The 137065-nt window shown below is 36.3% G+C and overlaps 1 protein-coding gene across 5 annotated transcripts; it reads right to left on the bottom strand.

The window, feature by feature from the left end:
- Window positions 1-55262: 55262 nt before the first annotated feature.
- On the bottom strand, window positions 55263-136008 carry LOC149776440 (solute carrier family 35 member F5-like). 5 transcript variants are annotated; one of them, XM_089940854.1, is made up of 15 exons: window positions 135922-136008; window positions 131774-131801; window positions 128551-128696; window positions 124111-124239; window positions 117501-117563; window positions 110151-110220; window positions 106743-106811; window positions 98100-98236; window positions 93757-93926; window positions 85699-85865; window positions 79451-79610; window positions 77284-77374; window positions 72596-72750; window positions 70743-70815; window positions 55263-55525 (listed from the first exon to the last, which is right to left on the bottom strand). In XM_089940854.1, the coding sequence occupies exons 3-14, from the start codon at window positions 128653-128655 to the stop codon at window positions 70755-70757; spliced, it is 1377 nt and encodes a 458-aa protein (XP_089796980.1). In that variant the 5' UTR covers window positions 128656-128696; window positions 131774-131801; window positions 135922-136008; the 3' UTR covers window positions 55263-55525; window positions 70743-70754. The 5 variants fall into 5 exon arrangements, with proteins under 5 accessions (XP_089796980.1, XP_089796979.1, XP_089796978.1 ...); XM_089940853.1 differs by lacking the exon at window positions 55263-55525 and adding an exon at window positions 135743-135830 and having other exon boundaries at window positions 57233-70815; window positions 135922-136003; XM_089940852.1 differs by lacking the exon at window positions 55263-55525 and having other exon boundaries at window positions 57233-70815.
- Between the last annotated feature and the right edge of the window lie 1057 nt (window positions 136009-137065).

Here is a 137065-nt window from a genome sequence, read left to right as displayed (position 1 = left end):
AAAATGATTGGTTGTTTCCATGATCATTATGGGACTTTGTCTCTAAGATATAAATAATTTTTATTTTTATGTTTTATTTCTCATTCTTCAAATGATTGGTTTTCGTCAGGGTCATACTGGGTAAACGTGGTCTGTAACAAGTATTTGCTTCTATAAACTTCCAGAAGATGATAACGTGACCCTTGTTTACATTTTAGAAAGCTTATATAACCCATGTTTTGGAAAATTATTCTTAGTAGAAGATGGGCTATTAAACTGTTAGTAGTATGTTATGCTGTTTGGAGTTATTTCAAATTGTTTGGTTTGGAGTTATTTCAAATTACTTGGATTGAAATAGATTAATTCCATTCTTTTTTCTGGAAAATATGTGTGCTCATGTAATATTGTGGACCAAGAACATAATTTTATATAATAAACAAATTACAGATTTCAGCATACGTCATCATTTGACATCTTGAATTCTTCGTCTCTTTGTCGGACTCGAACGTGAAATCAGTAGAACATTTTGTTATTAGGACTACTAAAATTTTATTCTTGGATTATTTTTGGATTAGTTTTGGATTTGATTCTATAAAAAAAGTAAGTTAGTATTTTTTTCTTCATTTTTACAGAATTTTTCCAGGAAATACATTAATGTATTCTTCAAAGCTTGTTGTTTTCCCTCTTCCCTGTGTTAATGTTTATTCGAGCCTATTTAAGTGACATAAGATATCGGGGTCTCGTCCGGGATAATTTTGAATTTTGGATGGAATATTTCAGAAAACTTTGTTAAAATTTGCATTCCCCATGTTTTTGAAATCTTAGTGAAATCGGCAAGCTTTTTTCTAAAATATCATCAAAGGTAGAGATTTTTTAAAAAAGTTTACTCAGGAGTAGTTGGACATTTAGAAAATGGTTGTACAGCTAAACACGTTAGAATTAGAGATAAGACAGGATCAATTTCAGATCGAAAAGATACAAATGGAAAGAGAGATAGCAGTAAGACGAATGCAGTCTCAGAACGAGAGAGATGAAAGACAAATGCAGTTTCAGAAAGAGATGGAAGTAAGACTAATGGAGTTGCAAAAAGAGTGAAGAGCAAGAAAGACAATGGCAAATGCAAAGAGAGAAGAATGAAAGGGAATTTCAAATTCGGTTGAAAGAATTAGAGCTGGCAAAAGGAAATCACTTCCCTACTTTTGATGTTTTAAAAAATGTCAAGCATCTTGATTAGCATAAGATCGAAACATTGGAAAATGCTGCTCGTGCCGCTGACAATTATGCTTTAGCTCATAAAGTTTCTTTTGTAAATAAGACTTCTACTCAACAGTCTTTTGGCAGAAACGTATTGCAGTCTAATACAAACCCTTCTAAAACTCAAACTGTCACAACGTCTAAAAATCAAACTTCGGAAGCTTGATTCAAGATGCTTGTCTCTTCCTATGTGTACCTATTGCAAGAAAAAAACACGTTATTTCTGATTGCTACAAATTGAAAAATATGCATCAGAATTAAGACAGACCTATCCCAAATGCTCTTGTTTTTAAGAGGTCAAGGTCAAGTTCATGTACTGAAAGCAATACATTTGTTGGGTCTAATAAACCCCAGTCTGATTTAATTATGGAGAATTATGAACCATTCATATCGAAGGATTCTATATCACTCGTGGGTCATTCGGCAAACCATATCCCTATTATAATTTTAAGGGACACAGGAGCTTCTCATAGTCTTTTATTGTCAGTTACTTTGTCTGAGAAGTCTTCTTCTAATGAGAGTGTTCTTATTCAGATAGCAGAGTGCGGCTTTGTTGATGTTCCTCTCCATTGTGTACATGTGTCATCAGACTTCATCTCAGGATCTGTGACAGTCGGACTGGTCTCTGTTTTACCCGTTGAGAGCATTCATTTATTACTAGGCAACGACCTAGCTGGAAACAAGGTTGTGGGTAATCCACTTGTAACTGACAAGCCTTGCTTGGATCAGAAAGTCAATCCAGTTGGAAAAGAATTCCCTGATGTATTTCCAGCTTGTGCAATTACCAGAGCTATGGCAAAGAAAGCTCTTGAGAATGATGTTGATAAGGAAAGTCTTCCTTTAGCTGACACAAGTATTGGTCAGGCTTTTGATGAGGTCACTTTTACTCCTTGTTTGGATCAATCAGAAGGTATTGATCACAGTGATCCTTTAACGACTCATTCTCTTTATTCTAGTCAGGGTGATAAACGACAATCACTTGTCGTTGAACAGGAAAAAGATCATGAGCTCTCCTATTTGTTTCAGAAGGCCATTAGTGAAACTGAAGCTACCGAAGTTCCTGTCTGTTATTTCATTAAAAATGGAATTCTTATGAGAAAATGGAGACCTCCCGATATACCTGCTGATGACGAATGGTTAGTGAACTATCAAATTGAAGTTCCAAAACCTTACAGACAGGAAATACTTAGTTTGGCCCAGGAAACTCCACTGGCTGGTCATTTAGGGATCAGTAGAACGTATCACAAGATCTTGATTCACTTATATTGGCCAAAAATCAAAAGTGACGTTGGTAAATACTGTAGATCTTGTCATACCTGTCAAATGTAGGAATCTTCAGAAAATTCCAAAGCCCATCTACAACATAATGCTGCCTTTGATGAACCATTCAGTAGAATTATGGTAGATTGTGTTGGTCCTTTACCTAAGATCATGTCAGGTAACCAATACACGTCGAACATTATGTGTACATCAACAAAGGTTTCCAGAGGCAATTCCCTTGAGGAATATAAAATCTAAAAAAATAGTAAAGGCTTTGATAAAGTCTTTTACTCAAATTTGGCCATTCTAACTCTATCCAATCGGGTCAAGGGGTTAAATGTTAGGTCTGGAATTTGGCATTCAGCAATTCAAGTCAGAAGTGAAGTTATGTTTTGACATAACTATAGTTGAGAGAACTTTTGAGTTTGGTAATGACGGAGATCTGTCTCTCTTGTTCATTCTTCAAATTTTTCTTCAGATTAGATATTATGGCCCTTCCAAGTTAAGAAGAAAATGAATGAGTTAAATTATAATATTAGTGTTTCTGGGATCCAAAAAAAATTATAGGAGTGCCATTATATTGAAAGAGATAGCCAGGTTAAACATGCAATGAAAGGGTTGCCTAGTACATTTCAACGCCTCGTGAATAGGATTACCTCTGGTCTAGACAATTGTGATGCTTACATCGATGATGTCATCATCTACAGCGACACCTGGAAAGAACATTCAGCAACAATTCGGAATTTTTTTAACAGACTCTCATATGCATGCTTGACAATTAATTTATCTAAAAGTGAGTTCTGCCGTGCTAGTGTAACTTTCCTAGGAAACATCGTGGGACATGGACAAATTAAACTTATAGATGCTAAGGTCAAGGCTATCTCCGAATTTCCCGTGCCTGTTAATAAAAAGGCAAATGATAAGATTTTTGGGTATCGCCGGATACTATCGAAAATTTTGTTCCAATTTTTCTATAATTGCTGAACCCCTGACAAATTTATTGAGTAAGAAAAACAAGTTCCTTTGGACTGAAAAATGTCACGAGGCTTTTTACAAGTTGAAAGCCATACTTAAAAGCGTGCTAGTTCTTACAACTTCAAATTTCAGCCAATCTTTTAAACTGTCTGTTGATGCAAGTGATGTTGGGGTTGGAGCAGTTTTGATTCAAGAAGATGAAAGTGGTATTGATCATCCAGTATGCTATTGTTCCAAGAAATTAAAAAGCACCAAGGAATTATTCAACAATCGAGAAGGAATGTTTAGCTTTGATATTGGCATTACAACATTTTTAAGTTTACCTTAGTTCAGCTCCTTCCTCGATTATTGTATTTAGTGACCACAACCCCCTTACTTTCATCGGCAAGATAAAAAAACAATAACCAAAGACTATTAAGGCGGAGTTTGTTGTTATAGGAATATAATCAGATACGTCAAGGGAAAAGATAATTTAATATCAGACGAACTTTCGCGTGTATAACGATATATTATTTCATGTACACTGTGTAATTTGTATGAGTTCTTTTAAACCTCATGTATAATTAGTCTGCGGTAAAAAGAAAGCTTTATGTATAAATCTTTCGTTTTCTTTATGGGGGAAGAATTATGTATATTTGATTTAATTATATATGATTCAATATATATTTATTTCAATTTAATTGTTTGTTAGTTTTCAGTATTTTATTTTTCATTACATGATATTGTAATCCAGCTTGGTTTCTTCGTCTCTTCGTCGAGATTCGAATGTGAAATCAGTAGAACATTTTGTTATTAGGACTACTAAAATCTTATTCTCGGATTACATTTGGATTTGATTCTATAAAACCGTAAGTTCATATTTTTTTTTATTTTTATAGAATTTGTCCAGGGAAATAAATTGTTTTTTTCTAAGCTGTTGTTTTCACTTTTTCTTGTGTTACTGTTTATTCGAGCCTAAACAAGTGACACAAGACTGCAACCCTGTTATTCAGCATTGCATATATGTCTGCCACTACTCTCTCTCTCTCTCTCTCTCTCTCTCTCTCTCTTGTATATTGTATATGCTAATAACACTAAATAAAACCGTGGTAATGTCAAATGCACAATTTAATAACCTACAATTTGATGTGGATCTTTCTGAGAAATGTTTCAACCTTGTGTTTTCTTTAATGAAAACTTTTAAAAATCATTTTTTATTTTAAATAAGGAATCTAAAGGTGATATTTCCTGTCTATTCTGATGTAATTTCACCTTGAAATTGACAAAAATAGTTTAAAAAATTATATGGTGGAAACATCAGTAGGTCTTCTTGTAAGAACTATTTTATCTAAATTTACGAGCTGAAAATCAGTATTTCACATTCTCTTGCTATGTTTGCAAAAACAGCAATAATTCCTAAAATAAAACAGAAATGTATTTTCCACTGTATTTCTTTATTATTATTATTATTATTACAAACATCATCATTATTATGCATATAATGAAGCAAAGTCTTCCCAAATTTGGCAGACTACCTATAACTGGATTGCTTCGGCTGTTAGCGCGAAGATAATGACCATCTTAACTATGGGGTTGAGGTTGGGGGTTTTATGATGCCAATGACACTGAAAAAACTCATTTGTCATTTTGTAAATATATTCTTGGTATATCTAAGTCCACTCCATGTGCATTCACAAATAACTAATTAGGAAGAATTAGTATACAGTGTAAGCTATAAACATATTTTGAAATATTGGCTAAGAATGCTAAAAATGTCAAAGACAAATATCCTTGACAATGCAACAGTTTACAGTTAAGATGGCGGGAAACTGTGATTGTTTGGCTTACAGTGTTAAAAAGCTGTTATTTACATTTGGATTTGGGCCTGTTTGGTGTACTCAGGGCATAAGTGATGAAAATACATTTATTAGATTGTTCAGCTAGAGATGTGAATATATTTTGGGCAAACGCTGCAGGATTAGATTAAGTCGATGGAAGATTGCTTTTTCAGAGGTCATTGGGAGAAAAATTCACTTGTCAAAGATATCTAGAATTGTTGGGAGACAGTGATTTGTTATATGATCACTAACACAGGAAGATATGAGAGTATTTGCTATTAAGATAGATTGTGTCACATTTGAAACGCCACATGGAAAGTCAATTCCATTTTATTACTGCTTGTCCGCTCTATGGAGAAATACGAAGAAAATATTTACCCACTTTTATGTATATAAAAAAATAGCTTTAGAAAAATGCAGGTCTTATATACAAAATGATTCTTGTAAAATTCAAATGACAAATTTAGCAATATTTGCTATAAAAGCCTTAAAAATTAGAGAAACCACTTTATCAAAGACTCCTGCTACACAATTCTCTAGATGAATATCACAAAACATGCTCCATGCAGGTTTTAGGGTTCCCATTAAATTAATCTGTGTGATTACTTTGTAATGTATACTTGTAACACACCCAATTTGAAAAATACAACAATGATTACTTTCATGCATATCACCTCCTATGTATACGATATTCTTTTGTTAAGCACATCTTTTTGTACCCCATAATGTATGGATGTTTATCATGGTCCAGAGCAGTGATGTCCAACCAGCGGCCTGCGGGCCGCATGCTTCCGGCGGGCTGATTTTGAATGGCCCGCCAGAGCTCGAGCAGCTATATAGTCGTTGCTTTTCAGTTTTCTGATGCGGCCCTCGGCTTCAAGAAAAACATTTTTCAGTGGCTCATGGTGTCAAAAAGGATGGACGGCACTGGTCCAGAGGCCTGTTTTACAAATAAACATTATTATTATTATTATTATTATTATTATTATTTCACATATTTCATAATCAGCCCAACATTTTTCCAAATCAGCCTGTAATTTGATCCGATGCAGCTGTGGTCCAATTCACCCAGCATTTCCTAAATTGTTATAGGACAGGTTTGTTCTACTATTGTACAATTTACATGTTGCGAAAATTATGCAAAAATGCAGCTCATATTTAGGCCCATTTTAAAAGAATTTACATATTCAGTGTGAATCTGATTTATATAGGCCTGTTTAAATCTTTAGTCTGTGATTATATATAATGTTTGGTGTGAAATAAAGTAAGTGATGTAAGAAAAAATCATGGAATAAACAACTATTGTATTTATCTATTTCTTATCACTAACCAAATGACCAATCTGTGGAGAAATATCTCATACAAACTTAAAATGAATTAAGTACTCTTCAATCAAACACATATTTTTGTCTTGTGGGTTTTACATAAAACATTTTTGCACCTTGTATTAATAAAGGGTTTTCATTTTTTGAATGAGCTCCAGAGGAGCAGCAGGCCTGGTAAACAGACCATTTTGTGGAAGGTCACATTTGTGAAATCAATGCTTCTACCAAAACTGGACAGCAATTAAATTTCTTGTACCAATATGTTAGATTATCAGCTTAGACAAAAGATATGGGAGGTTGTACATACAAAGTCAGAAGGATAAATCACAGCAGAGGGTGTCCAGACCACTATAAGGAAGATCCCATTTGTGAAATGAACGAGATTACCAAAAGTGACATAAGGTCAAGAAGGGTGAACCAAGGCCTGTAACATGTCAGTTACCTTACCACTTTCTTTTCCTCTTGACCATGTGTGTCAGATTTCCATGGACGTCATCGTTCATAACCTGAGACATCAGTGTTGGTCGTTCACACACACACACACACACCCGCTGCTGGAGGTAAAAAAGAGTAGCACTCTCAGGTGACTGGTCTCTCAACCCAAGATTTTGACACCAATGCAACATTGTGTCCGATGATCATTTAAATTTATTGTAACAACTCCATATGAGGTTTTCTGAGTATTAGCAAATCAGTTTTTTTAACTTAATCATATCGATGTCACCAGGACACTGGGTCTGGTAGATGTTTTGCAGCATATGTGTATCAACACCATTAAATACCACTTGACGATTAAACTTATTGCTGATCCCTTTAGGAATCTGAATGTATCGTTGCATGATGTAGTAATGATATCCATGTTTTTGTTCCTGCCTCATGAAAATATTCTGACTGGATGTTTGTTTGTCGATCATAACATCATCATATACCACTAGATTGTTGATATTCCCGTTAGGATCATCGACTGATGGTGCATCATCAATGTCAGTGATAAATTCAATAACATTATCATCATTACATTTTCATTAAATTCCTTAAGAACACTATAGCATTGTTATTTATCAATGGACTAAATGAAGTTTGAGCCGTTTGAGCATCTCATTTTCAGGCTGAGTGGCTACTGAGATTTACCAGACCCAGATGGATCAATGATAATGGCATGAATAGTGTTTGGCATGATGCTTAACTGGCTCCTGCTCTCGCGTTGCTGAGAAGTCAATCACATTCATGTTGTATAAATATGAAAAGTTTATTAGAGGTTTGATACAAAAAGTCACTGATACTAGTGGATTAAAAAGAACAATGATGAAAAATTTTCGACGTGCACTTACAGGCACTTGGATGAAATGTGGTTTAAAAAAATACACATTTGTGTTGTCTTGTGAGATGTCAAGTGGTGGTGATATTGCTAAGTCACTCGGAACTTGACTTGCTATTAAACTCGATGTAAAAACATCAACCAAAATCATGGAGAATATCCAGTGAATGCAATTGATCAAGCATGCCTACACATGGACCTGCAGATGATATTGTTATTATTATGTCCATAGAAAAGCTAAAACTATGGAATAGGGAAGTTTCAAAGACTTGGGCACAGGAAAGAGGAAGTTACAAATATGCTAAAAATATGCTTAGCAAACACATTTATACAGGATATATGGCACATGTATATTATGTTTCATGTCTTAGACTTAGGACCACTTTAAACATAATTCATTTTGCCAGTATAAAGATAAGTTGATTTGTTTTCCATGTTAAAAGTTTCTACTGGATGCTATACAGGGTTACATATTTTGTACAAACAAGTGCATGTTTAAACAACAAGCAAAACTCAGAATGCATTGTACCTTTTATGTGTATTTTTTACTATGAATGGCAAACATTATGAAAATGAAACCTTAAATAGGTATTCGAAAGTACAACTAATCGAACTGTATGAAAATGATGCAAAAAGATTGGGCCAAGGAAAGACTTATGATGGGCCAAGGAAAGACTTATGATGGGCCAAGGAAAGACTTATGATGGGCCAATGAAAGACTTATGACGGGTCAAGGAAAGACTAACAATGGGCCAAGGAAAGACTTATGATGGGCCAAGGAAAGACTTATGATGGGCCAAGAAAGGGGTTATGTTGGGCCAAACGAATAATGCTTGCATTTATCATTTCTTTGAGGTGATTTTTTTTCCCATATCCTTAACGCTTCTCCAAACTCCCACCCATTACTCATTCACCCAAATGCCAAATGGTTACACCTTATATAAACCAGGAAATCTCTTGGCTGAAGTAAACACAGCAAAAGTATTTTCCATCTTACAGAGCATCCTGTCTTGAAAATCGTTTTTTTTTTAACTGTAGGTTTCATTCTTTTTATAATGCATATTTTTCAAATTCACTTAGAATCCACTAAATTCAACAATGTAGAAACTGTAAGCCTTGACCCACATATATTTCTGGGTGCACGTATATCCATGTATTGTTATATGCTCATTTTGTTCTCCGTTAACTTTCCATTCTCAAATTTTTGCAGTATTTTTCCATAGTAAAGTCTGCAATCTAATTCAACACTACCTTCTACACCGAAGACTCTCTACTTTTCGGAGACTGGTTAGACCAGTGGCTCCCAACCTGTGGGTTGGGAATGCCAGGGTGGCCAAGGGATTACTTCTAGGGGTATGTATTTTCTCAAGAGCCTAAAAGTACAAATATTAGCGGGTGGTGGTGGTGGTGTCAGCAAAACTTTTGAAGTTAAGATTAAATGGAATTCCATATACAATGGTTTGTTCTTGGGTCTTCACTTTCCAATACCTTCATAGATTATATGTTTTCTTTGTCAAACAGGCAACATTGTAAACTTCACATGTGATAGTATTGTGTCTTGTATATATGCCAATTTAATTACTTAAGGGTGTGCTGCAGTAGGAGAGTGAACCCTGAGGGGCAATTTGATTGCGTTTAATGTGATTAAAGTGCATTGGCAGGTATCTAATTTTATCTTGTAGCTTTATCTACTGTCATTTAGCATAGCAGTTTTGTAATAAACAAAACAAAAACGACCCAACTCTTAAGATTTAAATAAACAAAACTGGGAACCCCACGTTCCATCTATGTTGACTACAATAGTCATGGGATCAACTACTTCAAAGGAAAGATTACCAACACTCCTTTAAAACGACTTCTAACCATAGCCATAAAAGTTTATAAACTTGTAGCTGGCAAGGTAATGAAGTTTCCCTCTAGCCTTGTTCAATTTCAGGTACAATTTGTATATTAATAGCTTTAATCTCATCAGCTATAAAGATCACTCAACTGTTTTGGATGGTAAAGTATACATAGGTAATCATTTAAAATCCAGGCTTGTCAAGTAGCATAACAAATGCCGATTAAGAACAAAATCTGCTTTTATTCCAGAGTGATCAAAGTGTTGATACACAGATGTGGTTTTGGGAATCATATTGTTTAACAGTTGTCAAGCATCTTTACCTTGCTTTTTTATGTGGGTCTACTAATTGCCACGTGATTTTCTAATTCACCACTTCGCGTATGAAATTTAAATTCACGTACTTGTAACTGCTGTGCAGTGCATGAATATACTCATCGCCTTCAGTACCATAAACAAGTGCAATACGTTTTTGTTCATCCTCGATACGATGACAGTTTTGTTCAAATGCATCTAATTTCAAATGCATTGACTTCTGGTGGTGGATTAGTGACAGTGGGGGAGCAGGTTGATCCAGTGCAACTATCAGTCAGAATTTTAATTATTTCCGCTTTTAGCATGCTGCTTGGTACTCACATTCCATGCTCTTGCACGATTTGTTTTAGCTCAAGTACGGTAGCCACGCTTACATAAAGGGCACGCCTTCTGTTACAGACATATGTATCATCTATTAAATTTAGAATGAAACTTTTATGTCGTTTGAGTTTATGCCATTTATATTTCACATTCTTTAATTTGGCAGCTGGCTGGTATTAATGGAAAGTACATGTACAGCACGTGTGTAATTCCCAATCATAAATTGCCTAGGTCAAGTCAACAACTATTTCGGTAAAGCATGCCATGCATTTAATTTGAGTGGAGGTCACGAAAATATCACATGAAATTAGAGTGCATTTGTCCCTTAGATGTATCATGCATGCCCTAATTGCTGATTTGGACTACATTTGTGGGTACTAAACTGGAAGTACTAATTGTGACCTGATGGAATCTTATCACAATTAAATTTCCTATACATTTTCTACATTTGGTTCTCAGTACTGAACTTTCCGTTCTGTCCAAATGATAATAAATCCAATCTTATTTTAAAGTAACTCATGGTGAAGTTGTTGTCGTAACTGGTTATCCTGCATTCTTTTGCGAGGCTGGAGTATAAATAAAGCACCATATATTTGATCACAGATTTCACTACCGGATCATTGCCTCATTACTTACTCTGCACTGGCACCGAAATGCACAAACCACACCATACTGATCAAAACCTAAAGAACAAACAATTACCTTTATGTAAAATATTAAGAATGCCTAAATCTAACTCGTGTATCACCACCTAAAACACCTACAGGAGAGAGGAAAAAACTGCTCTAAAAATAGACTGCAACTACATTCGTGGGTAATGAACTGGAACTAATAAGTATGATCTGATTGTGTTGCAAAGGTAGGAAAACCATTTTCTTATTGGTACAATCTAGAAAGTGATTAAATCGCCAGATTTTTCGAATATAGTATATATTGTGCTTGAGTTTTATTGTTAAACATTTTGATTTGACTTTTGTTTCTAGACTCCTGTGACAGTGGAAACAGTCTATTTAAGATAAAGATACGTTTTATTCAGATCAGTATAGAAAAGAAACTGCATAATGTTTAAAATAACTGCTTTATTCATTTATTAAAGTTAAAACATAAATTTTTATATTGAAGTTGATGTTCCTCATAACAGCTCAAGTAACTTGGACCTGTTTATATGCATGTCTGACCTGGCTCCCACAGAGTGACGGGTCATGGACCTGCCACCCATCAACACCATTTTCAAACACTGCCAAGGTGGACTCTAACTACTTTGGCCACAGGAGCAGTCCAGAGACTAAAGAAAATAGAAACATAATTAGAAGAGAAGGAAAGGCAACTGCAATATTTGAATAAAAAAATAAACATTGAGAAATCTGGATTTAACAAATTTTCAGATGATGATATATACCGGAAATAGGATTTTACAATGTTTTTCTGAGCATGACATATTGCCGTTAGAATGAAGAGCTTATATTATAGCACTGGGAATGAAGTCGTCATCATCACGGGGCACCAAGAAGCAATGAATCCACTTTCTGCGTAGATTGATTTTGGATTTTCAACTGAAGATATATCTGTTTGAATATTCACAGGTTTTCTGTAAGTAAAAAACCTGTCTGAACAAACTGTTTTGGTGCAAGTATTTGGCCAAGTCGTGAGCAGGTTCAAGCAATATGCCTTGCAAGTTTCAGCTGTCCAATCCAGGAACCAAAATAATCATCAACTGTACTGAAATATTTGCAGAATGACACATCTTCAGTGCCTGGAACAAAAACGTATTCAAACAACAAAAGTCACAACATCTTGAAAAGTTTGGTAGCAACAGCTCCACATGATGCAGTCAATTTTTGTTTCTAGGATGCATGAGCGATGTGGAGATCACAAAACTGTCAGGGCTTCTAGATTTGTTATGGATGTTCCATTAAAACATAAATGGGACTCAGGGAAGACACTTTTAAAGTGGGGTAGTCTCACCCATAGATGCAATTTAGAATTTTCTTTTCATTTTACTATGAACTCCGTGAAATCACACATTAAGTATACTTGCACATACTTTTAAAAAACTGCCTTCTCTGTGTAACATGTACGTTAAAATGGAACAGCCCGTATTACCAAGGGACCATACTATGGCAGATAATAATGGGATCACTGTGTCTTTGTGTCTAAGTTCAGTGGGCAATTCATTCCACGTTGCTGGGCCCTGGTATGCAAAAGAACGTTGTCCATATGAATTTGTTTTCATAGTGGGAACCATGAGTATACGATTGTCAGAAGGGGAGCGTAAATATCTTGCTGGTGTGTACACATGGGTGAGGTCGGATAGGTATGTTGGACTGGAGTCCGTCAGTGATATGTAGCAGAGAGAACAAATTTTGTGTTTGATTCTGGATCGAATGGATAGCCATTGTAGGGTAGAGAGTAGCGGGGAGGTGTGCTCTGATCGTGGTACTCTAAGTATGATCCGAGCAGCTGTGTTTTGAACTTTTTGAAGTTTCTGAAGTAGATATTGAGATGAACCAGAGAGAATTGAGTTACAATAGTCCAGTCTTGAAAGTAATAATGAACACACAAGTGTTTAGTCGCATCAACTGAAAGATATTTGCGAATGGAGATGATGCGTCTCAGCTCAAGATATGCAGCCTTGCATATGTTCATGACATGTTGGTGCAATGTGAGAGTACTGTCCAGAGTAACACCTAGGTTTCATACTGACTGTGTGAATTTAATGTTGGTGTTGCTGATATTTCTTGTTTGAGGTAAAGGATGTGAATGAGAAAGTCTTTTTGTTGTGATCAGAATGGCCTCAGTTTTATTATCATTCATCTGCAGCTTGTTACATATCATCCATGATTTCACATCAGAAATGCACCTCTCTACACCTTGGATAGTAGCATCAACTTCAGTTGGGTGGTTAGATTTGTATGTTTGTGTGTCATCAGCGTACAATTGGTGAGACACTGGATGATGATACATGACACTTGAGAGCGGCTGAGTGTATAGAACAAGAACAAGTCCAAGAACACACCCCTGTGGAACACCACAACATAGATTAACTGGGCTGGAGTGTATTCCATTTGCGGACACAATTTGTGTCTTGTTGACCAAGTAGGACTTGAACCACAGTAAGGCTGTATCATGAATATCAAATACATGCTGGAGACGGTGAAGTAATACATCATGGTCTATTGTGTCAAATGCTGCAGACAAATCAAGGAGGGTGAGGACTGTAATCTTTCCGCTATCCAAAGCAGAGAGAATGTGATTAGCTACGTTTAGAAGAGTAGTTTCAGTACTGTGGCAAGGGCAATATGCAGATTGTACATTGGTAAAAAGAAAAAGACTGTTTGAATTTAGATGAGATAGATGAGATAGATGAGATAGAACAACCTTTTCTAAGATTTTTTATATGAATGGGAGATTAGAAACTGGGTGGTAGTTCTTTAAATCGTTATGATCCAGTGTTGGGTTCTTCAGCAGAGGCTTTACAATGGCAGTTTTGAAAAATGATGGGAATTACCCAGATGAGAGAGAGGTATTTATAACATCAGTTAGTGAAGGAAATACTGGATCTAAGCACTCAACCAGCAGTGATGATGGAATTGGATCAAGTTCACATGACTTTGGTGCACTCACAATCATGATTGTACGTACGAAATCCATATAGACAGGTTCAAATGCTGCTAATGGTTGCCGCTCAAATTCTGTATCCCAACTGTACGGTGACGACGAGTCAATTGAAATTGTGGTGTCAAGCTTATCTCTAATGGTTTATACTTTGTCACTGAAGAAATTTGCAAACAAGTCCGGAAGGCCGACTGAAGAGAAGGTAATTGGAAGTGGTGTACATTTATTCCTTGACATTAGCTTGTTAGTAATCTTTTAGAATCTACTGGCATTTCTATTGCAACACGACACCTTCTGTGCACTGTTCGGCAGTTCACAGCTTCACATGTGGAAAAATTGCAAACCAAAGGATACATATGGAAAGAGTGTTTATGTCCGATTTAGATTTTTAACATAGCTTTAAACACATTTCAGTCATATTGCTATGATACCTACAGTGTGGTAGTTGATAGTGATGTCTAGCACTTGGGCATGATGCTGCAGACACGTAGCATCATGTCCCACCTGGCCATATTATCCTGACACCAGGCTGACCAGTCCTAACACTAACCTCTTAATGCTGAGTGCAAGCAAGGCAGCTTCCAGTACCATTTTTATAAGTCTTTTGGTATGACTCAGCTGGTGTTCTAACCTTTGATCTCTCACATCTGATATAGCCGGAAATGTCTCAAAATCAGCTCATCGAATTATCTCCAAACTTTGCCTACTGTTGGAACACATACCTACCTAGAAACCGAAGAGGAGGCGTTGAAATAAGAATCCTTTAAGTGGGTTTTTAATTGGGTAAAATATTTGTAGCGGAAACTGCCTAGGCAACACAACAATGAGTCTAGCTGTCTCGGGTTCTTTATGATAGGTGTTTGTATTTGGAGTAATACCCGTTGAGTCTCTCGAAGGACTGGTGCTCCTGAGTGCGACAGATTTCTACCTCAGAGGTATACCGTCTTATTTCTGGCTTCTTGTCGCCGACTGAGTCGCTGGGTCGCTGAGTCGCCGACTGGATGTCCTGTGGTCGGCGACTGCGTCGTCAACTGCGTCGCTCAATCGTCAACTGGATCGTCGTTTTTATCGCCAGGTCGCCCACTGGGTCGCATAATTGGTTGCAAAGTGTCGACTGGGTCGTGGAGTCGTTGACTGGGTCTCTGAGTCACTGGCTGGGTGGCTAACAGGGTTGCTGAGTCGCCGACTCGGTCGCCGAGTCGCCGATTGTTTCTCCTACTGATTCGAAGAATCGTCGACTGTGATGCTGACTGTGTCGCATGGTCGCCTACTGGGTAGCAGAATCGCCGACTGAGTCGCTGAGTGAGTCGCAGAGTCGCCTACCGGATCGTCTGTGAGTCGAAGAGTCGTTGACTGGGCGTCCTGTGTTCGCCGAGTCGCCGATTGGGTCTCCGAGGGATTCGCAGAATCGTCGACTGTGTCGATGACTATGTCGTAGAATCACCGCCAGGATCGCCAGCTTGGTCGCAAAGTCGCCGACTGGGTCTAAAGACTTGGTCGCAGAGTCGCCGACTGGGTCCCCGTGTGAGTCGCAGAGTAGTCGGCTGTGTCGCTGACTTGGTCGCAGAGTCGCCGATTGTGTAACTGACTGTGTCGCAGACAAGGTCGTGTTCAAGCGTCGTTACTCGATCAAGATAGACACATAGAGAGACGAACAGTGCGAAATGAGATGACAAGAGATATCATCGGTTAAAATGTGTATTGTCGCAAGATTTCTGCGTTTCTTGGACGAGCCTTGTAGCACCTGTATCCTGGTGGACGAAAGTCCTTGTCCCATTATTTTCTAAATTCACAAGCCTGGCTTTTCCTGTTCGGCGAACTACGAACAAATTCACATTGTGCGTGTTTTTCATACCCAGTACCCACAGGATACCCCCTTATTTCCCTGATTTTTGTCAAAGAAGGATCCGTTTCAAAACTCTTTCAAGAGTGTACGTAATGTTTCATCTGTATATGTAAGATATACATTACGGCATGCAGTGTACCCGAATCCCTTGATCTAGCCGAAAATTTCTCGAAATCGGCTTGACGAATTTTCTTTACAATTTTCCTACTGTTGGAACACATACAAATCTAGATAACGCCGACGAGGCGTTGGAATCAAAATGCTCTAAATATGTGTGATATTAGTACAAATATTGATCCAATCGATCCTAATTGCGCTTGTTTTTCATACCCGGTACCCATAGGGTGCCCCTTTGCGGGTCGATTCTATCCCTTGACATAAATTATCAACGAAAGGTACATGTCAAAACTCTTTTAAGACGGGACGTAATAGCCATGGGTGTAAGCTATATATAATCTCCGTACAACATGTGTTGTACTCAAACCCCTCAGTATGGCAGCGAGTTTCTCCAAATCGGCTCGACGAATTTTCTTCGAATTTCCCTGCCGCTGGTACAGATCCCTTGCTAGATACTTTCTAGGAGGCGTTTAAATCAAAGCCCTCTAAGTATGTGTTGAATTAGTACAAATTATAATTTATTATTGCTCAAATCGATATATATTATGGCCCAACTGTGTTCATACAATATGATGTTCTTACGGTATATGTTGTTTATCTAGCCACAAAGATCTCGAAATGGGCTCGACGAATTTTCTTCAAATTATTCGTACTGTAAGAACGGGTCCCTTAACTAGATAATGTCAAAGAGACGTTGAAAGCAAAACCCTCTAAGTATAAACTCAATTAGTAAAAACTATTGATACCATATGTTAAGATTTTAGTACCCAAAGGAAGGCCCTTATTTCCATGTTTCCTCTCAACGTAATTCGTCAGGACTTCCAGCGTGGATGGACTCTTATCACCTAGAGATAACTTATTGAAGAAAGGGACCATGTTAAAGCTCTTAAGAGGGGAAGCAATAGCCCAACTGAATAGGTCATGTATCATCTTCTTATGGTATGTATTGTACTCGGTCTAGTCGCGAATTTCTCGAAATTGGTTCGACATTTCTCCCAATTTTTACTACTTCTGGAACAGATCACTACTTAGACGCTTTCCAGAAGCAGTTGAAATCAAAATCCTCTAAGTTGGAGTACAATTTATAAAAACTATAGATGCCATATTGGACATCACATTTGTGCCATTTTCATTTGAGACCAACTGGAAATCATAATAAGTACGTCTTATTTACAGACATTTAAGTTATAATGACCTATATATAAGACGTTCGGGGTTTTATTTTCTTGTAGGACTCAAGGTACATGGGAGCACACCTGCCGAAATGATATTGCTAGCCAGGACAACGTCGAAGATTTCCTCGGGAGTCAGGTGCACCAATTGTTGTGGAGTTTTCACAAGAACAGATGTATCTGCATCAGCTTCAGTGGAGTTTTTGGTGAGTTATATGAAATGGATGTCCATTTTTACAAATGTGTTTTCTTCTCCCATTTTTTATTTTGCATGATTTTTCTGTTTGCTTTAGATTTGATTCTATGCAGGTTACAGTCACTAGCAAAACAAAATGCAGGTTACAGTCACTAGCAAAACAAACACTTCTCTAAATCGCAGCATATTCAGCAATAATATGTGCTGGTCAGTGTGAAAGTGATGCAAATATGACCTTCCTTGTGTTCTTAAAATACATTATCCATATATATTGTTTTATCAACATATGGGATGAATCTGGGTATAGAATTTCATTGTTTAAGTTTCTCAACTGATATGATTTGGTTTAGAAAGTTTGGACCATACATTTTATGTTACCGGATGAGTTGCCTCTCTTACGGTCTACCCCATATTGCACTGTTCAGGTATAGATTTGACCTTCTCCATGAAATCAGTGTTGAGGTTGCATTTCATTCAGAATTGCCCAAAGTTTTGAAACTGAGAAGCTTTTCATCTAATCCGACTGGCATATAAATTCTTAAGGTCTCACTTGATAGTTTCGTATTTTGACACCTCCCTAATTTTTAAGGTAGAAGGCATGAACCTAATTATGATAAGCCTAGCATTTATAAATTCACACAGAAGCTAAATCTGTTATGTGGTTTATATTTACTCCGAGTTAGGCTTGAAAACGGGTTGGCTTGTTTGGTGACTGCCTGTCAGTTAGATTAGCACTGGAGATCAAATGCGTAACTTGGGCTGCAAATGAACAGCCTCCCTGGCTTACGCATTTACGTGCGTCTCCTTCAGAGGTAAATATCTAAAGATCAAGATAGTTGAGGTGTGATGAAAAGTATGCTAATTTGTTAAAGTACTAGTGAACGTTATTCACAAATAAGGCACATACTGATTCTTTCAGCTTCCTTGTCACAGGAAAATATTCAAAATAGCTCTTTGTTGTCAAAAATGAATGTAAAAACGAGGATTCGGTGGCAGTGTTGGTTCACTGTAAAAGCAACCAATTGTGTAAGGAATTAACTTGATTGCCGCAGTCAAAATACCACATGCATGCTTTATACAAAAATCATTAGTTTGTTTTTATTTGTATCTTCAGTGTAAAATTATTCTCATTTTTCTGCACTTAGTCATGTCGGATGAAAATTCACCAGATAAACTGTCCAGTGAGACCTTAGGAACCGGAGCAGCAGAGAGGGTGAACAGACCATAGAATTCCGACAAAACAAATAAAACAAACAAATAAATCATCTCGTAGAAAGGTCCAGATTTTACAAATGAACTTTCCTTGAGATGTTTATTTTTGCAATGACCGATTGTGCTAATAAAACCTCAGTTCGAAATAGTATCTGAAAAAATAAAGTACTCTACGTGTTTATTTATTTCTTGTTTATTTTTTTGACGACCAACGTTGGTAGGTACCCTCTCTGCTGCTATTAATTTACCACCATACCAAGTTTGATGAATATTTTTCAACGCGTTCTCGCTGTCGTTTTTCCTCATCTGTTTCATCTTCATCTGAATCTTCGGAATTTGTTCTATGTTTCAAGTAATATTCAAGTTCTGATGGTGGTTTTTCTATTTTTGGATTTATGTTCTTTCTGTGTTTATAATATATCATCAAACTTCTGTATCGATCTCCACCGCAATTTTTGCAAATCTGATATAATCCTCTAACACCGTTGTTACAACCAACACATCTTCGTGGACCAGCATGAGGGTTTTTCTTTATAAGATAATTATGTTTCTTGCAATATTCTCCACGGCACCTTTTGTTGCATTTATCTGTTGTTCCTTGACGTAACCACGCACAGTTGTTCATTATATTAATGATATCTGTTTAATTCAATTTAATTTTATCATCACCCCTAGTAGTATATATAGTGGGGTTTCTGGACCAGTTCATATGGGAGCGTTATTTTACCGTAACAATCCTTCTATCAGCAAATTTGAAAAAATAACGCGAGAAAACACTGGCATTTCAGGGTGTCTTTTCGACATCTTTGTAAAAAACCATAGAACAGTCCAAAAACCTCAACGGAGATATAAAATGAAAAAAAATCAAAATTGAGTAAAATATCAACGGAGACATCTTACAAATAAATTTATCCTGGATGCAGATGATAAGGCATTAACCGCAACATCTTACTGGTGGTGTTTGGAATTTGTAGCTGAAACACCTCAATTGGTTACTGCATAAAAATATATATGGACGGTGCACAATACAGATACAATCAAGCGCGTGAATGGCAGGCGGCGCTAAAAGATCAAGTTGATCAATATACAGTAAAAGTAAAAAAATATCGACGACGATTGGTTATCGTTGATGTGATTGTTTATTCAGTATCCGCTGTTGTTGCTGGAACCGGTGTAATATTATCAGCGTTGACAACGATGGCACCAGTAGCTGTAACTATCTGTATTTCAGCAGCAACAACTATTGCAGGTGTGCTTAGTATCATCACAAAAAAAATATGTACTTGTACGAACGAAAAATTATCCGATTACAAAATAAAATTACATACAGCGACGGTAGCATACTCGAAATTATCCTCGTTGTTATCAGCGAGTCTCAGTGATGGAATTATATCTGATTTCGAATTTTCAATGATGACCAAAATATACGACGAAGGTATTAAAGATACAAGTATCAATAATGACAGAATTACTCCAGCAGATCGTGACCAACACAACTCCGCCAAAGATAACGATGATCTCGGTAAGTTCAATTAATCCTGAATTTAGTGTTAATTTTCCTACTGCAATTCCAGTAAAAGAAATAGCACTAGCACAATTACGGGTATATTACAGCTGGCCAAATATCAGATCAAAATCATTTAATGGTACACCAGCAAATAATTCGCTCGTATTTACTAACAAGAACAAACCCGATGGAACACCTGACTGGGTTGTTGTTGGAATACCAACTGGCAGTTACCAGATTGAAGATATCAGTGAGGAATTTGCGCGTAGAATAAAATCAATAACGGGAAAGGAATCAAAAATATCAATAAACGTTCATGAGCCGACGTTGTCCTCGACGGTTGAAATAAACTCGCCTGATTATGCCGTTGATATTTATCAATCTTCAATCAGATCCGTGCTAGGATGGCCTGAAATATCACCACCGATAACACCGATACCACCTGAACCAACTCGGGCTGATTTTATCACAGATGAAGCAAAATTTATGATAGTTCCTGAATATAGAGGTAAATATCCATGGATCCAGACCGGTGGTCTTTCCGTGTTTACAATTACTCCTGATGGTGACGTTCCTAAAATAATAAATAATGTACGTAGTAATCATTCAGGTGCTCTAGTATATCCACTCGTAGATGAAGAATTTATTAAATCATATTCTGATCCTGTTAATTTTGAATTTAAACAATCAATCAACAAACTACGAAATTTCTTTACTGATAGCTACAGCGATGACGTAAAACAAAAAATCATTGAGACGATAAAACATCTAAATCAGGTCATATCAGATATTAGATACGTTAATAAAACTATCATTGTGAACATGGTTAGACACGGTGATGAAATTATTGATAATTATAAAGCTAAACCATGGTTTCTCAATCATTACAAAATAACTGAACAACAATTACCAACATTTGTAATACCGGGGATTGATGCTGGAGAACTAGTAAAATTATTAAACGATCTTATCGACGAAAACTTCCCTAAAATACTCGATGCATGGAAAAAACTAGCACCACCTCCAACTGTTCTCAGATATGATAATGATCCACATGGCGGCGGAAGGCACGTATCCCCGCGGATCGTTAATATAACACCGACGGTCGCGGTCAATCTGGTTTGTGACGTAATCGATGGCAGCTATCAAATAGATCTCGGAAGATCAAATCAGGCTCAACAAGGATACATCCTATACACGTTCACACCACAAGTCCCCCCTGGAAATTTAATCGTGCAAGAACCAACTAATCCCGTGTATTTGCGGTGTCACAATAATATGTTAACACGAATCAATTTTAAGCTCACAGACCACCTTAATCGCTTGATTGACATACGTGAAGAAGAGCTTGTAATAAATCTGTATGTGAAATCTTAAGGATTTCTGTCCTAAGACTTTTGTCGTAAAGACTTCCGTCGTAGATCTTCATGTGGAGGAGGGTTTTTACAAGCGAGGATTTCTTAACAGTTAGAAGAACATTTGTAACAGAGATCAGAATCAAATTCGATCAACTTAAAAAAATATTTTATTATTACTAGCACAAATTTGTGTTTGGTACAAATTAATCGGCCTAGGCAACTAAAAAAGCTAGTCGATGAAAGTAAAATTAAAATTTCTATCACAAAAAAAAATAATATTTATTAATTTTCCTGATTTTTACTGAAATTGTACAAATAACTTGATTTTGACTACCAACTACCCCCTCAGAAACATAAAAATGCACGAACTACTTGATTTTGACTACCAACTACCCCCTCAGAAACATAAAAATGCACGAACTACTTGATTTTGACTACCAACTACCCCGTCAGAAATCAAGTAGTTCTAACCTTGTCAAATTGTTCCTAACAAATTTTATTTATTATAAATTAATTTTATTTATTAATAATATTATTTTTACTGAGATTTTTATTTTTTTTTTTACTAAAATACAACGAAATTGCTCAATTTTCCTGATTTTGACTACCAACTACCCCGTCAGAAATCAAGTAGTTCGTGTATTTTTCTTTGATTTTGACTACCAACTACCCCGTCAGAATCAAGTAATTTGTGCATTTTTCTTGATTTTAGTAAAAAAAAAAAAATTCTCAGTAAAAATAAAATTTATAATAAATAAAATTTATTAGGAACAATTTGACAAGGTTAGAACTTTCTTGATTTTGACTACCAATACACGTGGTCAGCGTTGACATGGACCCCTGTTACCAAAACTTTCATTTTCATTATCATCAGTAACGAGGTTACCTTGGATCGTTTCATCAGTAACGAAATTACCTTGGATCGTTTCATCAGTAACGAAGTTACCTTGGATCGTTTCATCAGTAACGAGGTTACTCTGGATCGTTTCACCAGTAACGGGGTTACCTTGGATCGTTTCACGATCTGACATTATTTTTCTTAATAGTCTTATACGGGTACTAATCGTTTTCTTTGCCTCATACTCGTGGGATAATAACGACTTAATTCTTTCTACGGCGGTAGAAAGAGGAACGAACTCCTTCACATGATCATCTTCTACGGTAGCTAGCGACTGAAACATTGCCGATTGAATCCGTTTCATGAGCCTGTATTCAGATGATAGTGTGTGTGTGTCCCCATGGTTTTACGTTCTTGTAAAATCTCAAAGTCAGAAACTATTTTTTCAGGATTAAGTTCATCAGATATATTAATTCCATCTTTTTTTAATTTTTTAATAGCGACAATTACATCATTGATATTTTCATGGTTCATTATATAATATATAAATCTTTAAAATAAAAAAAATATCCCTAGAACACCTATCGAGTGTATTAGCGAGTTCGTCGGGATGTTTCAGGGACAGCACAACATATACAATGAATGAAGAGCCCCTATCGAGTGTATTAGCGAGGTCAGATTATGCATTGGACGGCACAAACATATAACTAACTAAGGAAATGGATATATACAATGAAATGGTTATATACAATGAAATGGATATATACAATGAATGAAGAGCCCCTATCGAGTGTATTAGCGAGCTCAGATTATGAATGAAGTACAAACATATAACTTAACTAAGGAAATGGATATATACAATGAAATGGTTATATACAATGAATGAAGAGCCCCTATCGAGTGTATTAGCGAGCTCAGATTATGAATGAAGTACAAACATATAACTTAACTAAGGAAATGGATATATACAATGAAATGAATGATATACAATGAAATGGTTATATACAATGAATGAAGAGCCCCTATCGAGTGTATTAGCGAGCTCAGATTATGAATGAAGTACAAACATATAACTTAACTAAGGACAGTACAAACATATACGCTCAGCAAAATCACACCCACAATAATTAATCCAGTGGGTGATACGAAAATATGTATCAACCACAAGTCAATATTGTGGTTATGAATTTGCTGAGCGGGGAGGTTCTTGCGGTTCCCCCCACTATTATAAAAATCGCAATTATGCGCACCACCGACAAATTGTCAGCCATGGGGATTCGATCCTGGACCGCGAGCGCCACAGTCCAATACCATACTGATCGAGCTATCAAACATTGTTACGAACATATGTTTCGGAAGTTAATATATAGCTAGCTATATAGCTAAGGAACCAATATTTACAGTAAACAGCGGTTTCTGAATAATAACGGTTTCTGTATTTAACACTTTCTGTATTTGTAGCGGTTTCTGTATTTATAACAGTTTCTGTATTTATAACAGTTTCTGTATTTGTAGCGGGTTCCTAAGTAGACTGAGAATCAATAATAACAGTTTCTGAATAATAGTTTCTGTATTTGTAGCGGGTTTCCTAAGTAGACCGAAAATCAATAATAACAGTGGCATTAATGCACAACTGCAGGTCAATTACAATGAGTAACGGTTTCTGTTTACACACAGCTTCCTACGGATCAATAATATTATCATGTGTTGTATGATGGGAAAATATTTAAAAAACATAAATAATACTTCTACGAGTATTTAGTTACGATGTAATTAGTTACGATGTAATTAGTTAAACTGACTAATTACGATCATAAAAAACCAACCATCTACGAAAAAAACTATATATTACAAAGTAATCTCCCCTTAAATCAAAAATTCAGTAGTGTATGGAGGACCTACTGTGACATAAATTAAAAAAATTAATTCAATGTGGTGATGATAGTTAATAATGTGGTGATGATAGTTAATAATGTGGTGATGATAGTTAATAATGTGGTGATGATAGTTATTGATACTGAAATGTAATTTTCTGCTTATATTTTTTCGAGAGAGCAGATCTGGTTATATTATCTGCTACTTTTTGTACTGAACGCGAGTTAATATCAAAATATGTCGCAGCAGAAGATATTGAACGAAACATAATTTCTTTGCCAGTTTCTATGTTTGAGGAAATTACCGCCCTCTTTCCGATTGTCTTACATCTTCCTGTATTACCGCGTGTATTATTCTCGCTGTGAGAGATAGCTTGTAAATTGGATAAATTATTGTTTTGAGTGTCCCCGTCAATATGATCAATAACAAGACCATCATTGATCAAACCCTTGTGACACTCGTACGTAAATCTATGACATAGATAATGTTTCTTCCCAACTGTAAATCTAAGATAACCAACATTATTAATACAACCAACTGGTCTCTTCAACTTGCAGTGTCTGATGACACCATTAATATTTGATTCATAGTTTGTTATGACAGGATGTGGGACAAATATATTTTGCTCCATTATAATAATATTATATGTTTAAATCATTGTTTGTCTGAAATCTTGATATATAATCCCTCACGGATTTTATAGCGTTTTCACCGCTATTATTTTTTTTGTCATAATATCTTTTGAGCTCTCTGAACCGTTTCCCGCCACACTTTCCACATAATTCTGTCTTTCCTCGCACTCCAATACTACACCGTAGACATGGTATTGGTCCTAGACTTCCTCGTCGTATGTTTTGTGAGTGCATCCAACAAAATTCCTTTCTACAGGATTTGTTGCATCGATTTACTGAGCCGATCATCAACCATCTACATTGGGACATTGTATATATATATATATAATTTTCTTTATTTAAATATTTGTTTTAATTATATGAACGAGTTTGAGAGATTATCCCAAACTAGGCCTGTTAAGTATAAATTCAACCTTGACAGATTATCTTCTGACTTGCCAGTACGAGATCTGGTTGATCCGAAAAATAAAAGTTTGATCTCGAAAATTCACGACGCCAAGAAAGAATTTTACACGGATGGTGCATCTCATACATGGTCAACGTTCAAGATTATACGAAACACTGACTTTGTCACGGACGCCACAATGAACGACAAGCGAGCGGCAACTATCATTAACTACATCGCTGAATACGAGGGCAATCAAAAATATTTCTTCAGAGTAAAATTTATTGTATTAACAGAAACAGATAGTTGGATTATCCGTGACAAATATGATCCTGTCCTTGGTAATAATAAAACTATCATATTAAGTAAAAATTCCAGACCGGGTCTATTGACTGGTATTGATAAACCGTATTATGAGCGAGCGTATCCTGTAACAGCAGTTATTTATGGAATTTATGAGATAAATAAAAAACCTAACGTTGATAAACTAGCGCCGATGAAATTTTCAAGGTTAAATTGTGTAGCTGAACGAGTAATAGAACACTTTACAAACGCGATGCGTGGAAATGGATTAACTGATTTAAGGCGTGAAAAAATAAACTCGTGGGCTGATTCAGTTAGGGATACCGGTGCTACAATAAAAGATGTTGCTGAGTTAGGAAAAATATTAAAATTTCCAATAACTGTGGCGACAATAACGGGAGAAGTACTGTACCAGTCGAAATATAAATCGAAAGGAGCTCCAATAAATATTATCGATCATAACGCGCACGCATGGACTAACGCGGTAACAATATTTCCACGTGATCGAACTGTTAGATTTTACTCCACAGATAATTCTGTGGCAGATAATTCTGTGGCAGATATGAGTATGTTTGATTTTATCAACGAAATAAGTAAAACCGATCCTGTATCGGTATGGTTATTTAAAAGTAATGAGGAGGGTGAATTTGATCAGTTTGTCAAACCGAACGGTGAAATATATCGCACAGAATCCCTCCATGACGAGATGAAAAATCTTGCGACGTTTTTACAGTGCAAGCACGCGGAAAATACTGACAAATTACTAACTAATTGTTTTACCGTTCCATCTGTTGCGGTTCATTTCGCCAGAGAACGAAATTCATGGAAACCAACACGATTTGATTTACTCGAGGATGTACGCGCAAGCTGCGTCGAATACGGACATGGCGGATTATGGAATACCAAATACAATTACAATGATGTTATTTCGGTTGATATGGTTGCATGTTATCCAGGAAGTTTTCTGGGATACGGAGATTGTTCTGTGTACTTTGAAAGATTTGGTCACCCTACAAACGAGATGACGCGAGTGGCAATTAATGGACCATTACCTGATTTTGATCTGACTGGATTCGCCTGTATTGAGTCGTTCGAGTTTAACGAAAATCTTCACAAGATTTGTTATGTTTGGTTTGGCAGACATTTTTGTGAAAAACGTTGGGCACCTATAGTTTTGTTGCGATATATGCTAGATTGTATGATACTGACATCGTTGGTGGTCAGTGAGGCAATTATATCATATCATGCACAGACCAAAGTTTGGTTGCCCATGTCAGATTCTGAAGTTATCAGCGAGTTTAAGGATATTTCCGAAGATGATATTCCTAATAAACTCAAAACCGCAAAAGATCTCGGTAGAAAAATTATAGGTAAATTTACTCAAGGTGGTGCATATGATTATAAAAGACATCACGCACGATTAATTTTAGATGATGCCGAGTACGATTTTATAATCGCTGATACAACGGCGAAAAATACATTTGTAAATCGAGAGAGTGTTTATTTATCCGACGGAACAAAATTGGGTACGATCGTTAGTTACATAAATGACGTATCCCCGCAATATACTCATCTAAGATCTTCCATGTTGGCTTATGTTTCTATAAATTTATTATCGATGATTAATAGATTTCCTGAGACCGCAGTCAGAGTCGCAACGGACTCGTTTTATATTTCAAGTAAATATTTAGAACCTGTTATGAAATTTACAAGTAATGATGAACGATGGGGTTCGTGGAGAATAAAAAAGGAACTATTACACAATTATGTAGAATCAGCAGATGTTCCAGTGAGAGATTTTTATCGTGAGGGTAATAAAATATCAGAAATGTCAAAGGCACCATCGTTGAGTGATCCAATAACTAGATATAAGACAGTATATCTCAATGGACCTGGTGGATGCGGCAAAACAACTCGAACGATTAATGTTTTTAGAAATTCAGATATAATCGTGCTGACACCCACACATAGACTTGCACGTGAGATGAAACAGCGGCAAGTACAATCGTGTACGTATCATAGTTTCTTTCGGTGGCGCGGGGATACATGGACTCCTGAACGGATGGGGGAAAAATATATACCTAAAATAATTATTTGGGACGAGATATGCACGGTGTCATTGGACACATTAAAAACGTTTCTTGATTGGTTGTTGACGAAAAATACCGCCATAATAATGTGTGGCGATCATGGTCAACCGCCGCCCTTTGTTGGACCATCTCCACATGATTGGTTAAAAAATTTCGTTGATTATTATGAAGAAATAGATGATGATCATAGAGCTCTTGATGCAAATTTGAAGGAGTTTAAAAAATTAATCAGATTACAATCAAACAAAATTCAGTGTGAAATAATACGTGGAGTGATCTCAGAAACCTCAATGAGTGATTTTTTGAACTCATGGAGACCCACCGATTTGATCGTAGCAAGTAGAAAAATAATCAGAGACGCTTTACAACAACAGTTATTTCAACTACATAAAGAACAATATTCAGAACTACCCGTACCGTTGTGTTATAGACCATCAGATACACGAAAACAGAATATTAATGTCGATATTCCAGGACCCTTGACAGAGTCAAGGAAACAGAATCTCGTATTAAATGATATTGTCGCCGTTGATATCAGTGTGGTCGAAGATGCAATACACGCTGACAAATCTCCATGGGTGTTGGGATACGCCATGACGATCCACTCGTCTCAGGGATTAACTATTTCTGATACACGAGTCTGGATTGTAGACGATCGCATCGAGTGGTCAAATTTAGTTTATTTAGCGGTATCGAGGGTCAGAAATATATCTCAATTACGTAGAATCATAATTCCTGAAATCGTTGATAAATTTAACATCATCGATGATGATATAATAAGAAAAAAATTAATCGGATACAAACAATCTGACAAAAAAAATAAACGTGACTTTGATCTTGATGTTGAATTTATTTTTGAGTTAAAACAGCAGCAGAACAATCATTGCGCATGTTGTAATTGTATAATGTTATGGCGGTATTCGAGTAATGATTCAAGACAATTTACCGTAGATAGAAAAGATAACAGTCGCGGTCATACACGAGAAAATACCATGTTAACCTGTCTTGAGTGTAATCGACGTAGAGGCGCTAGTTAAGTGATCGAAATCACCGAAGTGATCGCGGCGGTAGTTGTGTATCCGCGGGAATTATTTGTAGTTGTTCACGTGTAAATCCACGTTGAGGAGCAGCAGAATCTAATCTGTAGATTGCAGGTCTGGAAACGCCTACATTTCTTCCAGTGGATCTTGTCACGGTAGATATTTTGTGTGTGGTAACACTCCAAATAGGATCAGTTGCTCTCGCGCTACCACCTTCAAGTTCACCAGGCTCATATAAATATCTGACTGTGACATCACCTAATATTTTTTGTTTTCCAGCATCTTTCCGTTGTGTTGGTATATTTTTTTTGGTGACCGCGCTAATGGCTTTCATGTTGGTTGTTCGTGTGATCTCATTATTTAATGCAGCTATCACGATTGGTAATCTTGCCACCCATTCGCGAGATCTTTTATCCTGAATAAATTCCCTCGCGTATTGATATCCAAATAACCGTTCAGCAAGTGTTCGATTGAATCGCTCAACAATTGCTTGATCACGGTGAATTGCAGTATGACCTCGTCGTATTTTGGTATTATGTTGTTTCATCAACGATGATACTGGACCAAGAAATTCCTTACCAGGATCAACCTGTAGTAGCTGTGGCCATCGCAGACCACCTTGTGGTCCAAGTCCTCGTTGATAAATTCGTTCAAACGCATCGGCTACTTCAGATGATGTTTTCGCCGATAGCGGCTCTGCTTCTTTATATCTACTTGCAACATCAACTACGGTTAGCGCGTATTTGTACGTTTTTCCACGCACAGTATCATGCGGTAAAAACAGAATATCAGCTTGATGAACTTCATTAGGAACACTGACATCGAAATACGCGTACTGAATTTGTTTAGGACGTGGTAGATAAATTTGCCATATTGCCTGCCTGGACAACCACGCGCTAGCAGTAGAATGTTTAACCGATGCTGCATCAGCGAGTTTACCAATTGCTGCTTTGCCTCTCCAGTATCCTCTCGGTGAATAATAAATTGATTCCATTATTAATTACCAGCCCCAATCGCTAATTTACCTTTCATCGAGGATCTTACTAACCAATTAGCTAATGATTCTCTAATATTTTTATTTTTTATAGAATTTAATGAATGAATTAATTTTACATCTGCAATGTGCCTATGTTGTAGATTTTGACTTTTATAAGCTACATCATGAGCATGACAAGCTCGATCAATAGCGTTTATTGGTTCCTCGCCTGGTTTTGGTTGATCTTGATTATCGAGCCTGATATCGAGTCGAGTACCAGGACCGCAATAATTATATCCTGGTAGATGTTTTTCTCCGCTGTATTTAGCCCATGGAGCACCTGGAAACTTTGACATCAAATTAGCAATATCACCACCGCGCTTATTAGGTAAAAACGAAAATTTCTTTCTACAGCATACAGAACATTTTCCACCGTACGCTATTTTTTTATTTTTTGTTATAACCGTAGCTAAATCAACAGTTGGAGTTTTAACTTTACAGCGTAAACAATATAAATTCATGTTATATCTCCGTTGAGGTTTTTGGACTGTTCTATGGTTTTTTTACAAAGATGTCGAAAAGATACCCTGAAATGCCAGTGTTTTCTCGCGTTATTTTTTCAAATTTGCTGATAGAAGGATTGTTACGGTAAAATAACGCTCCCATATGAACTGGTCCAGAAACCCCACTATATATACTACTAGGGGTGATGATAAAATTAAATTGAATTAAACAGATATCATTAATATAATGAACAACTGTGCGTGGTTACGTCAAGGAACAACAGATAAATGCAACAAAAGGTGCCGTGGAGAATATTGCAAGAAACATAATTATCTTATAAAGAAAAACCCTCATGCTGGTCCACGAAGATGTGTTGGTTGTAACAACGGTGTTAGAGGATTATATCAGATTTGCAAAAATTGCGGTGGAGATCAATACAGAAGTTTGATGATATATTATAAACACAGAAAGAACATAAATCCAAAAATAGAAAAACCACCATCAGAACTTGAATATTACTTGAAACATAGAACAAATTCCGAAGATTCAGATGAAGATGAAACAGATGAGGAAAAACGACAGCGAGAACGCGTTGAAAAATATTCATCAAACTTGGTATGGTGGTAAATTAATAGCAGCAGAGAGGGTACCTACCAACGTTGGTCGTCAAAAAAATAAACAAGAAATAAATAAACACGTAGAGTACTTTATTTTTTCAGATACTATTTCGAACTGAGGTTTTATTAGCACAATCGGTCATTGCAAAAATAAACATCTCAAGGAAAGTTCATTTGTAAAATCTGGACCTTTCTACGAGATGATTTATTTGTTTGTTTTATTTGTTTTGTCGGAATTCTATGGTCTGTTCACCCTCTCTGCTGCTACCGGTGTCATTTTTCAGTTATGTCAAATGTGATTCTCTGTGCCATAAATCATTTCGTTATTGGATGTTTGATCAGCACTATTTTATTAGGACCAGCTAGACATAAAAAAACTTTTTTTTTTGTGAACACCTCATGTTGATATGAAAATTCATGTAGCAGGAGTTGCAATGACAGTAGTTTCAAGATGGCTGCCATGACAGCCAAGTTGGACATCTAATCGATACCATTTGTTGTTGGGACCAACCCGACACTGTAAGACGTCTTTTAGTGAAAATCCTATGTTAATATGACCATCCATTCAGAATGAGTAGCGATAACATTAGTTTTAAGATTGTTTCCGTGGTGGCCGTGCTGTTTCAGGATTTAGGTTAAGGTTACAAAAGGCCGAGGTAAACAATGGGACGGGGGCCTCCGAGTGGCCGAGTGGTCTAAAGCGCTCTCCGTTACGGATCACTGCCATCTCACCTCTGTCTGCGTCGGTTCGAATCTCGGATTCGGCCATTGTGGGTATGTGAGAAAGCTTGCCAGTAGCTTCTCGAGGGTCGGTGGTTCTTTCAGGGGATTTCCTCCAATATTAATACTGGCCGCCATGTATAGCCTATCTTGTGCTGAAAAATGGCGTTAAACCCTACAGCAACAACAGCAAGACAATGGGACTTAGTTATCATAGTCATGCAGTGCTATCAGCATTAAGGTGCACCGATACCTCTGAATAGGGTGGTGGTGGTTCCATATGGTTACCTGGAGTTTTTTTTATCAGACAGGAACAGTACCTTGCACCACTGAAAAGGTATGAAAAACTGTTAATTAATTTTTAAAAAAATATTAATTATTAAATTATTTTAATTAATTAATAAAATTTTCACATGTATACAATGTTTATAAATTTTGTTAATAAAAATCTAATTATTTATTATTTGACTAAAATATTATGAATGGTCAACAGTCTGATGCAATATAGTTGTATTTACTTTCTCTTTAAATCGCAATACTCTAATGTGACAAGTAACTGGAATAATTATATACACAAAATCATGCATTAAACGTGTCAATTAAGGTTACAGTAGTCGCGGATGTCTCTCAGTATAGACAATGTTGACCTCTTTATGAATAGACAATGCTAAATATAATTTATATCAGTCTTTTAGTTGTGTTTAGTTTATAATTTTAGATTTATTTTTTAAATTATTCTTTGGAATTACAAAGTGATCTTTGACTTTAAAACTAAATCACTACTTGTGATCATCGTTAATTCATTCATAGACAGTTTGGATTATATCACTGGAATACATCAAATCTATTAGCACATCAACACTATACCAGACTATTTGTACATCACACCATTTAAGAAGGGAATTCATTCGGAACACTACTGGAATTCATTCAGAATACTATATACTTTCGTACTTGTGATAGAACGTTTAGGACGACTATTGTGAACAATACTGTAAGATCTTTTGTACATTTTCACTTTGTATTTTAGAAAAAATATTCTTTACTGAACTTTTGCAGAAATTAATGCTTTTTACTCTTTTCAGCTACTTATTTAGGACAGTATTGTCCTAATATAAGTAAAACGTAAGGAAACACTTACGACAACTAATTACCCTGAAGCACATTATCATAATTTAGCTGGGAAAATGATTATCCATAGCTCCTTTAGTATTTATAGTTTCAACTAAAGTCCTGTAGGGTAATAAGCTGATTACTCTTAAACTGAGGACAAATATACAACTACGAGCCCTCTGATTCATCAGAGAGGACATCAAATAATACACAACAAAGAACCCTCTGATTCATCAGAGAGGACATCAAATAATACACAACAAAGAGCCCTCTGATTCATCAGAGAGGACATCAAATAATACACAACTACGAGCCCTCTGATTCATCAGAGAGGACTTCAAATAATATACAACAAAGAGCCCTCTGATTCATATGAGCAGCCGGGAGGGCGAAGAGACCATTTGCTGGAAAGTCATTTTACGAAACATAGAGCTTCCTACGAAAACGAAAATACAAGGTCAATGAAGCCAAACCGAAGCTTCTAACTAAAACTAAGAGTTTCTCTAATTGGGTTAGCTCATTTTTTTACTTTCATCTTCGTCGTTTATTTTCAAATTTGTATGTGCGTTTGTTTATCCGTCGGACACGCATTTATGGTCGCACAATAATGGAATCTCGCACAGCTAGATTAATTCGAGAGCAAATAGAGTCAATTAAGAAATATAGTCCTGTTCGCGATGCTGTCAAGCAACAACTACAAGCTCGTCAAGAGTATCAGGTGGAATTTGCAGAAGGTGCAGAAAAATTATTTAAACCTGTTACAAAGGATACCGAAGGAGTTACAGAGGCAACCAAATGTCTTCTTCCTACGTTGGAGAAAACCGCTACAGCAACTGGGAAAATAGCAGAAAGAACTATAAACAAAATTCTACAAGAATTTCCAGGTGAAATCGCTGCTGTTCAACCACAATTACAAGAAGAAATACAACAAGTACTTTAGAGTATTGAAAAATTCCATTCCAACCCGATTTACCGAAGGTCATAGAAAACTTCAAAAAGACGCTGTAACGGTTGCTGCAATTGGATATCCAAATCGTGATAAATTATTATTAGATCCAATCAACACCGATATTTCAGATAAAATAGATCCCTTTTATATTTCAAAAATACCATGGTATATCTAGAATAACTGGTGAATATAAGGATAAACTTGCAGAATTTGATAAACAAGTTGAAGAAGCAAGAAGAACGTCCTTACCCAGGGATACAGTATCCCCCAAAACATCGCCATTCAGACCACCTCGTATTGAGGAAGAGGAAGATTTGCAATCTGAAGAAATTAGGAGAAAGAGGGAATTACGCTCAGCAAGTAAGAAAGAAGCAAATATAGCAACTGGAAGTAGTCTTGTTACTCGAGGAAGTGGTCTTTATTACTCAATGTCCTTGCTGATGGTAATCGACTAGAAATTCTGACTGGCGGAAGATGAGCTGGTAATAATTCCCCAGAAATCATTAATGAATCAGCGGATAATGTCAACAATTTTATACACGCGGTATCATGGACATTAATGTTTATCAGTCTCTCATCGATGAAATCGCTGATGATTATCACAGTGATTGAGGGTATGTAATTAGATCAGTGACAATAAAATAAAATGATCATCCATAATGCTCAAAGTGGACCGATCATGGTCAGGGTGATACATTCGCTATTACCTATGGCTAAACGTACCTATGGAGATGAACTCGGTGATGTTGTTCAAGGTCTGTTCAGAACGATAGCCACAAAAGCAACACCGACTGTAAAGTAACTGGGAATGAAAGTTGTATGTTGCTAGCAAAGCATTATCAGCAATCAAGGACGAACTAGCACGATTGATACGACGAAAACCGCAATCAGTAAAATTAGCCAGCACAGAAGTTATACCTGCAAATGTCAGTAAAATAATAAACCAGGCTGTAAATCAAAAACTATCAGAGTTAGCTGGTGTACCACTACCAGAAAAATAAAAATATATAACTGCTAGTCCGATAGCAGGAAATGGAATTTCCCGAAGTGGTATTCGTGTTAAACGATAATAATTATAATAAAATGTTCAAACGTATAGCATTTGATATGGATGCGATAGTTCTCAAAGATGAATCTGTGCATGGTTATCAGTATTATTCTTATGACGCACGTGTACCTCACGCACGTGGAAGAATCGAATTACAGGTTCTGGATACAAGTAGACATTTCTTACCCGCTGAGGCATTTATTGACATTTTGAAAGCAAATGATACTTCGTACGGACTTTTAGATCGAACTGGTTTTGTTAACAATGGTGTTATGGCATTATTTAACAACGAAATATACATGACTGACGAGGAAAATATTGAATCACACCTGGAAAACGTCGACGTTGCCACGGTGATACTGGGTCTGGCAAGATACAGCGACTACTTTTGAGGTCAGCTGGTCAGTCAATGATGTTTGCAAAGGATACCATTGATCACCCCGAGAGTAGCAATGTGAGACTAAATGCAACTGGGGACGCATTTGCATCAATTAATGACAATTCCAACTTAGGATTTTCCACACACAGATCAGTGTTAAGTGGAAAAGAAAATTTTTCATGAGTGATACCCTATCACATATATTTGGATTCCGTAGAAATGCTAGAAAAGTTATACTTGGAGCTAAACACACCATGGTACCTGTCAGAAGGCCACCGACAATGATGCAGTCTGGCTACCAAATGCAGTTGATGCTGGTAAAGTAATACTAACAAAACTTTCGTTGTGGTTGCCAGTAATGACTCCATCGATCGACGAAGAACAACGGTAACTTTCTTCTCTGAGTCAGGGTGGTAAAGCAACATTATCATGGTTGACAATGACCACAGACAGTATTCAATGTAATTCTGCTGGATTATTCACATGGCAGATAGCATCACAGCATGTAGTGTCAGCATCAAAACATATATTCAACGCATTACAGGAAAATGCCAGAGTAGATTCACCGGAACGAAATCCAATGGTATTTGACACACTTGGAGTTTCTGAAGTTGCTTTGAGGATAAACGGACATCATGAATCGTCCGAAGAAGTTTTGCTGAATTTTGATTAAAATCATGTTGCACGTACTTATGAGTGGTTGATTACATTCATGAAGCGTGATCAGAAAGTTGATTCTGGTTTGCAAATATCTCAGCGGAATTTCACAACGCTGTATCCAATCTGTTTTTGTTGGAACATTTAGATTTATTCAGCCAATCTGTCGTTGATATACATTTCCGAGCTCGTGTAGCTCGACTAGCCGCTGGTGGTTACAGAGCAATCGCTGTTATACTCAGCGATAAAACATAGCTACTGGAAGCTGTTGGTGGACGAATGAGATTTATTGATGCCCCAGTAGAAAACGTAATTAAATCGCTCATGATATTAAAATGTCATATCATCATGTTAGTGTTACTCTGACTCCTGGTCAGATTAAAAAAAAAACTACAATCAGTATCAAAAATGCATTGTGGAATAAAAATATCTCTAAAAAAAACAAATCACAGGTGGTCAAAATAAACTATCATTGCCTGAACGTCAATTCGGGCACTTCAATGAAGCCAAACAATCAAAGACTGGGGTTAGACTTAATCTTACTGCGGGTGCCGTTAAAGACGCATTCAAGACAGGTGGTATTCCTGCAGCTATACCAGCGTTAATAGCCGCTGCAGCCCCAGCTGTTGTAACTGCTGTACGGAAGGCATTAAATAAAGCAACATGTCACGGAATAAATACTTCCAAAAAGAAGGGCATGGTCTAAGACTACCAGGAATCCCTCACTGGTACGGAAAAGGTCTAAGACTTACCGGGATACTTCGTTAAACGCAAATCGTCTTCTTTCTATGTCCAGTTTTGATTTACTTGACGTTTCTAAAATTTAAATATAAAAAACTTCAGAGGTTTTTTATGCGTGAACAATTACTAGAACAACCAAGCAATGTTGAAGCAGGATCATTAATCTCGATAAAAATTCCTGCCCTGGTACTCACTGGGTTGCATATGCGATTGATCTACGTCGAATTATTTATTTCGATTCGTATGGGTTGGCACCACCAAAAGAATTTTTAAAATATGTCGGCAGAATACGTACTATTCCTGCAGTCTAGGATTCAGCATTACCAACACAATGACCGATCCGCCGATATGTGGCCATGCAGTAATTGCTGTACTCGACGCTGGGTCATCATCAACAATACCACCTCATAACGTCGTGAACGAGTATGCAAGTAGACGGTATAACCGTCCACTGTCGCTTTAGACAGATCTTAAAGTATAATGGTAGATATTTATGGAAGATCTTCTGCACAAAAAAAAACGCTAACGGAATAACCCTTAAAAACGCCAGTAAACAGATTAGTGATAGTAGTATAAGGGGTGAGATTAGCGACAATGGGAATTAGCATTAAAAACACCCCCTGGGTAAGATTAGCGACAATGGAAATTTAACATTAACCACCCTGGGTAAGATTAGCGACAATGGAAATTTAACATGGGCAAAAAACCCTGGGTAAGATTAGCGACAATGGAATTTAACACTGGAGAAAGGAAAAAAAAAGGAAATATTGAGATTAGCGACAAAGGCATTCGAACAATGCAAAAAAACAAATATCGATTCTAGGGACAAAGGCAATTGAACATGGGGAATAGAGTTTGGGTCTGTCTAGGGACAAGGGGAATTGAACATGGGAATAGAGTTTGGGTTTGTCTAGGGACAAAGGGGAATTGAACATGTTAGAAAAAAAAACTACTTTAGGGACAAGGGGAATTGAACATGGGATTTTTTTTAAAATTTTTTTTTAAATTTAAATTTAAATTTAAATTTTAAAAAAGGGGTAGGCAATTGAAAAGTCATTCTCTTTTCGAGAAATATGGGTGGCCCTGAAAAGGGCCTTTGGTTTTTTTTCTTCTTCTTCTGCTTCTAATTTCTTCTTTTTCTCCACCAACTTCTTATTTTCTCTCCTACACTCTTTTTCTTCTTTTTTTTCTCCTCCTCTTCTTTCTTCTTCTCTTCCTCCTCTTCTTTCTTCCTCTTCTCATTTTCTTCTTCCTTTTCAATTTTTTCATTCCATTTTCGTATTCTTATCCTTTCCTCTTCATCCTCCTTCTCCTCCTTTATCTCTTTCATGACACCACTTATTATGTCCTTTACTTTTCTTAAGTTATTAATTTCCATCTTTAGTCGATGGGGACTATAGGAATAGTGGTCTTCATTGAGTCTCACTAACATCTGCTCCATTATTCCTAAATTGTCTAAAACGTCTTGTAATTTTTGCATTTTGTCAAGGTAGTTCGAAGCCATCTTCTTTGTAGAATGGTTTGAACGACGAATACTGTGGGTTCTTATACGAAAAGCGCGGACGTGAAGGAAAACATCCCCTAGTTTTCTCATTTCATATAATATACTATCCACATAAGTGAAGCAACAATAAACAAACCCCAAATCTACTATTTACACACGCAAATCATTAAAACAAAATCCATAATCTACTATCCACACAATCGTACGTGAGCGGTTACAAAACCCAAACTATACTCTCCACATACGCTAAGAAACAATAAACAAAATCCATCATCTACTATTCACACAATCGTACGTGAGCGGTTACAAAACCCAAACTATACTCTCCACATACGCTAAGAAACAATAAAGAAACCCATAATCTACCATTCACACAAACTTACGTGAGCAGTTACAAACACAAACACACAAACACATACACTCGCACTATGAAAAAAGAGTTAGTGTTTATATTCACACTACTCTACCTACACACACACACACACACACACACACACACACACACACTTTGGCAAAGTGATGGTTATTTCTTTTCTAGAGTATTGGGTAGCCCTGAAAAGGGCTGTTTTTTTTGGAACTTCATGGACACCTGGTTAATGGTGGCACCTTCCAGGCCTGGCGCCACATACACATCTTGTTCCCCAGTTGCTTTTTACTTTTTGGGGGGAGAGAGCAGAGGCAGGATATGTGGCTTCAGAATCCCAATTTTCGGTTTCTGGGATTCTGAAATTTCTTCTTCTTTTCTCCTTTTCCTCCTCCTCTTCTTTGTATCTTCTTTCCTCCTCTTCTTTGTATCTTCTCTCCTCTTCTTTGTATCTTCTTTCCTCCTCTTCTTTGTATCTTCTCTCCTCCTCTTCTTTATTTCTTCTTTCCTCCTCCTCTCTCATCCTTCATTCTTCCACAATGGCCTCCGCGGCCAGTTCGTTCAACAGGCGCCTGGCATATTCCAGATGCACATGAAGTTCCAACAGTTTCGCCAGTCTCGTGTTCATTCTGGTGTTGATCAATCAACAAGGGTAGCTGGACTGCCGAACGAGTTTCAATTTATACTAAAACTGCGGACGTGAAGGAAAACATCCCCCTAAATAACATAAAATTGATCTTATCTAGATCATGACCAAAAAACAACGCGCGGACCTAAAAGAAACACTCACTCACTTTTTTATACTACCCATTCCTATTCTAAAAATTTTTTTCATTAATCACTCCAATATGCTATTCACATACGCAAAGCAATCCAATCAAACCCCCCCCAAATCTACTCTCCCCACACCTCAAACAGCAAAAAAAAAAAACATGATCTTAATCTACTATCCACACCAACGTACGTGAGATGTTACAAACACAAACACACAAACACATACCCTCACACTATAAAAAAGAGTTAGTGTTTATATTCACACTACTCTACCTACACACATTGGCAAATTGATGGTTATTTCTTTTCTAGAGTATTGGGGTAGCCCTGAAAAGGGCTGTTTTTTTTTGTTTTTTTTTTTTTGTTTGCTATGGCAATCTTTTAGTTTCTAAGAATGCGATGTCCTCTGAGGATAGACTTTCTGGCGATAGGTCTGCTTCTTCGGAAAGAGAAGAAGAACTCTTTGGTGTCGATACGACAATCGACAAAGCCTCTCTCAGGTTCAGGTTCCTGCTGCTGTTGCTGCTGCTGTTGTTGTTGTTGTTGCTGCTGTCTCTGAAGTCTGTACTTCTCTGTCCATTCTTCTTTCTCCCTGTTCACTTCTTCTCTGAAGAGCTCTTCTATCAAGTCTTCAGTGACTTTTAGCATTCTCACATTCTCTATCTCTTCTGGCTTCGGTATCAGACTGTGTCTGACCCTATGCAAATTCACGTAGGCTTCGTTTAGCTTAGCTAGTTTGGAGCACATCTTCGTAGGAGGATGAGTCGACAATGGATGGTTAGACTGGAAACAACCCGGTTCTTAAAGTCAAAGCGCGGACGTGAAGGAAAACATCCCTCCACGGTTTTCGAGCCGCAATGTTCAATGAGTGTCATGAGAGGGATAGTAAGAAGTCAAAGAGCATGAATCAAACATTCTTATAGCCAAACAAATCACAAAGGCATTTTTTTCAAAACACATCATTTTTTTATTCAAAAATCACTTAACACTAACCAACAACTCTAACATTTTTTAACAATAATCCAACAATATAACATCAAACATTTTTTTCAATTTACACTCTATTGTAAACAGGGTTGGCAACGTTGTGAATGAAATTGTGATTTCCACTGTTGCAAGTCATTGAGTCATGGATGGACACTACGTTTCCTAGCTTAAGACAACAAAATAAGCATACTAGTCACAAAATCAACGATTTACTTTCTCATCGTTTCTAGAAAAATCACGATCAAAATAAGTCACTAAATGTTCTTTTGCTGATAATAAGTGACCAATTTCGATCTCGACTTTCTCTTTGAATTTGTCAAAGAGGGTTTTGATGTAATGGATGTCTCGAGTCGTTAATGGAGGACAGAAATGTTCACGCAAGTCTTTATACCACCAACGTAACACGTCTTTTTTAAACAGACTCCAAGCTTCGTCCAGATATTCGTTGAATTTTTCTTCTTGACTGATGTTTTGACATCCATAGTAATCATGCTTCATCCATGTCGTAATTGTGTCTGCCAGGTATATAGCACAGTAGGAGACCAATTGCTGTTCTTGTTCTGGACATCTCGACTTGATCACGATGTCCTTTTCGTCTTTGTGTTGGGATTCTCCTTCCACGGTCTCCTCACATTCCATCTTCAAAGCTTCTCCACTAGGTAAAGAGGGATAACAGTCTTCCATAGCTTCTAGTAATCTAGAATGACTTCTCTCAAACTGTTGATTTCTATGGTATTATCGAATTCTGCATACAGGATGACGTTCACTGTCTCGTCCAGTGGCTTTGCAAACTGAAGTTCCACACGAATCTGGCCAGATTTTATAGGGTGGAAATGTCCCTCGTCGCTGCCTTGGTCTGGAGTGAAATCGAAAGCCCACAAAGCGTAGCCTCCTGCATAATCCTCGTACGTAATGCCGTGACTGGTGTTGGTTCCTAACTGTCCCGTGGCTTCGTACAGCGACAAGTACGACCTCAAGTAATTCTTCTTGTCAAAGTTAGGTTCGAAAGGTCGGGTACACAAGGTCTTGCCATCGCGACTGACTTCGATCTTGGACACGTCAAAGTGTTGAAAGTAGAAAGGATTTTTAGCGATAGCTCCGTTGAAGGCTGTATTCTTGACCATACCAACAATCAAACGTTTGGGTAACTGTCCTTGGAACAGATGATCTTCAATCATGGATCGCTGTCCCCTAGGAATGGTGAAGGTTTTCACTTCTACGCGTCGGATCGGATACTTGACGGTCGTTCTGCTCAACGTCTGACTGATGTCGTTTCCCACTTTAGGTAACACTTCCACACGGCGTACGTAGAGTCTGGCTTCTTGGATTTTGGTTTTGTAATTATCGTCACTATCAGCTATTAAATGGAAAGCGGCACTGCTCCGATTCAGTCTCAGGCGGACATCCACCCCGTTCAGCAAATATTTTTCTTGCAACCACATGTCCAAATGCAAACGATCCATCAGTTCTAAACTCTGTCCGTCTTTGATTCTGTCTCTTCGTTCTACAAATCCCGCATTGTGGTCTTTGGCTGTATCAGTTTTGAATGTTTCAAATTCGCCTGCATCGTCAGCTTCCCATACCACACAGGTACTGAGATGAGTGTTCTTGACGTCTATTCCGTACGTCAAGAGATTTTCCAGGTACACTCGATAAGGGTAAGTATCCATGCTGCTACTGACTAGTTTGTTATTCAAGTACAAGTCCACTCCGCTAAACAAGGAATGCATGAAATTGTTGACGGGAGCTACTGGCTCAGTGTCTATAGCATTTCCATCCTTATCTTGAACTTTGACTTTCAAGTACAAGTAACTGCTATTCAAATCGATGTAATCTTCGGGCTGTCCTTTGATTTCAAACTCGATGGGAGCGGAATCGGTCAATGAGGAGACGGGATGAAATTCCACCCATTGGGATTCTTGCATGGTCATCATGGTGGGTGGCATGGCAAACAGATCCAGTTCCGTCTTGGAACAGGCGCAAGACTCTCGGTGCATCATTTTTTATGTTGCTGTGTCTCAATAATCGAAAACGTCTAAGTCTCGAACGGTTCTTCTTTTCTTTGCCTTTCTAGCTTTAAGTCTGGTGAAAGGGTGTTTTCTTCGTCGTCTCTTTCTGCCTTGTCCTTGCTGAATGCCTGACTCGGTAGCGTGCAGGGCATTTATAGGTGTTTCGCGTCGGCCCAAACGGTCTTTGCCTGTTTGCAGCAAGACATTTTTGCCTGCCCTCATGAAGGCTTCTTTAGGGTTTTGTTTGTCGATGGTGACATTTTGGAGAAATTCTTTGCCTTGCGTCAGTGCCGCATCTTTCAAGGCGTGCAATCCGCATGTCACCATCGGTTTCAACACTGGGGCCACCGAACGAAAGGCCGATTTTAACATATCTCCTAAACCGTGTCCTCGCTGTCGTGCAACCCCTCGATACACTGGATACATGACTTACGAGTCGTGAGAGAACCGTTTTCGAAAATGGAGTTTCACCGTGACTTTTCCTTTGGTGAATGGAATATTTTGTCCCAGATCTCCTTTTATAGCAATGTTGACCGTGTCCAGATACGACTTGCTGACAGGCAAATAATGAGGATGTACAAATTCCCGGTGGATGTGGTAAGTGTTTCCACCTTCCTGGTCGCTGGTTGTGGTACTATCCACTTTGAAAGGAATGACACGCAGTAAGGGCACAGAGGTGTGTCCCACCACGTTATACTCCACCACATCGGAGTACACGAACATCAAATTCAGTCCTTGGTTCAGTTCTACAGGGAATCGAAAAAACTTGTAAAATTCCGTATTGCTGTTGATCTTCGGTTTAAAATTTGGAGCCATTTTTGTGTCTCCACCTAAAATATTAAACAAGTCACGATTAAAACTGATGGACAACGTTTGGGTATCCTGAAATTTCATCAGTAAGCGACGAGCCACTTTATGGTACTCCAGGGTGACACTTTTTTTGACTCTGTTCAGGGCTTTGCCAAAGGCTAACTCGAACCTGGAAGTAATGGTGTCCACCAAATGTTGACCACTAAAATAAAACCCTGCCGGAATTTTCAAGGTGTAGATATTGAAGGGTGAATTGTTGGATGGTCTTGTGTCCCCTGAAAACCCGATGTCATTCATGACTTCTTGTAATTGTTGGTTCAGGATTTCGACCTCAAAAGTGTTTTGCTTTTCGGCGATGTTTTGGATTTGTGTAGGGTGAATCATTTCTACCAAAGCCACTTCCCAATGGGCTTCGTGATCTAACTGGATGGCTTGAGGTAATTTGGCCGTGTAACAGCACAACGTGTTGTTGGGGAACACCTCCATGGAACTGTCACTGGGTAAGGTCAAGTAAAATTGGTTTTGGTGACTCATAATTCCAGAGTTCTGTGGCTGTCCGAGGGGTTACTGGACGTCAGAGGCGTGTCTCCGCCCAAAATGAGGTTCTGGTTGTGATTGTTGTTGGAGTGGTGACTGGCACTGGCACTGGACACAAAGTTCCCGTGGTTCCCGTTCGAGGAGAATTTCAGAGAGGGATTGGGAAGCAGGTAACCGATGCAACTGCTCAATAAAATGGTCCACAATTGTTTGTCTCCTTGTTGCACACTCAAATTGGCGATGGCTACCCCGATGTCACAATACACCACGAAGATTTGGCAGAAAAAGACGATTTGCGTTTTAGGCACACGTTCTCCACACCACACCCACAAGGGTTGTTTTTGTAAATCTTGCACAGAAGAACTAGGTGAAGGAGGAGTGGTCGACGTAGCTGCGTCTGTGTGAAAGGGCATGATGGTCACTTCTTTTTATAGTCGATGACTTGCGAAGCGTCGATCCAAGAATCAAAACTGGGTGGATATCCTTTCCAACGTACTTTGACTTCTTTGACACGTCGTTTGCCCACTTTACGGGTTCTGCGTTCGAGAATGCTTTCGATGTCGTACACGTCGTCTTCTTTTTTGGTGACACGTTGTAACTCGGGCAAATAAAACGTTCCTTTGAGCACTTCTCCGTTCATGTCTTCCAATTTATAGACGGCAGGATGACGGCCATGCACTCGTCCAGTGACGCGAAACAATTCGGTCGTCCAGTTAGGTAAGTAACCTTTGTCGAAAGTGCGCTTCGTTTTGCCAATGCGCACCCAATCTCCTACGGCCAACTCTCCACTTTTCTTGGGGACAGCCCTCGTCGGGGACGTACCAAACAGGCGCTCAAACACCAACACTTCGTTGTCGGGAGTCACGTCTTGCGGGGCACGTCCGATGCTTCGATGGTAAGATTGGTTGTACGCTTGCACCAGGTGCGGTAAGATGTCGATGTACTTCAGAGTGTGGTGATGCGTAAAATATTTCCACATGCGTTCTTTCAAAGTGCGTTGAAAACGTTCCACGATGCTGGCTTTGGTTTCGGGATTCTCGGTGGTAAAAAAATGAATGTCACGTTTCTTTAATTCTTTTTGGAAAGCTTGGTTCAGAAATTCGGTGCCTTTGTCCGTTTGCCATCGAAGAGGGTGACGGCCACTTTGTTTCAACACTCGTTGCAGGGCTCGCACTAACTCGCTGCTCGATTTGGAAGTCAAGGGCACGACCCAGGCAAATTTGGAAAAGACGTCGATGACACAAAACAAATATTTGTAGCCACGATTGTAGCTGGCCAAATGAGAGACATTGGCTAAATCGGCTTGCCATTGATGATCGATGCCTTCCACTCGGGTGCGACTTCTGGCAAACTTGCGTCAAATGGGTTTGTGTAAAGTGTAGGTAGCATGTTCTTGTAACCATCGTTGCACTTAAGGTAAACGGAGACTTTTCAGTCGCGTTTTGGCAGCACGATACAATTTTTGAACTCCTGCGTAACCTGCAGGATGGGAGGGATCGTAGTAAATGCTGGCTAAGACTTTTTCCATTTTTTGTGTTGGTTGGTGTGTTAATAAGACACCCACTCTTGGAGGATGCTACTCTTTTTCTCTTGGGGTATTTTCTTGGATTGCAATGCTTTGCGTGTGCGACCGGCAATAGGTGTTGAAGAGGAGGATGTCTGAGCGGGGGATATCGGTTCTTGTTTCACTTCTGTCTTCACTTTCTTTTTCTCTTGTGATGAAGAAGGGGTGGCCATCATCTTTTTAATCCATCCAATTCTGGAGGTAGGTGGTGTTGTTAACTTGCGTACTTTTTCTGGTGGAGTTTGAAACCCTTCTTCTTCTTCTCCTTTTCCTGTCTTGGTCACTGGTAGTGGTGGTACTGGTACTGGTGATGGTGCTGGACTTTTCATCAAGGTCTTAAAATCTTTCAGAGTGGGTAGAGCTGTTTCGTCTAAAGCTTTCTGGTGAAAGAGTTGCAGTCGTTGCAAGAGTTGACCGTACTTTTGCGATTTTTCTGTTTCGGACAAATCTTGGCGATCCATCAAGGACTGCAATTCGTGTTGTAACTGGGACATCTCGCTCAAATGGGGATTGGGAGGTAAATGCGGGGTGCGTTGTTCTTGCCACCGATGGTATTCCATCCATCGTTTGTAAGGCACTAAAGCTAGTTTTCGTCCTTCCATGGGGTTGTCGAGGCCCCGAGTGGCCGAGTGGTCTAAAGCGCTCTCAGTTACGGATCACTGCCATCTCACCTCTGTCTGCGTGGGTTCGAGTCTCGGATTCGACCAATGTGGGTATGTGAGAAAACTTGCCAGTAGCTTCTCGTGGGTCGGTGGTTCTTTCTGGGGTTTTCCCTGGTTCTTCCTCCACCATTAATACTGGCCGCCATGTATAGCCTATCGTGTGCTGAAAAATGGCGTTAAACCATACAACAACAACAACATCCATGGGGTTGTCAGGGGTCGATTCTGAAATCTTGGGACTTCCGAGGGCCTTTTTATCTTGCTCCCACCAGTCCTCCCAACATGGTTCCCAAGACTCCTTTCAGTAAGGGGCCTAACAAGAGAGGTAAAATGCCTCCACGTTGGACCAACATCTTCTTTTTTTGACGAATCGGAATTTTCTTTTGAACCATTTGGCGAAGAAAGTGACGATGTTTGCTTAAGCATTCTTTCTGGTGTTTGGACAAAGGGATCGTGCCTTTCAAGACGTTCAAACAACATTCGCACACGGTATCGATGACCTCTTTGGAGGCCGATTGAATGAGTTTTTTTCGTAGAGGTGGAGAAGCTTTGGACAGGACAGATAACATGTCCTCATGTTTGATTAAACGTGGTGGTAGTCCTTTTCTTTTCTTTCCTTGGGGTTTTCTGGAGGGTGACATCTTTGAGTCTTCAGGAGCACCAAAAAACACTGATACCCTACTTGGTCACACACCTTTTTTATACTGGAACGCGTCGCCACTGATTGTCTTTACGTCGTATCAATTTGAGGACAGGCATGACACGTCGTGCAGGGGTACGTAACGGACTAAATCGAGCCAGTTCTTGCTTGGACAAATCCAGTAAACTTTGTAACATGCCCGATCTTTCTTGGACTTTGATTTTGGGAGAAGGTACTTTGTGAGCAGCAGCCACTGCCACTAAATTGGAGGGTCCTACCACTGGGGAAGTAATTTTTGGGGTCATCAACGGAGAAGTTCTTGGTGTGATCAACGTCTCCAAGTACTCTTCAGTTCTTGGTGTCATCAACGGAGAAGTGGATGAACGTGAGGCTGCCGGAGATGCGGTCACCGTCGTGGCAGGTCGTGGTTTGCGAGTGTAAAGTTGCGTCCTGGCCGAAGTGCCTCTCTTGCGACTAGTTTTCTTCTGTGGACTTTTCTTTTTCTGGGGACTTTTTCTCTGTTTCTTTTTCTGGGGGCTTCTTTTCTTTTTCTGGGGTGGGGTCTGGTCAGAGGAGGGTCCCGCCACTGGAGAAGTTCTTCTTGGGGACCTGGTCTTTTTCTTCTTCTTGGGGCTTCGTTTGGGGGCATTAGGATCCCATCTTAAGAGAGAGCGAATGATGACCCCTCCTAGAGTACCGCTCCCTCCAGGTTTCAAAATGATTTGTTTTTTGGTTTGAGTGTCGATGCGGGTATCGGCCAGTTGGACCAAAGCGACTTTGTTTCGATCGAAAAAGCGTTTGGTTTGATGAGGAATCTGAATGATTCCTTGGAGTAATTGACGTGCCGTCACCGTGAACCATCGTAAGACTTCTTTGAGACTAGCTTCTAAGACACGAGCTCGTATTTGTGGATTTTTTCTCGACTGATGCCATACAAGGCACTAATCAATTTGACGGGAAGATGCGACTGAAGGGGCGTCATGTTGACGCTGTGTGAGACAGACGAAAAGGATCTGAGGTTTTTATAGATTTTTTTTGTGGAGTGAAATTAAGTCGAGGACGGAGACGTGTACAGGACAGGCCCTCCGTCTTGGCACCAGTGGTGAAACAAGTGGGTACGAAATCGCAAATCCTCGGGGGTCGTAGGTTTCAAATCGACGAGTAAATAGGCGTGTGGAGTTTGAGTGGCATCGTCGTACGCCTGAGTCAGCCAAGGCGTTCCTAACTGTTTGGCTAAGACTTGCACTTGCGATTTATCTCGAGGGCTTTTAAACAAGACCACGTAATGCGCATTGAGACTGGGCTTTACTTTGTTGAAACAAATTTTGGGTGATGTAAACGACACTGGCATTACGGTGATGCCCTTTGCGCGTGAACCACAGTTTAATTTCTTCTTCCTCTTCTCCTAACATGTCGTCAAAATGACCAAATGGGTTAGACGGGAGTCAGAGACGATGCCGTCGTCTTCTTTAGGAATGCCTTCCACAAACACGATGGAATCGCCTTGACTTTCTCGCAAGAGGCTGTACGCCGATTGCCACTCTTTGTAACAAAACACGATCCGTTGAGGTGGCCGATCGATCAAATGATGTTTATGTTCGATCAAACGTTTGACGAATTCGGTTTTGCCTGAACCGCTAGGTCCAGCAATGAGCATGTTAAAGGGATGGCGAAGATACAAAGCCTCCCAACTGGCACGATCTAAGTGTTCGTCGATGACTTTGACAGTAGAGGAAGAGGGAGCAGAGACAGCAGAGGTAGCCATAGTGTGAGAAATGTCACTTGTGACACGAAAACAAACAAGACAAGAGTTTATATACTTTTTTTCAGAACACGTTTATTGAATGTTTCAAACATGAATACGAAAGACAAAAATACATAAAAGCCAAAGGCTTAAGTATAAGGATAAAAGGCACATGATAACCATTAACGTGGAATAAACACAAATGTCTGTACAATATGTTTTGGGTAATGTTCTAACCAGTTCTATAGTAGGGGGTAAGGTCACACAAGTGTCCTCCCGAAAGGGTCTTTCAGGCCTGTCCACGACAGTCCCGTCCTGGGTGACGGGTTCTTCTGGCACCGTCACTAACACAGGTTGAAAAGTCGCAAGGCTCACAATCGCATTCCACTTCAGAAGCCCCACACTTGAATTGTGCCTGTCTAAACTTGTTTTGTGTTTCTCTGAAAGTATTCATCTTGTTCGCTCGGTCTTGGTAGTCACAATGAACTATCGATCTTGCCTAGGGTTTCTTTTTATATACAGACCAATACCGACGTGTCCATACGGTAAGGTGAAATGATTGGGAAGTCGCACTCGCTTCTGGTACACGATTTGATAGTCTTTTTCCAAGGGTCGACTGACGATGTGGTGAGTGGGTAAACGTACAATTTTGTTCGGTTGATAGGTGGTCACTTTAAAGTTTGCATCCTCTCCCGATTGCAAGGCTTCTTTCAATACCCCAAAGTTCACCACACGACTGGTACGATAATTCAGAGTCAAACCTTTCACTTTACACGTCGTGTGCAATTCTCCTTGTGGGTCCCGGTATTCGTAGCCGTAATTTTTGGGACCACCACTGACGAAACTTAGAATCTTGTCGTCGGGATGTTCGTCTGTCCAGGCTCATAAACGGTCTCCTTCGATGTCAGGGTGATGTTGACTCGGATGATGGATGTAAATGCAACTGTCCGTGTCAAAGTACAGGACACGTTCCCCTAACAGTTCTAAAGCTTCGTAAAATTTTAAGCGAGCATGAGCTGTCACGTAAGCCGCAATGATGACATTTCCAAAGGGGTCGTCTTGTACAAAGTCCAGATCTTCTTCGTAATTGACCAAGATCAAATCCTCGCGAACGACGTCCACGTGTTTCATGTATTTGGTTTTGTCGTGAATCATCTGAAAGTAGCGGGAAGGTTCTGTCAAATATTCCGTCTTGGGTAAACACGGTCGTTGTGCCATTTTACCCCACAAGCAATTTAACATCACTTTGGCAAACGACCGCCTGCCTTCGTTTTTCTCGATATGGTCTAAAGAGATGCCTTCTTGTTCATAGTATTTCTCTTTGAATTGTATTTGGTCTTCGGGAGTGTGACACCAGGACGGATAGCCGCTGGCTTCTTGCTTCAGTTTCAAAAAGGCATCCACGTAGTCGGCGAAAATGCCTTTCTGACTGGGGTCACCCTTGTGGTATTGTTGTGTCTTGGGAAAGTGGCAAATTTCGTACACTTCTAACAGTTGGTATCCCATGTCCAGAGCTTTGAACAATTCTACGCTGATCCAGGTTCCCGTCAAGGCACGTTCTTCCTGGGTGTGCTGACAAGGTTGGTCTTGGTTGCACGTTTCGGCACAAGTACGGCACAATGGAAACATCAGTTTGCCTTGACAATGGTGAGGTAAGACGGGATGGTATAGGTTCGTGGGAGGCAAAACTTTACACTTGATCAAGCCTTCGTATTGTCGAATGTTTTTCAGGTCGATGTGTTCCGTGAACAATTGTGGGTGCCCTGCAGGAAAGGGACAATATTTGCACACGTAAGGATACAGCGAACACACGTCCAAGTATTTGATTTCTTCTCCTTTCTCTTCGTCGGCTTGGTACAGCAAACAGGTGGCATTGGTCCTTCCTCCGTACAAACTATCCCTCGGGTTTAGGGGGTCCATCAGCTTGTAACTTTCCACGGCACGTTTAAACTCGGGATCGGTTTTCATACGGTGATCGTACTCATGTTCCCACATTTCCACCACTTGGTATCCTTGCTGTTCTAACTTTAGGCGTCGCTGACAAGTGTCCTCGTACAAGTCTTCCATGGTTCCTTGTAAAAACTGATTTTTAGTGCTACGATCAGGGTAACAGACGGGACATCCGTGAAATAAGCAACCGTTAAACTCGTACACGATCTTGGGGTTTTCTAAGTCCCAGCCATCGACCGAATACGTTCCGATGGTCTTTTCGCCTCCTCCGTTGCGGGCATGCTGAATCCATTTGTCTTCCTTGTCGCACAAGTAATGTAACCAACGTAGGGCTTTGACCGAGTATTGACGTTTGACATAGTGGGTCGTTTGAGGACTGATGACAGCCACGGTGTTTTCAGGCATGAATCGTTGTCGATACACTAAGGAACACGCTTTGGCAATGGTGCAAGCTTCTTTCAAAGGATCGACCCCTCCGTGTTCCATGAACAGTTCTCGAAATTTTCCACAGCAACACCGTAAAATGTCCACGTCAGAATGACAATACTTTAGCATTTCTTCCTGAAAGTCGAAAGGGGCGGAGGCGTGAGTTTGGTACCAAGCGTAGAAAGCTTCTCGTTGTTCGGTACGCATGTTGTCGGGGTCGTAATAGTGAGCCTCGGGCAAATGGGGTAGAACGGCGTGTTGATTGGCTTCCGTATTGAAAAAGTGAGGAAAATAACCTTTAGCCATTTCTGTCATTCCAAACGTTTTAGGCATTCGACTCAAAGGCATGGCCAAGTAACTCATCGAATCTTTAAACTGCACTTGTCCCACTTGCATGAAAATGATTTTGGCTCCGTTCAAAGTGACTTTAGGACGTTCGGTGCCATGTTCCGTATAGTACCTCAAAAGAAACTGTCCATCGTATCCGGAGAAATTGTGAGCCATCACCGTGGCATGACGATGACAATCTTCGTAACGTTCGATGTCCTCTTGGCTCCACGTCTTGTCGATGGGGTCTAAAACCCATTGTGCAAAATCGGCTAACGTGTTCGGTCCCCGAAAGATTTTTTTCACGCCCTCCAGGAATCTTGCTGCAGTGAGGGCAATGACTGAAAATAGATTCTTGAATGCACTTCTCGCACGCTCGATGAGCCACGCAGAAATTAGGAATGTGAATCCAGTCTCTTGCATGCATTCGAAATCAAAAAAGATGAAATTGCCTTTCTTCTTGTGACCGTCCTCTTTCTCTGGTGGGGGTTGGTATTTTTGCACGTAGCATTGGTGTTCCAAGTCCACGATGTGGTGACAAATGTGACATTTTTTCTTTCCTGAACATACGTGTGCCTTGGTATTATTGGTACGTAGGCCTTGTCGACACGTAGGGCACAATCTCAGCAGTTGACAAGCACATTTCTGCTGTGAACCTTGCGTCTTCAGATGTTGTTGGTAACAGGCAGGGCTGACAAACTTGCGCAGACAAGCAGGACATTGTACTCTTTCTTGTCCTTTGCTCATACAGGGTGGAGAGGCCAAACATCCTGGGCATTTCCATCCGCAATGTTTGTGTTGCTCTCGATTGTTATAGCCATAGTCACATTTCTCACAGTAATAATTGTATCCCAGGAATCCAGTGATAGTGGTAATGGTATCGAAATGGTCATCATGATAATAGACATGAATGTATTTTGCGTCCTTAAAGTCTTTCCCTCGAAACAACAGAGGTCCGCGCATTTCTTGAGGGTGCACTTTCAAGGTGTAGAGTGGAGCTAGGACATCTTGCAATTTCTGCATCTCAGGAATGCCACAGGGTGTGTCTTTGGACAGTCCGGCTTGTTGTAACAGGAGTTCTGCTTCGTTTCGTTGTTTGGCTCGGTCGGATCGTTGAATAGTTTTCCAGGCTCTTTTCCATTCTACCGTGTCGTTCTTGTTGGCATAGGTTCGTCGCACCACGATGGCTCGGGCTAAACACATCTGGTCTTGAGAATTGTGAATTTGGACGAGACTCTTTTTGGTGTTGCGAAGGTCGTTCACCAATAACACCTTATTGCGTTGTCCGGTCCCTTGAGGAGGAGAGACGTGGGCCATTTTCAGTGTGGCTTTACCATCGGTGATGTCAAACTGGTCATTAGATTGTTGTACGTGTTGAATCTTGTCCATGACTTTGGAAGGGGTTAGTTCTGCGGGTCTGCTAAACTCGATCCAAACAGGGGATTTCAAGCTGTCGTGATCTATGGATAGTGTCAAGCGATCGTCTTCTTTGGGTTGACATTGTCGCTTGAGTGCGGTGAGCAAAGAATCCCACATCTCGGTGATAAACCCTTCTGCTTTCTCCAATGGTATGTCGGACTTGAAATCTTTAAACTTCACTGTGTAGGTGTAAGCCGTGGTTCTAAATTTTCTAGAGGAGCGCTTTTCTGTCTCTCGAATGGAATAGTACTTTTCAGGGTTGACTAAGAGTGGTGAACTTTGTTTAGAGGGTTCGGATTCTGGTTCACTCATGTCCTCTTCAAAATCACTGGCATGAATTTGTGCCAAGACTTCAGCTCTGGTACGAGGCGATAGATCACGTTTCTGCCTCTTACTTTCTTCTTCTTTCTTCTCGAATGAATAGGATCGTTTCATCTTGAGTGAAAAACGTCAAATGACTCAAGTTTAAACACCATAGACTAATTTATAGTCATGGCAAACCAGCGTATATAAAAAGGGTGTGTGTCTTGTCCTTTCACTATTCATTTCACTCTCAAACCAAGCACAACAATGGAAGAGACTACCCAGATGGAACGTTTCATCAGGGCTTTGCGAGGGGTCATTAGAAAATTCTCTTCAGACCAGCCGACGGACTACTCTCCTTCCTTTCGAGATAAAAGTCAAGATGCTTGCTATATCTGTCAGAAGAAAGGGCATTGGTCTTCAGAGTGTCCAGACCATCAAAAAAGAACAAAAACAGGGGCTAGAAAAGACAAAAGTCAAGATACCTGTTATTATTGTCAAGAAAAAGGACATTGGTCTCCAGATTGCCCAAAAAAGAAACAAGAGGAGTCGGAAGAAAAGAGGGATTCTTCAGAAGAAGAGAGAGATTCTTCAGAGGAAGAAAGCAGCCAGGTGAAGAAAAAGAAACAGGAGAAGAAAAGAAGAAGGGAAGAAAGTGAGGAGGAAGAGGAGGAAAAGACTGTGACGGTGAAGAAATTGAAAAAAAAGAGAGAGTAAAAAAAGAAACAGAAGAAGTGAATGTAATTTATAAAGTGTTCTGTTGTGAATTGTGAATTGGATTGTGACTATGGAGAAAAGAATACATTAATTATATAAGGTAAGTGTCTTTGAGTTTTGATTTTAAAATAAGAAGCTACACTCACGCACTCATACACAGACATGTACTATAAGGGTAAAATGTTTTTTTTGTTGATTTTTGAGTTATTGGCAAATTGAAAGGCTATCTCTTTTCGAGAGAAGTGGGTGGCCCTGAAAAGGGCCTTTTTTGGTGTAGGGGTGAGTTTAAGCAATCAACTTTAACTGCCTTAAGCCTTTGCCACGGCCGAGGCCTACTTCTGATGATGATGATTGGGTTGAAATCATTAAGGGTGGTACGATAGGCTTAGTCACAGGGTTGACGTGTTTAGCTCAGGAAGGTCGTATTCTCTTCGGTCGTGATAAAGAAGTCTGACACATTTGTTTCAGACTTCTTAACTCCGCTAAAATGTCCAACAGTACCGTAGCCGTTTGATTTTCACCCTCTTGTTTCTTTGCTGCTACTTCTTCTTCTTCTTGTTTTTTTCTTACCTCTTCTTGTTGCTGTTGCTGTTGCTGTAGGAGAAAAGCTTGTTCCGCTTCCTTTTGTCGTTGCATAAATTTCTCCAATTCTTCTTTCTGTCTCTGTCTAAAATTCTCCACTTGCGGTAATGAAGAATGAGACGAAGGTTCCGGAACAAATTCTTGCGAGGTAAGAAAATCCACAAAATCCCAATGTACCTCTTCTGAAAGTAAGTCCGGGTTCCCTTGGGCGGTCTCCACTGCTGGTGCACCCCAATGGATCGTTTTCTGAGTTTCCATCATGTTGAATCACTGTCGCATAGATTGACAGCACACAGGCGCTAGCGAATCTATATAGACCACATGACGTCACAGACTGCTCTCTTCGGATTGGATGCGGACTGACTGAATTTTGTAACGCGTGTTCGGATTGGTGAATGAACTCAATCCGTTTCAATCCTTCCTCTACCTATAAATAAGCGCAGTTCACTGCATTGATTCACCTGTTCTCGTCGCCTCACGATGTGGACCACAGTTAAATCATCCAGCCTTGTGTCTTCAATGATGTTTAGGACGGACATGCTCATGTATGTCCGGTCCAAGTGGACTGTTGTTGATAGGACAGATACTAGTCTATGGATGAGAAGAGTTTACATAGAAAGACAAGGATGCCTCAAGAGGGTACTTGTGTATGGACCTGCAGTTAGAAGGAGTTTAAGAAGAAGAAGATGTGACAGATGCCGTCTATGTTAATATTAATATTAACATAAATCCAAAGGCCCTTTTCAGGGCCACCCACATTTCTCGAAAAGAGATAGCCTTTCGATTGCCTACCCCTTTATAAAAATTTAAAAAAAAAAAAATCCCATGTTCAATTCCCCTTGTCCCTAAAGTAGTTTTTTTTCTAACATGTTCAATTCCCCTTTGTCCCTAGACAAACCCAAACTCTATTCCCATGTTCAATTCCCCTTGTCCCTAGACAGACCCAAACTCTATTCCCCATGTTCAATTGCCTTTGTCCCTAGAATCGATATTTTTTTTTTTGCATTGTTCGAATGCCTTTGTCGCTAATCTCAATATTTCCTTTTTTTTTCCTTTCTCCAATGTTAAATTCCATTGTCGCTAATCTTACCCAGGGTTTTTTGCCCATGTTAAATTTCCATTGTCGCTAATTTTACCCAGGGTGGTTAATGTTAAATTTCCATTGTCGCTAATCTTACCCAGGGGGTGTTTTTAATGCTAATTCCCATTGTCGCTAATCTCACCCCTTATACTACTAGTGATGAAATATTTGATAAGCAGGGAAAATCAAAAACAAGTATTCTTTCATTGCAAGATAGTACTGTTAGATATAATAGAGTAACTGAAAATAGCATAGCTGTGTTTGATAGCAATGGAAGAATTAATCCTGATATTATTATTTCAACGATATTGTTCGCAGTCGAGTACAAATATGCGGTGATAGAATAACTGGTTCTCTCAATGTGTCAAATAATAAAGTTACTGACCTTGGAGAACCAGAACAAGATAATGACGCTGTAGCAAAGAAATACATCGACAATTTAAACCTCCCAATGATGAACTCGTTAGTTTCAATTAATAATGAAATGACCACAATTACATCTGATTATAATACTCATGAAAACAAATTTTCGAATTATCGCAAAAGAAAAAATGAAATTATTGATGATTTTTTTGGGGGAAAGCCAGCATTTATTTGGTATCAAACTCTCTGACATCAGAAAGATCACCGACAGTGTAGCATATACAGTACCACTAAACAAATCTATTAAACATCGCGCTGAGGTTACCGGTATATACAGGTTCTCAGTACTTGGCACTACAACATTTACAATATCCACCACAATAGCCCGGCGTTATCCACTAACTGTATCCTCTGGATCTATGTTATTGATGTTGGAGCAAAACGACGAGGAAACATTTCTTGTGGAACCTGAAAAAACACACTCGGCTTGATTTACTATTGTTGTCTTGAATTAGTAGCTAAATTCAATCGGCTTGATTTACTATTGTTGTCTTGAATTAGTAGCTGTTAACGAACCAACATTATCAGCGGCAATAGGAATAAATTCGCTAGTTTATGCTGTAGATATATATCAATCATCAATCCAAAGCGTGCTAGAATGGCTAGATATCCCGTCAAAATTTCAAGGACTACCAGAACCAAAACCAGATGATTTTCTCACGGATAAGAAAATATTTATAAAACTTCCAGAGTATCGAAAAGAAGAACAATGGACTACGGAAATTACGTCTGATGGTACAAGGCTTCCTTTTAGATTTGGTTTTGCTTACTTAGCGGACATTAATGAGGATGAATTCCTCAAACAAGAAATTGATGTATATTCCAGCCGTATCAAGTTAGAATATAAACATGTGCTCAATCAACTGCAAAATGTATTTTTAAGCGTCACAGAAAAATACAGCAACCATATAAAACAGCAGGATCATCGCAATAATACAACATTTAAATCAGGTTATATCCGACCTTGAGCTTGCCAATAAAAATGTCATCGAAAATATAATTGACCACGGTGATGACGCAGTTAATGTCTCAACAATTAAGCAATTACTCCTGAAAGCATATATGATTACAGAAGAACAATTAGCAAAATTCATATATATCTGCACCTACGCCGCCTCTCATCACCCGACAGCTAAATCTGACCCAAGTAGGGCAAAATAACAGTTAAAAGAAAAGCAGCTGGAGTGGCGGATTGAGATTCAAAAACGCTTGCAGGAAAGGTTTTAGAGGCAGTGCCCGGTATCATTGCCACTATTGTGGCCGGAAATATGGTGATACCTATCGTTATAATGGTGATACCATTATTTGCTGTTCTCTGATATTACACTGACAAGCCATGATAGAAATGCTAGTGTAAACAACCAGAGGGCCGCAAGCCCTAGCTCAATGCCTCCAACAATTAGAGTTGTTTAGTTAGCTTCAAGGTCTTCTCTTTGATGATTCACAGTCTTACAAAGGAACGCACATAGCTAACTCATTGCTAGTAAATAACTAAAGAAATTACTTTTTTAAATCATTTTTCCAAAAGCTGGATTTGGCTTGAATATCTTTTACAACTTTCCTTTTGGCAATCACATTGGTAGACATGACACGTGATCAAAGAATCATAAATAAAATTATAATTATAACATTCAAAATTTATTTGTGAAAAATAAAACTGTTTCTAAAATATAAATAATTTTGTGCCCCTCCCAATTTGCAGGTTTGAGGGTAATTTTGGCCCTCCTCTCCCATCTGTGGGACATGTTTGAGGGGGATTTTAGCCCTCCTCCCCCATCTGTGGGACATGTTTGAGGGGGATTTTGGCCCTCCTCCCCCATCTGTGGGACATGTTTGAGCAGCTGCTATGACACTGCTTATAGCACAACAATTAAAACGTCTTTTCTGAGTACTGAGTGAAATTCACCTTGAAAGTTTGAAAATTATAACATGCATAACTTATGGCAAACGACCAAACATTTAAGGAAGTGACTGACAGGCAAACAACACTATTGCATAATATGCCCTACCATAAAAATATCCACTCAGCAGTGTGGGTTATGATGATACATAATTTCACATCTTAATTGAAAATCATCACACACTAATAACTGATATAAAATGAATAGCTTTAACTGATGGTTAATATTTTTAATCCATTAGTCATTATTTAGGCAATTAACTTATTCCTTCATCACATAATATATATTTTCACTTCAACATAAATATGAAACACAACCTCTTTCAAATTATTTGCATTTTCTATCATTGTATAGTAAATGTCTGATCATACAGTAATTCATAATATACCATTAATAAGGATTTACATAGTAGAGTAAGTATAATATTACAAAAACAAAAAAGTACCATAAATGTTATACAATCTGCTCACCATGTGATAAACAGTATTATTACTGTTACATAAAAACCTCTTTCACTGAATTAAATGACACAGTACTCAATTAACTTGAGTATAACATTACATTTGCTATGCCACATAGCCTAGCAGTACTAAAAATTACATTCTGCCCGATCACTGTCTTCTTTGTTTTTAATGCAAGACATCCACAAAATCTGATCAAAGTAATAGACACAAAATTCAAGTGACTTTGGAGAAGCAATTTTTGTTATTTCTGTCTGTTACATGAACTTTTGACCCATTGACCCTAAAATCAATCATGTCTTTCAGGTCTCAAATGCAAGCCATCCATAACAATTGGTCATTATTTTGGAAATGGTCATTGGTCATTGGAAATTGGCCATTTTCTGTTGAAACCACTTCCTTACTGCAGTGCCTTTTATCTTGATCTTTGTCCCAAATTTAACATGTGTCATCCTTGTCTCAAATGTCCCTTGTTCCAAAATCAATGTGTCATCCTTGTCTCAAATGTCTAAAATGTCCCTTGTTCCAAAGTCAATGTGTCATCCTTGTCTCAAATGTCTAAACGGTCCTTTGTTCCAAAGTCAATGTGTCATCCTTGTCTCAAATGTCTAAAATGTCCCTTGTTCCAAAGTCAATGTGTCATCCTTGTCTCAAATGTCTAAAAATGTCCCTTGTTCCAAAGTCAATGTGTCATTCTTGTCTCAAATGTCTAAAATGTCCCTTGTTCCAAAGTCAATGTGTCATCCTTGTCTCAAATGTCTAAACTGTCCCTTGTCCCAAAGTCAATATGTCATCCTTGTCTCAAATATCAAAAATGTCCCTTGTTCCAAAGTCAATGTGTCATCCTTGTCTCAAATGTCTAAACTGTCCCTTGTTCCAAAGTCAATGTGTCATCCTTGTCTCAGATGTCTAAATTGTCCCTTGTCCCAAAGTCAATGTGTCATCCTTGTCTCAAATGTCTAAAATGTCCCTTGTCCCAAAGTCAATGTATTATCCTTGTCTCAACTGTTTTAATTATTTTAGTCCCTGTGACATTGGCATGTGATCTTAAGCTAAAAATCTAAAGATTTCTTCCTTGCCCCAAACACAAGCTGCTTACAAACTATGGTTTTAACACACTGCGGAAAAGTCAAGTTATTATACAGGAATGGAACAGGGTAAAAATATATGGACATCAAAACAAGGCATACCATGCCTGATGGTAGGCATATAAAAAAAACCCACTAAATCTTATAAATACATGTAAATGTACATATCTAAAGTATTTCCATTAAACGGATGCCACCAAATTTAACATGGATATGTAGCTGTATGGCTAAGAAATATTTGAGTAATACACAGCTACACATATCTCAGTAGCATGTATATATATGTATATATTATTCAATGCATTCACTGATGCTATGATTCTACTTTTGTTCCTCTACAACTAGATTTCTGTTTGTAAAACTTGTACACCCCAAAAATTGACCAAACTGTCCCAGTTCAAAATGTTTAGAAATATAGAAAGGCCAATGTGGGTCTGATATTGTCCACCGGGCTCATTTATTTTAACTGCTGAACATTTCATTAGTCACTCTTATGTCGCAGTGTATGAATACATGCAATGGAAACTATTTTCCAAACTTAACAACATGTGATTCACCGATTTTACCGTATCCGGATAAAAAATTATTTTTAAAGATGAAGGCAATGTAATATGCACAACTTATTCCCAAAAATTAAAGTTGATGACAATAAACCCAACAGTTAAAAAAATACGTCTTGAGGAGTGGAAAGAAATCCAGTCAATCAGATGCAAGATTACCTCATTAATATGCATTGATCTCACTCAGAATCCAAGATCCTGATGAAAGAATTACACATACCAAGTTTAATCAAAATCAGATATCAAATATGGTTTCAAGAGAGGTAGAAAGCTAAGAAAATCAGATGCAAAAGAAAATCAGATGCAAGATTATATCATTATGCACAGAGATCTCTCATTATCAAAATCATCCAAAATCTTGATGACATAAGTCAACATTTCAATTGTTATCAAATATGGATCAAGAAAATGGATTCCAAGAGTGGTAACAAGCTCAGACAATCACACACAAAATTACTTCATTAATATGTGTGGATCTTGCTCATCAATGAACTTGTCTGAGATAACACAGCTGGCTCAGTCAGTGCTGGAAGATCAGGGTCGATGCTGTTTGTTCCAATACAAATTTTGAACAAAACAGCAAAGACCCTGATCTGCTATTCAATCAGTGGTGGCAGATATGGATCTATGCTGCTTGTTCTAAAGCAAAACGTGCATCTCCTGATCAGCTGACACATTTAGTGGTGGCAGGTCTGTGTCTATACTGTGTCTCAGCTCAGATTTTGAAGCAAACAGAACAGACTCTGATCTGCTGGCACATTCAGTGATGGAAGATCTGGGTCTATGCTGTATGCAGCAGGTACATGTTATACAAAAGTAAATATGGTAGCCATGAAAGATCAAATGACAGACAATCTGACTGATAATCAAAGTGTTGTAGGTTCAATACCCATCCAGGCCAGTCTGTGTGTTCCATTTGAAAATGACTCATTTCCTTAATCTCAAATAACGCATTAAATTTGCCAAAGGTACCAAAAATATCACCCCTACAAATAAAAACAAATCAGAAAAGGTAAATGTAAACTTCAAATGTACAGCAATGTCAGATTGTTGATTCTCATTAAATTACTATAGAATCTGTCCTTTTCACTTTTCCTCAAATTATTTTGTTGTCGTGATAAAGAAATTTTCCTATGGATCTTAGCTATTAATGGAGTCATCAACAGCAGCTGTCATTGTCTCAATGTCTTTTTCAGTACCTTCCTTTCTTCTTCACTCACACCCACAAAAAAAAAGCAAAGATATTTTTTTATATTACTGCTTACTTAAAAACAGCATATGGATATTTTAAACTATTTCATATTAGATATATTATTATTTCTGTCAGCTTAGCTGTATTCTATAATTTTTGATTTATCATGTTCATTGCAATTGTTGTCTGTCCTATTTCCACTCAATCCTAAAACAGAACCAGACGGAATTAAGACTATATACAGTTTCTGTGTTAAAACTTGAATCTCTGTGTTCACAGCCATACCTTTCTCGCCATAAACGATTTCATGCTGATAGCTTCTTGTTTTGCCTGTATTTAAGCGCCATTACAAGAGCTTTGTTTTTTTTCCATCTGTATGTGACCATAGAGCACTCTCTCCCATTGCATGCAAATCAATATCCTTCTGGCATAATTTGCATTTTGTTAAGCTCTCAGAGAAAGATCTCATAATCCAAACTTTATATTTTTCTTCATCTTGCCAATAAAGTTGGAATCGGCAGCCACTCATGTCGAAGTGAATGATTCAAATTTAAAACACTGCTACATCCGGGCTTAGTACAGTCGAAAGTTCAAAATGTATGACTGCACAGTAGCCAGTTGTGGAAAAATTTCCATTCTGGAAATAACTTGGCAAAAGATTGATTTTTGTTGTTTTTTCCCCTTTTCTTTTCATTTAATTCTTTAAAACGAAAACTATTTTTTTCTTTCCTTTTGGTTTCAAGATAATGAAGGCTTTTCAAGATACCCAGACAATAGTTTGACTTTTCAAGGTGTTTTCAAGGTCTTGAATGAACAATTCAATTTTCAAGACTTTTAAAGGTTTTCAAGGTCCCCTATGGACCCTGAATATGGTCCATTTCAAACCGTAATTGTAACTGAATACCAGTCATTACAAAAACTCCCTTTAATGTCTATTTGACGAGGAATGAATAAACTAAAAAGTGATAAACATTTTATATTTAGTACTATTATTATCTTTATTCTAAATCTGTACAGATGCACATAAAAATATCCCACGCTATTACATACTGGATGCATATATTTTCAAACTGATTAGTGTCTGTCAGTTGCCTGATTGTGTTGCGAAATTAGAATTACATTGGACATTGTTTGTTTCAGTAATATGCCATTTTGCCATCTTAATTAGCTACAGCTGGTGTCAGCAAGGCTGACAAGTTTTTCATGCCTTTCTGCTGAAGTTCTCAGAGATTACTGCATTGGTGACAAGTGAAATACAAATAATAGAAACATTTTTGTTTATGTTATCTACATGTTATAGTAAACTTAGACCACTATCATATTACTATATTAAACAATGTTTCATGTACATACAGATGAATACTACCAAATGAAAGTTAATGTTATCTGTATCAATATCAGAACATTTGTCACATTTATTATACAAACAGCCAAATTTACTACACAAAAATCAATCAAAAACCATTTCAATATTGTTAAGGTTAATTTTGCACACACAGTGTCAATATCATGGATTTCTTCTAGGTCCATACTTTCATTACAGAAGTCGGCCTAAACTTCAGTGAATGGAGCCACACAATCATGTCATAAATGTGATTTTACAATAAATGGCAATATTATGCAGATCAGGGTTTTTCTCCACCCTAAAATCAACTAGAATTCTGAACAAGCGAAGGCTGCATAATATTTGATCAGTCTTTTCTCCCCAAACTGATAGGGATGAAGAAGAATTTTTTAAACTAATAAATTTTCTTAATTTATGCCAGGAGATTGAACATTAGGTTCAGTTTGTGTGGTATGAACTATAATAAATAACAGGAAAACAACCTGAAGATGTGAAAATTTCAATAACAATTCAGCACTTTAAAAAAATTATGAACGACAAAAATGAAAAAGGTACAAAAAAGTATACAAAAGGTGGCTCATCTAGAAAGTTAGAAGTCATTCAAACAAAATATTTCTGTATAAAATGCGACTATACAAGCCAGATGCCTTCCTGAAGTAAGCAGATTAATATTTATTTAGACAATCTTTATATTTATTTCTTGTGTAAATAGTGAACAAAAGATCTGTATATGTCTAACACGATTTTTTAAAATCAAAAACACATTTAGTACTCACCAGTTAGACTGATTACACATGTAAGAGGACTAAAATAGCATATGATTATTTTTACTTTACAGCAGTCTACTTTTGTTAAATCAATGCTGATTGTGCAGCTTGAAAAGATATAATCATTACATTATGATGTCATCAACATGATGTAATCATTACATTATGTCATCAACAAGATGTAATCATTACATTATGATGCCATCAATATAATGTAATCATTACATTATGATGTTATCAATATGATGTAATCATTACATTATGTTATCAATATGATGTAATCATTACATTATGTCATCAACATGATGTAATCATTACATTATGTCATCAATATGGTGTAATCATTACAATATGTCATCAATATGATGTAATCATTACATTATGTCATTAATATGGTGTAATCATTACATTATGTCATCAATATGATGTAATCATTACATTATGTCATCAACAAGATGTAATCATTACATTATGATGCCATTAATATGATGTAATCATTACATTATGTTATCAATATGATGTAATCATTACATTATGATGTCATCAATATGGTGTAATCATTACATTATGTCATCAACATGATGTAATCATTACATTATGTCATCAACAAGATGTAATCATTACATTATGATGCCATCAATATGATGTAATCATTACATTATGATGTCATCAATATGATGTAATCATTACATTATGTCATCAACAAGATATAATCATTACATTATGATGCCATTAATATGATGTAATCATTACATTAAGATGTTATCAATATGATGTAATCATTACATTATGTCATCAATATGGTGTAATCATTACATTATGATGTCATCATGATGCAATCATTACATTATGTCATCAAGAAGATGTAATCATTACATTATGTCATCAACAAGATGTAATCATTACATTATTATGTCATCAATATGGTGTAATCATTACATTATGTCATCAGTATGGTGTAATCATTACATTATGATGTCATCGTGATGCAATTATTACATTATGTCATCATAGATGTAATCATAACATTATGATGTCATCAACATCATGTAATTATTACATTATGATGCCATCAATATGATGTAATCATTATGTTATGTCATAATAAGGTGTAATCATAACATTATGTCATTAATATGATGTAATCATTACATTATGATGTCATCAAAAAGATCTAATCATAGCATTATGTCACTGACATGATGCAATTATTACATTATGATGTCATCAATATGTAATTGTTACATTATGTCAGCATAAGATGTAATCATAATGTTATGATGTCATCAGCATGATGTAATTATTACATTATGTCATCAATATGATGTAATCATTACATTATGATGCCATCAAAATATCATCATTACATTATGTCATCAATGACATCACATTTTACCTCTGTGATGCAGCACAATTACCATGACAGACCTTGACATAAAGCAATGTGGTTGTGACTACTGTCTCACATCACTGAAAATAAAACTTCTTATAAAATATAAATGCAATAACAACTGTGTGAAAGAAAATGATAAAATCCATGAAAACTAAACCTTTCAAAATAGTCATAAATGTATGACCTGCCATAAATCAGTGATGCTGACTTTTTCTCAAGCCAAACATAATCTCAATAAATGTGTCATAATGAAAACAATTAACTCACCAACATACAATTTTTATGTGTGTGTTTGACCTAATTGATTCAAATACTTCACAAACACTTGTATAATAAATGTAAAATAACTCAATGTTTCAAATAATAAATTATTGACTACATGATGGGCTTGGAAGACTACTGCTAAAATGCTAGCATTGTGCCTAAATATGTTGCAATAGCACCAATCTCCAAACCTAATTATGTTGCCCTAGATTCAATCTTGATACCTAATTATCTTGACCTATGACAAATTTCCAAACCTAATTATTTGAGATGCAACAATATACCACTGTGTGGTTTGCTGCTCTAACAATACATAATGCAATATGGTTTTCTGTACCATGATGTTTTCAAAGTCTATGTTTGTGTGTGATTTGCATTTTAACATAGCTTTAACAATGTTTCAATCATATCGCTATGATGTCTGCAGTGTAACAGTTTTAAGTGATGTGTTGCACTGAGGCATCATGCCACAGACATGTAGCATGATGTCCTGCCCTGTCACATTATCCTGACACCAGGCTGACCAGTCCTAACACTAACCTCTTAATGATGAGTACCAAGCGAGACAGCTGTTAGTATCATTTTTGTAAGTCTTTGGTATGACTCCGCTGGGGATCGAACCCGTGACCTCCTGCACCCGAAGCGGATGCTCTAACCGCTAGGCCACTGGAGCGGTTTTTCAAAGTCTTAATTACATTCAACAAATCACTAAGCTGTACAAATTTTCCAATTTAATTCAAGAACCATTTTTCTTTTCATCCTAGATGCATGCAAGAGAATGTAAAATGAGATGCACGGTACCATTAATTCAGGCATGTTTAATTATGGGGTTGCAAGTGAAGACCAGGGGATATTTTCCAGTTATAAATAATAATTTATACTCTTCACTTGGCCTCAGATATTTATGTCCTGTTTGTAATGACATTAAATGAACAGTACTCAAGAGTCTATGTAAATATATAAATTCCTTTAAAATAATTTACTTTTGTACCCATTGCCCGGAATGTACACACCACAAAGCATGCAACATCTGCTGTTATGACTGATATTTTAGTAGTTTCAAAGAATAAAAAGAGAGCAAAACATTGAACTCATTAACCCCTGGCACCATGTTTATATGTCAGGAGGTAGTACCCTACTTCTGAGCTCTGTAGCATCAAGGTCATTTAAGATACACCAAAGTGGGTAGTATTACAGAAAAGTAGACAGATGTAGCTCTACGATAATACCAAATAATCTGGACTTTCTACACTCATTACAAAATGCTGAGGGAAAAATGTATTTTTCAGACCTGATTTTTTTTACACCAAATATTTGCCAATTTTCAGAATAGGATTTTGTGTCCAGATTTTAGACTTTTTGGCCCAAGATCTAACAAGACCGGTCTGAACTGCACACAGACAGGTGAACCTTCACAAAAAGTAAAATAAAAGTTGGGGATTTTGGAGTAAAAAGTGGCCAGGACATGAAAATGATGGGTCCAATAAGCCACACCAAAAAATCCAATTTTCACCCTTCTGTACATGCATGAGCCAAATAGCCAATGAAAAATGATGTTTCTAACACAACTAGGCATCAGGCTAAATGAAGACCTCCTGGAAGCAGATGAAATTGGATGCATTCAGAAGTACCCTCCCAAATGCATTTGCCACTTCTATTTCATGCAAAAATGAAAAAAAAAGCTCCAGGGCTTAATAAGTTAAACAAACAGTGGCCATGTTTGATGTTTTCCGTGTGAAATAATGGTTGGTCAGATCAATATGCTTACATCAAGTTAACTTATTTTTCTTGTCTCCAAATATCAATGTTGTCTCATTGTTCAAGTTAGCTGACAGGCATGTAGACCGGAATTTTAAATTTTCATAAATTTATTTTTTTCAAAAAATGATTTTTAAAATTTCAATAATTTTTATTAAAAAAATGCAGTGCCATTTGAAGTCTTACAAGATAACATCAATTAGAGATGTTGTATTTTCAATTAGTAAATATTATAGTGATTATTTTATTGTTTTCATGAAGTGGTACCGAGCTGCTACAATGGTTTGATATATCACAATAAATCGCAATATGGTTTCGGGTGTATCATTGCACCCCTACTAACTATGTTGCCCTAGATTCAATTTCCATTCCTGATTATGTTGCCCAAGATTCAATCACCATACCTAAATATCTGGCCCTATGATCATCTCTAATTACAGCACATGCAAGAGCAACTAGTTATCCTCACAAGTATTGTGGTCTACTCTCAATTCTTAATATTTCTTCAACCTTACATGTGACCACATAACAAAGAAATAACACCCACTGAACCATCAAGTTTAAAAAACCAGACATCCAATCTATTTAAAGCAAAACTTAAATACTTCTTTCGAATAATAATTTTGGTCAAATGCACAAACATAAGCATTGTCTCTAACCTGTCACAGGGTTCAAATCGGGCAATCTTTGTAACCTGTCACAGGGTTCAAATTAGCAAACGTAAACACTCTCTGTAACCTGTCATAGGGTTCTATATACACAATAGTGAATATCAAGTTTGCTACCTGTTTAATGGTTTTGCAACTTTGTGACAAATCTAATAGAAAAGTTTTGCTACCATGAATTTTGAAAAGAAAGAACCCCAGTACTGTGCTCCATAGTAGGCCATTTGGTTAATTGATTTAAAAAAAATGTATCAAACTTCTGCTGCCTGCCATTCCATGTTAATTCTAACCCAGTGTCACAAATGATTCCATCCTTGCTGCTATTATGAACTGCACTACAGTGAAACCTGTCTTGCAAGACCACCCCACCTTCATGGTCCTTCATGACAGGTGCTTTCTCACTTGAAGTCATACAGTTATATAAAAGAGTGCAAGAAAAATATGAACATTCAAAACAGGTTGTATAGCACTTACTTTAATCTCCCAGTAAAAAATGTTTTACTCCTAAACTATACACAGTAAACTGATGTGCAGACAGATCAGGTGACACTGATTTGTCTGGAATTAAAGTAAAACAACTGTGCAGACACACTGAGATAACTGCTTTTCCTAATAACTGCAAACTTTAAGCACATAAGTGAAAAGTGACTGAAATCAAACAATATTTTTTCTAATCTTCAGATAATTACATCAGCATACATACATACATACATATATATATATATATATATATATATATATATATATATATATATATATATATATATACACACACACACACACATACACATATATATACCCGCACACACACATAAATATATTCATTTCTGGACATAACACGGTACCAATATGAAACATGTGACCACAATTCAACCATTGTATTTTAATTGTTCTATCAAATGTATGACAAAATGGGTTTAAAAAAGAAAAAAAAGAACATGAAACTTAGTACTATAATCTTTTTTCCTTTTTTAGAACATTATTTGAAATAAATTAATGCACACATACCTTGAAGATAAAAAATATATTTAATTTACAGAGACTAAAATCACCACAAAACATTCAAAGACATTTTTTTCTGAAAAACTAAATATGCCGATGATAACCACAAACACAAATTCTGGAACAGTGTGTAAAAAAAACCTGGAATTTTCATTAAATTGTCACACATTTTTTTTCTTCACCATATCAGCCTTCCTAAAAAACGTTTAGTGTTATATTATTTATGTTTAATTGATCTCTATTTCTTTAGGATACTGCCTTCATTAGCATTAAAATTAAGTCTTTTTCTTATTTCAGATTAATTATGAATGAGTATTCATGCAATATGGTTAGGAAGATGTGAATATCTTATTGAGTTAAATGTTGCATGAATCAAGACCAGAAAAGTATAGTGCAGAAAAGAGGCAATGCATATCTTGGATGTTATTTTGAATAAACTACTGAACAGGAGGCCCAATTGAGTCTGATATCGCTTACCTGCTTACAAAACTTAACAGCTGACTATTTCACTAAGTAAGCATATGTAACAGTGTACAAGCACATGCTATGTAAACTATCTCCAAAACTCCTGATTTAAACTTTTACTAAATTCTGATTAAAAAACATATATAAACATAAAAACAATTAATATTCACAGTTTCTTGCACAAAATCAAAGTCATCAAAGATACTGATGATAATAAACTCCAAAGAAGCAAAACAATATGGCTTCAACAACAGAAAGGAGCCCAATCAAACTGATGCAAGATCATCCCATTAATATTACTGAAAAGCTCACAAATATGGCTTCCATGATGGCAATGAAATCAGCCAGTCAATATGTGTGGATCTTGCTAATAACCAAAATCCTGATGATATAAACCAATATTTCATGTTTAATCAACAGCAATTCAGAATGATGGCTTACAGAGTGGCAACAAGCCCCATCAATCAGATTATATCTATATTATGTGTGCATCTGATTCATCATGGACCATGTATGAGATCTTGATAATATATAATATATTCCAAGTTTGATCAAAATTGGAACAGAAATCTGGACTCCAGAATAGTATCAAAGTTAACAAATCAAACGCAAGATTAATTCATTTACATGGATGGCTGTTGCTCATTATAAAACCACTGAATTTCTTCTTGATATAAGCTCTTATTTAAAAACCGGATCAGTAGTATGGGTTCCATAACATGCTCAGTCAATCAGATCCAAGATCATCTCGATATAATCCCTCCTTATTAAGCTCAACCGAGATTTGATGAGATAAGAATATATTCCAAGTTTGATCAAAACAGATCAGAATTACTGACTCCAGTTTGGTATCAAGCTCAGTCAAGATTATCTCAATAATATTCATGAATCTCATTCATGACCAAATCCATCCAACATCTTGATTTAAATCCATATAACAATTCTGATTAAAATTGGATCAGAAATGTGGGAAAAAGTTCAGCCAATTAGATGCAGGATCATCTCATTAGTATGCATGGATCTCCCTCATGGACAAACTCATTTGAAACTTAATGATATAAGCATATATTCCATGTTCAAATTAAAGTAGAACAAAAACGGGTATGGCACTTAGAATGGTAACAAGGTTAAACAATCAGATGCATGATCAACTCAATAATATACATGGATGTTGCTCATTAATATACATCATCAATCATTAATATGCATGGTTCTTGCTCATTAATATGCATAATAAACTCATTTAATATGAACGATTAACTCATTTAATATGCATGATCATAATACATGGATCTTGCTCATTAATTTGCATGTTCAACTCATTACTATGCATGATCTCATCAATATGCAAGATCAACTCAGTAATATGCATGGCTCTTGCTCATCAATATGCATGATCAACTCATTTAATATGCATGATCAACACATTTATATGCATGATCAACTCATTAATATGCATGAATCTTGCTTATTATCGAACTCATCCATGATTTTCATGATATAAACCCATATTCCATGTCTGATTGAAACTGGATCTGAAATAAGGATTCCTGAGTAAAAAGAAGCAGTTGTTGATAGATGCACGACAGACAAAACATGATGGATGCAGGATTATACCATAATCTCAGTGGTCCTTATGGCCAGGACAGATAAAAAGGCACATATTTTTGACTCAAAAACTGAAATTTATACAGAAGAAAAATCTTTGGTAGGAATTACGATTAAAATGGGGAATTATGAAATACATGAGAATGTAAGAAATAATACTGCAAGTAGAATGATATTGGTGGAACTGTGCAGACATAAAAGCAAAAACAATCAAAATCTAAAACCTTATTTATTTTACCTTTATTTGGAAAAAATTGGGTGTTGGGACTTTTTTTTTTAAATATGATAATATTTTCGTTTTTTAGTCCAAGTTTAAATTCTGTGATCCAGACATAAAATGTGTACAGGGACAAAACAACAATCAAAGTGAACCCATGATCTGCATTGCAGGGTAAATTATCTTATTTGATAATAGCTGACTAATGTGTGTAATTTAGTAACAAATATTTGACTCTACTAACATAATGCAATTCATATAAAAATGGGGGAAAATATGCCAAACATTGATGTAGAAATTATGAAAGAAAGAGAAGTATAAAAGAGATCCCAAACAGAAAACATAGTTTTGCAAAAGCAGAGTCCAATATCTTTGCATGTAATTTTTATCTTGCAAAAAACCCACCACAGTGAGTTCAGCACCACCCAATGAGCTATTGTGCATTTTGTTTAAATATATATTGATTTTACTGAAATTTATTAAAATGTTTGAGTACAGTATTACAACTAGTAGGTAACTAACCCAAAGTAAAAAGCCATTTTGTTGAACAACACTGTCAAATTTTATGTCTGAGAATAATACCTGCTATCTTTTCATGATGGTCAGTTTGCCTCAACAGCTAAATCCAATCTGGTCAGATACTGATTTTGGTTTTCCATCTTTTATTTTTATTTTGACATATTTTGAAACATATGATAATATTATAGTATGAAGTCTGTTTTCCAGTTATGTGTCAGCTGGATTGTTCTCTGGTAAGAACTCACATAACGTCTCAAGTTATATGCTTTAAAAATCAGGGCAAAAATCAATTGTTCCAATGACTGGTCATCCTCCGATAGGTATAGCTATTTTAATATTTTATTGTATCCATAATCATAACAATTTTCATAGAAATATAATTGAAATTACAATTAAGATACTAATTTAAAGGTTATGTACAGTTCTCTCATGTCATGTACTTGAATCAGGTCCTATAAGGGATTCCGTCTGCTCTCTATCGACCTCTCTGTACCTACAAAATTAGGAGTGAAGATTTTAACAGCATTATCAAAATCATTATTATGAATATTTATGATGCAAATGCAAAATATTCTGCCATTAAGTGTTGATATAACCTTTTAAAACTCATTTTATTTTCTTAATCTCAAAATCAGGGTCTGAAGAATTTCAGAATAACATGAAGGCATCCATCAAATATAAACTCTAACCCAAACTTGAATTTAAATGGTCTTGTGTCAATAATATTTTTTTCCCTTTGTTAAACATTATTATATTTATGATTTCAAACAATGTTGAACAAGTCATCATATGCTGTAGCCCACTGGTCTGTCTAACTTAACATATTGTAGCCCAGTATTCTGGTTGCCCTTAGACAACTTAAAATTCAAAGTATGGTAACCCTGATGCAGCATTTTTATGGCTCTTGGGCTCCAGGCACAAATTTTCTTGGAACATGGTAAAATTATGGTATAAGGTTATCAAAGTACAACATTCCGGGTCTCTGAGTATCCTTAAATTTTAGTGGCATAATGAAGAGAATAACCTTATGACAATGTATACCATTTTAACTGTACTGAATGTACTCGCTTATAAGTCGAGTCAAATTGAAAACAACAAATTTTCACACCTGCCATAGCATAATGTGCATGCCAATTATTCTCTATGTTGTTTGTTCTACTGATTACTCCAAACAAACTCCACAGAACCAGATGTGCAGGCACATTTTGCAATGGCAGATCTGGGTCTGTGCAGTTTTCAGTTGGATTTGTCTTATAAGTGAGTATGTATGGTATATATCAACTAATTTCATATGAAATGAACTAAATTAACTAATTAATACACATCTTTAGCAAATAAAAGCTCACAAAAAATTATTAAATCTAAATCGCACATTTAAATAAAATTTATAGTTGAGTTTTGTAGAATCTTATAAGACCGTATGTGCAACAGGAAGTAGTGACAGATGATATTTTATTTGTATTTCAAATATTCCCATTTTTTGTGAAAAAGAGGATAAACACAGTTTTACAAATCTATTTAAGGACAGTCAAAATGGCTATGCTCTCAATGATTTATGGTAAGAATTTATAACAATGCTCAAAATAAAAATCTGACAAAATTATATTCTGTGTTGGTAAAATTACCATTCCCTACTACCCTAAAATATCAACTTGTACATTTTCCAATATTACGTTACCCATTATATGGTTTGTTTTGGAAGCTGGTCCACTCACATAAAGGTTATCAAGGTTGCATTATCTAACAATGCCATTCACACATTACAGAATGCTGACATTTAAAGTACAGATAATTGTATATTTTTTACTTTACCAACATTCCTTTATTTATTTATGCAGTACTGTATATACTGGCTTTTAAGATGAGTCCAACTGCAAACTGCACAGACACAAATCTGTCACTGCATTATGCACTGGCAGATCTGGTTCTGTGCAATTTGTTAGGAGTAATCAGTATAACAAGCAAAACAGATCATATTTTCCGTGTGCATTATATGGCAGATCATATCACTGTTATTTCCAATTTGACTCAACTTATAAGCGAGTGTGTATGGCATTTATTTATGAAGACAGATATCATGGACCATAAAGATAGGTTCAAAAGAAAATATATTAAATGCTGCACTTTTAACATCTTGTTCAAATTTATATGCCCTTCAGTCATGTACAAAAAAAAAACAGAAACTAGATCAATACTTTTATCTGTAAAACAATTAACAATTGATATTTACAGATAATGATAAATAAGAGAGAGAAAAACAAAACAGATTTTACCTTGTGGAACGGATTCGTGAGCATATACAATGGATAAATTTTTTCACACCCAAGAGAACTGGATCCCAGTTTTCAAAGTGTGCCAAAACGCCAACACCAAAAAAGGAAGCAAACACTGGAATGATTCCTACATAGAAGACCCAGGAGTAGGAACTCTGAAAAGAATCGAATTCAATAAACCATGTCACTTACATCTTCCAATGTGTGTGTGTGAGACAGCTTACAAAATGATTAAGTTTGCAAGACATGTAAAAGTGACAAGCTAATATGACACAGTGTGACCCCACTATAATATGGTAGTTGGGAGCCATAGAACCCAGCCGCGTTATAGACCGAACTACGTTATAAACAACCAGGTCAGTTAGCTAAGAAAATGATTCATGTACCCAAAAAAAGTGCAGGGGGAAGGTAATAAATGCTGGCAGTAAAACATGTGCTTCATCAGCACAGTTACCATCTTAAATCAATCCATATTAAATAATACACCAACTTATGTTTATTCAAAGCATTATCAATCACAAAAAGAAAGTTTTCTCCAGTGGAATCTACTGTTAATTCTGGTTATGAAAGAAGTGCACTCTGACTTTGCCCTTTTCATTGTCAGTCTCTTACACAGATTGGGTACAACTTTTTGCCATCATAATCACTGCTCCTGTCTGTTGCAATACTAGATGGCCCAATTTTCATTGCTTCTGCAATTGTAAGCGAATTATATTCTGCTAAATACCTAACAATATTAGATGATTTTGTTCTTGCAGATGCATATTTTCTAACATTCTGGAATCAGGAAACATCCATATGAAAAAAGGACCAATGTTCTATTAAGAACTTGGTACATAACTCCTATGCATTTATAAAATTCGTGTCCACAATTTAGTTCTGTCGTAAAAAAAGAAGTTATCTTTGTACTGGGGTTAGTAAAATGAGCTAATTCAAGGTTTCTTTGTTAAAATCCTTTCCAGACAGCCGGCATGGGGCATGAAGCTGCCCTAAAATGTAACACTGTATTATGTAATTCATGTATTCATCTCTGAATCAGTTTTTCATCTTTTTCTAATCCATCTGTGAAATTATTTGAAAAATACTTTTGCTCTAACACACACACGGACTAGAACAAATCTGACTTGACTTTTAGTGCCAAATACCTACAGACTGGTTCTGTACCAGATATGAATTAGAACAAAGAATCTGCGAGCAAAGATTAAAAGTTAGAAAACCAATCCTAACTAAGCCATACATCTGCTGTAAATAGAAACCGAGGTCAAAAGCTTGAAAGTAAAACCAGCATGTTTCTTGGAAATAGGGCAGCTGCTATAAATAGAACGTAATACTGTTAGGAAAAGTGCATACAAGTCTACAGACTAGCATACTCTTATGTCGTAGTTACATAGAAGCTGTCTTTTCTAGAATATGGTCTGTGGGATTAATGGGATGTTAATAAAAATGAAGAAAAAAACAAATAATTTTTTTGGGAGCGAGATATACCAAAAACATGTAACTCGAATACATTTACACATAAGGTGAAAATTAGTGAAAAAAGCGTAATGATTACGCCAAAAGCGTAATGGTTAGGCCAAAAGCATGTATGGCATTGTCTCAAGTTCATAAATGAAGTCACCCCAGATCTTAAAAAGTTAAGTTTACGCACAAAGCTTTAATTTGTGTTCTACATAAGAATATAGCTTTCAAATGGAACACAATTTTAATTCAAACATTTTTTTTATGACAATGGGTTTCTTCAACTTTGTTTCCAATCCTCTCGATATGTCTGCCTCCAAAAATGATTAGCAGATTGTCTTTGCACATAGGATTGGGATCACATCTGGTTTTCAGGTTATGCAGCAAACAATCCAATATCCTTGTCTCTTGTCATGCCACCATTGTGGGTGAACTGCAGATAATGTATAACGAGCTGGTTGCTGGCAGAGAGAAGAAGGAACATTTCTTGGACTGTCTGCCTCCACAATTCCTCTAGCTTGCCAATGAATAGCAAAGGCAATCTGAAGGGAGGTTTAAAGAGTCAGGGCAGGATGTGCAATGCTGACCTTGTTTGCAAGCCTGAAAAATCACAACAAAGATATGGCCAGTATATTGTGAATGAGCTTTGAAATGGTGTGTAGAATATCTATATCCACCATATAAAAGCGGGCAAAGTCAGACTGATGGCAACATAGTTCTTGTCAAACACTGGGAGATCTGTGAAGAAAGCATCTAAATGTGTTTTATACCAATGAGATTGCAAAATGAAAGGCTTTGGAACTGATTGGGTCACTGATCTTGGCAGATAGACTCAATTTCCTGGATTTTTCCTGAGAACTGGGGAAGACTGAAGGAAGGGTGGACTTCCTTGTCATCAAAAACAAGTCATGCATGAGGGTGTAGAAGGGAGGGTGGCACTTGTTCTGAGTTTGGCAAACAACCCAAAACTTATTCCACTATTGCCTTAAAGCTAGGCTCAGTCAACTCTATGGTGGGATCTGAGCATGAATCATCGTCAGGTTGTCCTGGTCAGGATAAAGATTGATATCCATATAATACGTTCCTGGAGGGCATAGACACGGCATGCACATCATCTCTAAGACTATAACGATGCCATCCAAGAGGGTGAACCATGAGTAAATGGATAGTTGAATCCACTGGATGTAGTCATCAAAATGGCACAGATGGCTTGTCAAAATAAAAAATGCCAGTACAGGTGTTGAGTGTACAGACGGCAGTGTAGATGGCTGTACTGTTGAAGTAATGCTAATATTAGGTTTACAGACGGATCTTTCAATTAGGTCTCCGGTAATATTAAGATTCCATGGCTCAACTGGACGAAGCATAGGACAATATTTAACAGAAGCCATATGGTCACAGAACTATATGGATCGAGAACCAGATAACTGGATGCTACTGTCAGCGGCCAATGTGGCATCAAAACTGAGGTTTGATTATATGGTATGGATCGACAGCCATGTGGCTGGATAGTATGGTCAGCAGCTGAGACAGCATCAAAACTGAGGCGTGGCTAGACAGCATGGCTCATTCAAGTCATTTATAAACCCCATGTACCTGTACTTACAGTAAAATATTTCATGCTTGAACATGCAGAGGAACTTGCACTACCTGAGCTGCCTAGAATTGGGTGGAAATGCCCTCAAAGTGTCAAAATTCTCAACTAAAATAGAGGATGATGGAAAGACGAGGAAAAATTGGCCAGAAATAATCAACTTCATTGTTGCTTTTTGTATCAAACAATGTACCTACAACTATGGAGATCGAGCAGACTATGGAGAAATCACAGCTTCAACCATTTTCTCAGATGCAATAGCGTCCCCTACCAGGCTGGCCAAAGACTAGGTGTATGGTGAATATTTAAAACATCAGTGCTCTCAGTCCTTTGATTTTCCATGTCACTCCATGCTTCTAGCAGTTTTTCATAGAACTGTCAACCAGCATTCTCTGACCTGATGGCACACATGCTGCAAGTAGCTGATGGTATACACTTTATACATGCAAGACACAAGTGATGAGATTTCTTGCTGGTTATGAATTCTTCATTTAGCGTACTTAGTAACCATAGTTAGTTATGAAATGACAAAGTAAGAAAAGAAAAAAAAAAATGCATACAAACTTCAATACATTCTACTACAATGTAGCCATAAAGTCAGAGAACACAGAAACCAAGTCTGCATAGGTGAAAAAATTCACATAAATATGGTCAAAATTTAAAACATAATATATACCACCTGTAAAATAATCCTTACCAGATCCAAAAATAGCAAAATTCTCAATGGATGGGATGAAAAGTAGCACAAATTTCCAAAAGATTTTGGAAGACGAAAGTGAACAACGTTGTCAGTTCACAGCAAAAACTTAAACCAAGAGCCACACGTTACTGGCAAGGGAAGGTAACGTGCAAGAACCCTTTGTCTGTGTAATATATACAGAAAAGATGGAATTTCATCTATGGGAGGGCTGGATAGAAGGGCTTATATTCATAATGTAATGTTAATGTGATCAAGGAATGTATCTGAAGGAGAAATATGGCTTCCGAACTGGTAAAACTTTCAGCCAATTAGATGCAAGATCACTTCAAGTGTTGTTCTAACTCCTTATTGAAGAGTTTAATGATATTAGCATATATTCTAAGCTTGATCAAATGAATAAAAGAAATATGACCTCCAGAACGGTACCTTGCTCAGCCAATCAAATGCAAAATCACCTCATTAATATAAATATTTTATTTTATATCCAAACTCCTCCCAGATATTGATCACATAAACCTAATCTGATAAATAATCGGATCAAAAACATGATCTGCCAAGTATTACCAATCAAATGCTAACAGAGAGATGATGAACAGACACATGGCAATACCATAAGCTCATGTGGCCTAATGGCCTTATGGCCATGTGAGCTAAAAATGAAAATGACTGACATTTCTTTCTCAAATGAAAGAAATTATGAAAAGATTAAAATACTAGTTACCCATTTTTTAAATTGTAATTCATACTGGAGTCAAATTCAGCAAATTGCATTATATTTTCACAGCTTCACAGTAAACTTTGTTCAAATAAACTGAAAATAGGGTTCACTTGCATATGGCCAAGCAAAATCTTTATCTACCAAACTCAACAGTATTGTATGGTGGTGAGAGAAAAATATTTGATCAGAAATTCTGACCATGAAATTCTGGAACTTACCCCTTTTAATATAATATCAGCTATCACTGCAAGAGGTATAGTCAGGCCCACTGCCAGTGATGCTATAAGAGATGAGGTCAGAAAACAGCCCCTATGAAAACAAAACAATGTTACTTGAAACTTGCAGAGTGACAGATATTTGTTTTGTATGCCTAATCTTTTAACACTAGTAAATATTACTGACAACTTCAATTTGTGTAATGTACACTGCTAAATTATACATCAAAGTAGTCATGTAGGCACCTTTACTAATTCTTGTTGTCCTAAAATTTAATATTTAATTAGTTTTACCAAAGTTGCTTCATTCCTGATTGTTGATTATCAGCATCTTAGCTCTCATCACAAAACTTTGGACGAAAATTATCAATCGCTTTGAACTTTAAGAGTTGTAGACTAGTACTAAATTGGGTCAAGAAAAACAGACATTGGGTATAATCGTTAGAAGTGAAGGAAATAGTCTGATTTTTTTTAAATACACAGCCTTTTCATTGTGATCCCATAGCATGACATTCAATCCAATTTACATGGGATCCCGCCTCTTCATCAGCCTCATTTAAAAATGTAGACAATCTTTAATACTGATTCTGTCATATTTCTCACGGCATTTACAAAATGATCTTCCGAGGAATACTTATTGATGAGGAGTCATATAAAGTGAATCACTGCCTTTAAAAGGTATCCATAATCAAATTCTGAAAACTGACATCTGTAGTTGAAATTTCACCAAAAATGCCTACATGACCTGCATGACTTGTACATTTTAGAACAATTTCCCAACAGAGGCAAATTCTTTGTAAACTAAAGCTCTTAATTCTGTCATAAAACTATACTGAATATCATCTAAATATGCTGAAGAAATCCCAATCAACTTTTCCCCCACTTAAACTGTATAATTTTAATGGAAATTACATATACTTATTGCAATAATTCATATTATTTCTACAAACAAATCAAGAAAAACACCATGATATTATTCAGTTTAAGATAAACAGTATTTGAAATCATGACATCCTTTTTCTTAGTTGGAAATGCTGAGATTGGCAAAATCCATTTAGGTCTATAAATTTTGTGTTCATCATACAACTGAAAGTTTCATGGGTCAATGAAACCTTATGCTGAGTCAAGGATGGGCAACTCTTTCTGTAGATTCAGTCAGCACACGTCATAAGTAAACCATTTGAATATTTGTTGACATAGCTACAATAAACTGATATATAAATGTAAACTGGAAACATATGGAAGACTAACTGTGAATTTCATTTTCCAACCTATAGACAAAATTTATTCACACCATGCCCAGCAGTCATAAAAATGTTGAGCACAAAACAAAAACTTCTGACCCAAAACTCCCAAATTCATGAACATAATCTTAATCATTATTCATCTTTATCATGAGATCTGTATGTAGAGATACCTGAATAACACCATAATTTTCATGATTCAAACTTCAACTTTAAAAGATAGCGAAGATCAGTTCTGGAAATTTGTGCACAGAGTTTTGTGTCAATGGGGCTAAAATGGGCCAAGACCACCATTCAAGGCTTCACCTTGTTTTGCATTTTTTTATTGATGTTGTTGTTGTAGGGTTTAACGCCATTTTTCAGCACACGATAGGCTATACATGGCGGCCAGTATTAATGGTGGAGGAAGAACCCGGGAAATCCCCAGAAAGAACCACCGACCCTCGAGAAGCTACTGGCAAACTTTCTCACATACCCACATTCGCCGGCATTTTTTGAAATTTTATTTTGAATACAGCAGTGTAACAAAGGACATTTATTCTTTTAGTGCTGAGACAAATGCATAAGGACAAACTGCTTAACCAACTCAAGGCTCATTAGAGGACAAGATTCAAACTTATACCTTTTCAGTCAGAAGACTACCATGGTAACCAAGGCACCATGGCTTCAGCCTTCATTAGTCATCTCTTGTGACATGCAGGAAAGTAGACTATTCTGCATCTCTGAGCCCTCAGATTATGTAAGAATGTCTAAGCAAATACTGTGGAACAAAAGAAAACTGGACCATTTTGGTCTTAAATGTTTTATTCTTTTTTTAAATTTGGGTTTCTTGTGAATACCAGCCAAAATGTATGGTCCCATATGCAACCAGAGTTCTCAGATTTCATTATATTAAAGGAAACATGCATTCAAAACTAATAACTTACCAAAGCCAAAGTATTTCTGAGAGAACTGTTCCAACAATTCCATTTAATGTTAAAATTAACCACTGATACCTGTTGGGCCATTCAAATGTTTCTACTCTGGTGAAATGGAGAATGAAGAACCCAGGCCAAAACACCAAGCCACAAAATAGGCCAATAAAACCTGCAAAAATATGAAAATAATAGAAAAGAATTATATTTCTAAATATTATCCTTCATTTACACTGATTATACATTATTTCTCCTTCACAATATCCATGTTACTAATACAGTCATCAGAACAAATGAGTGGAAAAGAAGTATAGTTGATAGGAGTAGAATACAGTTAATTACTGACAGTTTGATCTAAATTATGTTTTATCATCCAATATATTATAGATATCAGCCTATTATCAAGTCTTATTAAAATTAGGTCTGAAATACCATCTCTTGGGTGGTAAGATGTTAATCCAGTTGAATGCTAGATCAACTCATTAACATGCAATGATGTTGCTCATAATAAAACTTACTGGACATCTTTATGGTGTAAGCCTGATTACCAAATTTAAGACAAATCAATTAAGAAAACCAAAAGTCAACAAGCTCAGTCAATCATAAACAAGATTCATCTCATTCTTATGCATGGATCTCATTCATAATTGAATTAATCAGAAATCGTGACGATTGTAGTCTACATGTATTTATAAAGTTAAATGAGAAATCAGATCAGAAATAGCCCTTAGACTGGTAACAAGCTCAGCCAATCGGACGCAAGGCCATATGCCAAGACTGACTTAAATCCAATATGAGATATGGTCTCTAGAGTCAGCAAACCAGATCACACACTTTCAAGCTCATCTGAGATCATGATGATATAAACTCATATTTTAAGTTTGATCATGACCATACATAAAAGCACTGAATATGTCTTGAGAAATGTCGGATAAGCATGGTTCCCATGTGTTTTTAAAGAGAAATTTCCAGGGGTTTTCCAGGATGAAATTAATTTTTCCAAGGTTCACATATGACCATTACTGAATGGAATAAAGAACATTTTAGACTGAAAAACATGAATTTTCTAAATCTAAAGATGTTTCTCTTTCAAGACTCTCCAAAACATTTAAGTCAGAAAAGATGATTGTGTACAAAACCGCAAAATATATCAAACAAAACAAGTTTGATTATATTCCTATAAATTGGCATGTATAGACATTTCAATGTACATAATACAAATTCTAACATTTTTTTGCAGACCTGCATTATGTTGCCAAGTTGTAACAACATAAGTAACATAAATTAGTTTTGTTTCCTTTCATACCTATAATTCTTAACAATTCTATAGCAATATATATATAGAAAACAACACAAATAATTAAAATCTTGTCTTGCAACGAAAAGACTTTAGCCCTAAATTTACCTGTGCCAAATAAATCCCAAACTAGATTTTTCAAACAACCTAATCTTCTTAAGACAATCTGGATAAAAATCCATCAAGGACTGAATTTTCTGTAAAAGCAACTTGTCTTCTTGTAATTTGCTAAACCAGTCCCCAAGCCAGTATTGATACAGGAGCTCGTATCGTTTTTTAATATATAATACAAGGAATGACAATTTCTCATTTCAGCTCCGAGATTCAACAATTTGGACTGCAACTTTGGCTTAAATCGAATAGCAGTGCGTTTTCTAATCCGGGATTCCTCTGAATATTCAAACCCCATTTTTTATATTTGGACATTTAGGTTGGGGTGTGGGGTCATTGTAATTGCATACCGAAAATTTGGAATTTGCAACCACTGTGCTGAAAGATATATGGTAGTCGTTTAACAGTGGCCTAGCAAATTTAAACTTATGTTATGTTGACTCATGCCAACATGAAATCAATAGGAAAGAGACTTATTTTCTCAGAAATGGCAAGTATTATAAATGTTATGTCGTTAATCTGCTGACAGAGGAAACTATGGTAAACTTGACCATTTACTCGAAATTTACATTACTAGTCATATGACTTCACAAATCTCAAACAACATCGGAAGACCAATAGTCACGTGATATCAACAAAAAACTCCTTTTTAATGGTGTTGTACAGAAATTCAAGTAGATTAAATGAAAGTCAGAAACTTTTTGTAAAAACCAGCAATCTGGCCAGTATGATTTATCAAGCAGAGAGCACATCAACAAAACTCCAGAAGTTGTTCTTGGAATATATAAATATGGAGAATTTTTTGTTCTTTCATTTTTGTATTTTTATTACAACCAGCATACGACTTTCATTTAATATTTATTTATTTTTTTTGCTACAACATTTGAAAATGTGGGTTGTTAGATTTGTGTACTCATGTGACTAGCATTGCAAACCCCGAGTACCAGGTAACATTTCATCAATGCCGTAGTTTTATTTTGTCTTTCAGCATATTAAAGAGAAAACGATTTTAATACTCACAATTTCTGAGAAAATAAGTAATTTTGATATCGATTTCATGCAAGTATCACTCGATCTAACAATGTTTAAGCTTGCTCTCCATCCAGTAAGCAGCTACGCTTTGTAATGACCATGTTGGCATCCTGTGACGCTAGACTGGTTTTCATACCTTTCATGTCAGGAAAGATACGGATATCAAGCTGACTTTGAAAATAAAAGTCTACTACATGAATGTTTATTGCAAGCACCCAAATGATCCATACTGCACCCTCCGAATATTCTGGTTAGAACTCAATAAATTTAACTCATGATCAGTTTAGTTATGACTCAATTATGTGATTGTTTCGGGCGTCAAGTGGTGGCAGAATATTCTCGGGTTTTTCCCAACTTTCATCAATATTTACGAAATTCAAGGACTTTTCACTGTTGGGAAAAAAGTATAATTTCTGCCAACTTTTTCCCCGATTTCACAGTAGCATGGGAGCCCTGGATAAGGCCTATATTTTACATATATTGATCTTTAATACTCGTCAAATTAAACTTAAAAGAAATTCTTTGATATAAACAAACCTGACAAAGGTGCTATTCAGCAATGATGGTGTGATGGTGTAGTGGGGCAAAGTTGTAGGAGTACATGTATCAATGCAGCTAACGGAAAACTGCAGGGGTCCCCCAACAGCTTACAGGCATGGAGTGAACACTGACATCAGTATAAAGTCGTACACCAAATTTGGCTGAAATCCATTTATTCCATGTAAACTTACCTTGTAGAAACCAAACTGTTGATATGTAGACCACTGAACAATTTGGATCCAATTTTTTTGACCAGGGTAATAAAGAGAAATGTGCACACTGATTAGAGATTAAACAAGAAAATATCATTCTTCTGCAAGGCATGACGTAACCCATGTCAAAATGGTGCACACAACCAATGCCTGACTATAATATATGAATAGTCAGACCATTGAAATCCATTCACCAGGTGTTTTAGTCACTACAGTTCTAAACTTGACATATATTCACTAGGTGTTTAATCACTATAGTACAAACATGACATCCATTCACCAGGTGTTTAATCACTATGATACAAACACTGACATCCATTCACTAGTTGTATTAGTCACTACAGTTCTAAGTTTGACATCCATTCACAATGTCTTTAATCAATACAATACAAACACTGACAACCATTCACCAGGTGTTTAGTCACCATAATTCAAACAATGACATTCATTCACAGGTTGTTTTAGTCACTATAATTCAAACAATGATGTCCATTCACAGGTTGTTCTAGTCACTATAGTTCAAACATTGACATCTATTCACCTGGTGTTAGTCACTATAGTTCAAACATTGTCATCTATTCACCAGGTGTATTAATCACTATAGTTCAAACATGGTAATGTCCTAACTTTGAGTATTACCAATGGTTGTCAACTGCTAGTGTGGAGATATTATGGCAGTGTCATGCATTGTTTGTTTGATATAAGATATATAGAAAAAATTTCACACTTTAACTGACCTAGATATTATTTGCTGACCAGATTACATAAGCCATGCAATTATTGAGCTTGGACACAAGATTCTATGCAGCAGTGGACAACACTGGAAAATGATTATGTTGCATGCTACAGAATAAAAAAAGTTGATTGACCATGCTAAATTTATGATGGTAAAGAGTGATGTAAGGTGCAGTTAGTTTAGGGGGCACTCACCAATTAATATGTACTTTTGAGAGAGTGACGTATGTAAAGTGAAGTTGTTTGCATTTCAAACATGCACAATGGAGAGAATGTTGGAATACCTCTATGCTACTTTAATGCAATGTGGATATTTCTTTGGATATTGTACTTTTGGAAATTGTACATGATCTAAGCAAACTGCTAACTAAAATGATTGCTCCCTTGTGCTAAAAAAGTCAGCCTGAATTAGTCTAAAGTACACTATCCATAGCAGCTATTATTAAAAATGGCCACTGAGTAAAATGATGCCAAGGGTCAATGGTAAGTTTAGAATTCTTTACTTAGGTACTACAGACAATAATCTTTCCAAATCTTATCTTCTTTAGGGAAAATAAATATCAGCAAAAATTAAAATTTTACTGCATTCTCTAACCTTCCATGCACTATATAATATGATCACATGACTGGTCACTAGATCACAGCGTGGATGGAGAATCAATAATTTTACTACGATGTCACCAATGCCATTAAACAATACAAAATTGCTGACTCATTTGAATAGGTGACTGACTTGGGTTTTATCTCTTTATGCCTTTGACACTGATAGGGAACAAAATTTATCCCAACTTCCATTTTGTTTTAGGATGAAATATTTGCTGCCAAGAACAGGTTTAAATTTGTTCCTAAGATTTTCCAATAATAATTTTGAGAAATTAAATTTACAGCATTTTAGAACGGCAAGGCAAGATGAGAGATAAGACTGAAGTAAACCTTTTGATGATAAAATTTCAGTAATCATCTTAACCTGATACTTGTCATGGCTCATGTGACAATAATCTTTGTTGCTTTAAGCAGGAAAATGGGTTACCGTTCACACAGGGAAATCCAATCTTTATCCCTTGAAGGATATTCCAGATATAGGTAGTATGCTGAGCATTCCTTCATCCTATTACCTATTCTCCTAATGTTAATGTGATCTGGTAAAGTATTCAAAGAAGAAAGCCAATTTTTCCAATAAATTATATTTATTCAAGTACAGGTAACTGATCACATTACTGAAACCCTCCAAGACTGCTCTCCTGGCCTGGTGCTTAGAGTGCCTGCCTCGGATTCAGGATGAGGGAGGTCGAACCCTGGCCAAGTCATACCAAAGAAAGTGGTACAAACAGCTGCCTTGCTAGGTGCTCAGCATTAAGAAGTTAGTGTTCAGACTGGTCAGCCTGCATTCAGGAATATGTGACTGGGTGGGACATCATGCTACATGTCTGCAGCATGGTGTTCCAGTGCTGAAATTGCCACACTGCAGATATGTAGCGATATGACAGAAATAATTTTGAAGTTATGATAAAAATCCAAGTCACACTCACATGCACCCTCCAAACACCATTCTATCTGAGCATCCTCAATGGAAGTTCACTCAGCTTAAAAACTGTTGACATTTTGTGGTGTCAAGAGAAGGTAATTAGCAAGAGTTACTGCTCCTTGTCTAGATGATATAGGCAGAAAAGACAAATTTTCGTCTTACAATAGGGCTGGATTTGGTAATTTTCTATTCCTAATGTTAATGTGATTGGGGAATGTATGGTGAACTAAGGATTTTTTAAATTCTAGTACTGAATTCTTCAGTTTGTAGTCAAGCTATCATAAAATTGTCCAAAACTATAACAATTTCTCCTCAGGACTCTGACCTCACAATAAAATAATTTATAATGTGTAAAAATCTTATGAAAATGCCATAGAATATTACAGATGTAGTTACAGCTGACATATACCCAATAACACAATGTAATGTCTTGTGCCAGACATCATGAAAACATTCATGCAATTTCTGACTTGGGTAAAATTATCTTGGTGAAACATTTAACAGTTTCACTATTTTAAAATCTGACCTTCTGAGAAAACCTAATTTAACTTAATGTATGCAAATAATTTCAAAAGGTCATTGTACTGTATTTAGCACAATATTACTTTATCTTGCATATTTTAGCAAGTTACCGAGTTCAATGTCACTTAATGGCAATATTCCATTTTTGCTGTGTATCACTGCACATTAATTATTTCTGAAGTATGTTTCAGCAGAAAAACCTCTATGTGTGCTTACTGGACTAGACTGTATGTGCAACAAACTTCATTACTTATTTACCAATTTCTGTTCCATAAAGTATACTTACCAAAAAACATAGGTAATTCTAATTTATCTTCATGGTCCACTTTGCGACGCAAAGAGACTAAATAGAAGGCATATAATATTGCACTTAGGAGGGACCAGAGTGCTCCCATAGGGATCCCTTGGTCCTGGTTCTCAGACGAAATGGTCACAAGTACAACACCACTTATACTGAAAGAGAAAGTAAATTTTGTAGAAAATTATGTTTCTCTTAGAATACTTATCTGATCATAACAGAAAAATCAACTACCTACCAAAAAATCATGAAAAATCAGCTTTTCTGTTACATATAGATGAAGGGAAACAACTCTTACAAACAACCTCCCCTAAATCCCCATAGAGGGCCACCCATATACCAGATGTTTACCAGCTTAAGCTTGAGCAAATGGGATTCTCACATTAGCAGGGAAGTGTGGAAGGGATTTATAGTAATGTGATTGGGTAAGCATTCTCAGAGAAACATTATTTACTACAAAATTTACTTTCTCCACTGAAACATGTTCCTGATCACATTTAAATAGCAAACAGAATAGGTAAGATATAGAAATGCAAAAGCATCATAAACTCTACCACTGTCACCCCCTGGGGTAGTACGACTACGACCTCGGTAAAGGCATGAACTTTCTCCAAACTTAACATCAGTACAACCATAAAAATGTAATTCAGTTCTGTTCAGGGTAACCCATGGGGTTCTGCATGCAGGTGTTGCCATTGTTATGACTTTTAAAGCATGTAACAGAAAAAAAATCAAAACCAACAAATTTAGCAGGATCAATAAATAATTTATTTCCCTAGAATACAAAGTAAAAATTCAAAAGGTACTTACAGTATTGTGAATAAAATCCCAATATCCTAAATGTTCTTTCAAAAGTCCAAAAGTAAAGAATGTTCCAAATTAATTAGTCTTGAAATAGCCAAAGTACAAATGGTCTTGAATGTGATGATGTAACACAATCCAGTCTTTGAATGAGTCCTCAATAACCTTAAAGTAGTGTTTTAGTCCAAAACGTCAATTTGCACTTTGTAATTCCAATGAATAATTTAAATCAATGATTCCTCGCAAATTATATCTAAACACAAGTAAAAACGATTCCACAAAGTGATCTTAAAATTGGAATGAAGTAAAAGCTACAACTTACTCCTGGAACATAGATTGTTCTCACATGATCAAGGCCTGGTGATTACTTGGGCAGTCACTTGAGGAAGGACAAGATTCAGCTCTCACCTTTGCAACATCATATTGATAGAAGGTGGAGAAAGTGGACTGAGCATGCCAGTCAACTGACTCCACATTGTATTTAACTGAGACATTACACTCAAATGCAAGACTTGTTAAAAATGATAAAATTTCATATAATGAGACCTTCCTGAGGTGAACCTGATATTGAAAGAGTTTAAAGTACACCAATCAAATAACCAGCCTGAGCCACAAGGATAGCATTTGTGGGGTTATGTCTCATTGTCCTGCCGTAACAGGCACAAAGAGCTTTTGATGGTGATTATGGCTGTACACCTCAGATAGCACATGAGTGCACAAACTGGATCCTGTAACCTTGCCTTTCTTGAAATATTGATCAAAGAGAGAAGGCAAATGGTTACTTTATGACTGTCTGTAAATGGCAACCTGATCTCAAGACAAAAACCATTTTTGCATCATAAGTATGGCTGAGCTATCAGAACTAAATTGATGGAAGTTCAGATTGACAGACAGGATATGCATCTTGCTTACCCTAATAGCTTCATCTAAGCCAAACCCAAACTCAGAGCTGGACCATGTCAAGATCCAGGAATGGTTCCATATTGGAAAAGACATGATGGAGACCTTGACTGGTCAACACTGAACTACAGGTCTAAAAGGTCCTCTTTGTGATCAATATCTTCTCTTCTATAATGTCTGAACACGTAAGAAATCATGGATGAGAGATATCCTTTAACAGTGATAGGCACCAACCTCATATCTTCAAAGAGAAAAAGGAAGAAGTTAGCTAGATGAATAATCCAAAATTGGAGGGAAAAAATGTCACTGCCTAAGTGCCAACCATTGAAAATGCACCACGTCCCAATCACGCACCTTCGAAGTGGATGGCTTTCTAGCTGCATAAATCTTCTCCATGACTAAAGCATTGAAATGAGCCAGGTGTGAAGAAGCCCTTGTCTAGACACAAATGGGATATTCGTAATCCTGGCTGTTTGGGCAACATAGGAATTACTGTAATCTTCCTGGGAACATATATCACAAGGTCAAGTAAATTGTTTACCCATGATATGTTCCACCAGAAAGGAGAAACCAGAACAAGCCTTTAGTTCTGTCCCCTCAATTTTTAAGCAATCTTTAGGATCAGCACTTCTGGGGTGGAAAATATAAAGATCCATACATGAACAGTCACACAGAATGTAAATCTGATGAAAAAACAGATGAATGGAGACATTACTATGTTTAAAGGAATCTCATTGATAATTAATCAGTCATAGCATTGATCTTGTGTAGAATATGTTGGCCTTGTAGAGACATTGGAATGGGAGAACCAGAGAAACAACATCCCTATCATTAGCTAGGGTGATTTTGTTCCCACCCCAACTTGGAGATAATTCACCACTACTGAGCTGGCCATCATAGTCAAAATAATTTTTTGTGCATCTGATCTTTCAAAGAATGGCCTTCATTTCCAAATGATTGATATGATGTGTGTTCTCTATTGCCATCCACTCCTCACTTATTATGACGAAGCCTGGCAATAGGTAAGGGTCACAAGCTGGCAAACTTGTGTGATGATTTCCAGTTGCAGCATGTGTGTATGCATGCATACTTGTGCAGGCATGTGAGTGGTCTAATGACCCTGAGATCAGGCCAGGAGGGTCATATGCAGAGACCACACCTACAGAAAGATGAGACTGTTAGATCAAGTGTGCCACAACACTGAGGGGCCTGAGGTGTTGAAGAAACTCTCTCAACAAAGTAGAAGCCTTGGTAGAAACTGACTCAGACACATGGATGATTGGACTGATCTATTTGAAAGGAAGTTGAACAAGGCTGATACAAGTTTGAAACTCCATATCAAGATGATGAGAGTGCTCAGAGGGAATGGGACCCAATAAGGACCCTGTCTACTTTTACCCACATGAACCTGCAAGATGGTCATTAATATCCTGATTTAAGACCAAACTTGGCAAATGTTTCTGCAGAATGTTTTTCAGGTGTGCCACAATCACCATGGATAATGGCATCCAGAAGTGGGAAATCATGCAGTGAAGCATTTGGATAAAGGCCCAAGGGCTGATGTTCAAGCTGAATGGAAGGGTATTAAACTAATAAAACAACTTGATGTAGGAAAAGCAAAGGTACTTTTCAGGTACGGAATGTATTTGTACATGGAAATACACATTGGTCAAATTAAGGCTAATTGTGCATTCGTTCTGTCACACAGGCATCATCATTGATCTTGCATCTCCATTTCGAACTTGGAGTGGCAACAAACTGATTGAGCCAGCTCTGATCTATGGTGGGTCTCATTTTCCTGTTAGCTTTTGCAACCAGACATAGACAAAACAAAAGCCAGAGGAGACTAGTTTTTTTAGCTATTTCCACACCCTGCCTTAAGAGATTAAGCTCTATCTCCATCTGTAAAATATCTGCCTTTACGGAATAGCTCCAGGCATCTAACATGAAAAGGGTTGGAATCAAATATATGAAATCAAAGTTCCTCTGAAACAACTTGAATCACCCAATCACATTCCTCAATAACAGGCTGATTCAAGTCTGCCAAAATAGGAGTCTTGCATCCACAGGAGGGTCATAAATGGGCAGGAGGAACAAGGAGTCACTACCAAGCACAAGAAGCATGGGGGAGGAGAAACTAAGTTTGCTCTCCCCCTCCCCACTGCCTACAAAAGTAAGGGGTCTGTGAATGCCTAAATATGCTAATAAAGCTGATCTGACCGTATCAAAGATGGAACTTGGGCCAGATGGCTCAGACTAAAGTGAATACCAAGCTGGGATGGTTGGTACCATGCATACAATTAGTGTGGTGCCAAAAGCCTGTGATATGTGCTGAGTCAGATGGAACAGGAGATAAAAAAAGAGTCCCTCAGAGGGACCGATGCTCTACTGTCTGAATAGAATTTTCAGGAATTCAAGACCATTTCTTCTTTTTAACCAACCCTGATATTCTTGGGAATAAAGTTTTCAAATCAGCCACTGAGGCAGCCATACTGGATGTAAGAATAGCACCATTTTCATTTAGGAAATCTGGATACCATTTGAAGAGTTTTGGTGAAAACTTCATGCCACTATCACCATCCATTTCAATATGTTCATTTCAGTAGTCATACTCAACAGCTGCAAAGCACCATCAGCATACAGCATAATTGATTTCAGCAATAACTAGACACCATAAGAAGCCTTCTGGTGAAAACCCCATGACAATATGACTTTCCATTTAGAAAGAGTACAAAGAAGATTTTAAAAATGTCTGCCATGGCTTGAGGTCAGTTTCACCAATTTCATTCAGGACCCACTAGATATGATTATTGGCCTTCTGGTGGAAACCCAATGTGAAATATGACTTTCCATTCAGGTCCAACTTGATATGATTATTAGCCTTCTGGTGGAAACCCAATGTCAATATGACTTTCCATTCAGGACCAACTAGGTATGATTATTAGCCTTCTGGTGGAAACCCAATGTCAATATGACTTTCCATTCAGGACCAACTAGATATGATTATTGGCCTTCTGGTGGAAACCCAATGTGAAATATGACTTTCCATTCAGAACCAATTTGATATGATTATTAGCCTTCTGGTGGAAACCCAATGTGAAATATGACTTTCCATTCAGGACCAACTAGGTATGATTATTAGCCTTCTGGTGGAAACCCAATGTGAAATATGACTTTCCATTCAGAACCAACCTGATATGATTATTAGCCTTCTGGTGGAAACCCAATGTCAATATGACTTTCCATTCAGGACCAACTAGATATGATTATTGGCCTTCTGGTGGAAACCCAATGTGAAATATGACTTTCCATTCAGAACCAATTTGATATGATTATTAGCCTTCTGGTGGAAACCCAATGTGAAAGATGACTTTCCATTCAGGACCAACTAGATATGATTATTAGCCCTCTGGTGGAAACCCAATGTCAATATGACCTTCCATTTAGGAGGAGTATCAACGAACTTTTCAAGATGACTGCTGTGGAGGCCTAACTTGATGTCATATTAGCACTATTTTCATTCAGTACCTAGCAGATATCTCAACAAATCTTCTGGTAACACCGAATGTAATATACCTATTCATTTAGCAATAAGATTTTTAAGATGACAACTGTAGCAGCCATAATGGATATCAGATTGGCACGATTTTTAACATAAGAAGTCATCTGGTGATAACCCAATGCTTCTATGACTTTTCATTCAAGAGGAGTAACAGTAACATGATTTTCAAGGTGGCTGCTGTGGTAGTCATACTGGATGTCAGGTCAACACCATTTTTATTTAGGGTCAACTAGACATCATGTTAAGTCTTCTGGTGAAAACCCCATGTCAATATGACTCTCCATTCTGGATGAGTTGCAGTAAAATTTTCAAGATAGCTACTGTGGTGGCCATATTGGACTTCAGATTGGTACCATTTTGATTTACAACCAACAGGACATCATAAGAAGTCTTTCAGTGAAAATCACTTGCTGATATAACTGTACATTCAGGAGTAGCAATAACAAGAATTTCAAGATGACTGCTGTGGTAGGCACATTTGTATGTCTCAGCACCACCCTTTTCATTTAGGACCAACTAGACCTGGGTTGAATGTGTGTTTGGTTTCATGGCAATCCTCCAAGTAGTTTATGAAGAGTAGAGATAACAAACTTGTGCTAATGGACAAATGGATGGCAAATGAATATGGCCAACATGTCATCCTGTAAGCTCTTCTTTTCTATGACCAGTAGAGTTAAAATCCGTAACTAATCAGTGTAGGAGGATCTGTTGATTGGATTGTGGTATGACAGTCCATCAATAATAATCTTTGATCTGCATACCTGCAGACAGGCCAGTCAGCCAGGATGGCATAAATGATTATAGTAGCCAGCAAAATCAGATTGCTTAGTCGTCCAAGCACACACATGCAGTGGGACTTATGCATAGTGGGTTGCCTCGATGGGTGAAATTTTCCTAGATGCTTTCCATATTACAATGTGGCAGGCAGCATTATCACCTTGAAGCAAACTTGTTCATCACTCACTGTATAAAAGCCTATCGCGTGCTGAAAAATGGCGTTAAACCCCACAACAACAACAACAACAACAACAACACTGTATAAAATGGTGCATCTGTGACTCCAACATCAAATGGGTCGGGGTCTGTGGTATCTGTAGTAGCAATTTCCACGGTATCTGATGCAACAGTAGCCATGAAATCTGGGGAGTGGGACAATCATCTAACTCCCCCATGATAATCACCAAATTCTCTTTTCCTTGCCCTTAAGCTGTTTCTACAGATGCTAGCACACATTTTCAGACTATGTACTGCAGACACTACATGGATCTATATATCTGTCCTTATACATGAGAGAATACACCTTCAGACCATGTCCTGTAGATGTGACATGGAGCTGTAGAACTGTATGTTATACATGAGAGACACAATCTGTGTGTGTGTCTTCGGTGACCTTAAAGCTTCTGCACTTCTTGCCTTTAGATGTCATTCTATATGACCTCACAAAGAAAGAAACACCAAAATGCAACAAATTTCCATGAATTAGGAGCAACCTGGTAATGAGAAACACCCATTATTCAAATGCAGTGTCAACAAGGAATTCCAAGAAAGAATAAAACAATATGGCTAGCATGCATGATTTACTGTTAAAGAGCTGGCCAACTTGTGACCTTCTTAATATGAATATTTTCTTCACAAAAAATGAAAATGTTGTTGTTGTTGTTGTGAGGTTTAACGCCATTTTTCAGCACACGATAGGCTATACATGGCGGCCAGTATTAATGGTGGAGAACCACCGACCCATGAGAAGCTACTGGCAGGCTTTCTCACATACCCACACTGGCTGAATCTGAGACTCGAACCCACGCAGACAGAGGTGAGATGACAGTGATCCATAATGGAGAGCACTTTAGACCACTCGGCCAAAAAATGAAAAAATAACTAACTTATTGTGTAACATCATTAATACTCCAAAACACAAATATTAAATCTGGATGACCACAAATTGTAATAGATTCAGGAGATCCTAAGGAATGTTGTCTGTCATTCAAGCAAAACCTTTTAACTGGTAAACAAATTTTATACGAGTCACCACCCAGTGGGACAAAGGGAAAGTAATTTGTAAGAGCTGCTTCCCTTCATCTACATGTTTACAGGCAACAACAACAAAAATTGTCGTTTTAGAAGAATTGGATTTGGACGACAGTGGAGTTTTATTCCTATGTTATTGTAGTCATTAAATATTTCTAACAGACAAATAAAAGTCAATGGTCATTCAAAATACTATGCAACCAATGTTTGTGAGTCTGACACAATTTAAATACATTAAGTTTGCTTGTTTATACTATAACTATAATATCATAACTTATGTTTTCTCGGAAACAGCTTATTAAAGGCAGGAGCAAAACACAAGCAATATAAAGCTGATTCCAGTTCATAAGAAACTTACATTCTTTTTCTAAAAAAAACTGTACTCTATTTGTCAAATTCATCTGTAGTTTATTACAACCATGATGTGCCTTTTGATAACTCTCACTGAGGTTCACAAGATGTTTTTAGAATACTAAAAACCGTACTTATTAAAAGCTCTTTTAAAATAATTTACAGTTTACAATACTTCAGTTCATATTTTTTTTAATTCAATTGATGAGGCATATTTGCTGTATAAAAATTGTGGAAGTCTATGTCCAATCCAACGATTCAGGAGATCAAACAGAATATTGTTTGACACTCAAGCAAAAGGTCAAAACTGGTAAACATTCGACATATGAAGTTCAGAAATTCAGTTCCCTCACAAAAAATATGTTTGCAAACATTTTGTGGTTTTCAATATTCATTTTTCTTACCTAACAATAACAGCTACTAATTTCGACAAAGTAAACCTATCCGCTGCAGAGCCCGGGTAAATAGCAGCACACACAAGGGTGAAAAGACCCGAGGTAGAGGACAGTACATTGACGATTCCTGCTTCCGTATTTGCTAGGGCTACCTGGTATGTGTAGTTACTGAAAAAAGACTGGAAAAGAAAGGTTTAACACAATTTAACAATTGTATTTGATGATATCAGAGTTTTAATTATTATGAATAAAATAAATCAATGATTGTTGTTGTTGTGGGGTTTAACGCCATTTTTCAGCACACAATAGGCTATGCATGGCGGCCAGTATTAATGGTGGAGGAAGAACCATGGAAAACCCCGGGAAAAACCACCGACCCACGAGAAGCTACTGGCGAGCTTTCTCACATACCCACATTAGCCGAATCCTAGACTCGAACCCACGACGACAGAGGTGAGATGGCAGTGATCCGTAACGGTGAGCGCTTTAGACCACTCGGGACACCATAAATCAATGAAATTCTTAATATTAGTGCAACATAAAATTTAAGAACTTGTTTAAACAAGGCGGCCATTGCCTTCATGTTCAGCCCATGATTAAAGCATTGCTGAAAAACAAACCAAAATGCTGCTGACGCTGCCACCATTGGAAAAGTTACTGCTATGTCTCACTTTCCATTACTGTGAGGTTGACAAAAGCCATTTATTCATATTTAAACAAGAGACCTAAGTGGACCTAATATCACTCACCTGTATTAAATAACGCAGCAGTTGACCATTTCACTAAGCAGGCTTATGCAGTAAGAACACATCCTAACTGAAATATCTCCCAAACTTTATAACATGTTCATTTTACCTATTTTACTATATCCTGATACACGTTTTCTAAAGATTACGTCTCTTGCTTATGATTGAAGTCATCCATGATCTTGATGATAATATACCCAACAGTTCACAAATATCACTTCAAGAATAGGAACAAGCTCTCCCAATCAGATGCAATATCACCTTGTTAACATGCACTGATCTCACTTCTGAAACTACAAAGATCCTGATCAAAGAAGTCCATATTACAATTTGAGCAAAGTCTGATCAGAATTATGGCTTTCTGAGTGGTAATAAGCTCAGCCAATCACATGCAAGATCACCTCATTTACATTCGCAGATCTTGCCCATTACTGAAATAGTCCAAACTCTTGATGATAGAAACGTATATTCCAAGGCTGATCAGAAAATATGGCCTCAAAAGTGGTAATAAACTCAGCCAATCAGTATTTTTCACCTGGAACAAAACAAGCTTTCTGTTCTGGAGAGTGTTAAAGGGAGAGAATGATAGTTTTTAGATCTTGTCTTATAAAAGCATTTTTATGAAATTGCAAATGCATAAAATGCAATAATAGAGCATTGAATTTATGTAAAACTAAAATATAATGCAACTGCAATAAATGTAAAAAGAGAGTTGAAATATAAATTGTACTGCCATCAAATCATGTTTCTGTTTGCTTCAACTAGAACAATGCTACAGCTTGTAAGGATTGAAAAATTGTCTGACAAATAATGTAAAAAATCTGATTCTGGATTATCAAACTAATGGGCTTTTGACCCTGGAAATAATCCCATAAACCCATTCATGAAATGTACTTGGTTCCATTTTTCCCTTACCAGACATTGTTCTGCATTCTGCATTCAAAAATGTTTTCTTCAAATTACATACATCATTTGATCTGCATTCATTCAGCATTTTGTTTGTGTTCATTCTCCATTATATTTGCATTCATTCTTTATTCACTTTGTATTCTTTTTAACTGGTAAATTTACTTGTTTTGGACCTGTATATCAGTGTTTTATCAAGGATTTTGGAGGTCACATGGGGGCTGTACATGTGTGAGCTAATTGCTCTGAGGAGTCATATAAATTTTCCATTGAATCAAATCAAAACAGAAGTTAGAAGTTGATAAAAAAAAATAATTGAATAGTTTTAAGAAAGATTCCTTGTTTATGGCATCTTGATGTACTTTCCATTGTCCCCCTAACAAAAAGCAAGCATTTATTGGATCCAAGGGCAGGCTGTCTGACAAACAAAACCATCAGACTGTAAAAGGATTTCTCTAAATTCATTCAATGGATGGAAAACAAACTCGCACTTTATAGACTGATGATGTCCATTGGTTGGTCTATCTGTAATGAAGACTTGGACCACGTTTAGCTTATTATATCAGATACCTTAACCTCCAGTGTCAAGTAACAATACATGAAGATACATCATAAAATGTACTAAAATGTTTTAACCATATGAGGTCACTGTGACCTACTGCATATTTCACACTCAAGTTAGTTTTGGACTTAGCTCAGTTTATGCATGCAATCCATCCATGTTGCAGATGGCAGTTTTTTGTTGTTTTTTTTAAAGCTGACCCAAACAAACATTCCTGTATTTAAGTATTATATAATTAAAATGTATCTCTTGCATTGGATATATTATACAAATATACCAGGTATGTTTTGCATTAGATATATTATACAAATATACCAGGTATGTCTTGCATTGGATATATTATACAAATATACCAGGTATGTCTTGCATTGGATATATTATACAAATATACCAGGATGTTTTGCATTGGATATATTATATAGTTATTGTAGGTATGTCTTGCATTGGAAGTATTATACAATTATACAAAGTATGTCTTGCATTGGAAGTATTATACAATTATTCTAGGCATGTCTTGCATCTGATATTTTATATAATTATACCATGTATGTTTTGCATTGGATATATTATACAATTATGTTAGGTATGTTTTGCATTGGAAGTATTACACAACTATACACAGTATGTATTGCATTGGAATTATTATACAAATATACTTGGTATGTCTTACAAAGGAAGTATATACAATTATACTTGGTATTTCTTGCATTGTAAGTATATAAAATAATACTTGGTAAGTCTTGCAAAGAAAGTATTAAATAAATACACTTGGTATGTCTTGCAAAGGAAGTATTATACAAATATACTAGGTATGTCTTGCATAGGAAGTATTACACAATTATACCTGGTGTGTCTTGCAAAGGAAGTATTATGCAAATACAGTAATACCTCGAACATTCGCGAGGTTAGGTTCCAGAACCAGTTGCAGATCAGGAGGAATCGTGAATGTTTGGTACGAGTCACTAAAAATGCTAATAAATGCTTATTTCTAGGGTTTAAACCCTAAATATGACCCAAATCATGCTCCCAAAGCACTTTAATTTCATGTAAAAGTTAGCTTAATACATTACCCTTAAAAAGAGAAATAAATGGTTGACGTAAAAATAGAGTACAGTATTGCCTAATGGGTATTTGCCACACTAGCGCATTTACAGTACGGTACATGTATACTAATATTACCCCTATACTAATTCATTGGCTGCCGTTTTCTTTTGCACTCACAGTAAGGTAAAACCAAGTAATGAATGGGACTGTAAACTTAATGACTGATGTCTTCTCTGTCATTGTCAGGAAGGTAAACTAGGTAAACTTCATATGTCACAGAAGTCATATAACGAAGGTACAATTCAATAAAATAAAGAAAACATGTACGTAGAGGGTACCAATGAAAATTTTGCGAATCCAGAAACGCGAATGCACGAGGTATTACTGTTTACTAGGTATGTCTTGCAAAGGAAGTATTATATAATTACACTTGGAATGTCTTGCAAAGAAGTATTACACAAATATACTAGGTATATCTTGCAAAGGAAGTATTATATAATTACACTTGGTATGTCTTGCAAAGAAGTACTACACAAATATACTATGTCTTGCAAAGGAAGTATTACAAAATTACACTTGGTATGTCTTGCAAAGAAGTATTACACAAATATACTAGGTATGTCTTGCAAAGGAAGTATTACAAAATTACACTTGGTATGTCTTGCAAAGAAGTATTACACAAATATACTAGGTATGTCTTGCAAAGGAAGTATTACAAAATTACACTTGTTATGTCTTGCATAGGAAGTATTATACAATTGGCATGTCTTGCAAAGAAAGTGTAACACAATTATGATATGTCTTGCAAAGGAGGTATTATACAATTATAACATATCCTGCAAAGGAAGTTTTATATAATTATAACATATATGTCTTAAATAGGAAATATTATGTAATTATAACATTTCTTGCAAAGGAAATATTATATACTTGTAGCATATATGTCTAGCATAGGAAATATTATATAATTATAAAATATATGCCCTGCTTAGGAAGCATACTGTAATTAAAACATATGTCTTGCATAACAGGAAAATTATTAATCGGAGGACCTGCATTTGTATGCAAATATTAATAGATACTATGAAACTTACCATAATACAAAACAAGAAGGCTAACTTGGCAACTTGTTTGACTGAGAATTTACTTAAAGCTCTAATCCTTGCTTCCTCCGCCCTCAATGAGGCAGCAAAGGAAAGTCTGGCAATAGCTGCATCCTCTGCATGCTCATCTGGATAGAAATATTATGAACATTAATCCTACCATATATACTTGCTTATACATCGAGCCAACTGCAAACTGCACACACCAAGATCTGCCACTGCATAATACAACTGCAGATCTGGGTTTATGCAGTGTGTTAGGAGTAATCAGTAGAACAAAAACTATAGACCCTGATCTGCCAGTGCATTATAGCAAGTATATATGGTAACTTATAATACACCTTATAAAGCAAAACTATGTTTCAGATTCCCCTTTTTAGTCATAATAATTTTAAAATGTAATCTAACAGAAAGAAGTCATGGATAAAATTTGCTTTTGAATGTTATCACCAATTTCTTAAATGTATTTGGTTCTGATCAAATGTAAAGATTGTACCTGATACAGTGCATATACCTGCTTGTAAGTCAACTGCAAACTGTACAGATGCAGATCTGATATCGCAAAATGCAATGGCCAATCAGAGTCAATGCAATCTGTTAGGAGTAATAAGTAGAACAAAGAAAATAGACCAAGATCTGCCAGTGCATTATACAAAAGGCAGATAAGGATCTATGTTGTTTTGCAGTTGGATTTTACTTATAAGTGAGTATATTCGGTAGATATTTTGACAATTTTGTCAAATAACAAAATCCACAGACCATTTCTGGACACGTTAGAGAAGTTTAAAGCTGACCAAGCACTGGCACATATGTGTCTCTGTCAAATTCAAAACAAGAAAAACTGGCACCAGAAAGTTATATCAGATACTATGCTAATGACAGAATAACTTGTGTACCATATGGATCCATTTTAGTAAATTAAAAATGAAACACCTTCTAATAATGTATTATTGTGGCACATATAAATGATATTTGAAACATTTAAGTCCATTTCAACATAGTCTAATGGACATATCCTTCCAGTTTTCTAGAAAAAAATATAAGCTTAGTTATACAGAACGGATAGAAAGCAATTTTTTAAAGTAAATTGTGTCTATCCAATAGTTCTTACATGCTCACATTACAGCAGGATAACTTTCTGCAACCTTTGAATCCAGCCCTCCCAGAAAGAAGAAAAATGGCTTTCTGTTCACAGATTGTCTAGACGATGGGAAGTAACTAACGGTTAACTCCCCTTTCTACCCACCAGGTGGCCAATGCTGTACCCAGATGTGCTAGTGTTTTTACTTGAGAAAATTCATAAAGGATGCTTGCACTGTGGTTAAGGCTGGGATGAATTAATTGTAATGTGATCAGGAAAGCATTATTGGAGAAACATAATTTACTATCAAGTTTTCTTTCTCTTCAAATACATTACCCAATCTCATTACATTAGAACAAAATGATAAGCATCCTACACTAACAATGTCACACAGTACGACCATGATTGCTCTACTAAAAGGATGAATGTATGTTAGTTTAGCACAACAAGAGACAATTTGTTTATACCTGTGGGATTCTGAACTTGATTATTGTCTCTGCATAAAAAGTGTCCCAGGTGAATCCATCATGGGGCAAATTCATCTATGGGTTAAAAGTTGTGCTTTCATGAATGGAGGGTGGTCATTATGGGATGTGGTCAGTATGTGTGCAACTAGAATTAAGCCAACAAGATTCAGTTTTTTCATTAATGAGGCCATTTTATGCAAATGGAAGCTAGAGATGGCATGCTGGTCAGCTAACTCTGCATTACATGGAAGTTACCCATGAGCTGAAATCTTCACTGTCTACCTGATCCTGTGAGAGGTAAGAGTATACTGATTTAATAACTTCCATTAGTTAAGTGGCTAGTGCTTGTCGGGTTATATTTTGCATTCCTGCCTTCAGAGGTTGGAATAGTCTTTAACAGTTCATGCAGATACTGTTTGTACATTTCAGGTCATATCTGTGTCCTGCAGCTTTGGTTCTCTTGACAGACTAATCAAGGAGATGTAATTAATAGTTATTATTGGTTGACAAGTGACAGCAAGCTGTTCTTAGGAAGTTACCAGGTTGTGTCATTAGAATAAATGAACCATCAGAACAGAACTGCATGTAGTTTGAGTCCACAGATACTGTATGCTAATTGCAATGCCAGTAGCTGGTAAAGGAAAGTAACATTTCCATTGGTCAGAATGTTACCATGTGATCAAAATGAATTGCATTTATTTCTGTATGAACTGTAATGAGAACTACTTTTCTAAGAATACCCACTTCCATAAATAGGGTCACATGTACAGCATAAGATAAACACTGCCAGTTAAGGCAGACACGAAGTAAGCATTTAAGGAAAAGAACATTCTAACAATTTTTAAAAAAATAATTGAATAAATTTGGCTTCCAGTCGTTGAAGGACTGGTATTATGATGACCTTATTATGATCAAGCAGGACAATTCCATATGCTATAAATAGCTACGTAACAGAAAACCCCAAACATGTATTACTACACTCAATTAAGATTTCTGTTTTTTAATGATGCAAACAAAATAACATAAATAATAATTGAAATTTCAGTTATAAGAGTTTAACATAACTAATAATTGATATTTCAATTATAAAGAGGAATATTTTAGGGTAGCTTTTGCCTATTTTGGCAGCTTTCACCTATTTCTGGCGTTTTTTGCTGTGTGAGTCAGCAACTGACAGTTTATACCACGATAAACTCAGAAAAAACACCGTTAAACTCTTAATTGAAGTTAGTGTTATCATAAACTGAAAATCAAAGCTGCTTCTGGGGAAATGATGATCAAACTTAGAGGAGTCTGACCTGTAAAAACCCAGGAAAATATTCTACTGGTAAATGAGCATAGTTTGGAAATGTTAAAATTGGACTGTAAGTCAGAGATTAACTTGCTGAGGCCAAAATCATTGATTCCATGAAGCCTGAACATATCATATCATGGAACCCTATTTCTCGACAGTAATAAGGGCTAACTTCTTGTCTTCAAGAAAAAGAGAAAGAAAGATGCTGTGAGTGATCTGATGTTTCAGATGTGATACCAGTCATTGACACCACATGATATTCCCTAGCCAACTGTTGATCCTGGATGCTTCATCTTAGTGGGGAAATCAGAGTTATAGCAGTCTGTGCCCCTCATTTCTTAATTAGCTTCATAAGTAAAACTGATGGATGAAAGGTGTGTGTCCACATTACGTCCCAGCTGATTAAAAGGGATGGTACAGACCATGCTTCTGGGATCAAGGAAAAATGAAAATGAAATCTCAAGCATCAGATGGAAAACTCTGTGTGAACAAGTTGTCCTCCCTTGATTACGAGTCAGCCAGGGCATTGAGCTGGCCAGTAATGTTGAACTTGATAATTAATTGATATTGGTAGTACCAATAAAGGTATTCCCCTCCTGTGAGGCAAAGGTCTGATGGCTGCTTCCCCCTTTGCAGAAGTTCTTCACCACAACCGAAGTGTCTGTTATTATAATCAAGGCTGTGTTTCCATGGATATGTTTTACCAGGTGTAGACTTTACTGAGAATGGCTTTCATTTCTAAGAGGCTCATATAAAGAGCTTTTTTCTTGTACAATCCATATGCCACTGACCATCACAGGTCCAGTTGTAATTTGGCATTGTAACAGGTCCACCCTGACAATGAGAAGGCTGTAAGAAACTTTCTCACCTAACAATGTCTTGTTTGATACTTTCTACAAAGCATCAGCTTTACCTTTGATTCATTTAAGAGAAAGATGAAAATTTAATCTGTATTAAAAACTCGGGTTGGTTGATGTATCAATCACAACTGACAGAAGGCCTGGAGAGGGAGAAATTGTTCCTCCCTCTCCCTGACCTGCCTGCCTGTAAAAATAGGACCATATGACCTGTTGTTGCTGAGAACTGCCACTGTGAATTCTCATACAGCAATTGCCCTTCCTCATGTATGTTCCTTAACAGGGTCATGCAGAGACAGTAGACTGTGCTGAAAAATAAAGGGCAAGTCATGTGCGCTTGCTTTCTCCCTTCCTTGATTTGATCCCCTAACAGAAGTGGAGAACCAAAATAAAAAAAAAAAAAAATGCATGGAAAAACAGAAATGATCATTAGAAGCCTTTCAGCTAGATGAAAAAATAATTAGATGCACAAAGTCAAGCAGGGAGAAAGTTGACAATGTTCCTGGCTAAATCTGACATGGCAATGAAGACGGGTCTATGCATTTTATCAACATCTAGACAAGGCAGTATATCCCCCCAGGAATGTAAAATTGGGGGTAAAGAAAAACCCTTGGTGTCAGAACTGAGGGGTCAAATAAAAAATGTGGGGGTCAAATATGTAATGACAAATTACGTTAGCTTGAAATAGGATATTGCAACTTGCACAACATTCTCTCTCTCTCTCTCAAAATAAAAATAAACCAAAACACACACAATTAACACACAAATGCAATGTCCAAAGATTATTTTATTAGTTCATTGTTCTTTTAGTTTAAAGTCGTACTTTTAACAGTCTCCTTATAATCTATTTGCAGCAATATTATAGGCCAACACATTACATATAAGCCAATACAAAAAGCCAAATAAATCTTTTTAACCAAATGGCAGTTAATTTACTGCGTCATAAAATGTGTACTATCATTGGTTTCATTGTACTTCATCCTAGAACACATTTATCCAAAAATCAAAGAGGCTAATGATTCATCTTCACTTTATTAAGTTACACTTGAACTTTTAGATCTTTCTTTTATTGCAGCAAAGTTAAAAACCAACAAAATCTGCAATGACCCCTTGACCTTGTAATCCAAATAATGCATTTGTCTCTGCAAGTTTTCCGATTTCTTTGTTGTGAATGTCTTGGGTGATAATGTGTTCTCCAGATATCTTGTGACAAACAAGGATAGACTTCTTAAAATTCTTAAACCCTGTCATGAAAGGATTATTCAATTTTGCAGTCTTCACAATCACGCAATCAGAAGTCACACTGGTAATCCCAATGGATGGGCTGTATTCCAGTCAAAGAAATTATTTTCTATATTTTTCATTAAAGTTAGATCCACAGTTACTCTTTTGTGTTCTGCTTCTTTCACTTTCTTGGCTAATGATTCTTAGAGCTAATCATTTTAATCTAGAGATCACATTTTAGTGCAACAAGCATTGAGGATAAACATCTGGACGACATCTTGCTGAGTTCAATAGAAATTGTGTGAGAGCTCACGAGATTAGGGGAAGCTACTCTGTTATAACATTGCCTATGCTAGTCTGGTTCCCTGTTTTGTATGCTCCATATTGCAGAGTGCAAGGCAGGGAGCATACAAAACAGGGAACCAGACATTACCTATGCTCAAAGTATACATGATGCCATCCCTCATCCAAAGCATTGGATACTAAATAAATCCATATCACATTATGCAAATCCTCTGTATAAAAAAAATATGTATAGCAACAAAATGTGTGCATGTCAATTCTCTCCAGTGTGCATTTCTGATGCACAAATGTGCATAAAGGGAAACACTGACAAGGTAAGTAAGAGATGTTGCTAAAGTTTGCAATCTTGAACCATTATTGGAGTATTCTGAATGACAAAGTGTCATCATCGTCTACATCTACCAAGGCATAGACCTTGCAGGTAGAATGGATTTAAGGTGGATGGTGACATTCTGATGGAGACAAAATCCAATAGATTTCCTCTATCACTACCATTAACTAAATTCCATCTGTTCCATTGTCGAATTAGCATGTTCAGGCATATCTGTTTCATCACCTTCTTCAATGGGAAATGATGATGAAGCATCAACATGCATCATCCTTTTGCCAAATGTTTTTTTTTTAATATGCTGTTACGACTCTATGGTCACAAACTAAGTAACAGAAAGAAGCAAAACTAAAAAGTTTTGTAAAATTTAACAATTAATCTTAATTATAGTTATAAAATGAAAATGTAAGAGGAATTTACAGTATTATGAATTGAATCCAAACATAATCCTAAAAAAGTCTGATTCAATTCCTAAAGAATTGAATGTTCCAAATAAATTTCAGATCACTGAATGCATGTATCACAATCATACTGTCCAGAACTCCTTTGAATAATTCAAAATAGTCCCAGAATAATGTTCTAGTCCAATGAGCAACGTCTATTAGGTCCAATGAATATTCTAAACAAATGTTTCCTCTCAAATAATATCTAAATACAACATTAAACACATCTGCAGACTGATTTAAGCATATGAAACAAAATAGGAATGAATCTGATTGCTCAGTTCTCTCCTTATGTGCACCTTCAAGAGTCTCTTACGACTATATGTTGGAATATACCCCACATGACAGATCTTACTACTTTCTCTAATATCACAAAATCATATTTATGTAATCTAACCCATCCAATGGGAAACAACTTGCTTCTCCTAAGAACCCACCTGACCAACCTGTCCAATTGGAAACAGCAAACTTATAAACAGGTCTTATTATTAATATTATTTATCATTGTAAACACCAAGATCAACAACTATTTAGATCCTATGCAATCCACACTCAATATCTTAAAACAGAATTTTATACGTATATACAAAAGTTAAATAACTAATATCTAAACTACAGATGATCGTTACGATTTATCGTCATGAATAAAAACTACAAATAATATAGACACAATCATGTACCAAGAGTTGCCAAAAGTATAGATATATGCAACACCTTAAGAATACCGTCAGTAGTGATAACATTATGGAATACCAGTCCAAGCAGGGTTAATTTGGCTTGGTCAGAAGGCTTCAAAAGTAATGCTGTTAAATACAAATTTTGTAGGAATGGTCAGTGTGGTCAACAAGACAGACAACCTTCCAGTCGAAGATAACAAACTCCTGATAACTGTAAATGTATATACCTCATGCATGAGACTGGACTGGTTGCTTGGCAGTCAGAACAACGTACCAAAGATGGTATATACCTTGTGTCCCAATCAGCTGGTGCAGTATGGTCAGTACCACCTCACCAGATATACCTGCCAGTATGGCCATCTCACCGGTCATAGGAGAGTGGAAAGGGTATCTTGATATCACCCATGCGACAACTGTATTCATGGCTACAGTATACTGGGGCACTATTTTGTGTCTTCATGGGGAGAAGAATGCATCTCAGAATCACCCATAAAATTAATCAACAATTATAATGTCTTCACAGTACAGTATGTTTCTGCATGTGCCTAAGGGATGGATAGGACATCTCAACATCCCCACCTGAGGCAAATCAATGGATCTGACATGGGGTAGAGCTAAGCATCATTGAGTTGCTTTTTGAAAATGCAAGAATAAATAAGTATTTTCACACAAATTAAATGCATGTGCCAAGGAACAATTGCAAGCATACATGTCTTGTGTCCATCCTCTATGACCTTAAATCATTCACAGTTCTCACACATGGTTGTCATCTGTGTCATGAAGAAGAGGAATGACCAAGTCCATACAAAAAATATATATAAATGAAATAATACAAACTGTGTAACTGAAATGACTTAAAAGTGGAATAGTTGATAAGTACAGTGCCCACAAATGTCTCCATTGAAATTGAATGTTACTGATTCAAATTACATGCGACAAAAAAGGGTATATTAACTGCAAAAATATTAATAAATTCACTGATCTTTACAAAATTATTGTATGTACAATGTAAAACAACATTTTGACTTAATACTTCTCCCCTGAAAAAGAAATGTGGATGAATAAATTTAAGTTAAAAATTATATAAATTGTAACTGGACAGACTGTAGGGCAACTTAGCATATGGCAGCAAAGTAACAACTGGCACATCTGAGTATAATGGAGGTCACCTAGTAGGTAGAAAGGGCAGTTAACCTAAAATAGTTACTTCCCTTTCCCTGTATAATATATAGACAGAAAGACATGTATTACCTTTCCTGGAGGGATTGATTTAGAGGTAGCAGAAAGATATCCTAGCAGAAAGATATCCTAGTGTTGTTGTTGTTGTTGTTGTAGGGTTTAACGCCATTTTTCAGCACACGATAGGCTATACATGGCAGCCAGTATTAATGGTGGAGGAAGAACCCGGAAAAACCCCGGAAAGAACCACCAACCCACGAGAAGCTACTGGCAAGCTTTCTCACATACCAACATAGGCCGAACCCGCGACTCGAACCTATGCAGACAGAGGTGAGATGGCAATGATCCATAACGGTGAGTGCTTTAGACCACTCGGGGCCCCACGTCCTAGTGTAAATGATCAGGTAATGTACATGATGGAAAAGTATGTCCATTAAAGGTAGAAGTATAATTGAAATTCATGCTAGAAATCTGCAATTTTTTTCAAGTAACTGTAATTTCTGCAAGGTGTTTTATGGTTGTTACTGGTATTAGGTTCGACTTTGCAAATATTTTAATTCATACATGGGGTGAACTAGTAAAAAGTATAACACTATACTAATTTTACCAACCATGTCATGAAAAAAAAATATTTGTTAATGTTCAAATTTTATGGATACGTCTTAATAGAGTCATTCAAATAAATTCACACAAAAATGTTACAATATACGGTACAACACATGAGATCAGTTATCTACACATTTTAGACGGGTTTAAAGGTATATGACTGACATGTTCCTACCTGAAAGCTGCCTTACTTCAGAAAGGTTATTAAACCTAACTGCTCGAACTCTATTCTTTTCCTGAATACCTGCAGAAAAAATGCAAAGATTGAAGAAGGAATTTTTTCTCTCACAAAAACACATTAATATGGCTACATGACTTTTGAAAACAAAAATTATGAGTTAGTATAATAAAATAAGTATTAGCGGTCTCCTGCATATAAAGGTCAACTGCTCACAATGAACACATTTACTTGTCACAATGAACACATTTACTTGTCACAATGAACACATTTGCTTGTCACAAAGAACACATTTACTTGTCACAATGAACACATTTACTTATCACAATGAACACATTTACTTGTCACAAAGAACACATTTACTTGTCACAATGAACACATTTACTTGTCATAATGAACACATTTACTTGTCACAAAGAACACATTTACTTGTCAGAAAAAAAACACATTTACTTGTCACAATGAACACATTTACTTGTCACAATGAACACATTTACGTGTCACAAAGAACACATTTACTTGTCACAATGAACACATTTACCTGTCACAAAGAACACATTTACTTGTCACAATGAACACATTTACTTGTCACAATGGGCATATTTACTTGTCACAATGAGCACATTTACTTCTTTCCCTCATCCTATATAAATGTCACATGTATAGCGATTTCCTGCTAAGTGTAGGCAGTTGTCACAGTCAAAGGCTGCAACTATTTCTGTGATTTGATGTACATAAACATATAAATGCATCCACATATCTTTTAGCAGGCACTAAATCTATACATCTTTCATATCTTACATGTAAATGTTGAGAAGTTATATTTTCTTTTATTGGTGGCTTTATGTACAATAAACAAAGTGATATATAAAGAGCTGACTCTACTTACATAGAATTATACATGCTGCTTAAACTTAATCCATGTTTTCCTTCCATCTTTTGTTTCTCAAGCTGCCTGGTTTGGTGGGTCTCTAAACAGTACTTGCTGTCCATCAGAGCCATTGAGCATAATGCCTAAGGGCTATATAAATTCACTGCCCAACTCCTGGGACAAGCTCAAATTCTGTTCAGGCCACTTCCATTTTACAAAGCAAGTCCAATATTTAAGAAAGACAGGTAGACAGAGAAAGGGGGTTGTATTCAGTTCATAATGCCTTATGTTCTGCAAATATTTTACCCTGTGATCTCATCATGGTACATATATCAGCACCATTTTTGTAGTAATACCAAGTCAATGTTCTCTGAGCTATCAATCCTTTATTTTAACAATATATGCTGTCATTGTGTGTCCTTCCTATGATGTAGTCAGTATGTCTTTCCTATGATGTAGTCAGTGTCAAGGTCAGTCTGTCTTTCCTATGATGTAGTCAGTATCAAGGTCAGTCTGTCTTTCCTATGATGTAGTCAGTGTCAAGTTCAGTCTGTCTTTCCTATGATGTAGTCAGTATCAAGGTCAGTCTGTCTTTCCTATGATGCAGTCAGTGTCAAGGTTAGTATGTCTTTCCTATGTTATAGTCAGTGTCAAGGTCAGTCTGTCTTTCCTATGATGTAGTCAGTATCAAGGTCAGTCTGTCTTTCCTATGATGTAGTCAGTGTCAAGGTCAGTCTGTCTTTCCTATGATGTAGTCAGTATCAAGGCCAGTCTGTCTTTCCTATGATGTAGTCAGTATCAAGGTCAATCTGTCTTTTCTATGATGTAGTTAGTGTCAAGGTCAGTCTGTCTTTCCTAAGATGTAGTCAATGTGCTCACATTTTCTTGTGCAGACTCAATGATGTGAATATTTATCATTTAAAGAAAGTTTTGACAAATAAATCTTCATACTTCAAATTACCAGGCACATTTTAATCATAATATTTTTATATATCCAGGATTCACAGACTTTCAATTCTTAACCAATCCTCAAGGGGTTTGTGAGCTTGCAAAACAATCAGCTTCTCAGAGAATGTGTTGATGCATGTCACCATTTCAACGTGAGTAGGTGATAATTGTTTATATCATAACTCATCAGATTTCTGTCGTTTGTATTTGGAAGTGAAAAGCACTTGTCTCAAACAATTAGGCCCCAAGGTTTCATTAAAAAAGTTATCAATATAATGAAAATGTATCACACAAAAGCAGTGTTTATGATCAGTTGTATAAGTGATATTTAAAGGAGACTGATATTTACTATTTGGCAAAATATTCAGTAGATAAAAGTAAGTGTTACCAGTTCATTCTCAAAAGTTGGCTTGTCAAAGATTTTGCTGCATATCTCTAATTTTAAGGTGACTAGATGATAAATGCTAAGTAAGGTGGTGCTCTACAGTTTTGTATTTTGCATAGGGTTAGGATTTTAAAGAAAAAGAATTTCCCCGGCTTTCCGCACTGGTTATACTGGCTATTTAAAAAAGACCTTGTATATCTTAGGTTTAATTCAAAGAACCTTTAATTCCCTTTATTTTGGTGCATGATTGATGGGTGTACTATGGATTATAGAATATACAGCTTGGCCTTACTTCAGATGTGCACCTTTCAAAATAGTGCTAGCTCTACTTGGTCATTTTCACTTCCTGAACTTCAGAGGTAAACTGTATAAAAATGAGCTGATAATTTTTTTTACATTTTATATATTTGGTAATTCATTCTTTGTACTTTCAGAAGCTGGTATTGTCTAGTCTGGCAAAATTTATTTTCCCTATTTTAATAGCAGCTATGTATAGTGTACTTTAGACTAATTCAGGCTGATTTTTTAACACAAGGGAGCAGTCATTTTAGTTAGCAGTGTTAAGCACACTGCTAATCATGTAAAATTTCCAAAAGTACAATATCCAAAAAAATATCATCCACATTACATTAATGTACCACACAGGTATGCCAACATTCTCTCCACTGTGCATGTTTTAAATGCGAACTACTTCACCTTACATACGTTACTCTCTCAAAAGCACATATTAACTGGTGAGCGCCCCCTAAATTGATAAAATAAATCATTTTATTGTGACTATAAATAGACCATTGTGAACAGTGTATCTTTCAATATTGCTGATGTAGTTTAAGAATGAGTTTTATGTAGGCAGATTTCCACAACAAATCTAATGAACCTGTTTTGAAGAAAATTAGCCAGTATGATGCTAAAAATATGCAAAAAAGTTCCAATCATCATGGATTAATTAGTGTCCCTAATTAGAGCATGACTCAGAAAATGATCTAATGTTCTATAGCCACTGCAGAAAATATCCCAAACCCCAAACAGGATTGAACAGGTAAAAAATACCTAACAGAAATTATGAATTTAAAAACTGATACATTGGCAACCATGCATCTGGTAATTTTTCTAACCCAATATGTATGGTGCACAACACAAATGTTATAACAAATGACAACTATGCTTTGAGAAAAACTGAAATAAGCAGACATTTACTTACTTAGAGTTTCTTCACACTCTGTGTCACTGCTTTTGTCCTCATATTTCAGTGGGACATAAACAGGATCACCCTAAAGATTCAATAAATAATATATATTAATTTAAAATAAACTGAAATCACTAAACTCATTAATGTTGAACAATTTGCTCATATAAATATACACATGCACCTCCCACTTCCCATTCCTACCCCATTATGGAGAAGAGTCTATAGTTAAAACAAGAGTCCCTTGAAGGGAATAATGCTCTAATGGGCAAAAATGAAAATCCATGAATTAAAGATTAGACCATTTCTTCATTTTCACTGCTGACTGTTGAGAACATCTCTGATATTCTTCAGCAATAACAAGATTTTCAAATTAGCTGCTGTGGTGGCAGTACTGGACATCAGATTGGCACCAATATCATTTTAAGTATGTAAGTATGTAGTGTATTACAGCACCTCACCACAAAAGTGGCTAAGTAGTGCCAACAAAATGTCAAGCTAAACAAATATAAAATTCAGTTGCACAAACATTTTCATCTTAATAAATGCAAACTTGAGTACAACAATATAAATTACTATTTGTTCCTTTTTTTCCTCCATTAACCTTACAATGTTAAATCTTCAGCTAATGTGGGTATGTGAGAAAGCTTGCCAGTAGCTTCTCGTGGGTCAGTGGTTCTTTCCGGGGTTTTCCCGGGTTCTTCCTCCACCATTAATACTGGCCGCCATGTATAGCCTAGCATGTGCTGAAAAATGGCGTTAAACCCTACAACAACAACAATGTTAAATCATGCAGTATTTTACAATACTGAACACCTTCATACTGCATGACACATGCGTTTGAAAATAGTATAGTGTACAGGAACTACTTTGTAAACATGCCATGTACACTGATGTTGTAAACATTTTAGGTTTTAGTGTATTAGATTTGTTTGTGAATGAACTAAAGAAGCTGTTTCATCTATTTGAAAGTAGAGATGATAAAGTGAACGATATAGACGAGTTTACTGAGCCACAGATGAGAAACTTTCAACGAAGCAAATGAATGAACATTATATTTGCAATGTCTACAACAAACTTGAAAGACGCAATAACTGAAAATCCCATTCTGATCATTTAAACAGTTTGAAACTTTTCGTCAATGGAATAGTTCAAACTATTACCAGTGCTCTCTGGGGTACATAAAAATAGCACAGAAAAGAATACTGAGTCCAAGGGCTAACATATATCTATCAGAGATTCAAGAAGAAAAAAATGCAGCTAAAGGTTTTGGTAGGAAACTATGAGCCTCAGAGGCAATAAGCCAAGATGATGAAAAAGTATTATTTCCACTGGCTAAATGGACTGTCACACAACAGCTGCTTTGCAATTTTCCTCATTTAACTATTTTGATACAATGTTAGGCTTGCAACAGACATGCACTGCATAATAAATGTCATAGCTGGGGTTCCTCCAACAGGCAAGTGACAGGGTATAAACATATGTCTTCGTTAGCTGGCAATAAGAATGGTAATAAATATATTTATGCATCCTGAATTTCTTCAAAATGTACTTTCTTAGCTCTGCAAATCTGAATAACATCACCCATTTCAGGAAAATGTGATACACACTGAAACTGTACTTTAATTTTAACTACATTTCCAAGGGAAATCACATTCTCTTTACTGCACCAAAATGACACAATAACTCCAGTCCATCATAAGCAGAAAAGCAGAATTGAGTTGGATCAACAGGAAAACAAAATCTATCCATTCCAGAACTGCAGAAGTTTTTTCAATGTGCATTCATTCAAATATGACAATAAATTTTAAGTTTAATTAGACCAAAATGAGAATTTTTTAATAATAAGGTTACTGGTAGGTGCTATGTGCGCATTAATATTGTTACTGTGTATTGATGAATCTACGGTTGTACATTTAATCTGAAATACAGCATAAATTCAATTACTTTGTTTCTTGTAGTTTATTCCTTTATTATTAAGCCTTACTAGGTAGAAAAAATGAAATGATTCTATAATAAAAAGTTTACAGCATTTGTATGGGAAAATATCAACTCATTTTTTCAGACTAATACTTCACTCCCAAAGGTTGTGCAGTATTATTCAGAATAAAACTTGTTAATATTTTCCTATACAAATGCTGTAACCTATAGATATTAAATATAATGATGTCAAAATTGTTTAAAATGTGTATACTATATATACTTGACAAGTCAACTCTAATATACAGTAAGTTAAACCCTCCTCTTTTTAGGACTGCAAAATGCTAATTTCTCTTTGACCCTCCTGTAAGTCAGGGTGTATTTTGCAAGTCAGGGTGCAAATGAACAGGTGCCATTTGCCTGGCAAGATCACAGGGAGTTCAAATAACCACTCTATATTTCTTGGCACCAAACAAGTATCAAATTTGCAACTTGATCAATAGTTTGTCATGTGGGTGCTGGCTTTACAAGCTAATGGATTAAAGCCAAGATACACAGGGAGTTTTTGGACTCTACTTGGCACTAAGCAAGTATCAAATTTGCAGCTCAATCAAAAGGATTGTCAAATTAGAAACAAAATCAGTGCCGCCTTTTATAAGCCAAAGGCTTATCGGCCCATATGCACTGGCAGATAATTTTGGAAATATAACTTGGGAATTTGCTCTGGCTGGTGCAAAAGGAAATTACAAATCAAATTAATATTTTTACTGCATTAATTACAAACAGTACTTATACAATAAAGCACAAGCTATAATACAAATACTGGTTGTTAGGACCTGCACAAAAATGGAATATACGACCCCTACTCTACATGAATCAAATTTTCATTAATAAAATGTTCGACTTAGAAGTAAAAACATATAGCAAAAAAAATATGTAAAATCCTGAAAAGACATTATTTGCAGTATTTTGGTAAATAACACATTTCAATATGACCATCCATTCAGGGTGAGTAGAGAAAGAAAATTTTCATGACAGCCGTCATGGCACCCATATTGGGTTTATGATTGGCACCATTTATGATTAATGACTGATGTCATTTTCATTAAAAACAACTAGGTATCATAAGAAGTCTGCTGCTGAAAACCCCATGTTGATATAAACATTAATTTTGGAGGAAAAGAAAAAATAATATTTAGGACCAACCAGACACCATTATTAACTCTTTTGCAGAAAACTGCATGTCAAACTGACTTTCCATTTCAGAGCAGTAGTAATAAGATTTTTATGATAGTCACTATAGTGGTAATATTGTATAACTGTGGTGGCCATATTAGATATCAGAGTGACACCATTTTCATTTGGACCAATTAGACATCATTATTAGTGGAGAAGTCATCTAGTGAAAACCCCAATGTCAACAGGCCTCTCCATTCAGAAGGAATAGCAATAACAAGATTTTCAAGATGGGGCTGTATCAGATCAGCACCATTTTCATTATGGACCAACTATATATCACAAAGAGTCTTTAACTGATGACCCATTTTGATATGACCATATCTTCAGCAGGAGCAGGGACAACAAGATTTTCAAAATGGACACCACTGTAGCCATAGTTGCCATCAGAGTGGCACAGTATTCATTTTGGACCAACTAGACATCATATGAAGTCTTAAGGTGAAAATCCTATATCAATATGATTCCTACAACAATGACAACAACTTTCTTGTTACGAGGTGTAGCAACAAGATTTTCATGATGGCTGACATGGTGGTCATGTTGAATGTCAGTGTTGTGTGATTTGGATTTTTAACATAACTTTAACAATTTTTCAGTCATATTGCTACGATGTCTGCATTGTGACAGTTTATAGTGATGTCTAGCACTGGGGCATCATGTAGCACGATGTCCCACCCACTAACATTATCCTGATACCAGGCCAACCAGTCCTAACACTAACCTCTTAATTCTGAGTGCCATGCGAGGAAGCTGTTAGTACCATTTTTGTAAGTCTTTGGTATGACTCAGCTGGGGATTTAACCCATAACCTCATGCATCCAAGTCGGACACTCTAACCACGAGCCCCCTGGAGTGGTTTGATATTTTGTAAGAGCTAGGCTAGACTAGAATGAATGTCAGATCAGATCACTGTCATTTAGGGCCAACTTGGCATTATAACCTTATGATATGACCATCCATTTAAGAAGAATATCAGTAACTAGATTTTCAAGATGGCTGCTTTGGAAACCATAGTGGCTCTCTGAGTAACATTCATTTAAGACCATAGAGACCAAGGGATGAATGTGTGTGTAAAGTACAATGCTACAAAATGTACAAGAAAGTTCCAATCATTGTGGATTAATGAGCATCCCTAATTAATGTATGACTCAAGAAATTATCATGGAAATGTCCTCTCCACAGTAGCTTAGGAGTAGCAATATGGTAGTGGTATGTAAACTGCCTCATGGTCAGCAATTTTTGTTATTACATCACATGTGTTGATTATGTTTTACTATTTGTGAAGAACAAATCAAGTAGATTTGAGGAAAATTCAGTGACCCATGTTGGTGCACCATCAACCTGTTCAGAAAGGCATTCTAGATCAGGCGGTCTAGATCAGTTATGGATGGAGGTTAGCAGAAGACCTGCTGAATTTTATGCTTCTGTCTAGGTCTAGGTCTGGTGTAACCATGTGTTGTGGAGGTACTCCACTGCTTGTGTTGAGATGTAATAGCAGCTGGGTTGCTAAATCTCATCTCGTTGTCTACTTGGATGCAATTTGACAAACCACACTGAATATATTCCCAGCTTACATTGGAGAGGGCTTTGTACATAGAATCTGGAAAGCCACAATGAAAACATTCTCAGTTTATGCTGGAGTTTTGAACATGGCATCTTTCATGCCACAATGAAGACATCCCCAGCTTACATTGGATAGGGCTTTGAAGATGATATATAGTGAGCCACATTGAATTCATTCCAAACTTACACTGAAGAGGGTTTTGAAAATGGCATCTGGCATGCAACAATGAATACATTCCAAGCCTAGATTGAAGAGGGCTTTGAACATGGCATATGGCATACCAATACACTCTTTTTAATACTATACATCACATGTGTCACAGGCTTTAATGCAGATTCAACTTGAAGGTTCTTGGTCCCAGATATGGTTCAAGTGCATATGATATTGATTCAGGTGCATATTGGTCAATAATGAGGGTAAGGGTGATAAAGAAAGGCAAGGGAAAGTATTGGAACATCTTTTACCTTCTGTTATCCCTCAAATCAAATATGGCAGATGTTTACAAGCTGGAGTTGCATTGTGTGCTAGGCAGAAGTGACCCGATTAAGAGTAACAATTAATATTTTCAAGTCTACAATACTGAGAAAGAATACTTTTGATAGTCTTTCTCAGCATGTATTTTCAATACAACAGAATTATCTTGTTATGGAAAAATGGATAAATTGAAAAGAATCAAGAGCTACAACAAAAAATGGCTGATACACACCATTTTGGACTCAGATCTCTTGTCTATGACCAGTAAAGCTAAGAAAGGACACAAATACAATGATTAGTCAACACGCATATCTTCTGACATTGACCACAATATGAACAAAGCTTCAAAGCAATCATCTAAATTCTTTAAGAGTAGTTGCATTCATAAAATTTATATCGTACATGTGAACAAGGGCAATAACTCTTATAAGAGGTGCAAGTATGCATAACATTCCTTGCCAGTGTATTTGACACACATCAGTATGTGAATGCAAACATTACCATTCACACCCATTGAAGCTGCAATGGCTCAGTGGTTAAGGTGTTAGGATACATTACATACCATGTGCAATGGCTCAGTGGTTAAGGTGTTAGGGTACATTACATACCATGTGCAATGGCTCAGTGGTTAAGGTGTTAGGGTTCATTACATACCATGTGCAAGATTAATGATTATTATTCAAAATGAATCAAATGAAGAAAGGTATAAACTGTTTCCCTCTTAGAATTTGATGATTTCCATCAGTGAGAGGAGACAGACAAGAGAACAAGTGACAAGGTAACATGTGTGTGTGTGTGCATACATGTGTGTGAGAGAGAAGGAATAAAAAGCAAAATTAAAGTTAAAAGAAGCCATACATCTTAATTACTTAGACACCTTAGTAATTCCATATAAAGCATAGAATCATAACATTCATCCATATAATGCTGGAAAACAATTTTTCATTATGTAATAAAATTTAAAAAATATAAACTCAATCAATTCAATTTTGGGAGCACATATATAAGATACAAATCAACTACTATTGATTTGATGCGTGCCAACTTTAGAGCAACACCTAAATTAAAATAATTCTGAAAATGTGCAACATTATTTTTATCAATGACATACATTCTATTAAGATGGGGCCTTTAATCAGAAGATGGCAGTTGTTCTGAATAAAACTTTCTCACTGATACTTTTTTATGACTTTCAGATAACAAATAAAAAAGCTATTTGCCAAGAAACATGCAAAAAATGTGTATAAGAAGGTTTGTGCCAAGAAACCTGTGCAAAAATATTTTTGGACACAGTTCAGTGTGTTTCATCTTTGCCAGAAAAAGAGTCATTGATCCATTTTGTTGCACATCAACCCTTGGCAGTTTTAGCCAGCTGAAATGGTATCTACTGCTTCACTGACTGGATGCTGCTGAAAACAAGACTCCCACAAAACAGACTGATTTTCTACTGGCAAAAATGAATTTCCATCAATTCAAGACAAGGTCTTTTATACTATTTAAATGCTGATAGCTGAAATCAATCCTGATAGTTTTTGTTTTGCAATATCAAGAATTTTAAATTAATTGATATGGCAGCCATACTGGATGCAAGACCAGCACCAGTTTGATTTAGGATCAATTTAGTATGAGTCATCTCAATTTAGTATGTGTCATCTCAATTCAGTATGAGTCATCTCAATTCAGTATGAGTCATCACAATTCAGTATGAGTCATCTCAATTCAGTATAAGCCATCTCAATAGGAACAGTGATAACATGATTTTCAGGTTATCAAAATGGCAGACATATCTGAGGTTGATTGGCACCATTTTAATCTAGAACCAACTAGATATCATAAGAAGTCTACTGGAAGAACCTCATATCACTATGACTTTCCACTGAGAAGTAGTGATAACAATATTTTCAATACAGCAGCTTTAGTGGATGTCAGAATGGCAACATTTTAATTTAGGTCCAACTCGATATTAGAAGAAGTCATTTGGTGAAAACCCCATACTGATATAACTATCCATCTTGGAAGAGTTGCAGTAAGACTTTCAAGATGGCCACTGTGGTGGATGATGGACAACAGGTCATCCAATTAGCTCTTCTGATCTATCACCTGTCTGCCTGGGTCTGTGCAGTCTGCAGTTGAACTCATCTTATAAGCAGTTATATATAGTAGCTTACCATGAATTTCTCTTGTTCTCCGTCTGTTTCACTCTGTTGACAGGGATTCATGATTATGGCCTTCTGAAATGTAAACATGCAGTGCATAACTTGGGATACAATGTATACAACATGACCCACTAATAAACATCTTTAAAGATCATATCTTTTTTGTGAGAAAAAAAATGCCAATATCAAGAGATGCTCCTTAATTATTGTCCCAGTAAAATATATGAAATTAAATCAAATTATTTTGAATTTTACAACTAATTTTAGAGATATCATACAGATAATGGGCAATTACTCTTGCCAATTAATCTCCTTACCACCACTAGGTGCCACCAGTTTTACATAGTGGACTGGTTGGGAGAGGTCTTCAAGTAATATGATTGAGTAATTATTCTTGGATAAACATAACTTATTATAAATTTGTTTTCTGCTCTGAATACATTCACCAGTCATATTTACATTTGGAGAAAATGTGGAGGGAATGCAAAGCATCCTACCTATACCTCACCTATTCATCTTTGAAAGAAACCAATTTTTCCAAGTAAAATATATTTCTTTGAGAATACTTACTCAATCATAATACCTCACAAAATCCACCCATCCCAGATATTACCTTAAGCTAAAGGGAGCTAAATCCAGCCAGCTAAAGGGAGCTAAGAGTTGTGTGATCCATGACCGTTATATCAGGTTAACATGATGATTATTTAAATCTTCAAAATTCACAGGCAAATCTAGCAAAGCTATGAGGCTGTGTTGATTTAATTATGCCTGGTGGTCATCTGGCCCACAGCCACTGGACAGACCAGATTTAGATTTTCTCTCTGTAAAGCTTAATTCTTGAGATAACGGTTGACTCTGCATGCCAGCTAATAGCTTCAATGATGTCTCACTGAAACACTGTATTCAAATGTGAGACTATGAATTTCATGACCTGAAATCCTCATTTGGCAACCTGGATCTTTTGAGACATCTAAGTATATAACCCACAAAGTCAGACCTAATATCCTGCTTTCCCACCCTCACTAGGAGAGTCATTGCTTGTCTCTATGTGCTTTAAGTAGTGTTTCAGAGCATGGACAGTAGTGGCTGCTACTCTTGACATATCATTAGACAAGAGGGAGCATATGACTGATGGTAACTGGTCCTTGGCCACAAAGCCTCATTGTCATGATGTGCATGACTCTCTGATTGCCCACTGATGGTAACCAGTTCTTGGCCACAAAGACTGATTGTTATGATGTACATATGATTCTCTGATTGCCCACTGATGGTAACCAGTTCTTGGCTACAAAGACTGATTGTTATAATGTACATATGATTCTCTGATTACCCATTGATGGTAACTGGTTCTTGGCCACAAAGACTGATTGTTATAATGTACATATGATTCTCTGATTGTCCACTGATGGTAACCAGTTCTTGGCCACAAAGACTGATTGTTATGATGTACATATGATTCTCTGACTGCCCACTTATGGTAACCGGTTCTTGGCCACAAAGCATGGATGTCATGATGATCACCAAAATCTGAACTTAAGATAGTTTGGATTGGCAGAAAGGGCATGTAACTTGCTCATCCTGCAAACCAGAGCCAAAGCTATCAAGATCTAGTTTTTGTATAATAACAGCTTTGACAAGGTCCAGGCTAATGGCTCAAACTTCTCTGAGCTAAGCCATGTTAGTATTCCATTTTCTTCTTTCTATTCTGGAAAAGGGTGAGACATTTTGGTCGATGCAAATCAAAATTGGCTAGTAGGTCTGTCATATTTATAATGACCAAAATCTCTTCCGCAATGGTGCTTCAATATGTCATATATCATGGAGTGGTAGCTGCCAACTTTAACTCCTCACAGAATTTGAGCAAAAGAGTCGGCTAGTTACGGGATTAAAGTACTAAAAGGGTTGATGTTATTGACTGTACACTAGTCCATAAAAATATGTCATTCATAAGCCTTCTGAGAGGAGGGCCTTTTTATTCTTTCCACCACCTAAGGTGTAAATTCTTTCTCTTGCAAGGCAGTCCTCTGAAGAACCAAGCACTAAGGAAATCTTGGTTAGGGCAGGGTGAAACACCCGTGACCATGGTTGTTTGAGATGATTAATCATTCTGGGTAGGTCTATCACTAATGTGAACTGATCATTGACCCAGGACTTGTCCCATCTGACCAGGGCTATCAGATTTATCTTGCAACTGTGACCCCTTTTTGCTGTATTAAATACAATTTCAGTACTAAGACTTGGGGGTGGGTGAGAGTTATGGTCCAGTTGCGTTCACCACCACCCCCAAGGCTCACAACTTATTCAGACCACAACTTAGTACATTACTGATCATGCATGCTTTTCTTTGTTTTTTTTCTTCTGATTTATGCAGTACAGATGACCAGGTGTCCTTGGACCACAAACTGCACGTGCTGCAAGATGAAGAAGGGGTACAAATGGTACATGCCAGGCAGAATTTGTGAGTTGTATTCCCCTGCATTTACTGCATTTAAATATGTTTCTTAAAGGATAATAGAAGCAATAAATTTAACACGTCAGTGCGTTAACAATTCACTAAATAACACCTGTTGTAAACAGAATGTATGAAGACTTGAAAGTCAACATGCATCAATGATAGTGTGTGTACCATGCAGACTAAAATGACAACATTTGAGAAAGTGATAAATTTAACAAAATATGCAAATTTAAAATAATTAATAGTAACTGTTTACGAATCAATAATAATCAAAATAAAAATAAAATTGTGAATTGATGGCATGAATTTCACACATGAAAGATCAGGATTAAATGGGAGGCTTATTCCAGACTATGTTGGGTACAGAAGTGTAGCTTAAAAACTGCAAAATCTAGTGGTGGTAGGAAATGTAATGGGCAAGAATTATTTCCCTTTGTTTATATGATAAAGACAGAAAAGATGAATTTTGTCTTTTAGCAGCATGCTTATATTCCCTAATGTTAATGTGATCAGAGAATATATTCAAAGGAGAATGGGGAGAAGTATGAAAGAGTGTGTATTTTGGATTCTCAACATAGCTTTAACAATTGTCCAGTCATATTGCTACCATGTCTATAGTGTGTAGTTTATAGTGATGTCTAGCACTGGGGAATCATGCCGCAGACATGTAGCATCATGTCCAACCAGTCACATTATCCTGACACCAGGCCGACCAGTCCTAACGCTAACTTCTTAATGCTGAATGCCAAGTAAGACAGTTGCTAGCACGAAAGTGTTTAGTATGACTTGAACCCATGACCTCAAACATCCGAGGTAGACATGCTACCCACTTAGGCCACTGAAGCGATGCACATATATATATATATATATATATATATATATATATATATATATATATATATATTGATTGTAATACCTACATCAAAAAACCAAAATACTAGGCACTATTAAGAACTACATTTCTTTTCCAATAGTAATTCTAATAATGATAATGTATAAACATGAAACAAAGTCAGAAAAACATGATGAAGTTCACTATATTGTATCACCTTAATGGTATTGTGAATGGAGTTTTGCATGCACAAACATTGTCCATTTAATGTGTTAAGATTATTTGATGTTAAACACTGAGATGTAAGATAATGTTTGACCTAAGAGACTTTGGCATATGTGATCATGTCATTTTTATCTGTCACTGAAAACGACTACCATGTGTAAACTACTTCTTCCATTCCTGTGAGTACAAAACCTTGCTCTGGTCCTCGTAATGTCACGCTGTTGTCATGAGTATTAATGAATTTGTCAAGGAATTCATCTAAAGGCATCAACAGTTCTACAAGCCCTGGGACATCAACATTAGGTAGAAAGAAGTTTTCATGTTAGCAGTTATTGTGCCCTATTCATTTCTATGTTGGACCAAGCATATGTCATGCTGGAATTTCTCATGAATAGTTTAGGAAGTGAATTAACTTACCTTCCATGATTTCGGAATATCAATGCCAGAAATGTGATGTTAGTCCATAAATTAGTGACTTCAACCATCCAGTGGAGTTTTGTTACCGAAACAGTGGAGATGCAAGGATAGTGATGAAATCAATGTGCCCGGCCGAAAAATCACATTTCTCTTGTCAGACTTTTGTTGAACAATAAGTTAGAACTAACGTTACTGTTCATTATTGTAAGTTCTTGGTTATGTAGAACTTGGTATTTTACTTTAATGAGCAAAACAGTATGCATCTGATAGGGACTATTTCTAACCATATTATGGCTCATTGCATCATCAGAACATTGTACTCTTGCTCGATTCGCATCGAAATTCACTTGTCCATTCCGTTCAGTTCTACGTAATTATAGGTATGAATATACAAATAAGATTAAAAGTAAAAATGCACACCACAGACATTGAGAGGACAACTTAATTCTGTCTAAATTTTGTGTTCAGAAGGATTTTCCATGCAGTTTGAACAGTCGACATGGTTACCGCCATGGCTAGCTCTGAGAAGGACAAACATTGATTGGCTAACTGTCATATGACATGAATAGAAGCCTAAAAATATGAGTGCAGACAGTGCACTGGCAGAGAGCTGGCAGAGCTGCAAAGTATGAACATCTAAGTAGAAAAGAATTTTAGCCGTGTATTCTAAAACCATCAATTATATATGTTTTACATAACTGATATTAACTTTGGCACTTCAAAATCCCAAAACTGAATCAAATTGTTATGAGAAATTTTTAGTAGAATTATTACACAATTGCTACTGAATTTAAATACCTTATAATTATTATATTGTAATCCTTTATAAAGCCACTGCTCTCTTCCACCACACCGCTCAAGCACACTAGCACTAAAATTATTTTTCCATTGAGATCACGCTACTATGACAGAATGTGTTACAGTCAATCCAATAAATTTGGCTGTTAATATACATAGGAATTTAATAATAGAATTAATTTCATCATAATAAAGTGTACTACAACATTGTCTTTTGACATTTAGACAATAAAGTCTGCTCTATGTTATCAGAAGTGAATAGTGTTGTGACAGACACTGTGTTTATGTAAAGTCACTATGTGAGATTGAAAAGTATCTCATCTTTATTATTGAATAAAAATCATTTTTAAATCCTGAACTCTGGTCTTTTCGATATAATACACGAGGTGTGTATATATATATATATATATATATATATATATATATATATATATATATATATATATATATATATACATATATATATATATATATACACACACACACATAAATTTACAAACTACTTAGAAAATTTCCAGCACCAATCAAATAAACAGGTAAAATAAATCATCAAATAAAAAGGCAAAAAAAAGTAGAAAAATCGACAAACAATTTCATGATAAGGCAAAAATCGACAGCCACATTTCACTATAATATGGTAGTTGTATTCCATAACTGCAGACTATGTTATGTACCAAACCAAAGCATGGTAAGAACGGTATTATAAACTAAACTACAAAACAGCAAGAACTGTACGAAGCTGATGTGATGTTGCAGGAAAGATCCTTTTCTTTTAAATACATAAAACTCCACTTCATATTGTTTTCTTTCACCTATTTTGTCATAAAATTTTATAAGGGTGAGCAGTAATGCAGGTCATCAAATAGATGTAATAAAAGTGGAGAGTTAAATTTGTGAATCTATATACAGATTATCAGGGATCTAATTCTGATCAAATCAATACATTATCTTTAAAAGATATGAAGAAAATGTGAGAGAAAAATAGAGGTATATGTGCTATTGTTTTGTTTAACACCATTTCTCAATGTGCTATTGTTTTGTTTAACACCATTTCTCAATGTGCTATTGTTTTGTTTAACACCATTTCTCAATGTGCTATTGTTTTGTTTAACACCATTTCTCAATGTGCTATTGTTTTGTTTAACACCATTTCTCAATGCAAGATAGGCCATAGTGGCCAGCATAGCTGGTGGAATAAGAACCCAGAAAACTGGTAAGGAACAATGACCCACGGTAAGCTACCAGCAGCTTTCTCACATACTGAAATTGGCAGAGACTTGAATCCACATGGTCAGAGGTGAGATTCATAAAGGCAAGCCCCTTAGACCACTCAGCCACTCCAGGCCACTACATGCCAGTACTGTGAACCAAATTCAACTTCTCTAACTACTGACTATAATAAAATTGGTGCAAAGAACACCTGAGCAAGGTAAATAGAATCAAATATGTTCAATGCAAGTCAGGTTAATTGGATATTTCAAATGAGAAGAAATCTTGAATAGTATCAACAGGGGGTAGACTGTTTGCTGCATTCAGAACTTATTTTATTTGCCCTGCTCATTTTTAAGTTTATCATTTTGGCACTGCCATTATTTATGAACTTGTCAATCAAAAGTTGCAGCATGTACATTCAATGAGGACTCTGTAATTATCATTACATATCTTTTGACTGCAGTGATGAAGAATCTGTGAGCAACTGTGCTATCTATTTTTGGAGCAATCTTCATCAGAAGAAACATTGCCATGTGTATTATTATTATTATTATTATTATTATTATCTTATTTTTCGAAACTAATTACTTTTAAAACTTGAAGCAATTATTTAAGTTCATGACTTTCATAGGAACACAATATCGCCATAATAACTGGCATAAATATTGATTATTAATACAAACCCCATTTTTAGTGCACTGGTCCCTCCAACTTTTCCACACAAGGAAGCCACTGAGGTAAAGTGTGAACATGCTTATCTTTGCATAGGTGGCAAAGAATGCCTTTTCAAACTTGTTTTCATTGTAAAGATACTGGAAGAAGAAAAAGGATGCATGGGGTACAATATTTTTAGTAACTGTATATGTGTGTATGTGTGTGTGTGAGTGATTTGGATTTTTAATGTAGCTTTAACAATTTTTCAGTCATATCGCTACGATGACTGCAGTGTGACAGTTTATTGTGATGTCTAACACTGGAGCATCATGCCGCATACATATAGCATGATGTCCCACCCACTCGCATTATCCTGACACCAGGCCAACCAGTCCTAACACTAACCTCTTAATGCTGAGCACCAAGCGAGGTAACTGTAAGTACCATTTTTGTAAGTCTTTCGTATGACTCAACTGGGGATCTAACCCACAACCTCCCACATCCGAGGCAGACACTCTAATCACTAGGCCACCGGAGCGGTCGTAACTGTATATGTATTATTGTTGATACATTTAATACCACCACCACCACCATCATAAATAGCATCACCATCATCTTATAAAAGAATAAAAATAAGGAAATAATATAAGTATTTTGTTTCTTCTTGGTGCCATTTTTACTCACTTATAAGTCTGACTGCAAACTGAACAGAACAAGATTTGAGTCTATGCAGATTGTTAGGAGTAATCAGTAGAACAAACAACATATACCCTGATCTGCTGGTACATTATTGTGTAACAAACAACATAGACCCTGATCTGCCTGTGCATTATGTGACAGCAGATCATGGTCTACGTTGTTTGCAGTTGGACTCAACTTATAAGTGATTATACCAGATATATTCCTTAATTAACATCCCCAGGGGCATTATATTTTCCAAACATTTATTTGAGCACAATAATCAAAGCTAAAGTTGTTCTTTACGATTTACTCTTATAATCACCCCAAACACATCTGGGGTCTTTATGTCACTGAATTCACTCATTGTAAATATCAGCATAGTTAAAATGATCACACATTTTCCCACTCAGCAGCTGGCTGAAGTAGGGCTGGTAAGTCATTAAACTTGCCACCCAGCTACTGCAACATATCTAACACTACATGTATGCCTGTGACTTTAGTTGTTTATATATCGATATATACACTGTAACAGTGTGAATAAATAATGATGATGATTTTTGGTAAATTTTAAATTTTCTGTTCTTAAAAAAAAGAGGGGGGCTTTAATTAGAGTGGCTACATTAATTAGGGAAAATACTTCGTTTTACATTCAACTTTTGCATAAAGTTTTAGTTTCTCAAAGTATGGTTCCCAAACATTTTGTCTTAATAAATATGAAGAACAAATACTGCACAGGTCTTTAGTTTCTTTCCAAAAACCAAGAAAGATTGAAATTTTTTACCACAACCATCTCCTGTATCTTTGTAAAACCAAACTTGTATATTTTAACAATTTGCATAGCCACATTTTTGGGTGGGAGGGTGAAAACCATTTCAGTTTTGGGAAAAAATTAGAATAATATGTGGCTAAAATATCTGAAACAATCCAGCCTACAAAAAAATATTATTAGAGCAAGACATCTGTGGCAGCAGAGTAACCGATTTGACCTAAATCAATGTGATCTTCATTCGACATTTGGTATGAAATTCTAACCGAAGAATAATAATAATAAATAAAATTCAAAGCATGTTACACAAAACAAATAGCTTGATTACATAAAGTATATAATGAAACAATGATGGGCGTAAGTCATAATTCACTAAACCATCTAACAGCTTTCCAAAAGAGACAGGTACAATTACACCATGATATTCAAGATCTGGTTACCGTATATACTCACGTATAAGCCAAAAAATTTAGGAAGAAAATAAGGCCTGGAAGAAGAGGGGTCGGCTTATCTGCGAGCCAAGGTCCAAGTCTGAAATTTTTAACACTTTTTTCCCTCGATTTCCAGTATTTATTGTTTGTGTCGATCACCGAAGATGAGATTACATGCCTAATGATGCCACATGGCTCATAAGATTTGTGCTGTCGTGAAGTGAAACAAATATTTTTTTCTAACTTAAGTGGTAGGATAATGAATGAAAAACATGTTTTAACGTACTTGACGTCTATTTGACACATGTCCATCCACCAGAAAATGCAGCCATACGTGTTATTTGAGCCATGGTGGTACGTGTATTTTCCAAAAGAACCGCCATATTAGTAATCTCCAGTCAAGTATTAAACCCTCAGCTAATCAGTAATCATTAAACTCTACGGTATCGTACAAATGCATGCTAGCTTATTTCAGTGTAAATATGAAAAGAATCTATGTAAAAAAATAAAAGAATTACAATACTGAAGGTATATACGAGAAATATTTTGATCGAGAGTAGAAATACATGTACAATAGTCTTAAAGGAACAATAGCGAAAGGCTCCATAGGGGTTTGTTGCATGCATGCTTAGGAAGGGTAAATAACAGGGCAATATACAAGTCAGCGTGAATAATTGTAAAACAATATAATTTGTGGGACTTCTTTGACAGGTGTTTTAGAAGTAATTGGCAGCCACAGTTTATATACTACTGTTGTTTAGTTGTTTGTAAAGCAAAGCGGTTTGTTAGCAGTAGAGTGTTGTACAATAGCTACCATATGCTTAATCTGTGGTAAATGCCTCGGTGATAATAGGTTTGTTTTGTTGCACAATGCCAATGACTTTACTAATACATGCCGACTCTCAGATGTATTGTTTAATGAGATATGGTAGTGGACATGGTTTCTGCTCAAAGTTATAAACTGTCACGATACTTAAATAATGTCCACGGTGAACCCAATCATATTTTGATCAAATGAAGTAAGACCGATGAAGTAAAAAAGGCCGCAAAGAAAATGAAAACAACACTAGCTGTGATACCAGGAGGTTTAACGTCAGTGTTACAACCTCTTGATGTCTGCTTTAACAAACCTTTTAAGGACATGTTACGAATGATGTGGGCAGAATGGGTTTGTTCAGGGGCTGTGAAAATGACAAATGGCGGGAATTTAATGAGGCCAGACATTGATTTGGTCGCCAAGTAGGTAAAAGAAGCCTGGGACTCAATTCCATCAGAAATGATTGCAAAATCATTCAGGAAGTGCTGTATCAGCAATGCCATGGATGGAACAGAGGATGATGCTATATTTCAATCCAACAATGATGAAGAGAGCGAGAAGGAGAATGACACACTATCGGATGACCATAATGACAATGACGACGTATATGATGAAAGCACGCCCATAACAGAAGCCGAGTTTCGTGAACTGTTTGGCGAGTCTGATACAGACCCAGATTTTGAAGGATTCTAAAAATGATAATACTTTTACAATTCATGATTTTAGAATGAGGATTAATTAAATTTCCATTAAGACTTAACACTTTAGAATTGTTTTTATTTCAACATATAAAGTAGCTTTCTTACTTTTATTTAATAATGTGATTTGCCTAAATAAACGTATTCAGAACTCACTTTGTGCATCTTGTGATGTACTTGTAGTCTAGAAATTATGGGTCGGCTTATATGCGGGTCATGCACTTTATAAGAGTTTTACTAATTCAGTTTGGGGGGGTTGGCTTATACGCGAATGGGCTTATACGCGAGTATATACGGTATTTGTATGCATCTTAGGATTTGCTCTTTATCAGAAATGAGGTATAATCTTGGAAAGGCTTGATATTTTGACAATAATTCACTTCTATTTAACACTTTAAAACATTTATACAGTCTTTAATATATTAAAACATTTCTGCAGTCTTTAATACTTCAAAGTATTTTGAGTCTTCAACACTTCAAAACATTTCTACTGTCTTTAACACTTAAAAACATTTCTAGTCCTTAGCATCTTAAAACATTTCTATGGTCATTAATACTTTAAAACATTTCTGCAGTCTTTAACACTTTAAAGTATTTTGAGTCTTCAGCACTTCAAAACATCCGTACAGTCTTTAACACTTTAAAGTATTTTGAGTCTTCAGCACTTCAAAACATCCGTACAGTCTTTAACACTTTAAAGTATTTTGAGTCTTCAGCACTTCAAAACATCTGTACAGTCTTTAACACTTTAAAGTATTTTGAGTCTTCAGCACTTCAAAACATCTGTACAGTCTTCAACACTTCAAAACATCTGTACAGTCTTCAGCACTTCAAAACATCTGTACAGCCTTCAACACTTCAAAACATCTGTACAGTCTTCAGCACTTCAAAACATCTGTACAGTCTTCAACACTTCAAAACATCTGTACAGTCTTCAACACTTTAAAACATTTCTAGTCTTTAACATAATAAAGCATTTCTAAGTCTTGAACAGTTTCAAACATTACATCAGTTTTATGGAACTGTCAGTGGGAATGTACTGAAGGACACAGGCTCTATGCTTAAATCATACATACCTTAGTCAACTCAGAGGATGCTACCCATATTATATCTACTATAATCAAGACAAGGATTCCAAGAACTAGGCGTCGTGTCTTTGATAAAGTACTCATGCCAAACATCCTCTTGAAGTTAATATTCTTTCACACCATTTCTGTCTCCTCTAAAATAAGAAAAGATGGCAAATTTTTAACAGTATATACCACAAACTGTATTTACATTAAGACCTTTGAACTTTTGAGCCTGACATCAAATTGGTTCTCCCTTACCACAGAGTTCAGTAGCTGGAGATGGTGGACAATTCAGATTACTGTGGGGAAATAAAATCAGCAGGAGATGGACGGACAGAAGAACATATTGCATACAGCCTATTGGTAGGTGTACAACAAAAATGGGAGAAGATAATTCAGAACTCTCTCTCTCTCTCTCAAATCAAAACACACCAAATAAAATAATGCTGGTATGTTTAATTAGCAGTGTTTAAGCAGCTATGTATATTGTGCTTATTCTGATCCTTACAGATGGCTCACTCTGATTTTAATCCATTAGGTGTATATTAATCCATCTGATTTTAATCCATCAAGCGTATATTAATCCATCAATTGTATATTACTCCATCTGATTTTAATCCATCAAGTGTATATTAATCCATCAATTGTATATTAATCAATCTGATTTTAATCCATCAAGTGTATATTAATCCATCAATTGTATATTAATCAATCTGATTTTAATCCATCAAGCATATATTAATCCATCAATTGTATATTAATCCATCAAGCATATATTAATCCATCTGATTTTAATCCATCAAGTGTATATTAATCCATCAAGTGTATATTAATCCATCTGATTTTAATACATCAAGTGTATATTAATCCATCTGATTTTAATACATCAAGAGTATATTAATCCATCTGATTTTAATCCATCAAGTGTATATTAATCCATCTGATTTGAATCCATCAAGTGTATATTAATCCATCAAGTGTATATTAATCCATCTGATTTAAATCCATCAAGTGTACATTAATCCATCTGATTTTAATCCATCAAGTGTATATTAATCCATCTGATTTTAATCCATCAATTGTATATTAATCAATCTGATTTTAATCCATCAAGAGTATATTAATACATCAATTGTATATTAATCCATCAATTGTATATTAATCCATCTGATATAAATCCATCAATTGTATATTAAATCAACTGATTTTAATCCATCAAGTGTATATTAATCCTTCTGATTTTAATCCATCAAGTGTATATTAATCCATCTGATTTTAATCAATCAATTGTATATTAATCAATCTGATTTTAATCCATCAATTGTATATTAATCCATCTGATTTTGTTGTTGTTATTGTTGTGGGGTTTAATGCCATTTTTCAGCATGGTAGGCTATACATGGCAGCCAGTATTAATGGTGGAGGAAGAACCCGGAAAACCCCGGAAAGAACCACCAACTCACGAGAAGCTACTGGCAAGCTTTCTCACATGCCCACATTGGCTGAATCTTAGACTCGAACCGCCGCAGACAGAGGTGAGATGGCAGTGATCCGTAACGAAGAGCGCTTTAGACCACTCGGCCACTCGGGGCCCCCCATCTGATTTTAATCCATCAAGTGTATATTAATCCATCTGATTTTAATCCATCAAGAGTATATTAATCCATCAAGTGTATATTAATCCATCTGATTTTAATCCATCAAGAGTATATTAATTCATCTGATTTTAATCCATAAAGTGTATATTAATTCATCTGATTTTAATCCATCAAGTGTATATTAATCCATCTGATTTTAATCCATCAAGTGTATATTAATCCATCTGATTTTAATCCATTAAGTGTAATTAAATTAATGAAAGTAACTTAGCAACATTAGTATGTGTTTGAGACTCCCTTGCAATAATCAGGTTAGAACTTATAAATCAATGAATGATATGATTAAATAATGTGCAATTTTTATATCCTTGAGCCTTCTGTTTTTAAAATTGGTTGATGACGTGAGAATATTATAATACATAATCGCCTTTCTCTCAATAACTCACACCATCTTGAATCCACTTAAAACACTGCAACAGACATGAATTCCATATTTTATATTCTTGATGCTCTCCATTTTTAAAATTGGAAGTTTTTAAAAAAAAAGTAAATAGGAGTGATCAAATACTATACTGAGCAGAGGTGACTGACGATTTCTTAATATTGAAAATGGGCAAAAACCTGAAGAAGAAAAAAATCACAGTGACCAAATTACCTAAAATTAAAGTGTTGGGTCAGAAAGAACCAGTACACAAAAGACCTGGTCCAAAAAGGTCTTAACAGGTCAGAAAGGACCATGATGGAAAAGGATTGGACAGATAAGGCCAGGGTTGAAAATTACAATTTTAAAAAATTGTTCAGTAATAATAATAATAATAATGATCACTTATTAGTCACTTACATTTTTTTAAATACATTTAGAACATTTGAGCAGCAAAAAACAAAGCACTGGTCAGCGAAGATTAACACCAAGACTCAAGTAAACCACTGATACGAAACAGTAGACTTGTGCAGATTATACAGATTGCAGTGTCAGTATCAGGAAATAATCTGCAATCAAATTTTATCTTTCACACTTCTTTTACCTGTTTTCAGTCTCAGAAATATTTAATCAATCAAATTTTACCTTTCACACTTCTTTTACCTGTTTTCAGTCTCAGAAATATTTAATCAATCAAATTTTACCTTTCACACTTCTTTTACCTGTTTTCAGTCTCAGAAATATTTAATCAATCAAATTTTACCTTTCACACTTCTTTTTACCTGTTTTCTGTCTCAGAAATATTTAATATGTCAGAAATATTCATAATCACAACTGAGACACAAATGCAAGTGTCTGCAAGCACATCTCTTTCCTATGCCTCCAGTCTGAACAGAGCTGAGCATCATAAGATTTTACGCTTTTTTTATAGAGATTACTGGGTCACGCCTGAGTGAACTGTCCCAGACAAATATCGGTAAACTTCAGATACTAGATATCGGTTTGAAACCAGTATCTCTTGTGGCATTTTTAATTAAAAATATATTACTTATCAGTTTTTTATTCTAATAACAGGAAATCTGATTCAGTAAGCAGCAAAAATGTAACAAATTTCTCCACTTGTGTCTGTTCTTTAAAACTTGATTAAACCAGCTTACATAATAACCAGTAGCGAGAGAGTTGTATGAAATATTTGGTACATGTCACTTACCATGTGACTTCTTATTTGCTATCTGTAACTGCAAAAGATAAAATAACATGGATCACAACTGAGAAATTATATTTGTTTAGTATGATTATTCTGCTCTTTTCTTTTTTTGGCTCTTAACTACCAATACCGCTTTTGATATCCTTCTCTTTGTTTGCCTTTTTTGTTGATGGTTCTATAACATTTTTTCTTAGAAAATTCCCTTGGTGCCCTTAACTTTAATGTTGTGCTGTTACAAACAAAATTTCATCTCTTACCAAGATCCATTTTTCTCTTCTACTTTATCATCTGTATCAATGAAATTTGTAGATATAGATTTTCCTAACTTCTGAAAAGTGCCTTCTACTGAATCATTGGAATTATGTATGTGCATTGTCTTTGCATGAATCTGTTTTTCTTTCCATACTTCCCTAATTACAAATTTCTGGAAGATTTCATTATTCAACTTTTACTTCTTCTGGTTCTTTTTTCTCGCATTTTACTGTACTACTTTCTTCCTTACATGCATTTGCTTGTTTTAAAATACCCCCTATTATGTTTGTCCTTCATTCAGATTATTGTGAGGGTTTTGTTTTTGTGTCTTCCTCTTTGTCTTTCAAGATTCTTACTTCTGCTCAACATTCCAGCTCGTATCCATCAGGTAATGGTTTTAGTAAGTTCAGTGTTTGGTTTTCTTTTTAGTTTTTCAACTAATATTTTTGCTTTTTTTTTCAGATGATAAATTCTCTATATTGACATTCTTGTATCTCAGAATTATTTTTTTTAAACACATGGTGCATCTTATATCACACATTCCTTGCCATAAACAGATATCTAGATACTTAATACCAACCTTTTGCTATTTATGATACAGAACAAAATATATTACTCCTATTTTCTTGATGCATTTCACTTGTTTTTCTTTAATTATTTTGTATACCATTTGTTAAAAGATGGTGCAGGAGGTCTTAAGAGTCTAACTCCTTCTGTTTGATTTCCTAGTCTGGTACTTTCCTTCTCTTTGCTCATAACATTTCCTCCATCTTCATTTATACTTTTTTCCATTGCATAAATCTTTTAGTGCGCTTTCATTGTTTTACATTTTCTGATATTTTCAATATCTTCTGTGAGGATAATTTATTTATCTTTCAAATTATCTTTTTGTATTTAAACGTTTTCTTGAATGTTCATTAAAATCATCAGTTCTTATTAGACTTTTTGATAGGTGAATTCAGTGTATCCCCCTAGAGGTGCAAGACTGAAGTAAAAAATCTCCTTGGTGTCGAACTGGGGGTCAGACTGAGTAAAAAACAAACTTTGGTATCAAAACCGTGGGTCACATTAAAAATCTGGGGGTCTCTGAAGCGCAAATGAGGGCAAAGAGAAAACACTGAGTGCATATTTAATAACGTGTTGTAATTCTTTGTGTTTCAAAATTTCTTTCTGCCAAGCTTTTGTGCATCTTGAGATCTATAAGAAAGGTGTGTAAGTTATACAGAAATGCAGAATATTAGTAATATCCGCATATATAATGTACTAAAAATTAGTGATGGGAATCGGTCAGAAATTCGTAATCGATATTCGGTTTACTTAACCAACTTATAATCGATTACTAAGAGCAAATTTTAATTTTTGTTTGTTATTCAGTTATATCTTTGATCAACAGTTCAAGATGTTAGTAAATGTACAGGAGTAATCTCTTTTAATGACATGTATATTTTAACCTGATAATAATATTACATTTTTGTCTATTGTGTTGTGTGTTATTTTTGTTCTACATCTTTGTTAAATGAACGCAAACTTTTTATGGCTGATAAGTCATATGCAACTGAAATACTGCTACAATCCCCCAAAATCCTTTAATTCATATGTGATGTGTCTATAATTTTAAGTGTAGAAGGACATGGTTTTCCTGTTTGTCATTGTTTACAAATACTACAAATAATGTTGCATTTAAAACTGAAACAAATCATCAGAATGTGTTTAAATTTATTAACTCAACTATTTAACAACTTGATCATGTAATAATGGCTATATGTTCCTAATTATGAAATTCTGCACCTATGAAATATCATATGGTTTTATATTTGTAGTTGTGAAGGGAATTAATAAATTTCAGGTCAACTTTAGTGGCTGGGAGTTTTACTTACCTTTGTGCTTTGCATACAACTAAAGTAGTCTCCCTTTACATGTAATCGATTATGGAGTTTCACAATTGATTATCTTATTGGTTCGCTCAACCAACTGATGATTGATTATAATCGATAATCGGAACACTACTAAAAATTAAATATATTTTTTAGTTACTTCTGTGAAACTAGATTAAGGAGAATTTAATATTCCTGATTATCACTTATTGTTGTTGTTATTAATAGATTTATAAATCTGATATTGTGTTGGTGGTTTTTTTGTTGTTGCTAATGCTAGGTAAACAATGAATAGTAAAATTACATGTACACCTTTTCTCCTTGCCTTTCTATCCCACCGTAACAAAATATTTTAACAAACCCTTAAATCTCTTCAAATTTGGCTTGACCTTTGTTACAACCATAATGCAATAACAATGACTAAAATACACAGAGCAAACATCGACTTAAAGCAGTCATATCACTAAAAATAAACTATGCATAAACATTTATTAAAAATATTGAACGTATCTGGAACATGAGAAGAGTCAATAGTCTTCGCTAATAAAAATATTTATCCATCATTAATGGAATCGCTGTTGCTTAATCAAGGCATTACCATAACAAAGTTGGTATGTCTCGTAAATAATACTTTATATAAGAAATGTATTATTGGCTCGCTTTACTTAGAATGTTTTCTTTCACAATTAGTAATTTGCCTTATTTGAACCTTCTCCCATTCAGCAACTTCCATTATTTTCTACATATAAAATGTAGTAGCATGTAGCAATTAATTACATGATTATAGTCTGACAATACAAACCCGTTTGTTTGTACCCCCCTACCGATTTAAATAATGGAAACCTTTAATGTGATAAAAAGTGCAAGGAACTTAGTCAATTCATTCATTCATTGATTTATAGTTTCTAACCTGACTGAGTAGAGTGGCCCTAACACTGTCATCTTATGCGCGTTTCATGCTTAACAGAAGTTTTCAGTGTAACAGACGGACATGATCGTATCCATTTCCAGTTTCTGGACAAGTCCAATTTCAGCAAAGGGGTGTATCACGACTACAGAAGTAAGTACATAAGTCGTCTGCTTCTGATATTGACAATGTCGAATCAAACAAAGGAAAATGATGACAACTACAAATTTGCTTTTCATGAGGATTTAACAAGCAGTTTAATTTCTATGTTCATATATACAAAGGGATATAATTCCAATCTCTCAATGTTATGTAATTTATGGAATTATCCGGCAGTTGAACTAAGTCATTACGTTGTCTGATGGAAATAAACTAGCCTATCGTGTACGCAATATGGTGCTGTGTTATTATGGAAAGTCCATTAAGCATGAAATGGTGCTGGGGATGCCAGCATTAGTGTCATCTGGTCACAGTCAGGTTAGAAATTATAAATCAATGATTCAATTGACTTAGTTCTGTGCACTTTTTATCACATTAAACGTTCTCGTTTTTGAAATCGGTAGTGGGGTACAAACAAACGGGGATGTAGAGTCCGAGTATAGTCAATTATGGATTTGAACTTACAGAGACGTTAGTAACTGCACAGTATTCATAAATATTCCACAATAAAAAGTATGGATTTGATACTTATGAATTATCACTGTATTTTTATATATGAAAGTAGTAATTAGTAATGCATACAGAAATGGGCCTTGTGTATCGGTCCTTTTAAGCACTAGTCCGTTTTAGCCATGAGCCTTTTTCATACAGGTCCGTTATGATCCTGAACCCACATTACCCCCACCACCCGTTCTGACATAGGACCCTGTCTATAATACTCTAAAAGTGTCTCTTTTAAAGTAAGACGGACTGGGTCCTATATCAGAACGCGTCACTCACCTGTGGCAGAAACGATTGACTGTGTGACAGTTTGTGGTCCTAGGCTGTTGCCTTTGATCGTAAACCTGAAGAAGCCATAAATAAAACCCTGAAATCATTAAAGCTTGTCAGTGAAATAGGCCATGAAATAAACAAAGTATTGAGAGAAAATGTTAGTCAGAATTGGTGTGAAATATTACCGCAACATTTAGTAAATAGAGAGCAGGGGTAAATAGGTCTTATTCCGACCACTTTGCACCAACACTATCCTATAAACATATCCGAATGTAAGGCTTACGTCAAATGGGTCGAAGGTCAACTTTGTATAAACCAGCATTGAGATTATGCCACAAATATCTGTCGCGGATAAGAAACAGACACAGAAAATAAGATTTTATTCAATATGATCATTGGGGTAATTCCGACCACGTCGTGGATAATTCCGTCCACAATACATGGCTAATTCCGATCACAGAAGGATAATTCCGACCGGCATATGGGCAGTTACTACTAATGGGTAATCCCGAGCATCCATGTAAAATATAATCCACAGACCTTGAAATCCATTATTTAATTAGATTCCGAACGATGTATTATTATCACATTAATTCCTGCAGTTATGCAAGATAGTTACAAATGTATATTTTCTATGCTTATACACACTCCATAGTAGCAAGGAATGTATGTCAGCTTCCCCCCACCCAAGCTAGACGTGTGCATATTCAACAGTTTTGTAAGGTAACAGGATTTTTTTTTAAAATTAAAGAAATAAACAGTAAAAAGAATAAAAAATAGCTTTTTCAACAGAAAAATAGGCGCTATCATTGATGGCAGGTTTGGGCAATTTAGTATACAATGTGTATGTATATCTGTCTGTCTTGTGGTTTCGATTTGTCATACCTATATGTTTTAACTCTACTTCATTTTAATTTTGTGTGTATTTATGTTGTATTGCTATATGTCTTGTAGATTATTAAAGGCTATATAAAATTATTATTGTTATTATTATAACTTTCCAAAGAGATATTAATTTCAGTAAATTTTGGCAAATAATTATTCCGGCATGAAATGTTAGCAAATTGGCCACAATTTAAAAGAAAACAACTTTCAATGTTTTCCTTACAAAGACTGGCATCTTCTTATTGGGAGTATTATAGTATTCATCTGTTAAATACTTTCATTTAGCTGTTACCCTGACCCCTTCGAAGGTTTCCTTCTTCGTCAGTATGTAGCCAAAATGCCTAATAAATATTTGCACGCAGCCAAGAGACAGTTCTTTAAATGATACAGAAACTAATTAGCTATTTAAGGCACCAGTGTGACATTTCTATCTCTTTTTCATTC

The sequence above is a fragment of the Sinohyriopsis cumingii genome, chromosome 18 (genome assembly GCF_028554795.1).
Source record: "Sinohyriopsis cumingii isolate HCF-2022 chromosome 18, ASM2855479v2, whole genome shotgun sequence".
In the NCBI taxonomy this organism is placed as follows: domain Eukaryota; kingdom Metazoa; phylum Mollusca; class Bivalvia; order Unionida; family Unionidae; genus Sinohyriopsis; species Sinohyriopsis cumingii.
Note: the sequence above shows the minus strand (reverse complement) of the source record. Positions and strands in the feature narration are given on the sequence as shown.

What these genes read in the sequence shown, in the direction of transcription:
- LOC149776440 (XM_089940854.1), bottom strand. Translation starts at nt 128,655, where the DNA reads ATGTTTGGCATGAGTACTTTATCAAAGACACGACGCCTAGTTCTTGGA. An exon ending in AGAGTGTGAAGAAACTCTAA is followed by an intron (nt 106,812 to 110,150) that starts GTAAGTAAATGT and finishes TTTTTTCTGCAG; the next exon opens with GTATTCAGGAAAAGAATAGA. An exon ending in CTGATATTATATTAAAAGGG is followed by an intron (nt 72,751 to 77,283) that starts GTAAGTTCCAGA and finishes GATTCTTTTCAG; the next exon opens with AGTTCCTACTCCTGGGTCTT.